Below are 125,867 nucleotides of genomic sequence, written 5' to 3'. Positions count from 1 at the left end.
ACAAAAATTCCTACAGGGGTACAAAAAATATACCAGGTAGCAATCCAGACCGAGGGAATAAAGGAGTTTTGGCTGTCCTCTTGAAATGCTGGCAGATGAGCTGCATATGCCTGTTGGCTGCAATTCATGCCACCACGTTAATTAGCGTCTGTTTAGGTACTACAGTTACTTCATAGTATACTGTCCATGTATCCACTAAGGACCCACATTACAGAAGTGCACTCACTGTTTAATTCCAGTTGTCCTAATCACTGCCTTCATTAAGTCTGGCAGTTCTTCCTGACTGAACTCTAATGCATTCAAATTCACTACTCAACGAGACAGTAATACACACTCTCAGAGGCACATGTACAACTCAGCCTCAGCTAGTCTGCCTCTACATATGTCCTTTTTATTCCTTGCTCTGTCAATATTAAATACTGAGTACCTACTTCTGCCTCTGCTTTATTTAGCAGGCAGAAGAAAGATCTGTCTGGCTACCAGTGCTGTAGATTTAACCCATCATCTGAGAATTAGGCTTGTCTTTTTATTTCATACATCATTTTCAATAAGAATAATCATGCAATCACAGTGGAGATGTTATTTCTGAGATGATGCCTTCTCCTGGAGCTGTGAAAATTCTGTATCGGGAGTAGCTAATATCTGTATTAATTGCCTGGCTCTCCCTACTTGTATCTGTTGCTTTCTGGTAATATCCTCACCTTCGAGAGCTGACATTACACATATCTGTAAATTCTGGAACACCCACATAAGGCTGCAGAAGCAACACATAACTAAAAATGCTGCACAACCAAACTCTTTTCCCTATTTCAGCATTCTTTTCACTGTTGCCCTATCTGTTTATTGCAGAAATGACACAAATACTATGTAGTGCCTGGCGGTCTTCCCTCTTGAAAGTCAATATTCTTGGGGTAAATATTACAGGAGAGAAAGGGCAGTTGGGAGAAGATTCAGTGATACAAGAATGCCGTTAACAATTTAAGAAGCCAAGTGTAAGAAGGCTTTCTAAGGATGTTCTGAAAGGTATCCTCAGGGAGTTATCTAATATCATAATACGCTTTTCCTTGTCGGTTGTCAAGTGAATGGGTATGTCTGGGATGTATGGTCTGGTCCTAAGCAGCCACCGTCATACAAAGATTAATATTCAGCTTCTAAAGTGGCTGAAGCTTCATCCATTTGAAAACTAGATCAGGGCCTTAAATTGGTATTGAAACTAACCAGGAAGTAGCACAGGGCATACTTTAGATGCCCACTGTGGTCTGAAGCATGGAACAGACATTACCTAATCACACGCTGTCCACACTGAAATCTGTGCATCATCTTCGAACTCAGCTTTACCTACACCAACTCATAGTAATGCAGACTGGAGGCAGTGTGGCATAATGTGGTCAGATGCTGTGTAAGGGAGGAAAGGCCAAACTTTCTTAGAAAGCTGGAAGTGAAAGATTACATTTTTAGAAGCTAATGTAAACCAGAGCTTCCTCAAGTAAAGTGTGCTGATGTGTCTCAAAGCTTCAGCAGGCCTAAAGACCATAAATAAACACTGCAAGATTTTTTTTAACATCCTCAACCTTTATGACCAGACCTAACCTTTAAAGAATTCTGAATTCATGCCTGCTTATTTATTTTATATTTTTATACACACATTTACACATATGTTAATGATGCTTACAACTTTACCAGGAAAACTGTTTCCTACTGGAAACTATTCACTTCATTTCTTTGTACAAGAAAGGATAACTGTAAATTCCAGGGTTAGGGAGGTTTTGTTCAAAACCTAAATCAAAAAATGGCTCCTGTGTTTAAGTACAGAGGTGAGTAAGAAAACCGCTGATCTCTAAGAACAAGAGTAGATCCTGTATTTCCTGGCTTCTATATTTACATATGGAAAGACCGTGGACTGGAAATCTAGTGTTTTGGTTTACAAAAAGCATGCAACTTCTTCACTAACATGCATATTGCATACAAAGAAGTATTACCAGGTGTCCTGGGTGAGTGCTGTCTGCTGTCATAGATGAAAACACACACTTTTTTTGGTTAAAATCTACACAAACAAATGGGAACAATACATTAGTCAACTGAACTAAGCTTTCCTAAGCCAGCGCACAGTTGATGGCTGACTGTTAGGAAGAAGATGAACTGGATTTAAAGCATCAGAACAGGGAAGATGAGAGACAAGAGATGGGCACAGAGCACTGGGCCCAGGGGCTACCCTGACCACTGATTCTAGCCTAACATGAAATAGGTAATCAGTGACCCAGAAAAGGAGGTGCTCTGTCCTTAAAAGGTGACTACTAAAGATTATTGTATGGGATGACTTTCAACAGAAGTCAGCATTGACTTAGGGCTTACTTTGCTATTGTTGACCACAGAGATACATGTGGTAGCTTGAGTACTGAAGGCAGGACAAATACACCAGGCCAGAGCTTGTATTGTTCCAGTTTGATTCCTTTGGCACCCAAGGGGCACAGGGCAAGTATCTCAGGCAAGGCTTTTCTTTGTGTGGTCAAATAAAAAGATGCATGGAAACGAAGCAGACCCTTTACCAAGCTTGCTACCTCAAAGACAAAAGCAATATTTCACCTGTTCCTGTGCTTGTCCAACTTTCCCATATTATTCCAGTTTAAGGTTTCAATCTGTTTGTATGTTAGTTAACAGGAAAGAAATAGACAATACTGCAATGTTAGCCAAAAAGACATTGCAACCTCTGGAAAACTTCAGAGGATGATGTTCCAGGTCTTGTACAACTCACTGCTCCTAAATTGGGATTCCAGACTATCTGGATAGTCACTGGGAAGAGACATAGGTGCTTCCAGAAGGTTGCACTTAGATTTGATGTCTGAAGAAGACAGTAGGAGTACATCTCATTGCTATCACGCAGTCAAGAACTTCCTGTCTCACATTTAATTTGGAGTTTTTCTGCAGTGAGAAAAGAGGGATTTCAGTCAGGACACCACAGCTCAGGATGCACATGCTTTTTCTTAGTGACAGTAGCCAGCTCTAACTGCTTATTTTCTGCTGCATCCATACACAGACAGGCTGGAGCTCTCAGATCTCACTTTATTGAACTAATTCAGTATATGACAAAACTTGGTAGCTGGGAGCCACATTCTCAGTCTAGATAGGCCACTGTCCTATAGAGAAGGGATGGAAGAGGTTGAGAATTAGTCTTTTGTCAAGGATCCAATTTGTCTTTCACACTTCTCTTCTTGCAGAAGAGATTGCAAACAAGAGTTGCGCTTAGTTGGATACATGGAGATACTACTTCAGGTCCTCTGAAGTAGAAACAAACCAGTCTGAGAGCTGTGATAGCTTTGAGGAAATCTACATTCCATCAGGCACACCTAAATGTGAAAACATGAGGAGGCTGTGGCTTCCTCACTGTCTGGATTTCCTAAGGAAGGGTGGACCCATTTCCAGATAGCATGGGCTTGGGTGGAGGGAAAGGGGAAGGCACTAGAAGCAACAACACCCAAGATGAATCTTTGCTCTCCTAACCTTAAAATACAACAATATGAAACCAGAGCAAATGTGAAAGCCAAAGACTCCAGCAGGTTTTCACATCAATCAGGCTTTTCAGGGTAAAGTGTATCAAAATCCAGGAGTGGGACAGCAAATTTTAGATGTCAGGATGATTTCTGAGAAGACAAAACAGGTTTAAATCCACAGCCCTTAGATTTACATCCACCTCAGAAGCTTACAGTGCCCCTGCCCGCTTCCCAGTCCCCAGGCGGCAGAGGAGGTTACAATACAAACAATAGTTATCTTTGCGGCATGGCCACTTAAATAAACGAATCCCACTAGCTCTCCTCCACTGACGAGGGGCTCCAACAAGGCTGTCCCCAAGCAGCAGGGGCTCCTTCCTCAGCAGGACCTCTTTGCATGCAGCAGTGACTGCAAGGATTTGAGTAACACAGGCACCAGGAGGGAGCCGCTCTTGGTTGCCCAAAGGAGGGGGAATAACTTGCAGAGCAGCACGATGACAATGGACAAAGGCAAATTTAGACCTAATATCAGAAAGATAAATTGCTGAGAGTTCTTATGAGTGGAGACTAATCCTTGGAGATTGCACGGCCCAGCACCTCCCTGCTGCCTAGGCCATCACACCTGCTCTGCTGCTTGAGATCAATCACTCCCTTGTGTTCAGGAAACTAGGCGAGATCTAATAGTGGGTCTTATTCAGGCTCTGTGTCTGGGAACATACACTTAAAAAGCAGGCACACAATGGCATAATTGCAGCCCCTCTGAGCTGTTTGGCCCCTTGCATGGGACAACCAGCTCTTGTCCTTTAGGATGCACATTCAGGCACTGCAAGGGAACCAGAGCTGAGCTGGGAAGGCAAACTTGAAGACAGAACAAAGGTGGAGGTAATCTTGAAAGTGAGGTTGTGAAAAAGGCAAGCTAGAACTGAGGCATATGTATACAGACTCGATAGCAATTAACTATCTAAGTATATTGTTTTACTTATACAGGTCAAGTGTCTCGCCTTTACCCCCTGACGATTGTTTCAAGCAGTTTTAAAGCTGGCTGTAGGTACTTTGGATCATCTATGCATCCAGGCCAGCATTTCAAATTTATTATTTTAAAGGCATCATGAAATACAATCATGAAATACTAAAAATGGTAAATGAAAACAGAGTTTATATGTCCCTACAGTGCTGGACCCGCTATAAAAATACTGAAGTAACAATAACATTAAGTATAAATTTATAATACCAGGATTTTAAGACTGAGGCCTATTACTCTATATTTTATATATTTAAAATAAATATGAATTTAAACCTAAGACCATAATATTTCTTTAAGAACCAAACCAGAAACAGATCAGGCCACTTTTTTCACTTAATCATGCAGAATTGAAAAATGGAGCAATCTGTTTAAATGTCAGTAACTTCCTAGCTACAAAAAAACAATTATGTATTTGGAACACCAAAGAATCCAAGCACTACCCACATTTTTCAGCTACATGTACACAGCATCACAAGGACTTTGTTCACCTTTTGAATTTTGAAACATCTAAGCTGGTCAAAGTTAGCAGCTTCTGTATTCAGGGGACAAACAGAACGACGGATCTCAACCTTCCTCTTCCATTGCCCATAACAAAGCAGTATATGGCAAAACCCAAACAGGTATACTCACATTCTGCTTTTACAGAAGGTCTCAGGTTTTGAGCCGCTCATTCAGGAGGCAGCTCAGTCTCCATACAAAGTCCTGACTGGCAACAGCCAAATTCACTGCACCTCTGAACCTGTATAATGCAAGCCAAGAAGAGTATATCAAAGTTACAGCACTGAAAACTATTTGGAAGTACCAAGTTACTGGTCATCTAGAACAAGTGCCAAAATTATGGCAGGTTCATGGAACACATCCACAGATTTTAAATGCTTAGACGTTTACAACTCCCTAATTAAACATCTATCGTATTTTACATGCTATTGTTTGCAACTCTTGTTTAATGCTTACTACTACGAGATCATAAAGGTTACTTCAGTCTCAAATATCATGGTTTACACACACTTTGAAGACATTTATTCTCTCTCTATCATATACAAGAGCATTTAATTGCAAATAAGGGTTTGGGGTACATCTCTCTCCCCCTGTCTATCTTAACCACACTAATTGAAGGTTAGACATCTAAGTTATCCAGTGCACATCCTGAGCTGTCTCTAATTCTTGTGTATGGGCCTGAATATCTTGCAGTTAAAGTATATTAGCTCAAGTCCCATATTGCTTCTTAGCTGTGAATGATGAAAATGCCAGATTGAGTAAGACTTGAATAAGATTTCTCAATACAACACCTTATTTTGGTAAGGTATCTTTCCCCAGTGCTGTTGATTCACATATTCAGACTTCTCTGGAAAGTGGTACTGTCTAGAGATATCAGAGGACAGTTTTTTGAATTCACGTTTGACAACAGCATGTTGCTCACTTGCGACATATTAAGCCAGTTGGTTTAAAAAGTCCTTATGGAATTAAGAATGTAGCTTTGCAACCATAATAGTTTTCAATTTTATGTTGTTTTGCTTAGTATTTCCTGAATTACTTCTTTTAAGTTTCTTTGTCTGAAGATGATCCTAACACAAAAGAGTAAGTCATTGTCTGTCATTTACATTAAAAAATTCATAATGCCTGTCTTGTGAAGATTATATTCTTTCAGTGCTACGCCAAATAAACACTTCCAAACCATGTAACTACCCACTTCTAGAAGTATTCCAACCTGTCAGTGTAACACAGTATATTCTATTTCTGCATCATTTTAATGGCGTTATGTTTCTGTGAACCATTAAAAAGCTGACATATTATACTCCCCAAAGGTAAACAAAGTTTCTCTAATAAGAAAGGATCAAAGATATTATGCTATGCAGCTACACGAGCTGTATTTTGAAAACTCAAGAAAAATAGGAATCAACAAAATGAGAGGAAGGTCTGCTATATGTAGTTCTATGAATACATGAAATACAGGGAAAACTGGTTACCTTTAGTGTATATTCATGTCAAAATGAGCTACAATTGGCTCTTCACAGATTTAGTATTATGTCAGGAAAGAAATCAAGCTATTAGAGCATGTAAGAAAAGCCCAGAAGTTTAGAGTCAGATGAGAAAGAACCGTAACTAAGAACACAGACTAGAAGAAAGGGTGAATAAAGGTTTTGGACAGCTTTGCTGCTATGACAGCCATAAATTCAAGCTTTGTCAGATTGAAAAGAATGTACATTTGGAAAAAGGTTTCATGTTCAGACATGCCACATCAGATCACTTGGGAATTATTTTAGACAATACTATTACATATCATATAAATAGTTATTGAAAACATAATTTTTAAAAACACAGATTAAAAATATATATCTAATCAGACTATTTTTATAATATAAAGTAAAAGAGTGTATCTACCCTTGCACTGCAAGATGGCACTGACAGTACTCTCCACTCAAAGCCCTGCTAAACCCATCTTCCTGTGTTGTCTTTTCAGTACCGAGTTCATTTGCCTTCCGTTGCCTGTTTCTGTTCATTTTTACCTAAACTGTAAGGACATCCATGGGTTCCGGTTTTGCACATGAACATCTCTCTCAGAGAATGGATTTAGGGCCAAACGCTAAAGCACACTAGGAATTCTTATGAGAGTCAAGAACTCAGTGGTTGTGATACCTCTTTCTTACATCAACACAGCTCCAGTAACTCAAATTAACTTATTTTTGATTCATACCATTAAAGCAAGGGTTGAATCCCAGCTTGCAACACTCAGGTGCTCTTATTACAAAATGAAGAACTTCATGCATGAAAGAATGGGAGAAGGGGTGGCTGATGCAGCCTGTGCCCCAAACACTGCCATCGTAGCAAGGTGATTTCAGGCTACCTGCTGCTAGGGTTGGGTGAGGGCAGACAACCAGAGGTGTCGCCTTATTAGATATCCCAAGGCAAGCTGTCCTCACTTCTCATTCATTTGTCCTGAAAATGACTTAAAATATACATAAACTCTGTAATAAACTTAGTATATCACCCATCTTAAGACTTAAACTATGACATTTCCTGTTATTGAATATGCAGAAGACATGGCTTAGGTCAAATTTTTAAGGATCTGCCATTACTCAGTTTATATTCTAGTCATACTGTTTTCAAGCATCAGGGCACTGCAATATAGTCAGCATTACCTAAAACTTAGTTATGAATAAATTGCTCCTTTCCTAAGCCATGGAAAAATGTGCTAGAATTGCTATTAAGATAAATCTATGGACAACTTTGGTTAAGGCTTTACAAGGGCTTAAGAAAGTTTGTTTAGGCCTCAAAGCAAATCCATCCATCTGCTGTACAGACTCATTGCTGGAAGGGTTCAACTGCTAATGCTACCAACATTGTGGCCAGCCTGCAGTGTTAGGCAGACAAATCAGCACGAGTTTTAATTAACAGTTTGGGAACTAGACTCAACATGCATTTTTGACTAAGAGAATTTAAATAAGAGCAACAACCACCTGCTCCTGGTGATGGACATATTCCATCTACAGGTGAAGTGACATTTATCAAAACCTAAAAAATGGAATCCAAACGCAAGTTGGACATGTTACCTTTACTACATTTCAAGAATCTGTGGAAAATTACTTGTCTTCAGGAAGCACCTGAGTCTATGCGACTTTCTAAAGTGGAGACCTTAGGAAAAACACTTGGAATACAAGCTGCCAAGTAAAGGGAACAGTAAAGTCAAGATTCCACATTGTGTTAAGACCACTTAGTAATCAGAAGTTATAGCATCGTAGTACCTAAAACCTGCAGCCTCTCTAAGCTGTGCACTATGTATTTTACAGGCTATCCAGGCTCCTGAGACCCTATTGTGATAAAGTGAGTAAACTGCTGAGATATAAAGAGGCGGGATGACCGATGCCAGTCTGAATAAACAGTCAAAGGATAACAAGTGAGAGTAGTTCTACAACAGAGACATTGGATCCAAATTCAGGAGTCTGCAGAGATCTGCTACCAACTCAGACAAGCTACTGCCTTTCCTCCAGCCTCTCTTACTTATATAGACTGAGCTTTTTTTTTTGCAAAGGCGAGTGTTCTTTCACACTGTGGGAATGTACAATGCTTAGTAGGACGGTGTCCCAATTCATCATCGTAAATCAAAAGCTACATGTATAGGCATTTCAGATATTATTGGCAGATGTAACATTCAATGTAGCTTGCCAGCATACGGAAAAAATTTAAGGTCGGTTCAATGAAGTCAGTGTGATTTTGGCCCAAATCACCCATCTGCTACCTATATTAAGTAGTATAACATATGCTATATGAGTAACATATATTCCATTTTGATCACGTTTGACATTTCTTACAATGCTAAAATTTTTGTCATTTGCCAACCTGTATTTTTAGAGCTTTCTTGACTAACTGCCAGGGCTCCATCTGGCAAAATTAGAGGTGTTCCTAACTTGAAGCATTTCAAAGCAATTCTCCCACATTAGTTAAAAAAGAGCAAACCTAAGTGATAGGAGGTGACTGTAAAAAGACTGGGTTTAACTTTCTTAAAAAACAAATACAATGAAATAACAACTTTAGAAAAACCTTAAGTTACTATACCAGCTACCTACCCATCTACCAATATTTTGATGGACTGATTATATGTTGAGCATGGTTTAATATTTTGAAGGCTCAATTGTAAACGATCATATCATTTTTTGTTCAACTGATCATTGTATTACCTGCATGATGAATCTAATTGTAAACTGAAAAATACAGTCCCTATGGACAACACAGACCACTAAGTTATCTCATATGTTAAATGTAAGTTTTGAATTTGTCCAGGTGAATTTGAAAGTTGGTCTCAAGTCCTATTCACAGGAAGATGATTTACTCCTGAAGAAAGTGTACTAGCAATTTCAGAGCCACAACGAGACCACTGTTTTCATAGAATCATAGAATCACAGAATCACCAGGTTGGGAAAGACCCATCGGATCATTGAGTCCAACCATACCTATCAAATACTAAACCATGCCCCTCAGTGCCTTGTCCAGCCGTCCCTTAAACACCTCCAGGGAAGGTCACTCAACCACCTCCCTGGGCAGCCTGTTACAGTGCCCAATGACCCTTTCCGTGAAGAATTTTTTCCTAATGTCCAGACTAAACCTCCCCTGGCAGAGCTTGAGGCCATTCCCTCTCATCCTGTCCCCTGTCACTTGGGAGAAGAGGCCATCACCCTCCTCTCCACAACTTCCTTTCAGATAGTTGTAGAGAGCAATGAGGTCTCCCCTCAGCCTCCTCTTCTCCAGGCTAAACAACCCCAGCTCTCTCAGCCGTTCCTCATAAGGCCTGTTCTCCAGCCCCCTCACCAGCTTCATTGTTCTTCTCTGGACTCGCTCCAGAGCCTCAACATCCTTCTTGTGGTGAGGGGCCCAGAAATGAACACAGTATTCGAGGAGCAGTCTCACCAGTGCCGAGTACAGAGGGAGAATAACCTCCCTGGACCTGCTGGTCATGCTATTTTTGATACAAGCCAAGATGCCATTGGCCTTCTTGGCCACCTGCGCACACTGCTGGCTCATGTTCAGTCGGCTGTCCCCAGGTCCTTCTCCTCTGGGCAGCTTTCTAGACAGACTTCTCCTAGTCTGTAGCACTGCACAGGGTTGTTGTGCCCCAAGTGCAGGACCCGGCACTCAGCCTTGTTAAACCTCATGCCACTAGACTCTGCCCAGCGGTCCAGCCTGTTCAGATTCCTTTGCAGAGCCTCCCGACCCTCCAGCAGATCGACACTTCCACCCAGCTTAGTGTCATCCACAAACTTGCTAAGGGTGCACTCGATGCCTTCATCCAGATCATTGATGAAGACATTGAACAGGGCTGGACCCAGCACTGAGCCCTGGGGAACCCCACTTGTCACTGGCCTCCAGCTGGATTTCACACCATTTCCCACCACTCTCTGGGCCCGGCCATCCAACCAGTTTTCCACCCAGGAGAGTGTGCGCCTGTCCAGGCCAGAGGCTGACAGTTTCTCAAGCAGAATGCTCTAAGAAACTGTCAAAGGCTTTACTGAAGTTCAGGAAGACCACATCCACAGCCTTTCCCTCATCCATCAGCCAAATCACATTATCATAGAAGGCGATCAGGTTAGTTTGGCAAGACCTGCCTTTTGTGAACCCGTGTTGACTGGGCCTGATCACCTGGTTCTCCTGCATGTGCTTCATGATAGCACTCAAGATCACCTGCTCCATGACTTTCCCTGGCACTGAGGTCAGCCTGACAGGCCTGTAGTTCCCTGGATCCTCCCTGCAACCCTTCTTGTAGATGGGCACAACATCAGCCAGCCTTCAGTCCAGTGGGACTTCCCCAGTCTTCCAGAACTGTTGGAAGATGGTGGAAAGGGGTTTGGCCAGCACATCCGCCAGCTCCTTTAATACACTTAGGTGGATCCCATCTGGCCCCATAGACTTGTGGGTGTCTAGTCGGCCAAGCAAGGCTCTGACCACGTCCTCTTGGATCATGGGAGCCTTATTCTGCTCCTCTAGCTCCCGGGTTTGTACACAGACGGAACAACTTTCTTTACTCTTAAAGACTGAGGCAAAGAAGGCATTAAGTACCTCAGCCTTTTCCTCATCCCTTGTCACTGTTGTTCCTTCTACGTCCAATAGGGACTGTATGGTCTCCCTAGTCCTCCTTTTATTATTTATATATTTATAGAAAGATTTTTTTTGTTATCTTTCACAGACTTGGCCAATCTGATTTCTAGCTGAGCCTTAGCCCTTCTGATTTTTTCTCTACACAATCTCACTTCCCTCCTGTAGTCCACCCAAGAGGCCTGTCCCTTCTTCCAGAGCTCATAGACATTTCTCTTCTTGATATCACTCAAGATCTCTCTGTTCAACCAAGCTGTTTTTTTCCCCTGCCGGCTTTTTTTCTGGAACATGGGGATGGCTTTCTCCTGAGCTGCTAGGATTTCCTCTTTGAAGAGCTCCCAGCCCTCATGGGCTTACTTGCCCTTAAGGACTGTCTCCCATGGGACTTTGCCAACCATTTTTCTCACATCAAGTCTCTTTCCTCTATTGGATAATCAAAGAGATGTCACTTTAAAGACTCGCTGCATGTACGAGTTACAGTGAAGTATTTCTAGACTTCGAAAAGACAGAAAGCTCATCTGTCAAGTCCGAAGCTACACTTGTCATCGCTGCCAGAACAATTACCAAATCTTTGCCTAATCTGGTAATTACCCCAGCATGATTCTCCATAGAAATAAAGGTCACATCTTCTAAAGGCAGGACCCTGTCACTTCATAAAGGACATGCTAGCCAGTGCCAGTGCCCTCATCCCAAGCAGGCAGCCTACAAGAGAAGCACTACATGTAGCCAGTGTGGCATGCACATCTCCACATTCGCTATGTGATCCCAGTGCAAGGGAGGACCTCAGTGAGAGCAATCAATTAAAAGAAATGAAAGTATTGTGGGCTCATCAGCTTTCCTTGGGACTTGGCAATCATTGATAACTCTTAGATGTCTCAGTAGGATACAACAGTCCTTGTTTAAATTTCCTGGAGTCGAACAGAATCCTACCTCTCCTCACCTGCTTCTAGTAGCCTATAAAAACTTAATTAATATTTATTTTTTTCCCTGAGTTTTCTGGGGATCATGTAATGTATAGCCTCACTAACCTGCAGCTATCTCTGGAACCAACTCCTACTCTCTTCCATGCTCCAGCAATCACACCGGCTTGGATTTTAGAGTCCCTGCATGGACTGACATAGATGCTGCACACACATATCAATGGTGCTACACGTATAAGTATTAAACTTTCAGTGATTGCTCCTTGTCCAGCTAAATAGTTTGGGAAAAAGAAGGAAGCTAGCGGGCAGGCAATGGCAAAGTCACAAAAGGCAAATACAACAAGGATACTGTTTGCTAGCCAAGTACATCAGCTCATATTAATCTTTTATAAAGTATATTACATTGTGACTCCTTATCACAGAATCACAGAATCACAGAATAACCAGGTTGGAAGAGACCCACCGGATCATCGAGTCCAACCGTTCCCATCAAACACTAAACCATATCCCTCAGCACCTCATCCACCCGTGCCTTAAACACCTCCAGGGAAGGTCACTCAACCACCTCCCTGGGCAGCCTGTTCCAGTGCCCAATGACCCTTTCTGTAAAGTATTTTTTCCTAACGTCTAGCCTAAACCTCCCCTGGCGGAGCTTGAGGCCATTCCCTCTTGTCCTGTCCCCTGACACTAGGAAGAAGAGGCCAGCACCCTCCTCTCTACAACGTCCTTTCAGGTAGTTGTAGAGAGCAATGAGGTCTCCCCTCAGCCTCCTCTTCTCCAGGCTAAACAACCCCAGCTCTCTCAGCTGCTCCTCATAAGGCCTGTTCTCCAGCCCCTTCACCAGCTTTGTTGCTCTTCTCTGGACTCGTTCCAGAGCCTCAACATCCTTCTTGTGGTGAGGGGCCCAGAAATGAACACAGTATTTGAGGAGCGGTCTCACCAGTGCCGAGTACAGAGGGAGGATAACCTCCCTGGACCTGCTGGTCACGCCGTTTCTGATACAAGCCAAGATGCCATTGGCCTTCTTGGCCACCTGGGCACACTGCTGGCTCATATTCAGTCGGTTGTCAACCAACACACCCAGGTCTCTCTCCTCCAGGCAGCTTTCTAGACAGACTTCTCCTAGTCTGTAGCACTGCATAGGGTTGTTGTGCCCCAAGTGCAGGACCCGGCATTTGGCCTTGTTAAACCTCATGCCATTGGACTCTGCCCAGCGGTCCAGCCTGTCCAGATCCCTTTGCAGAGCCTCCCGACCCTCCAGCAGATCGACACTTCCACCCAGCTTAGTGTCGTCCACAAACTTGCTAACGGTGCACTCGATGCCTTCATCCAGATCATTGATGAAGACATTGAACAGGGCTGGACCCAGCACTGAGCCCTGGGGGACCCCACTTGTCACTGGCCTCCAGCTGGATTTCACACCATTTCCCACCACTCTCTGGGCCCGGCCATCCAACCAGTTTTCCACCCAGGAGAGTGTGCGCCTGTCCAGGCCAGAGGCTGACAGTTTCTGAAGCAGAACGCTGTGAGAAACTGTGTCAAAGGCTTATCTGCCCCCACCCTTTCTTTTTTACAATATCAGCCTTAAAGAACATACAATTCTTAATGAAAATACCATATTTAATCTTTATCACTTACCTCACCATTATAAAAGTAGTTATTTACATAAGCAGTCGGAAGGGGTTCCTTATGCAGAATGCACTTGTGGAATGCTGGCTTAGAAAAAACTTCAATTTTGAGTTCACCAGCTCAAAATGTCCTATGTTGTACTGTATGCGTTAGCTGGGGACCTCCCATAAGGTCCAGGTCTCAAAGGCACAGCTGTGAATGACAGCAGATGTAATAGGCACTACATAAGCATTACACACAGCTTTGGCAAGGTCTGACAGCAGGCCCATTAAACTATCATAACTTTGTTTTTATTTCAGGAACGATTTACTGCTTAGTGAGTTACACATGCACCTCACAGAAACTGTACTCAGGCAGGTGCAGTGGTCAGGAAGAAAGCTGGACAATAGTAACTGCAACAGCCCTGTTTAGTTCTTATCCCTTTTAATTTCTTTGGACTGCTAGCACTTCAAGTCTTAGCTCTTTATAATTAACAGCCTCTATGGAGCACAGAAAATCCTTGAATTGCTCTCATTACAAACATTTAGAATGAAGCTGCCTCTGAACTGAGTTATGAGTTTTAAAAGAACTAAAAGTGAGTTTTATTTTATAGTTAAGAAAGAACGCTTCTCTTCTGAAACCTTGTAAAACCATTTTAGCTTTTTCTGTAGAATTCAACCTATTATTCTGTTCCAGACACTGGGTAATAAAAGCACTAACATCACTACTCCCAGACAAATCAAAGCGCATACGATATTAATCTTCTACGCCCCTTCAACATGAGCATTAGAACAGAAAAAAACAGGCTTTTCCTCCAGTGATTCACAGCACACCAAGTACATGATATCGCCTAAGTCCATGAAATCTATCTTCTGTCATTTGTGATTATCAAATCAACATAATTAGCATAACCAAACCATTATATGAAGAGAGATTTGTCATTTAGGTGCATAACAGTTACGGCATACCACACAGTTCCAGCTCTCAGATCTACTCTCCCTGCACGATGAGACTGGCAGATTTTCCCATGACAAAACCACGACAGTCATTTGTCTAAACCCTGTAGTCACACAAACGCAATGTCTGAAATCCAGTGTCTTGGTTACATGGTTTAGTTCAGTGTTTGTAACTACATCTTGGAAATCTTCTGGGAAAGGAAACTCAAAGCCTAATATTTTGATTTTTGTCTTTCAGTCTTTTGAATTGACTTAATCTGATACTACTGACAGTAAGTCTAGAACACCCATTAACTATGCTTTTCTCCACAGTAGATTTACTTCTAATTTCCATACTTTGTGGGAAGAAGTTCAGTGTTTGCAAGGCACTTCATGCCCAATTTTATAACTCCTGATTTTATACACATACATATGCTGTACAGACGAATTATACTTTTCTTGTGATTATACTTTTCTAGCAACTGCCAGAAAGGGCAGTTTAAATTATGTACTTTACTATATACTCAGATGCACAACGGTGGTGCAAGTGCTGTTGATGTCCAAGAGCATTTCTTTAGATTTTGTTAGGATAAACAGTTAAAAATATTCCCAAAACAGGCTATGCTGCAGAGCTGGTCTTTCAAAAATTACATTTCGTAATTAACTTTTCATAAATTAAGCATAATCCAGCTTATGAGTTACAGAAAAAAACATTCTTGACAACATCAGGTTTTGCGACGTGTAACGGCTTTATGAAATGTGTAACTCTTTCTGTTCTATAAAAGATATTTTTCACTCCAAAATGCAAATTGTAATTCATATTTATTCAGGACTTTCTAGCATTTTAAACTTACTTTTAAAAGAGAGACACAGTATTGCCAAATTAAAGGTTTATTATAGTGTTTTTATTAACAAACTTTCATTGGAAAGTTCTGGGCGCATTAACATAGGAGGCACATTGGCTTCAATGTTTGGCATTTGACAGTCAACAGAATTGCATTTCATTGTGATAGCCTTGCTACAACAGTGTGAATTTTCACTGCAACCCTCATAGCGAGCCTCTCGCACTGATCTGTTGAGCAGATGTTTTTTATTATTTTGGTCAGCCTTCAAAACCTGGTCATTCTGCAAAGAGTGCTGATCTACCTTGCTCTCAGCTTTCTTCTTCTGCTTTGACGGAGAGGCTTTCTTGCTTTCAACCCCATTCGCCTCTGTACTACTCTTTTCATCACACTTGTCTGTCTGTTGGTAGAATCCCTTTTGGCTATTTGATGCACTGTTCTCACATTCAGAGCAACACACTATTAGAGGTCCTGCGTTTCGGCAGAGGAACTGTGAGGAGCTCATCACCTTTGGAACAGTTCTTACGTTTTCCTCTGGGTTTTGATGAGCACGTAAACCTGTCCTATTTATTCTTTGATGTGCCTGAAACTGTTGCACAGACTGGAGGAAAAAATTTTTAGGCAGAGAGTTCTGCGTCATTGTTCTTTTGAGTCTTCCTTGAAGGCAACTGCAGTGGAGGACATGCTGGACTGGATGCACATAACTTTCAGCAGCTTGCTGTAAAGCATTTATAGGAGCAACAGAGCTTTGGATCTGTACAGTTCCTGGTGAAGAACACTGGTAACAGAAGGTATCGCTCAACTGTTGACACGAGTGGGGGCTCCATTTCACTGCCAGTTGCTTATATGCATTAGGACAGCTACACTGCCGGTTTTGAGAGAAAACTGGACATAAGGTATGTTGGTCAATAGATGTCTGCAGCATAGCTGAACTAGCAACATTTTTTATGCTTTTGCTTACTTCACTATTACAGGCTGAATGTTTAGGCATACAAGTATTTTGGGGCCTGCTGCTGAAGAGCTCTGAGCAGATATGAGTTTCTTCATAAGTCACTTTCTCTGCAGGGTTACAGATACTGGTTTGTGATGCTAGAGGCTCAAGCTCATAGTGCTCATGCTCCATTTCTGGCTTTTGACTTCCGGAGTCCAGCTGATATTTGCTAATAGGATGTGATTTATTTTGACCTCTGCCTCCTTGGGCTCCTGAAAAGGTCTGAGAGAAGGCATTACACCGCAGTTTTTTCGGTAGTGGAATCTGGCCACAAGTGCCCTGTGGTCCAAGGCATCGGCACATGCACTGGAAGAAGAATGTTGCAAAAGCCCAACTAATGCACATTATGAGCATCATAAAAGTGCCAAGCTGTGTGTATGCCAGCACTGTAGAGGGCATCATCATTGCTCCAGCTACAAATGTAGTCAATGCAGCCATTGCAATAGCAGAACCCATACGGCTTAGAGAAAAAATTACCTTTCCCTCTCGGTCAGGGTCAGGAGCTAAGCGATAAGCCACTCCATAATGAACAGCAAAGTCTACAGATAAGCCCACAGCCACTGAAATAGTGACAGATTCCAACACATTCAGTTCCCATCCAAGAAGAACCAGAGAACCTACAGTGACAAAAATAGTTCCAGCTATCGAAACTATTGCATAAAGGCTTATAATTATGTTCCAAGTTGTAAGAAGCATTACGCTAAATGCAACAGCAACTGAAAGACCCATGGCAATTAGAGTACCATCAGAAAGACTGTCCTGAAGATCATAAAATTCAAGGTTACTCACAAACCAACCATTGCTAAGCCCTTCAGGAGCAGAACTAAGCTCACTTGAAATCCATGAGTCCACCTCTTTGTAGAACTGATGCATTTTTTCATAAGCGAGTGTGAAGAGGTAGGTGCTTTGGAACTCCAACACCACTGCCCTGATAGTGTCATTTAGGTCAAAGCGAGGACCTGGGGTTTTGCTATCTAAATGATACCCCGTGCTTCTTTCTAGCTCCATTATAGCTCTCTTGATACATAATTCAAAAACTTCTTGTTTGTATGGAAAGCTCCAGTGGCTGCAGCAGGGGTAAAGGGATGGCTCATCGCAGTCTTGATTTTCCATCCACTGCTTAAATGTTTCAATAAAGCAGCTTGTGAAGTCTTGTTCTTCAGTCTGATAATAAAATGTTTGATTTCTTAACTTCTGACAGAAATGCAAAATCCAAACCTGTGAAGCTGGGCTAGCGATATTAAAACTGCTGTCTAACTGGAGCTTTCCTTTACTTTTAGGGTTTAAAGGGTCACCATTATCCTCAGGTGTGACACCCCAGATTACTGTAATTGGCATATGGAGCTCTTCTCCATGGTGGACACGTTCAAACATAAAAAGCTTTTTGTATTCTGCATCGTATCGTTCAAATGGGTGAGAAGACCTAAATACCTGAAACTCGGAAAGCTCCAATGACGGCAATTTCATCTTTGGATTTACACACACAATATATGCTCCACCAATTGTTAAGGCAAGGAACCAGAAAAGCCAAATATATCGAAATTTGATAACAATGCATGGCAAAACTTTTTCAAAAAATATCCTAGATGCTTCAGAGATTGCAAAAATAACCTTGTGGAACATTTGGCTCAACACTGTCCAGCAGGTTTTGTGGTTGTATACCCTCTGCTGAGGTTTCTTAAAGCAACTGAAAATATTGAGAAGGTATCGTTCGTGTAACACAACTACAGCAGGTAACCATGTAACCATTAAAACATAATTCACCAAAATGGCAGTGCCAGCATAAACACCGAAACACCTGATTGCTGTGATATTGCTGACATAATTAGCATAGAAGGCAGCAGCGGTAGTAAAACTTGTGACAAACATAGAAAGAGCAGCATGCTGCAACGTGATGCTCACTGTCTCAGAGGTGCCAGCATGAGGTTTATCAAATTTTGTGTAGTTCCAAACGTCACATAAGACAAAAGCATCATCTGCCCCAATCCCAACAAGAATAATCAATGCAGTGAGATTCATGAATGGAAAGAACTCAAAATTAAATACTACCCGATAGAGAAAGTAAGAAATAATCAAGGAACTAATTATTGCAAACATAGTCATCAGCGTAATAAACATGGACTTTGTGTATACACACATAACTAATAAAACAATTACAATGGCTATGGCAGGATACACAGTATCCATCAACAGGTAATCTTGAAACAATCTATGTTTTATTCCAAACTCAATCCCTGTAACGGTTGTTACACCATCAGAAGCGTTCCAGTTCTCAAAGTTATCTAAGTAAATACTCATCATGCTTTCTCCCTTCTCAGTAGGGGAGAAGAGCATGCTGTATTTTAAAGCTGGTAAAACATAGTCAGCTGTCTTTGGGCTTAGAAAATCCTTGTCCACTAGGTAGTGAAGGATCTGGTAAACAGCATTGTACTTGGTACATTTGCGAGGCACGTTTGTACACTTGAGTTGGTCCTTCCTTTTGGCATTCATATCCCAGCAGTCTGGCCCCAGGGTTCCATTGTAGTAGTATTTGGCACATGTGCGAAGCAGCTTTAGGGTGTGAGAGACATCCCGTTCTACAATTTTCTGACACGATGACCTGTTGTTTAGAATAGCAATATAGTTGCCCAGTGTCCAGCTGGGACAGCATGAAGCAGCAGTGGCTCTCTGGCAGAGATCACCAAACTGGGAATGGGATCTGATCTGTGTAAAGACAGGCAGGGCAGAAGATACAGTTTAAAGTACCAGTCTGAATGATTAGAAACATTCACCCACAACAAAAAAAATCCTGAAGTGATGAAATTCCACCTAGTGGTCCTTTTTGTCTTAACATTTTAAATTCTAAATTTAAATTTTAAATTTAAATTTCCACACACATTGCTTTTTATCAGCATCCTCTTACATGAAGCAGACTAAACCAGTATACTGACTTGTCACAGTGGCATAAAATTGGCAAAAGCAATAAGAATATTGTAATTCTATTGCTTGAAGACACCCTGAAGTTTTTTTATGAGACTGAGGACTGTTAACTCTCTTCTATTACCTCACACCTAGTCCTGAAAATAAACGATCAGCCATACATCAATAAAGTTTCATTCAGCTTGGAATTACATACTGGAGTTCCTAGGAGAGGAAGGGACTTACCATACAGAAAGAAAGTGACAGCTTTATGACATCTTCCATTATCTGATCTCTCTTCTACAACCCTCACTTTATGAGACTTCATCAGCTCTTGTACAGCTGACAGACATTTCCTCCAACCAGGTCAGCCTGTCACCCAGGCACTGTGTGTCCCTAAGTCATACAGAATTTCCAAGGCACAAGCACAAGATAATTCCGCCGTGGCATGAAGCACCCCAAAATAAGCCCTGCTGCACAGAGACGGCAGTTGTGCCTCTGAGTGCTGCACCCACTGAGGAACAAAGTCTCAAAAGTTGACTCAGGAGTGGAGGAAGATGCACTAGCAGCGAAGCCAGAAAAGTCATGGGGACAAACAGGCACCCTTGGCATGTGCATAAGAGTTTACAGGATTGGGCTCCAAAACCATTATTTGTGTATGTTTTAAATGCAGGTGATCCAAAATACAGCACTTTCATCTTTTTTTTGTTTAGCAAAACTGCACCAGTTTATTATTAGCAATTCTTTATAATGCAGACAAAACTCCTGCACTTTAGGATTCTCACAGTAGTTATAAAAGCTTTAACATGGACTTAGTTTTGTCAGCTTGTTTCTGAACAGTAAGAAACTGGCACTCCAAAAAAACAGGATAATTCATGTTTGATTGTTTCCAGAAAAAAACACTCATACATGCAAACTCAGGAAAAACTGAACAACCCACTAAATAAAAGGAAGCACTAAAATAGCATATCTGTATTTTTCATGGCACATCTCCAGGTTAATCCTATGAGGTTATAATAGGCAAACTGAGAGGAAAGGACTGTATTGTCTTCTCTATGCAATTAAGTTCAAGATGGGACAACAAGGTTTATATGCTGTTCTTCAGCACTTGCTGGAGGCCAGAATCACTCACTGATAAACTAACTGTTGCCAAATATAAAGTAACATGAGCTGGCCACTGGAAATTAGGAATTAAAATGCAAAATCTAGTGCTATGTAATATGTTAATATATTGTGGCACTGGGCTTCGTTGGTGACCCAAAGGAATCGAAAAGGCCATTTTGCTGCTGGACTTGATGTGCCAATGACAACACTTCCATTTATTTTAGAGCAAGTAAGGAAACTAAGCTGTGCCACCTGCACAAATGCTGTATCTATCCTCGTCTGTGGGCACATCTGCCCAAACGGATCTACACAGTGACAAAGAATCACAAATACAGTTTTAGGAAAGCTCTCTGAGGACATAATTTACTGTCTTCAATGTTTATAAAATGACGGTTTATGGTTTACAAGGAAAACATTCTCCAATTAAAAGTCAAAAGGAAGGCCTATTCCTATCCAAGCAGAAAAAATTTGAACGTATAGAATGGTTTGGGTTCAAAGGGACCATGAAGGTCACCTAGTCCAACACCTCCTATAACTATTTTGTATATAATGTTTCCATGAAGATTATAGGACTACCATATGCTGAGCAGCTGCAGGATGGAGCCCCTAAGTGTCAGTAAAACATATAGTTAAAGTAGTTACAAGCAGATGGGAATGCAATTAACACAGAGGACTCATAATAAAGCAAACACTAGTTGGTGCTCATCACCAGAAAAATACATTAATTCTAAGGTTTGCACTTCTAGAAAACAGCATCTGATTTTCCTGTCTTTGAATACACAAAGCTTTGCCACTTATTTCAACAGAATTGTGGCCCTAAACAAGCATGAATTCAACAACAAAATTAACATCAGCCAGAGGAGAGTCTTTAAGACCAGAAGGTCACTGAAGTCATCAATTTCCTCCGATAGCTGCCCTACAAGTCAGCATCCTCTCTAGACACTGGCTGCTAGCCAAATACAGCATTCAGAAAAGGGGCATATCACAGCACTCCACGAGCTATAAGAAGCATTAGAAATGCTTATAAATTGTTAGAAAGGTTTAAAATCGTTCAGACATGTTATTTGTAAGTAACAAGCATTCTACAAAAATAAAATACTGAAAAAAGCTTCAGCCCTTTCTGAGCCCTGAGTATCTGTTTTTTATTATAAATTTACATATATAGACCACCAATTACCTATCAATTGGTTTGCCTCCTACCTAGCTAAAAATCCATGCTGCTATCATGCTGTACTGTTTTTCTGCTCAGCTGAGATATTCGATTACTACATCCTTAAGTAAATACCTAAATTACAAGAAAGATCCATTGAAACATTATCTGAAACAATATTCTTTACAAAATATCTATACAACTGTGGGTGTAGCTGAATTAGCCAACATATAACTTTCTGAAGTGTTCTCATTTCAAAGGAAGAGCTAATTTGATGGTGCTAGTTTTTTGAAGGAAATTGTTTTATCCTTCCCTAGGAAGGTAAAATAGTATTTGAAATAATACACTATTATCAAAATGTGCATACAGGAAGGAAAACAAAATTCCTCAGGACTAATGCAACTATTACAAAGATTATTCTTCAAAGGTATTCTTCAAACTGTCTTTATTCTACTATACAGAAAGATTTTTCCTTTTTTATTCATTGCTTTGGGGAGGGACTTTTTACAAAGGCATGTAGTGATAGGACTAGGTAGGGGCAATGGATATAAACTGGAGAGGGGCAGATTTAGACTAGACATAAGGAGGAATTTCTTCACCATGAGGGTGGTGAGGCACTGACACAGGTTGCCCAGGGAAGCTGTGGTGCCCCATCCCTGGAAGTGTTCAAGGCCAGGCTGGGTGGGGCCTTGGGCAGACTGATCTAGTGGGAGGCATCCCTGCCCATGGCAGGGGGGTTGGAACTGGATGATCTTTAAGGTCCCTTCCAACCCAAACCCAAAGTGATCTATACTGCCTGGGATTTACCTAAATCAGCTGTCTGTGTGACTAAACCTGTACAGTTAAATGCACAGATTAGCATCTCTTCCCTAACTTTTCATTTTTACCCTTGTAAAAGGTTATTCTCCACTGTATTTCCTGATTAAATGGGCGATATCATTACTCCCTAGCTCAGTTCATACAAAACTAAGCCAGGTTAGTTTAAATACTGAACTTTGCTCACCTGGCTCATTCTGACTGAAAGACATAAATAGTAATCACATGAGCCATCCTGTCAGTGCAATAATCTCTGACAGGGCAATAAGGAACATTTCATGAGCACGTAAGGACAAAAAACACTTACACCAACAGAGGCTGACCTGAACAAAATACATGTCAGCAGACTGTCAAGGGAGATTCATTATACAATGTTTCACCAGACTTCTAACGTTTTAAGCAAGCAAATGCCAGCTGTTAGGGAAAATAGTTTGGGAATTTGCTAAATTAATGCAGTTATCTAAAAGGCAATGATAAATATATCTGATATTACTCTGAAAGTATCAATACCCATATCTATTTAATTGGGTTATATTTCTAGCTACTGTAACTGTCCATTTGCCAACCTTTTCTCTTCTGACTTAAATATTCTGAGTGACCCACTGGATGTCAAAGAAAATGACATATGCTATGAGGATGAAGGTAGTTCATCTGAAGGTGAAAAAGCAAGAAAAATGGAATTATTTTCTGGGAAACAAGAACAAAATCTATGGAATAATACTTCTAAGAGGAACCACACAGTAAAAGTTAAGATAGTCCTTTCTGCAAAGAACCTTCTAAAGCAACCTTTTTCCACCCCAGTCTGGATGATATTAGTAGCAAAACCAAACAAATTCCCCAACAGAATCTGACTGAACAAACTGAACATTGTTTTTTAACTTCATATGCAGGCTGACTGACCCCAAAAAGGGCATTTACAATGTGAAGTCCTCTCATACTGGATGGCAATGGGCAGCAAACTAAAGTTTCAAATATATGGAAGTTAAACAAATTAAATGCCATCTTTACTTACCCTGAAGTTATCTACATTGCACATTGACTTAATTGCATTCAAATTCCATAAATTCTCTCCTTCTGTTGATGTAAACACCACTCGTGAATAGCGATCACCTGAAATTACAGAAGGGGTTTTATAGCTTATTTGGGTGTGTCTGCTATCAAAGACTAAGGCAAAATCCCACCATTCAAATGACACAGGTAAAATCTTTGTCAGTTTGTGGGAATTCCACCTCCATTTCAAGGTGAAGTATATATCTGTAAGACCCAGTCCACATGAAAGTTCCAGTTTCCTTAAAGTATTTACAGTAAATACGGCATCTTCAATATTATACACCACTTACAAGCTCTACAGACTTCTATTCAAGCAAACTTCTGAAACATGACAAACAAAAATCAAAAGATCTAATCAGCAAACTATGAAATTCTTGGCACAGCCTAACGGTAGTACGCAGTCAGCAATCAAAGGCTGATTTAGTAAGTCATTTGAGAATATAAATAATAATTATAAAGCTGTTTCTACAAGAATGTTTTTGCTTTAAAAGCAAATGACTGCAGTGGAAATTGTTGTGATACCCTTGAGGCCATTTTTAAGAATCCTACACACGTGTAGTTTAGACACATACAGCTTAAATTGCAAATTAAATCATATTTATTAGAAGACAGCTTTTAGGAAAGGAAATAATTGCCTAGTGGCAGTGAGATCTTTACGCATAGCTAACAGGAGAAATGGATATACAAACACAAATATACAGTAGAGTGTAACACAATATGGCACTTTGGGTTAAGAAACATTATCATGCTAATTATAATATTCCAAAATGCAAAAAGCTTATTCTTTCCCAGTGCTGTAAATGTACAGAATTTTTGCCTTTCACAAGACTTTAGTGGAAAGACTCAGGGGTAGGGCTTTATGATCTCTGACCATGCTTTAGGATCAATGAAACTGAAATCAGTGCATCTGGGAGCAGACAAAGATACCAGGAATTACGAAAATGGGTCAAGAGGAAACCAAATGTTTTCTTTACATAACGGACTGGCAAACGTTTCCATAGACACAATTCCTTCATGACCACCACAACTGAGACTACGCAGAAACAGTAGTGGAAAGAATGAGAGTAAGACTATGCAGAAAGAGCAGGCAGGACATGACGAGTTAATTCTGCTTCAATATGCAGTTAATGCTCAGTAGAGTTTGGAGTGCATTTCTTCTCTATGTAAGATCTGCTCAGCCTAATTTGGTTCTGCTCACAGGAGCAGAAATGATGACCAACCTTGCTCACACCTTCTCACTGAGATTAAGACTATACCATAATTTAAAAAAATAAATAATCATAAATCTGTTTTTCACTCCATTTTTCACTGGTCATTGTGTTCTCAGTCCAAATGATTTCACAACTATGTTTTTGTGCTGTTATCAGTCCTCACATATTGAAGCAGCTGCAAAAGAGCCCAGGTCATTATATGAATAAAGGCAAGATCTGCATTTGCTAACGTGCGCTCTGTGCCAGAACAGAACTTATCCAAGTTCTGCAGTATGCCTCATAAAAAGTCAATAAAGACTTCTTTGTCTTTTTGTTCTCTAGTTTAACTTAGACAGCTTCAGTACCTCATGGTATGGGGGCAGGTGGTTTTTATTTCTTTGAGATTGATGTTTTGTCGGGGTTTGTGAATGTGTGCAATTTTTTCTGGTGCTTTTATTTTCCCTAAACCCCTAAATTCTGTACAAAATATGACCTGTGGATGTCTTTTAGGACATACATCAGAAAAGAATTTTGATTTAGGTTTTTTAGAGTTACTGGCACAGATAAAACACAATTCCCTCCCTAGTGTGGATTAAGCACTATATCTGTAGTCATACACAAAATGCTGCTCTTAAAATGATCAGCATTACCAATAAATAATAAAAAAATTCACAGGAAGCAGAACCACTTAAACAAAGCAATTTTCAGTAAATACAGTTACTTCCTAGGAAGAACCAATAGAACATAACTTTTTAGTCCAATTTCTTCAAAAGCTTCTGCATACAGAAAGAAGGTGCTTACCATGAATATACTAAGCAAAAAAATATTTTCCTAGTAAGGCACACAGAAGAAATCACTCAACTGGCGGAATTTTTTAACCTTCCTTACATCATTTCTCCACTTACTTGGAATATCACAGAAAAAGGTATCCTTGTGGAAGTTCCAGTCTGCTTGCCTCTTCTCTCTTTCATAGTGATCATCTGACCATCTGTCATCTCGATGACTAAAACAGAATAAACAGTTATATCTCACCTTAGCAAAGAGAGTCTTAAGAGTAGCATCCAAACAAGTCACACATCTTACATATGAAAAAGATCCACTTCTACTTATATGACTTTGGTATTCAAAAACTGAAATATTCGTTAAATTTTTTGGTTTTACGGACTTCAAAGGAAACTACATTGAAACCAGTACTGAAAATATCTACCGTCTTAAGAGATAACTAATGTGATATATCGTTTCCAGAAGCTTCTGATGGAAAATACCTACTTCTGTAAGACAGGCCTTAAGAATTGTAGACTAGATTCAATATTTATATGAAATCAGTGGCAGGATACATTAAGTCCAGAGAGTTTTGGAGCAAATGCCACGTACGCACAAAACCCCCCAAATAAAATAAAATGCAGTTTTAATACATACCTTTTAGCTTGCTCATCTGCATATTTAAAAGGATAGTTTGCAAGCATGGCTTTGTAGCCTGTATTTTTCACCATATTGTTCCAAGTGACCAATCTCTGTCCTATGGCCGTCCCTCTTGGTTCAAAACCCTAAGACAGAGCATTACAGAATTCCAATAATACTTTTCATTCTTCAGCTCAAACAGGAAAGTGGAAACATGATCAAAGTGATGGATAGTTTTAATTATGAAGCATAGTTTCTCCAGGCATCTACTTCTAATGGTAAAATGCTTTATGACAGGTCAGACAAAATAATGACCAACTGTAGAGAGTGACAAGGGATTAAGCATTCTTGCACGTACTGCTTCTCTCCCCAAGAAATGATGATTTAGTCTATCAAACATTCAACACTTAGTTTTCAGAGCAAAGGTGTTCTACAAAGTCCTTTTCTGTATCTCAATTATCACTCTTTACTGATTAAATATGATTTAAAACTCTCAAGTATATCAAGAATAAGGCGAATCTTTAAAGAATTTTTAAAGTGACTTTGAAACATTTTTAATAACCTGTTTGTTTTCAGGAAACAGCGATTACAGATGGATATGTAGAGATATACGCTACTATAATATAAATAACAACAACCTATAGGAACAGTATCTTTTTATTGGAGGATAATAAATAAATATAATATTTTCAATAAAAGTTCTGAAAGCTACTCATTGGTAAGATAGCTCATAAGAAGTAAGAAATGAGTGCAGTATCTAATAGAAGCCAAATAAAAGTTACTTTCAGTCCTTCAATATGGATATCATTTCATTCCCAAAAGGCACTTAGAATCCGCTCTCCTTTAACAGGTTCTTGCCCTCACTCCTTAAAACATGAATTAGAATATACGGTCTGTGTTGTACTGTGCTCTACATCTAAAACTGGGATGAATTTACATTACTCAATGTACAACAGTTCTGTTGAAGCACATAAGAGCCTTCAATAGCAAAATGTAAAAGGAATTTAAATCAGTGGATATCACTCTGATGGCAACTGCATCTTTGTATCACCAGTAGCTGCTCCAATGTCAAGATGTAATTATTTATTTTTCATTAGAGGAATTGCAAGGCTCATTACCATCTCATTTATTTCATGGATTCATTAGATAGAACTTGCTTCTGCAAGCTTACTACCTACAGAATCTCTCTGGAAATTCATTCCAAAAAGATTCATAATACAGGGAACCTTTTTAGGCACATTATGAGTCAGTTTTTTCCTCTGGGCTAACCTCAGTTTAAAAGGAACATATCAATCGCTGTACTTGTATCTACTGTTTACTGGTATCACTGAAAAAATACCAAATCAAATTACTCATTTGATAGTACAATTGATTAATGTTTACCTACCAGCAATGGATCGGAGAAATCTGGAAGATCTGGAACTAATATTCCAACCAGTGCACACACCACTATTAATACAGTACACATGCCCAGGACCACCACAGGCCAGTCGGCTATCAGCGCAGCATAGCTACATGAAGAGAGGCAGGGAAAAAGATGGTCCAGAAATAAAAGTTATACACAAAATTAATCTATACTTCTTTGAAGAACCATGTTGAAATACTTTTAAATTTGTTTTGTTTCAGGAAATTAAGCTAGCTACTACACTGGATGGAAATAATTTGGAAACAGTTTATTTGTATACTTTTTTTTTCAAAGTAAGAAAACAAAAAATCCCCAAACCACTTTCTATCAAATCTACCTACTGAAACTTCCTATTCTTATACAGAAAGGTTTTCAGATCAGAGTATTATTGTTTCCCCCCAGGATTCTGACAAAAACTGCAGGCTATACCTCAGAATTTGTGATGCCACAGAGGTGATTAACTATGGGCTACTGAAATAGATATTTCTCTTGTTTGGTACATGTTCAGGATTTTAAAATGCCATAGCAATAACTTACATTATAAGCTTTTAGATAAAACCTGAAAAAAACCCATATGTGACATGAAAACCATTGCTTAAGATTAAACACACTTTTTAAAATATAAATATTTTTTCCTTAACTTTATACTAGACTTTTGGCATGGATTTTATCTATGGTAGAGGACCACTACAGAATAGACACTTTGTTTAAAAAATTAATGATAGAAAACATCACAGTTTCTTCTTTGAAAGTTTAAGATTTTAAGGAAAATACCAAAGAAAGGAAAAAGTCAATTTTAAAGTACAGTCCAAATCAACACATCTCCACCCTATTTAAAACAGTCACTAAAAAAATACTAAAACCCTAGATACTAATGATCCATAACATGTCTAGTAAATTCAAAGGTGCAATGGAGCTGTGGCATGATACAAAAAGTACTCAGCATCAAGTGCTTTGTCCTCTAGTCCACTTATCCTTGGATTTAAACCTCTAGTTCAGTGTAAATTTTTAGAGTACAAGAATTCTTATATGCAAATCTACTTTCCATGATTTTATAAAGTATTTTTATTTTTGTTAAATTGTCAGAACAGTATCAGAAAATTAAATGCAATCCAGAAACATTAATTTCTTAATTTTTCTTACAGTAAAGACCTGAATTTGTATAGTTTATGTTTCAGGGGTAACGCTGTCTAATCTTGCAAGCAAAGAGAGTACAGAAAGTCCAACAAAGTTTAAAATGCATTAGAAAAATAATTATAGGCTATGAATCACTCTATACTGATAATTTCTGTATACACTAAGTATTGATTGAGAAGACCTATACTCTTATTTCCTCCACAAATTCCATGCAATGTAACATGGAAGTTTAAAGCAGGGTGCTCTTCTTACTTATTTCTACTGTCTTAAAAAATTACGGTTCTTTTCCAGTTTCAGAGCAACTCATCACCCAATCTCAATTCAGTTATCAGCTCTACAGAAATTTTCTGTCCCATTGCTCAGAAGGGAGGTAACACCCAGCTCCTCACTCCAGAAACAGCTTCACAGTTTTCTAACTGTACAATCAATGGCAGTGAGTAAGCTTATTGCTGACTTTCCATACCATGTGGAAATAGGTATAGACTAGGGATGCAAGTACAGCTTTATGGAGCATGAAGTCCAAAGCACTGGGTGTATCTCAATTTCCCATTACTTAACTGTGGAATAATTCTTACATTCTACACAAAAGGTTAATTGGCAAAAGCTTGAAAAGCAATTTAAAGTGTAAGCTTTTATTAAAGTGAATCACAAAGGGGCAGCTTGCCAAATGAGCAATTGTATAGAGTAGAAGTGAAGTAAATGACCTAATAGAACTTCCCTAGTTATAGGACTAAATGCTTTCATAAACACCAAGCGCTAGGCTGACCAGCTACTACAGACACTTGCTCAGAAGTCATAAAAACTATAACAAATTTTCCTGTTCATCACTAGTGCCAGATTTACCACTTTAACATGTTGCCTCTACACTTCCATTTGCAGCTGTGTAACTCTTAATTTGGTTAAATTCTTCAGTCACTAGTTGTAAAAGAAACTATGTCCTTGGTGAACTGTTTAACATGTTAATAAGGCACACACAGAAGACAGTGTTTGTCTACACCTGCAAATTCGTCCTGTTTCTTGTATCACATACTGAAATTCAGACAAATAAAGCAGACCTGGGCTAGAACATCCAAAAGTTTGTCTGAGTATCATTTGGTGCTCCTGAGTGCTCTGGCTTCAACCGAGTTGCCTACAGCCAACCTCAATCCCCACACACCATAAATGGCTCAACAGATGGCAGTAATTTCATTTTTTTCACCCATTAAAAAGCCATAAAATTAGTTCAGTTACTAGTTCTTTTCTCTGTGAAACGTCATGGCCCTGACTTATATTCTGCATAAATGACCCCTTGCTTGATGAAGTCCAAGTCCAAGAGGAAAGCATTTAAACCAATTCCTCAGTCATGGTATCCCCCACATTCAGAAAGCACACCTTGGTGCCAAGCACACACTTTAGTACTTTTTAAAATCCTGCTTTTTGATACCTAACTAGAACTACAGTTACTCAATAAGCCCGGTGCATGGCTACACTGACACATTATTGTTTCTATTTTCCCTCCAAACTACTCAAGCATTAAATGATGAATTCTCAATAACTATGACACTGACTGAAATACCATTTTTTATGCCATTTCACCCCCTACTTTCAATCTAGTTGTTTGAATGGTGACACTGCTGTGAGCTGCCTTGCACCATGATGATGCACATACTTTTCATTAACTTCTATCCTTCTGCTGATTTTCACACACCTGAATGTGTTTTTTTGATGAGTTTTTTGATGGGTTTTTCTGCTTCATGTTTTAAGCAATTAAAGATGCTTAGGAGATACAGTAATAAATGAAATATATAGATATCTCACACTAATAATAACTGGTTTCAAGCAATTTGCCCTAACCTGATCTAAGAACTCAGATGCTTTCTTAAAAAGGAGAAAGCAAAACAAAAGCCCCAAAAGATAGTACATCACATTTCCTTCTTATTTTAAGCTATAGCGTAACACAGGGATAGTTTTACAACTCTTAGTTCAGCACCTATATGCAGACATATTCAGGTTAAATGACTTCCCAGTCTCATATAAAGAGAAAGAAACATCCCATACATAGTTTTCATACAGAAAAGGTCGCTATGAGCAAGAGATATTTGTGTGGCCGAATTAATATTAACAACAGGTTTACATAAGAGACATTTAGCAAACAGGTTTATTCTTTACTCAAGGGAACCTAGCTGCTTCTCAGAATATAACCCTTAATCAAAAAGTTAACGGGTCACAGGCTTTTTATGCTTGTGCAGAAAGTGTATATACACACAAAGATAACTGCATGGACTGTAGAAAAAATACCATAAAATATTTGCAAAAAGGGAACACTGAAAACTGCAGAGATTCTAAAATTCTGGCTCAGTATAGTGTCACCAAAAACCTCTCCAAAAGAAGCCATTTATGGGAAGACTACCTAGGGGGAGCAAAAGAATTTGGCCATCATCTGTGGTCTATCCTCTTCCAGCTGCCTCAGGATTCACAGATACGTGATTAGGGATGTTAAAGAGCTTGTCCCTGACCCTTCGTTTCATTGTTTGCTTAGGGATCCATTGTAGATCTGTTCTTCTAAATGTTGTTTGAACTTGCTGATGCTATCTGCTTCCACAAGCTCCTCTGGCAGTTTTAGAAATTCACTACCCAATGTGGATAAAGAAATACTTTCTTTTGATTTTTTACTATTTTCCTTGAACATTCCTTATTCTTGCATTGTGTGGGGAATAACAGTTTCATCATCACCTTGTCTACTGCCTTTATGATTGTAAACTGTAAAACTCACATGTGACAGTATTATTACCTTTTTGGTAACTTGAATGGTCTGGCTGGTCTGCAAAGAGGAAAAAAAAAATAGTAATTAAAAAGATATGAAAAACATATGCATGTGCCAATTTGCTTAATTTTTCCCATACATGGATAAACAGCTAAGTTATAAACATCATATATTTTAGAATATGGATTATTTTAAATGTCATATAATCATATTCAATTTAGTCTTTGCAAACAAGTAATTCAAAGAATAATTACAGCTACAGGCAGCTGGGTTTTCAAAAGTGGAATTTCATGCAGCTGATTTTTGGGATAACTATTTAAGGGTCTTACAGATTTCAACAAGAGACCAAATATACTAACACGATAACAACTCAGTACCATTGCAAACCATAACAAAGTTTGCATATGATGGGAATAGACAACCAAAACACCACATTCTGACATTGCAATTCACGAACTTTCTTTATGCTTTGACACCACTAGATACACAGCTCAAACTTTGGACTCCCAGGAGATTTTCACTAAAATTTAAATCTTAATTCAGTGCTTAGGAATGATATTTGCTGTCCTCCAAAGGATAAGGTTCAACACACTGGGCTGAAATTCTAGTCCAGGGGAAGAAAAACATTCTAGCATCATTGCCTCAAGAGAGCTGCAACCTTGCCCACAGTAGGTTAGAGTACTGCTTAGACTGCATCTATTTCTAACTGGGCAACTGTAAAGGTAAAGGGGAAATAATTCATATAAAACTGAGTCTCAGAAACAACACGTTCTGTTGCACCAAACAAAAAGTATAATCAAGTGCAAACAAGCTGCTCTTGCATTAACAGGCCACTTCAGACACAGTCAAAGCATTACTGACTAATATGATAGCATGTGACCATCCCTATTATCCCCTTCCATGGTAGGGAGTACGGAAGAACTAATTAAACTGGCAAAGTTAAAAACTGATGCTAAGCCCTCTTTTACTTTTCATCTTCGCCCATGATGTCCCTCTTAAGCAATATAGCACATAAATATAACCATGAGGGAACATTCCATCAAGAAATATAAAGCTAAAATATTTGTTTCTTCAAGAAATATAAATCCATTTTGACTTAACTATTAAAAGTAATAAGAACTGTATAAAAGCAAATTTCTATCAGCTGTAATTCACTGCTATCTGAAAATCCTCCAACCCAACAAAGCAGTAGAGCTGCTAACTTGGACATGCCTGTATGTTGTACATAATAGTAAAAATTGCTCTTTGCATTCATAAGGAATCAGAGGAAAAGGAGAGAAGCAGAATAACCAGTCTGCATTTGCAGTAACTCAAGCATTAAGGAAATGTACAGACAAGAATTTTCTGTTAAATCCAGCCACAAAAATTAACATTAAAGTTATGAAATGTGGCCAACCTTCCATTTGTATCCAAGATGCACAAAGCTGACATTCAGAGGTACTGAACATACCCAATTTCATAACTAGTGCCAAAAACTTCTGGTAACACCACAAAAACAACAGGGTCATCAGCCATAATATACATAAACCCAAATAAACACAGTTCTGAAATGATATGGTTGGACTCAATGATCCGGTGGGTCTCTTCCAACCTGGTTATTCTGTGATTCTGTGATTTTGCAACAGTAGGTTGCCGGAGGCTGGAGAGAAGTTGTGGCAGGCTCAGGGGACTTCTCACTGTCTTATCTACAGCCCCAACCACAAACCCAACTTTTCTCAACCAAGGCTAGGCTGGACAAGAAGAACGTAGGTATGAAGACAGAACTCACTAAAGCTGAATCAGAAGTTAGCAGTAACAGGACTCTGTGTGAAGAGAAATCATTAAAAAGCAAGCCCTTTCATGGACTAATTCAGCACCAACACAGAGCACAAAGTGAACACAGGCTTCCGTGCCTGTATAAAAAAGGGGACAGAGCCACAGAGTCAGGTAAAAGATAATTATGCTTGTAATTTCAGCACTCACTCTTGGGTTTACTGGTTAGAAAGAAACAGATCCACACATATTGAGTGTTAATATGGTGATTCAAATAGTTATTCATGGCTTTTATTTGTAAAGATTTGCATTTTCGCATACATTCAGTAACTTGTAAAAGCAAATTCCGTTTTCGTCTGTGCCATAATGGACCTCACCATGAGCAACAGTATCATACAACTACTTGGCACAACCAATAGCCATCCAAAGACAACAACTAATACAAGCTGCTGTAGTTGAGGTTTATACTAATTATATGAAAATTATATGACAATTCAGGTTTACACTGGCAGATAAAATTGCCTTCCATATCCTCAGATGATCATTACTATAATCTCCATCACTCTATGAAGGGTTAGCTGGTTCATCCATAGAGGCATCTCCACATCATTAGGCAATCCCCCAAATACAATTATTTGCTTGGACAATGAGGTACTGTACCACCACAGAATCACTTGAGGTCCTCAAAAAGCTGGTGAGACAAACATTTGTTGGGAAGGACCACCGTGTAATCGATATTGTTCTGCGGATGGTGCAAGCCCCTTCTCAATGTACTGTGTTGTATATTCGCTCTTTTCACAGCTCTCCCTGACCCATCTGCACACAAAACCTGAGCAGAAGGGCATGTTTTAAATCTCTCTTCCCATCTTTCATTTATGTCTCTGTAACCACATGTCAAGATAGATTTTCTTAATAGACTGTAAAATTTGTTTAGATAGAACGTACAAAAATTAACTGAGGCTAATTTGGTTTGCACAAAAGAGGTAAAAATACCACCACAACCCCCTCTCATCCTCCCCCTTTCCCATCAAAACCAAACTACATTTCCCTCTGTTTCCTCCACCTGCAAAATATATCCAGTGCTGAACAAATGATGATGATTAAGTTCTTCAAAGTTAGGGAGGGTTAAAGGTCACACCTGCTATCAAACTGTTTTGTTTCAAAAAGCATGCATTAAAGAAACCTGTGTACACTTGGGTGAATACCAGCAGTGTAACCAATCCCTTGCAGCTGTTGTGATGACTCTATTATATTATTATCCCTGAAAGCTATGTCCAGAAAATTCTTTAGTTATGCTCTAAAATGCAGAAATGCATGGCAAAATCAGATCTTTCCCACTTAATTAACACTGCTGTGTCTAATTTTTGAAGTATTATACTTTCACTTAGCCAGTTTAAATAATGCCACTAATCTCCAAAAAAAAAAAAAGTCTAGACTAAAAAAAAAATCCTCATCAGTTTTCATGAGAAAGAAATGGTAAATTCCATAATTGCGCTTAGGTTAAAACCTAAACAAAACGGCCACCATTTACTGTGAGTCTCAGCCTCTACTCAATAGATGCTTTGCTTCAATCTGTCCTTTCCTAATGGTGAGTTTAGACGGAGTATCACCAAATTAGGAACTAGTTAAAGAAAGGAAAACTAGATTGTTTAAAACTCCAGGCATTTCTCAACATGAAATCATAGAATAACAGAATCATAGAATCTCCAGGTTGGAAAAGACCCACCGGATCATTGAGTCCAACCATTTGGTTGACCAACATCCTTCTGTGCAACATGATGAAAAGGAGGAATGGTGGGTTTTTAATACTATTTTAATACTATTGCTATAATATCCAAAACATTACTGCAGGAAATAACAACAGTATCAGGCGATCAGCGCTTCATTTTGTTCTGTGCTACTACAGCTCTAGCATGCAACTCTCCAGCCTAAATGTCACAGCATTTCTAATATTTTCAATATTTTTAGCAGAAAAACATCCGGGCCTCTGTGCACTTACCAACTTGAATAGGGGCAGTTCACTTGTATAAAAATATACTCTTATTTTACACATTTTTCAGTCTTAGAAAGACAATGACTAGTGCCCTTGCTTCCTGCAGAGGAACAAACCATGCCACTTGGCCACATCATGCCTTCAGGTTCTCACTGAACACAAAGCTTCCTTTCAGTTACAACATTGAATGGGTTTTCTCACAATAGTTAACAGATGGGCGTGGGCATAACAGACAGGGAAGGTTGGTCTTAATGTCAAGAAACACAATGGAAAGCAAGCATTTGGAAATCATAAGTACTACTAAATCTCATCCTATAACCTTTAATTCACCTGGACGCTATGAACACAAGGCAATGTTACATGAGTATGTTCCTCAGCATGGGACCATTCCAAATGAATTTAACTTAAAAATAAAACGATGTATGGTTTACTGCTCTTGCAGTGTATTTGTTTCATTAATCTAATTCATGTTTGCATTCCCCTGAAATGCAAGTGTGAGAGTTAAATAAAAGTATCTAGATAGTCCAAGACGTTCTTTTACAGACATCGTTCACAAATCTTAGTTGTGAGAAAGGTATACATTTAAGTAACCCCCTTTGCCTCGCACCACAAGGAACTGATGCTGGCTGCTTCCTGAGTGGGTACAAGAAACCCTGCAGAAGGTAGCTGTTAAATAGAAAATTAGGAAGACAGGCTGTGTTGAAGCCTATGTTGAAGAGAACTTTCTACCTGTTGTGGAGCAACCAGCGTTTTTTAAAAAAAAGTGTAAGCGGCCATCAATAACCTAAGGTTGAAAGATGATAACATGATTTTGAACACTAACATTCCTGCCTACACTGTTAGTAACTTTATTTTGTTTTAACTCAGTTAAAAAGCATTAATATATTCCAAAGCATACATTTGTGCTAACTTATCCAAACAAAACCTTCTTAAATCATTTTAAACAACTAATATAATTCCAGATATTGCCTTGGCTAAATATTTGGTTTCTGATTTATTTCATGCCATTTAGATGCAATTACTTTCTATTTCACAGCGTGCAGATGTAGAGACTGGAGCTCTGATGTAGAAGGGCTTTTCCTCTTTTTTTCCTTGAAGGAATAACAAACCAGTTAGACTTCAATTAATGCCTGTGGGACTACTGACATGGGGCAGCACTGAGCTACTGCCTGGGACTGTTGTACCCTAAGGTGCAGGGAAACAACTAACAGCATCACAGATAAATTTGAAATTGTCAGTATAGGTGCTTTTCCTCCGTTTTGCTCCTGGGAGACAGCAGCTAAGGGAAGCAGAAAGCCATAATCCCAGCAGCAATATCTAGCAGATTCAAGCGCTTTGCTGCAGCTGAGCCAGATTTCAGCACTGGCTGAAAGTTACCATCTCCTAGCTGCAACCAGCACTAATTGAGGACGCAGTGCTCTTCTTCACACTGCTGCCTGCCATGAAGCAGTTTATTCTGAACTCCCAGCTCAACGGACTAGAAGCATCGCAAGAAGATCCAGAGTCTTTGCAACCATTTTTCCTACTTTATTGCAGGAACTGGCCTCAGATGAAAAAGCAGTGACTGCTAACAAATGCCATCCTTTAGCAAATCCAGCTGAGATCCATGCTCAGCAATGTCTGAATATGAAGAGTAATAGTCAACCATAAAATTTCAGGGCTCAAACCCAGATGCAATTGTAGCACACAAATGGTCACTGTCAGAAACCTGACAGACTAGGAAAAGCCCTATTTTCCAAGCAGTAACTTAGAGAAAACTAACTGGGTAGGTGGCTGGTTCTCCTTCATTTTGGGGCTGAGCTGCACAAAATCTTGAAAATAAATGTATAATTTAGTTATTTATCTAAAGTAATTGTTATAGGGATTTAAAGTGATCACTAACTACTGCAGAGAACACAGCAGCAGAAGCAATCATAACAACTACTCTAGCAAAAGAGCATCCAGAGAAAATGAAAACTGCAGACACTGCAGTAGATCTGCAAGACCTTCAGTTTCTGGCAGCATGATCAAACACTGACAGTCCTGCACATTCTTAATTCTACTTTCCTCGTGCAGGTATTCATAAAAGGGATGTACTATTTCCCTTGATACAAATAATACCATGTCCATAAAAACAAATAGCATATTCGTGAAGTAGTGTACTCTTAGGACACAAACCCTATCTTCTTTTTGGAGCACCTTGTATACCATAGGTGTCTGATAAAACAAAAGAAATATTAGAAACCCAACAGCAGAAAAACTAATTTTGCACTCTTGCTTTTTACTTAAAGATTCACTTGAGCCAAAATGTTAAGTTACAATAAACGATTGTACTTACTGGAAAAAAACTACCAAAAAACAATGTAAAGACTCCTCTGTCCAAGGATTATGATGTGTTTAACCTCAATGCTTTACTTTGTCAGAGGGAAACTATTCCCTTTGTTGGTAGATTGGTCACAAGAAATGATAAAACATAGCTTTTTGTCATTATTACACTCAAGGATAAGTTAAATCCTGCAGGATAGGATGAGATATGCATCATATTGTACATCATTGATTAGAACATACAATACAAACCAAATCCCTGCAGATATCCCTGTGATATCTAACACCTATGTCCTTTATCATCTTAAGAACCACTAAATTCAATCTATCCAACAGATTAAGTTACCAAAAAGCCTTTTACAAGCCTCTAAATTTAATTTTTTGCTATAATGTGTGGAGTTTTCCTTGATTCTCATCACAAATTCTCTCTAAATGTCTTTTAAACATGTAGTATTTATTGTATTTGCCTGCACTTAGCTTTACTTATCTACATCTAGAGAGGAAGAGCAGGACAACCCACAGCAGAAAGATGTTGTCAAGATGACTGAAAATTCAGTTTTCTGAAAAGTTACTTTTTTAAAGTTTCTATTAAAAGCAAAAAAAATGTGAAGAATTTTCTTGTTCACTCCCACAAAAAACATCTAGGAACAATCCAAAAGAATTTTATATTTTTATCTCCAGATTATCAGGGTGAGATGATCTGAAATTAACTGCTATTTCATCCCATTAAAAAGCATGAAAACTCAATGTTGCAGCTTTCCTTAGCCTTATACTAATAAATTCGTTCTGATAAGACTGTTCTTTTGGATAAAATTAAGCAAAATGAAAGTCTTTGTATCAGACAGATCAAAAACCAATATGCTGTTTCCCAACTGTGTTATAGACGTCAATTCAACATTTTTATAGTTGAGATATCAAGCTTTATAAAGGTTCCTGTCTGCTCTTCTTGTGTTCTTACCTACCTCTTCAGTTCCAACTGAGGATCTGCTCTATGTTCAAAGCAAGTATGAGTAAATAACATTGCCTTTCTGCAAGGAAAGCAATTGTAAGGAAGGTGTTAACAATAATAAAATAATAAAATAAAACTGCCAAACTAACCAGACTGCCTTCTATGACAAGGTGACCCGCTTACTGGATGAGGGAAAGGCTATGGATGTGGTCTTCCTGGACTTCAGTAAAGCCTTTGACACAGTTTCTCACAACATTCTCCTCAGGAAACTGTCAGCCTCTGGCCTGGACAGGCGCACACTCTCCTGGGTGGGAAACTGGTTGGATGGCCGGGCCCGGAGAGTGGTGGGAAACGGAGTTAACTCCAGCTGGAGGCCAGTTACAAGTGGTGTCCCCAGGGCTCAGTGCTGGGTCCAGCCCTGTTCAATGTCTTTATCAATGACCTGGATGAAGGCATTGAGTGCAAGTTTGTGGATGACATTAAGCTGGGTGGAAGTGTCGATCTGCTGGAGGGTCGGGAGGCTCTGCAAAGGGATCTGAACAGGCTGGACCGCTGGGCTGAGACCAATGGCGTGAGGTTTAACAAGGCCAAATGCCGGGTCCTGCATTTGGGGCACAACAACCCCATGCACAGCTACAGACTAGGAGAAGAGTGGCTAGAAAGCTGCCCAGAGGAGAAGGACCTGGGGTTTTGGTTGGCAGCCAACTGAACATGAGCCAGCAGTGTGCCCAGGTGGCCAAGAAGGCCAATGGCATCTTGGCTTGTATCACAAATAGCATGACCAGCTGGTCCAGGGAGGTTATTCTCCCTCTGTACTCAGCACTGGTGAGACCGCTCCTCGAGTACTGTGTTCAGTTTTGAGCCTCTCTCTACAAGAAGGATGTTGAGGCTCTGGAGCGAGTCCAGAGAAGAGCAACGAAGCTGGTGGAGGGGCTGGAGAACAAGTCTTACGAGGAGTGGCTGAGGGATCTGGGCTTGTTTAGCCTGGAGAAGAGGAGGCTGAGGGGAGACCTCATTGCTCTCCACAACTACCTGAAATGAGGTTGTGGAGAGCAGGGAGCTGGCTTCTTCTCTCAAGTGACAGGTGATAGGACAAGAGAGAATGGCCTCAAGCTGCACCAGGGGAGGTTCAGACTGGATGTCAGTAAAAAGTTTTTCACAGAAAGGGTAATAGGGCACTGGCAGAGGCTGCCCAGGGAGGTGGTTGAGTCACCATCCCTGGAGGTATTTAAAAGATCGGTAGAGGAGGTGCTCAGGGACACAGTTCAGTGGCAGATAGGAATGGCTGGACTCCATGATCCAAGAGATCTTTTCCAACCCTGTGATTCTATGAAAATCACTGTCCTGAGTGGTTTTTACTCTATCTGATTTAGATTTAGCATAAATATGTATGTTTTACTGACCTACAGCATACAAACTGGGAAAAAACAGACTCCTTGAACATTGGTGGCAAACCCTATACACTGAAATAAGTCAAGGTTTTGTCCACTTTCTTTCTGCTAAGAAATCAATACAAAATTTTATTTAACTACTTTGAAAAAGAAACAGGTAGTTTTGACATCACCCAATAATTAATTTCTGGCTCATGCCAGCATAAAATGGGAAAATATGTTTCCATCGAGACAACAGAGGTCGGAAAAGGTCAATGCAATCAAACTGATATCTTACATATATGTATTTTTGTCTGGAAGTTATTTTGCTAAGTTTAGTATCAGGGCTGGAGGGTATGTCCTATGAAGACTGGCTGAGGACTTTGCGCTTGTCTGGTCTGGAGAAAAGGAGGCTGAGGGGTAGCCTCATTGCTGCATACAGCTTCCTAAGGAGAGGAAGTGGATGATTTCTTCTCCCTCGTATCCAGTGATCGGACATGTGGGAACAGTTCAAAGCTGTAGCAGGGGAGGTTTAGACTCGACATTTGGAAGCATTTCTTTACTGAGAGAGTCATCAAACACTGAAACAGGCTTCCTACCTAGAGAAGCGATCAGTGCCCAGAACCTGTCAGTGTTTAAGAGGCATTTGGACAATGCCCTTAATAACATGCTTTAATTTATTGAGCCCTGAATAGGTCAGGCAGTTGGACTAAATGATCATTTCATGTCCCTTCCAGCTGTAACAGTCTATTCCATTCTATCCCAGTATGATTCATTATATGCTAAGATTAAAATTTCTATAAACTTATACAGGTGACTTGAAATTGAAATGCTCCTATAAACATCTCCATAGTTTGGGGTTTGTCACTTCTTTCCTCCTTTCCTTTACCTCACTGCTCCATATGGATGGTATACACATAAGCGCCCAGGATTTACTTACAAAGTTTTCAGTTTAAGGTTCCTTAGAAACTCTTTTTCGCAATACTGACTTCTAATACCTTCCCTCTATCATCTTCAACAAATGACTTAATATTACCAACAACTAGGAAAGCTGGTTCTTTTACTTAATAGTGACTACTTGGTTCACATGTCTTGCACAGGAGGTAAATCATCTTCTCTGCAGGAAAATCTGACAGTGTATGCAGGAGCCGAGTAATAATACACCCCACAAATACTCTTCTTGCATTCTTTTCCTAAACTTTTTTCCAATGAGCATAGCCACTTCTAAACACAGTTTTCAAATTGTCAGTAAGAAAACTGCCACCAAACATAGATAAACTGGATTGTCCCAGCTTTAAATAATAAAGTTTATACATAATTTAAAATACATTCTTCAAAAGGTTTAACTGAAGCTATATATATACACATATGTATATATTCCTTTAACTTCTGAAGCACTAAGGGCAGAACCACATATAGCACTGCTTGGCAAGTTAAACAAAAGTTCTGAACTATTCAAGACAATAAAAAAGCTTAGTAAAATACCACTATGAATCATTACTTGAAAGAAAGCCAACAGCTAATTTGGAGCAGACTAATATTATCTCAAAATCCTTCACAAGTCTAAAACCATTAGGATTTTTTCCTTTTCTTGGTAATTACAGTGAAATTAATAGATATGTTCTGGGATTTAAATGAAGACTAGAGTAGTTTTCAGTATTTTTACAAGCAGAAAGTTCCTTCCTTAGAAATATTTTATTTCAAAGGTGGTTTTATTACACTTCCCAGTTGAATAGAGCAACACAAGGTCATGGCCATATCTTGTACTTCTCTGACAGAGAGGATATTAATATGACCCAAGAAATCATATCATACACACAAGAAAAGCTCGATCCCATGACACCAAAGTGAATGAAAGAGATGTAAGGATCTTTTCCCTATTCTGACACAGATGAAAAACTGCTCATAGATAATGTGACATCACTTTCTGTACCTCCTGATATTAAATTTGGTTTGTTCAATCAGTAAGAAGCAAGCAAAAAAGGGAATGTGTACTGAACATTTAAAGATTTTCAGTATTGTAGCTAAGAACCCCCAAAAGCACTACAAGAGATTAAACAGAGTATAAAACAGATTTAATAGAATCAAAAGTGTTCAGAAAAAGTTAGCAAAAGTTTATGTACTTGACTGAATGAACTAAACATCCTACAAACTGGAAATGTAACACAATTTTGCAGAAAGGTATCCCATAAACATGACAGAAAATACCGGAGAAGTGGGAGAAGAGATACATGTATGCTTTTCTAGTCTAGTACGTTAACCTACTTCTGATTTTACATTAAAAAAAAAAAAAAAGAAAACTGAACTTATTCCCAAATAGAGGGACCAAGCTTTCTGAAAGATGATCAGGATTTCTACCTGTATACCTTTTATCTGTACTGATCCATCTCATGGAGTACCATCTCATTCCTATTTTGCATTGATAGTTAAGGATTTAAGAGATGTCTTTACTCATCAGATACCCTGTGCAGAAATCTCATAGCAATCTCAGTGTAGCAAAATTAATGCTAATTTTCTCAGGTGTACTCTCCTGCATTGTGTCAGGGGTTTTGTTCTGTTTTACTGTTCAAGCACCATCGACTACTTAAAAGCATGCACATCAATTATTACTTACAAGGAGATGAAAACAACATTGAAACATGAAGAACAGAGAGGAAGGACAAGTGATTTTGAAAGGAGCTAGACACAGAAACAATTATGGCAACTTACAAAGACAGTATTCATCATTCTGCATTTTCTCCCCATCATAAGGAAAATTGAAAACTTGTAAGAAGTAGCAATACCCAAATCTTTCTAATCCCACCTCTTTAAGAGGGCTGAAAATCATCAGGTCACTGGCTATGTTTACTTTAGACTCTCACTCTATTGTTTTCTTGTTTCACATTTGAATCTTATCACAATCTACTTTTAATTTAAAGTGCATGACAACAACTACATACGGTCTGAACATTCCAACAAACTTCTGGTGCCTTGGCTGTTCTGCCAAGTGTTTTTTTCTAAATATATGTACATAAATGCTTAGTTTTAAAAGTCATCTCAAAACCACACCAATTAGTCCTTGTCAAGAATGAATACAGCTGATTCTGGTTTTCCAGTCAATTCAGTAGAAAAGAAAGACCCATGTTTTCTACCACTTCCTTCACATTATTGGCTTCTGAAGATTGAAATTCAAAGGCCCAGCAGATTGCCAGTTAAATGCTAGTTCTTCTGTTGTTCAAGGAAAGGCAAGGGATACAGGGCACACTTTCAAGCACACAGAGAACCTGGAAGCTGTAAGTGCTAGAGACTAAAGGTCAAAATACAGCCAGGCTGATACTAAGCTGCACTCAGACCAGATCAGGAATTTTCCAAGTGCCTTTTTCCTGTTACAAAACTGCTTGCTTCAAAGCAACCTGAAGTTTAGACAAATATTAATGCTTAATTAGTACAATTAAAAGCCTGCGAAAATTCCCTGGACTGCCTAATAAATGAGGGGTTTTTTAAATGCACTTAGTATTTTTCTAGGCATGTTACTTTTAATTTAGTCAGCCACTCAATTATAGGCAGTATTTTTTATTTGCATTCTTGTCTCTGCATGACAGTTCTTTGCTTACAGCTTGATGCAAGACTAATGGAAAGTGCAGTATGTTTTTTGCGTTGCTGACAATGCACAATAATGAAGCTCTTAAGGTATCACACTCAGGGATGATGTAAGGCTAAAAGCAAAAATGCGTAAAACAAGCAAAAATGAGAGCACACAGTTCAAATTATTGAATGCTATGAAAATTTGTTTCCAAGAATGAAAAAGAACCAGTTTGTCTGTTTGGGCACAGGGAGAGCTCTTCCTCCACATGTGCACAACAGAGAATCCCACATTTCAGTTCAGATTGAGAAAGATGCATGAAACTGCTACACATTCCCTTTCCTTTCCTCAACTACATTAAAATCCCCAAGTATGCCACTGCAACATGAAAGGGAGCATCTAGCTTCTGATTCCCATGTGCCTCCAGCCTTTGCATTTAGGGAAACTGTTGGATAAAGAGTTCTTATTTTAGCATGGAAAAAATGGCTTAAATGAGGATAGTGCCAGAATACACACTGTCTCCATACAAATTATCAAAATGCAGCAACTCCTGATCTACAGCAGAAGTCAAGGTATTTGCAACATCTTGAACACTGAATGAAATGATGGCAACAGCTTCTGCCTTTTAGTGGCTGAAGGCTAATAAAAAGGTTCAGAAACAACCTTAAAAAATGTGACTCCAAGGGCTTTTTTTAAAGATACCTATTTTTAATCTTCCTAGGGGAAAAGAATAAGTACCTTTTATTAATCTATAATGCAGCATAATCATAGTTACTGTACAAAAGATATTAGTGCATATTTCACATAAAAAGTAGAAACAAAAGGATCCTTTAACGCACTAAATACAGCAGAGGCTAACAATTTTCAAACAGGAAAATATTTATATAGGTGGAAAATACTTTGTTTAAAAAATATATATAGGAGTTGTTATGAACAGTTAACATTGTTGAGAGGAGAATATTTGAAAATATTCTATACACATGTATACATATAATCAGCTCTACAAGCCATGCAGAATGTACTAGATAGCAATTTTCCTCCTCCTGGAACCATGCAGGGATCTGTTTCATAACAAAGTCTTGTTATTAAGATTGGTATTTGGCAAACATTCCCTTGCTTTTTCTAAAAAACAAGAGCTTTTTATTTCTTTCTGGATCTGATTTTTATGCCAAGCAACTAGACGGAAAATAAAAAATGGGTAAGAGGCAGCTATAACGTTCTATCCTCACTTCACAGCTTTTTCATTTTCATAGATCTCCTTTTTAAAGTATTAATAAAGTGTAAGTACTGAAGTAGATCTACAATACTGTTTAAACAGTGTGTGGCACAGAAAACTCTTGAGATACAGCAGATCTCAGAATTGTGGAACCATCACATAAAAAAGAGCCAAAGCCAAAAGAGTTCAAAAGCAACCTTAAAACTAACTGAAGATATACAGTAAATCTGAAGATACTAATACTTTATCAGTTTCCTGACTGAAGTAATACGTTTTTTGCCTCACTTAGAATATGAATCGGTCTCGCAAGTGAAAAATTCAAATCCAGCAATTCAAACTAACTAAGCTTTGAGAGCTAAGATCTCCAGACTAAGCTGGTGGGAGCAAGGAACCATTTACATGTATCCCAAAATCTTTACTTTTAGCGAGACTTACAATTCTGTGAAGCTTTAAACTGGTTTTATTTTCATGTTCTAGCTTGAGATGACTGCAGGATCATGGAGAGATCATCCCACATGTCCTCTTATTGTCTTTTTACCAGACATAACTTAGATGTTTTTCAGAGAAGTTCTCTTTCCTTATCTGCTTCAGCTAAAAGTGTTAGCAGCATAGTCTTGAAATGTAAATAATGGGAGGTGATATAGAGCAGGTCTATTCCAAGAAAAGAGTACTTGTATGAATTTAATGGTTCAGTAATGCAGAACTGCAAGCACTACATGCACCAGCAGTTTGCAGCAATTTCCTTATCAGCAGTACTATCTCAGTTCTTTTTGCAGCTCCCTGGCCTCTTCTCCCCTACCTTTTGTCCCGAAGTCCATACATCTATGTTTTCTAAATTCTATCACCAAAAGGGCTGGCATGAAGGTGAACAAGGATATAGGTAGTTTTTAACTGGTGTTTTCCCATTAAAAACTTCACATATAAGTCTGAGAGAAGCAACCCAATTCCATAGCACAGACAACAGCCATGCACAGCATTGTTACCCCCATGCTTTTGACAACCCAGAGACAACTTACAGAATGATCTCTGCATATTCTTTCTCCTTTTCTCCTACTGACATGCATATCTTACTATATAAATAACAGATTTTGAAAAATACCAGGAATCATTTTAGAAGTTTTCCAGTTTTACATTTCTTTAATGTGGTGTTTAGTTCTGCTAAAATATGCAACTCTTCATTTATTTATTTTATCCTCTTTTCCTCCCACTAAACATGCTGCTGGGCAGCATAGTCCTACTCTTTCCTAGTGACTCCTAACTCAGCGCTTCCAGTTGTCAAGCATCAGCCTTCATGTTTTCACTTCTTCAGATCAACAGGCTTAGTCAGTGGTTGTTCCTCATTTCTACTGTCTACATGGTGGAGGTTACTGAAGCAGATAGCAGCAAAGGAGGGGCTGCCTTCTGGCAGCACTAAGCCCCACAGATTTCTTGAGATATGTAAGTGTATTCAGACAAAACTGGTTACTTCAACATGAACACTCCAAAGGAGCGGAGTGGAAAAAAAATCCCTTTCAATAGTACCTGAAAAGAAAACCTAATCATACCACGCTCCAAAGAAGTAAGTTTAGAAACAGTTTGTAAGAAAGCAAATTAAGTCCCTGGACAATTGCATTCTGATAGAGACAACAGCTGAAATTCCCCAGAGAGTGTTTGTATGGTCAAGATATTATGTCCACTCAAAAAAGAGGTATGAACACGTTTGAATTAATTACATCTTACTATGTACACAAAATAAGACAAAAAGCTTTCCTCAAGATGGTCCAACCTCAGAAAAATATCTACAAATCATCAGAATCATTATGACCGACATATGACCTATCTTACCTACTTTTACAATAGAATTTTTTGCCACACCATCACATTGTAAACCACTAACTCCTAAACATATTTTCTTTTATGCTACAAGCCTTTTCACCAATCTAAAAGAAATTTACCAGCTCCCTAGACATTCAAGTTATGGTGTATAGAAGACATTTCCATTTAACTTAGTTTAAGCTTCAATGTTGAACACACAACAAAATTCCAGATCCAGCCAACTTCAAGAGGATAGGACAAATGTGGCATTATTTCAAGTTGTATTCTTTATGCACTCTAATCTGCAATGATATACCAGAGCCACATTCCTTTAATATTAGGTCACTGACAAATGTTAAGCCTTGGGCTTCAAAACCTGACAAAACCTGTCATGCTGAAACAATTGGTTACCTGCCCAGAGCTGTAAGCATTAGTGATACAGCTTTCAGAGTGTTCACCCCCCTCTATCTCATCACGTTTCTCCCCTCTTTAAACTTAAAACTGTAACAACAGTTGAATGCAATTTTTAAAAACAGAAAGAAACAAAATGAAAGTTAGTTTGACTACACACTGAATTTGATTAATGTATCATATGAGATCTTGCATTTTAAACAACCCTGTTAAAACATGCACATCTTACAAAGCTGGATGATTTCCAATTAGTGTTGTTGGAAAAATATCTGGAGAAGAAGTTGTTGTGCGTATTATAGGCTCAAAATATAATAAAATTACGAGCGTGGAACAGAGCTCATATAAAAATATCACACAGTTACATGTTACTTTTTCTGTGCACAGAAAGTTAGCTGAGCATGTAGAAAATAAATATACGTTTACCACCCATTCTCTTCAGGACTGCAAAAGTAACTACCAACGAGATCATTTGCTTTTTCCTGAGTGTGTATCCATCCAGTTGCAAGGCTGCATTCAGTTGCTCCCTGTTTTTACTATCTATAATGTTTAAACACGCAGAACATTCAGAGAAAAAAGTTGTCTTTGGTTCCATGCTAATAACACAAGCAATAGTCAGATGTACGTGTTGTCCTTTAGTGCAGCCACAGCCGGTTTAAGGAGCTAAAATGCATACAAGAAGTCCAGCTTCCTCAACATGGCATGGGACCCAAGTCCTATTTACCGCAGGTTTAAGAGCTAAAAGAACATGTAACAGCAACCAGAAGCTAGGTGGCTTTCAGAAGATGGACTCTCTTGACTTGCACACTTGCACACCGCACATAGCTTCCTGCTGAGAAAATTCAGTTGCAGTAGCTACAAAGAAGTCCAGAAGCAAAACAGTAACCGCTTACAGGAGTATGTAGGGTATGCTAATGCACACAGGTGAGTTGGTAAGTACAGGTGCTTTAAAGGTCAGATTCTATCCTTTTTTAACTGATAACAATAAGACAAATGTTTATCATATGCAATTATTTATAATTTATGTAAAAATGTACACCATGGTGAGGAAGTGCAAGATGAAAAAAAGCATCTCAGCTTGAGATCCCAATCAAAGCAGTTCAAACAAAGCTCTCAGATTTGTTAAGTGCTACGGAAAACATTATTTTACCCTATCTGAAGAACTTTCCAGTGTTCTTTTTTTCTAGACTAAGAACAGAAGCACAGATTATGGATCACATTTGTTCTCTTCCTCAGGACTAGAGAATACAGGTGAAGTTTAACAGTCCTGCTGCACAAGGAGAAAAAGAGTGAAATTAGTGCACTTATATTGACAGCTTAACAACTATGACTGACTAATGCTGTTATGGCTCAACCTCCTGCATACCTTTGCATATAAAATTAAATAAAAGTTTTCATCATTACTTAACATTTAAAGAAGTATGGGGTGGTAAAACCATGTTTGACTGCAAGCAGTTCTAACAACTAAGATTTTTTTTTTCCATTTGTAAAAGGAAAAATTGGCAGCAGAAAGCTGATTTGTACTTTATTATTGCCTCTTGGACTCACTGATGTTGCCCAGGACCAGCAGGCTGTAGAAGATTTTCCTTGTGATTGTTGCTCCTTATAGCTGGGACTATCATCACTGTAACTCAAAAGCTAATGGATATAAAGAGGCAAATTTGTATGAAGTGGAGGACATAAAGCATTAAAACCTGGAACAACACAAAATTTCTCAGTCCGAGAAGTTTAGCAGATATATGTGCAGAAAAGGCATGGGGGCAACTCACTAAACCAGCTAACCTAACAAAGAAAAGCCACCCCATACACTTACAAACAGAATTGTTCAAAGTATTTTTCAGTGCATCTTTTGGAAGAAAGGTTGATTAGGCCATGCAGACGTATCAGTTTTTTCAGTGTTTTCTTAGCTATCTCTGTGTTGGTTTGTTTCACACAGTATAGGAGTACACTGTGTCTTGTAGAAGAGTTATTAAGCTTCCAAAACAAGCCTCAAGAAGAAGAAAAACCAGCCCTTTTGCCCCCAGAAAGAACTCACTAACTTCAGGAATACTCGTGCAGTCCAGCAAAACCAGTTACCTGACTTGGGTTCTTCTGGGGAAAAAAAAAATTTGGTAATTTAGTTCATATTCCATTCAGATCTTCTGCTTTTATAAGAAAATGAAAGTTACAGAAAATGTTACCCATACTGAGAACTAACAAATAATGCAATCTGCTTACCTTATCCTGGCTATATGTTGCTGCACAGGCTGATGCTGAAAATGGTCAGGCCACTGATGGTGAAGGCAAAAGGACGGGGAGGGCTGAAGACAGTGGGCAGGCTGGTATATGGGGGTGTGTTTTTGGCAAAGAGAAGGTGAATACTCAGTATGTGGCTGCATGCAGCATGAAGTCACAGGAGATGGTGCTGAGCTGCCCACCACTGAATGACATTCTTGCTTGCTATTATGGCTACTTAAAGAATGATGGTATGGACAAGGGTGGCAGCATTGCGTCAACATCTGCTGAGTTCTTTGGTTGTCTAAAGGCAGAAAGGATGGTTTGATTGTACCATTAAGTTGCAGGCAGCTATTTGGACTTGTTTTTGTTCTTGGTGTTTCCTTGGATGTGAGTTGTTGGACCGCTATGTCTCCATCATTAGCTGTAACAATACCTGGACCAGCATTTGACAAGATGCTGCCATTACCCAGAACCACAGAGTCGCTAACGTTGCTCACAGCCATGCTCCAAGTTCTCAATGGATATACAATGTTCCTGCAGAAACAAATAAAGCAAAGTTTACAGAGCTGTGGTGTTTTCAAATGCTCAGAAATAATTTTAGATTAAAATGGGTAAAAAGTTTCTCTCTAATCTTCATCTTCCACAATGTTTTGAAGGACTTCCATTTGTTCAAACAAAAGTTAAGAATGAAGTTACGTAAATGTCATGGAATTAAACCAAAACTTCAGTCAAATGAATAGACATTTGACAGTCTCTGTGTCACAGCTAACAAGAAATGGTTAAGATGCACGGGAACAAGACTGTTTTGCAAAAGACTAAGTAATAGGCACTATTTATGAAAATAGATTTTAGTATAAACTGTGTCACCATCTACACACCTTGCACTGCAATATGCCTGTTTGCTTTGAAAGCCAGCAGAAGACAGGACCACACAGTAGAGATAGTTAAATAATCATTAATGTGCTGGTTTCAGTAACCTCCTTTCCTACCTCCAACTGCCATTGAAAAAGAGGCACCTTTGGGTTTTGCTTTTTTGTTTCTTTTTTTTTTTTAAGAAATCCTGCTTAAATGCCTTATTTAAATAAATCAAGCCATTTCAGCAGACAACTGTCAAAATTGCTGAATGGTACCCTATGTCTTTAGCAAAAGCTCAAAACGAACTGTTCCGAGTACTAAAAAGGTAGAATACAACCACACATTTTCCTAAGTTTTTAAAAAAAATAATTCCAAGATTCAATTACTGCTGATCAAGCGGTTTATGCTTCTGAGTGGCACATATTCCAAAGGCAGTTAAGAAAGGTATTACGCTGTAAATAAAGAGTATTAAAGATTTTCTTTTAAAGCCTTGTCTTTTCCAAGCAAAAGGTAAATAAGTGAAAACTGTTAATACTGGAAAGATGACTGAGAAGCTTGGCTCAAAATAAAAATTTGTTTGAGTAATTCGCCACAGCCAGTTTCCCCTCATGTTAACAATAATTGTGTTTTAATAAGATATAAAAAAAAGTTGGAGATGATTATTTTGATAAATAATATGAAAGAACAAACATCACAGTCAGACAAGAATTTGTTCTCCAAGTTACATGAGTGGGGGGAGGAAGGTGGAGAAAGAAGAAAGAGAAAGAAAGAACACTAAACATGTACTATTCAGAAGAATAAATGAACACTTGCTTAAAAAACAGAATCAGTTAATTACAACTGCTTTGGCTAACTTAATATTACCTTTTTAATACTGAATTTAGTCGACAACATTAGAAGTCCAAATTGCAAGGCAATCTTGACAGACACTGAACTTTGCAGAAAGACACAACAAACAGATTAAGACAGATAAGCGAGGAAGTTTCTAACTCATTTTCTTCCCCAATACCTTTGCTAAGTTGTCAGAGAGCTAAGCCTGCCCAGCCAGCTGAGCTATTTAATTACTTGAATGCTAATTCTGAGCAGAAAGTGCTTTGCTGAGTGGAATGCTACTCCTGACAGCCCCCCCATGCAGCATCTCCCCGAGACATAGCTAAATCCTTCACTTCTGAAACAAAAATTAATCCTCTGCTATTTGTTCTAGATCATGTGCAGAGCCATATGCCCTGGGAAGTCACTTTCATTTAGATAACCACTCAGAACAGGAGAATACGCTGCTTGACAAGCATATTTTTTCCAGCCTCCAATTCCACACATTCCTGCCGGGTACCCCCTCCCCTGACCCAGTCAAGTCAGGCCCATTGAGCACAGAGTGTAAATTCAAGTGCCTGACTAAACTTCATTTCAGCCTGAAAAATACATTAGTTATGTGAAATACCACTGTCCACACTGTGAACACTCGGTTTTTCTCTTGCAGGGTAAGCACCTTCAAAGTCTGCTGAAGTGGACAGAGCAAGAGCTGAACGCTAAGGCAGAGGCAACTCCTCTGCAGTCATCTGGAAGCATTTTAGGTATTTCTGGTTGCTTATTTTCACATTCACTCACATAAGAGAGAGATGTTACATTGCATTATGATGTTACATTTCTGTTCCTAAGTTAGTTTGACACATTCATATCATCGCTTGAGACCGCTGTACACTGATCAAAGTTACAGTTCCACAGACTGCCATTATAATTGAAACGAGAGATACTGCAAATATTAGCCCTTCAAGAAGACAGACACGCCAACCTTTTGCTTTAAACTCAGGACATCTGCAGCGTGCAGCAACTGAGATAACACAACATAGTCTTTAGTTGCTGTTTCAAATCACTTTATAAAAGAAACCATGCATTTATGTGCGAGGCACACATGTGCCAGACAGAGATGCAAGCTAGCTCGCACGCATGGAATATGGCAGTCCCAGCTCAGACACACATGCCTGAGACCTTCTGTGGAAGACCAACACAGGAATTCACTTTTGTTCCAGACAGCTCAGCAGCCTCCATTTAATATGATGAAAGATAAAATGCTTTACTTTCCACAGATGTAAAATCTACCCGCATGTCTTTCAGATTAAACACAATCTTCAGAAGGACTCTTGAGAAACTAGTGAATTCAAATAGAAGCCAAAGATCATCATCATCATCAATTACACAACATTTAATTCTGCCTTTCTCCTCCTTTTGAACAGGCTGTTTATGAACTATTTCAAGCTATATAAGTTTTAACAGGTCAAGCTGATCCTTCTTTCTTCCTAAACCTTGAGAAATTATTAAGTTCTGCAGTTTTCATGGAGTCTTTTAGCAATGCAATGGAGGCATATGCTTACCTTGAAGCCCTTTAGATGTCATATTAAAGAAAGCAAGGCTATTCTGCATGCTTAAATTAGCCATCTGATTACGCATTCTATTCAACCACAACTAAGAAGGACTGAGAGTCAAACCACTTGTCTAGAATACAAGTTGGGCTGTATATTTTCTTTTGGTTTGGGAGCTTTTCTTGTTTTTAAACAAATGTACATTAGTTGATGCTACTTGGCAAGTCTAATGTTGAGTTTAGTTTCACTCATGTTTCAGGGTATTAAAAATTATGTACTATGGTACTTCATGCATGTCACACTCTGTACAAGTGACTGCAATTCCACAGACAGTAAAGCTTCATGTGCAGCTATCGCACCAAGATATGTTCTTAGATTACATTCTTATCTCTCCATTGTGTTTTGTTTCCTCTGTCACAACTGCAGTGATTGGGAACTTACTGAGGGAAGGAGTACTGGTCCTAGGAAAACAGTTAACTGAGAATCTCTCCTTTAAAGGATGCATAAATAAGCCAGTTAAAATGCAAGCAGTGTAACCACAGTGAGATTACAATAACACACGGACGTGAGGAATCAAAGAATCTGTTCATCATGAAAAAAAAATCTAAAAATAAAAATTACTGAAAATGCAGTCTGAAAATGCTGAATTCCTTCATTGCTGGAAGTTTATTTTTGCTATATTCATCAGAATACTTTAGGATTTGCTATTCTCCAACAGGGCAGGGTTTTCTGGCTGATTCCAATTTAAATCTGCAGGCTTTGAAGCGGTGGACAGGTAATCTGAATAATGAGGTTGCAGATAATACAAGTTTTAATACGGACAGCCCCTAATTAACAGAAAATTAATACAATTAGAAAAAACTTGACCTCTATAGCTGGACATATGGTATTTGAAACGTTAAGATCTATCTATTGAGAAATTGTGTCAGCCGTACTGCTAAGGAAAGAAAACTAGAACTATCTCTAACTCCTGCACATTTGATAACACTAAGTGCTAGGACAGCACTTTAGCCAAGCGGTTCAAAACAACAGCTCGGAAAAGTTCTATATCTGGAAAGTACCATGGTCTGTAGAGGCAATGTTACTTAGTGATAGTTTTATGAAGTAATCCTATTATTTGTGGAGCTAACAACGAACAACTTACCCAGCAGACATCTGCCTTGCAAGCCCTTCAGGAAATAAAGTAATGCAGTACCATAGTCAAACTATGTCAGATTTGGTGTTCCCTAACTAGCATGTTCTTTTCAGACATGGATTAAGTTCACCTGTTCCTTTGGGTGCAACTGTAAGAAATTTATCTTTTAATTTTTTTTTTTTTAAAAAGCAACCAACACACACACCCCCCACCTCAAACTTAAAGAAACACTCATTCAACAAATCCCACCTGGACTCATAAAGCCTGCAACTGAGAATGATAAAAGTGCAAATTAAAGAAGGAATGATGTAGTGGAAATTTAGTGTAACCTAGTATATTAGTATAGATAATTTATAGATCTCTAGAACACAACAGAAAACACCCAAGTGTTGAGGGTTGTTTTAATCATCTAAGAAAGGAAAAATCTCCAGACCCTGTACCTTGCACTAAGATAGAACTAAGCTGGTTACAAGACTTAACATTTTTCATTCAACATAGAGAAAACCTCATATTTCATTTAAAAGTTACCTAAAACCTTTCACCTGTAGTCTGCACTATGCCACTCAGTCAGCTGAACCAGTACAGGTTCTCTGGACCTTGCAGGCCTGTCAGCTACAAAGCATTGAGGTTCTGAGATGAACATGATATCTGAAGTAACAAAAATTTAGTGTCAAAAGTTCATCTAAACCAGTTGGAGTCTAAAAGTAGTGCATTCTTGAAATACGCAACATTTAACAATCCCAGTGCTACCTATTAATTCGCCTTCCAAATGAAATATTATAATGGACTTATAGTCCCTTAATATGCTAAAGTTTTTAATGTGGGAAATGGGTTACATGGTCTCAATCTGTAAACTCGGTTAAATCCTTTCCAGATTTCATTTGCTGTGCCAGCCAGTGCACAGCCGCTCTTAAGGAGGACTTTCTCCTCCCTCACATCACCAAAATCCTTTGCATCTTTGCTTTTTCTCAGTGCTCGCAGGAGTAACAGGTGGTGCCTGGTGTTTGATACTGCTTTTTATGGGAGATGCCTAGTTATCTATCATTGCAATGGTCTTTGGCAAGTCAAACAGCTTTTTAATGTTTTATGGTTGTTCTCCATTTTGGCTCTGCTAGACATTTTTCAAATTCTCTAGCTCTTACTCCTGTGCATTCATAGGTGGTGTTTGGTTTTCTCTCACTACCCTGATTCTTGCTTTTCCATTTCAGCTGTTAATCACTAGGCTGTCCCTGAAAAGCTTTCACTATACAAAATATAGACACTTAGTAGCCTCTCTCTCCCCTTTCCACTTCTTTTTTAGGTATTTCAGTATATTTGAAATATATATAAGTATTTTTTATTTTCAAGAAGATTCTTTAATTCTTATGAGCACATGGGTTTACCCGATATAAATGCAACTGCTTCACTTCAAGGATTTATACATTTGATTGATACATCTCCTATTTTTGAGAAGTGCCATTACAGTCAGTTCATCTTCTGCATAGTCTATGAATACCCATTTTCTCAATTAGTGTCTCCATGTTAACAAGCAGAATTTCAGCAATCTAAGTACTTTTACTACGCAGTCTTAGTTAGAAGACAACTATGAGGCACAAGAGGTTCTCAGAAGGGAAATTCCTCCTCCTCCATTTTGTAGCAAGTGTTTCAAAAGCCTGCTAGCCCTTCCATCCCTCTCCGCAGTCTGAGAGCTTGCAAAGCTTTCCTGTCCTGAACCTGAGACATCGTGAGTTCATTTCCTGTGTCACACGCTGGCTCGGGAATTGCAATTCCTGTGACAGGGAGTTTCCAGATGTCACCGAGCCAGGATCACAGCTCATGCTGCAGATGGGCACTAGTGAACCAGCACTGCCAAGCTGGCAAACGCACTGACCCACCAGCGACAGCCACGGGGGGAGTGAGCTGAGAAAGACTGCAAAGAGTAGGAAAAGAGTATTCTCCAGAACTTCAGAAATAGATTTTTCTTTGCTTTTAAGCTAAAATTACTTCTCCTGGCACAGAGAGAAAAACAACAGCAGCCCATTTACAGAAATCGTTTGCAGGGCTTCAACTAAATAAATCAATTGTAGGGCTTTAACTACAAAGTCTTTTTAAAGTCAGAATTCCTAGTGGCTATAATTAAACTATAGGCAGAAACAACAACAAGGAGCCCTGAAAATTCTCTTCCAGAAGTTTTGTACAATCCTAAGATTTTATTTTAAAAAATATAATTAAGTATATATATATATGGGAAATGGAAAAAAACTGTATTAAGAAAAGCCAAAAAAGTTTCAAATACTCAGTGTTCTGGGAAATGATACAGCTACAAACAGAAACAATTAGAACAGAACATACTACTTTAAGGAGAGAAAAAAAAAAAAAAGGCATATCATTCTGGAATGCAGGTATACCTCAGCGAAGTGTAAGAGCAAGAAAAGCCATTAAAACCCCCCAAACATGGCTTACAACGGGGACACTGTCATCTCACTAAATCTTATTTACACAACTTACTGACTTTCCATTAAGATCTGAAAGACATTTAAGGTTTTGTAACAGTAAATATTCTGATCCAAAATAACTCTAAGCCTGCTTCCACTCAGTGGGCGGGGGGAAACATATCTGTCTCTGCATGTAAAAGGAGTTACCGACATTGGAAGTTCCACAGGATTTTATTTAATCTTGCTGTGGGATTAACGCTTAACAGTATTACAGCTGTAAAGGGACACAAAAGCAATACTCTTTAGGATACGGCTATACCTACCATCATCCTGACTATATCAGTGTTACATAAGAGGTTAAACCTCTTGGCCGTCCGTTCAGAGGCAGATTTTTTGGGTTTTTTTTCCAAACCGAAAAGCTACATTTGAACATCTTTAAAGAATCCACTGCTAATAATAGCATTCCTTCTTCATATTTTAATAGAAGCACTAACAGACTCTTACAACTACTCTATATTAAATTTGTAAAACACTCCAGGAGAAAGAACTCCAGGGCACACCGAGCAGGTATGCACCAGCAGACACACCTATTTGATAAACACCGAGCACTCTTTGCATTTAGCTACAGAAAACACAGCAAAGAGGATTTACACTAGCAACCCGACGATCATTTTCTCTGAAAGCTAAACGCGCGACAACTGATTTTTCTCCCTCTTCATGTCCACATTGGTTTTCAGTCCGTCTGCCGAGCCGCGCTCTGCAGCCCGAACGCCGAACCCCACCGAGCACTTAGAGGGGAGCGTCTGTGCAAGAGATGGGGCTGGGGGGATGGCTTTCCTTTCTCAGCAGCTCTCCAGTCCAGCAGCGTCCCGTTCCAAGCTCCTCCGCGAAAAGGGAGCCTCGCTGCATTACGAAGCAGCGTTCCAGTGTAAATAAACTAAACGTACACAAGAGACTTCGTTAAACTCGCATCTCAAACGCCTCCTGGAAGCCCGAGCTGTTCCAGCTGTAACTTAAGACACACCACGGGAACGCGCGGCCGGGTTTGGAGAAATCCAACCTAAACACGCTTCTTAACACTTACCAGCCCCACGCCGGAGAAAGCACCCCCCTTCGGAGCCAAGTGTCCCCCGTTTGTGCGCCCGCTCCTCCCGCTGGCACCCGGGGCGCTTCGCCGCTGTTCCCACGGCGGCGACGAGCCGGGAGGCGCCGAGCCGGGCAAAGCAGGGCTGAGCCGAGCCGAGCCGAGCAGAGCTGAGCCGAGACGGGCCGGGCAAAGAAGGGCCGAACCGAGCCGAGCCAAGCAGGGCTGAGCCGAGCCGAGCCGAGCCAAGCCAAGCAGGGCTGAGCCTCGCCTCGGCTGCGCTGCCCGCTGCGCTCGGCGGCGAGGAGCCGCGTCGGAGGCGGTGCCGCCCCTCCCGCTGCAGGTCAGGAGCTGGCAGCGCCCCACCGGCTCCTCCCTGCAGCCGCAGGAGCCCCAGGTCCCAGCCCCCTTCGATCCGGTTTGGAGGAGGCCGATCCGGAGGCGAAAGCTATGCCGTGCGGCTGCCCCCGCGGGCGCCCTGCTCCGGCTCACGGGGAGAGAGCCGGGGGCATCGCCACCTTCCCTTCACTGTAATGGCACTTCCCTTTCGCACTAAGGAAATGGAAAGAGACGAGGAATGTGGGACGCCGAAAACGGCACCCAGGGTCGTTTGGAGTGGTATTCAAACTCACTTCAGCCCTCATTAGTTTCTGGAAGTAGGTCTGGTCCCTCACCTCAAGCGTTTACTTCATCCCTTGGTTGTCAGGCATTTCTTAAACGTTGTCTCTGCGTGGCTGCAAACCTCTGACACCTCTCCAAGGACGAAGAATTATTCAGAAAAACAGTGCTTTCCCGTCCACTGATTTTAACATCTTTGTACCTAAAATGTCTTTTCTTGAGCCTTCCTTCACACCTGAGCACTTCAGGATCCGCTAGTCCAAAATGAACACCTCCACATACTCCTGAGGTACATTTTTAAAAAAGGCTTCATAAATACAAACTGAATCATTACAGACAATTAATGCAAAAAGCTGAAAGCTGCGTGAGCAGAGAAGATAGCCTGGGTCACTTACAAGCAAATATGAAAACCTGGAGATTGCCAAAACTGGGGCTATTTAAACACACAGGTCTAGGACCTCAAGAATAAAGCAGCAGGTCATGTTTAGCAAGAGCTCAGTACAGAATCATAGAATTGCCAGGTTGGAAAAGACCCACTGGATCGAGTCCAGCCATTCCTATCCGTCACTGAGCTGTGTCCCTGAGCACCTCGTCTACCAATCTTTTAAATACCTCCAGGGAAGGTGACTCAACCACCTCCCTGGGCAGCCTCTGCCAGTGCCTAATGACCCTTTCTGTGAAAAATTTCTTTCTGATACCTAGTCTGAACCTCCCCTGGTGCAGCTTGAAGCCATTGCCCCTTGTCCTGTGCCCTGTCACTTGGGAGAAGAAGACAGTTCCTTCCTCTCTACAACCTCCTTTCAGGCAGTTGTAGAGAGCAATGAGGTCTCCCCTCAGCCTCCTCTTCTCCAGGCTAAACAACCCCAGCTCTCTCAGCCATTCCTCGTAAGGCCTCATAAGGCCTGTTCTCCAGCCCCCTCACCAGCTTCATTGCTCTTCTCTGGACTCGCTCCAGAGCCTCAACATAACACAGTATTCGAGGTGCGGTCTCACCAGTGCCGAGTACATAGAATCATAGAATCACTAGGTTGGAAGGTGGGAAACATTGTACTGACTTGATTTGCAGGGCTGTACTAAGAGGAACTTTAAGAAGTACTACTATGGGCAATGCCACAAGCTGGTCTCAACCTGCTCGGCCAGGGTATGCTCTAACTAGCTACAGCACCTCGCATGCTCATGAGCCGTGTGTTTTGGGAGGCGACTCCTGAATTTTCCTCAGCTCAGATACACAACTCAGAATTGGCATCTTCCTTGGGCAGTTCTTAAAACTGCCACTCCAAAGCAGGTCTCATTCTACCTGGGACTGGCTTTTCAGAAGAGCTTATCAAAGGAAACACTGGGACTCAGTTTCCCTCATTATGACCTTAGAATTACGCATCCTAAATCTAGTCCAAGCTTTTGTGAACTAGCAGTTCTTCCTGGTAGTTGGATCTGGTCTTTAACAGGTGGAGAGAGACTGTTGCTTTCCCACTTCTAAGGGGAAACTTTTTTTAAAAAATAAACCAGTGTTCCTTGCCTTCCTCACTTAGCTTCAACAGGAAAATCTCACTGGCATCAGCTGCAATCTCAACCTCCCACACACCATCATCCTATCTATCATCATTTTTCTAATCTCAATGGATTCTCTAACAAAAAGCTATCTATCCAATGTGGAGACATTCAGTGCTGAAGATCCAGCTCAGTTCTTCTATAAGAAACACAGATACATCTATTCAACAAAGTAGGAATATAACAAACCAGATAACTTAAAACCATAATCCAAAATGCAAGTAGGACTACAACGTGGTATTCACTTTATGAATATGAGACACATAAAATATGCCCAGAAGTATCACAAAGAATAATCTCAAAGCTACTTTTCCATATTCACAAAACCCTATGTATTTTTTAAAAACCTATCTACTAATAGAAGTATTTCTTAAATATGTAAATATTACCATATACAGTTCACTGCAAATATATATAATTTGCATTTGCTAACCACCTCAAAGAGTGCCAAACGACACATTATTTTTGCTCCTTGCTTTGATACCTAGGAGGAAAAGTACTATAAAAATCTAAAGGATGGCAATTTATTAAAGCTCTTAGAGAATATATACTGCACAAAATAGTGTTACTAAATCTTAGCACATCAGGTCACTGCAAATACTTTGTTCCTAAGGACAATAGTAAAATGAAGGTATAATGTGTGTTCAAAGGTTATGCCTAATAAAATTATTCTGGTGCAAACTGGATTTAAATACTGTATCATATCCTTGAATTACAGACTTGTAAATTATTGCCTTTGTAGTATCTGAAAAGTGAACTCAACACTTCCCCCCATGCTACGCCCTACAGTCTTTATTGTCCAGTGCCCCCCTGGCACACCCCTGGTTTTGACATCTCCATCATATGCCCTTCGGCATCCTGTTCTGCAGTATATTCAACTCTTAATGTTTCTGCTTGCGCCACTGTTCACCTCCAGTGGCATCAGACAAATACTGACTTCTTCATCTAAAAGTGATCAGGAAATACAGCTAAGCTGTGCAGCCTGTGGAGTGCAGGTACAGGAAAACTGGGGGAGAGTGGAAAAGGATGGACGAATTTAGACTGATTCAAGGCAGATCAGGGATGTCAAATGTGATCTCTTAAAGCCTTGAGAAGATGAGTAACATTGCTCTATCCACCACCTGGAAATATATGCAGAGAATCTGCAGGACATCTGCACTTAATTTAGCCTTGGTACTAAGTCAATGTGATCTTCCATCCACCAGTTCCACCTACCTATAGACCTATCAATATGCTTTACAAGCAACAGAATTTCTATTGTAAATAAAATGAACTCTCAAAGCTTCATAAGGCATTAAAGAGAAAATGAACAGAATAAAATGTAACTACTATGCTATCTTAAAAATTAATTATTATTTTAAGATTTCACAGGTTACTTCAAAATTTATGATTTGAACACCACATCCTTGAAGGCAGACATGATGTTGTGGGCAAACAAAAATACCTGCATGTCCTGATCACAGAAAAATCCTTTAAACTTAGAAAAATGGGCAAACTGTCTCTTATTTTAACTTTTTAAACTAAAATTTTAAAACATCATTTTTCATAGAATGCTTAACTAATAAAATCAAGTAGTAGTAGCAAAAATACTAATGCAGTTCTCAATTCTATATACAACACTTAAGAAAAAAAAATACTGTCATGCTGCTAACCGTATTAGAGATTAAAATAAATTATATTTAGTATAACATGCAAGACAAGCATAAAAAATTGAAGATTGCATTTGTATTTATAGAGTACAGCTGACATACAACATGAATTCCGTACACAGCAAATGTACTCTGGAAGTACTTTATTATAGCTACATTGAATTTTTATTACAATTCCTATCCACCTACAGAATTTCCTGACTGGTGGTGTTTTTTTGGCCACAATATTCTCTATTGTGTCTTAGATGCTATAGCACAGTACTTCCACAGTACTGGCATTAATAAATGCCACTTAAAACAAACAATGCAGTGGGGGAAATATGGTAGGGAGCCAATCATTTATTTATTAAGTTTCATACTAAAGGATATTTTCATGCAACATTTGAGGTAACAATGAGATAGCGGCAGCTTCTTTAATTATTCAGAGGCACACAGGGCACATACTGGGTTCTTCCAGATTGTAGCAATACAAGAAACATGCCAGGAGCACAGTATTGAGAACATTAATTGGATTGAGTCAGCTTGATCTATTGGGGATTACTAGGACTGGACTGCCACTGACTTTGTTGCACCTGACAATTTTGCAGAGATACCTGGGTGCCGACATGGTGCTTCCAAGTGCTCTTAGATCCAGAAATAGGAGGCAAAGACACAAACTAACATATCAGAGACTGTAGCCACATAGATGTGAGTCATCTGCTCCTAGATCTAAACTAAGTCTGAAAACAGAATGGCTGTGTTCACTAGGCATCATCCCCGAGATGGAAACTTCCAAAACTGGAATTTGGGAACCTCTGAACAGACAGTAGAGTTAATTTACACCCTGCGTTACCCACCCACAGGTGAAAGAGAATATTGTATAAGATTAAAACAAAAGCCCTCAGCAACAAAAAGCTACTTAGATCTGTGGGTTTACTTGTGATGCAGCATCAAAATAAGTAACTGAATGAAATACAAGGTATTAAACATAAGAACTCATATCCTCTTACACCAGCACTGTTCTATGCACCCTTCCGATGGAGGAAGAGGTGAAGGAGACAATTCTTCATAAAAATACAGGTGGTAACATACGCAAAACTGATTCAGTATCATGTATCTATGGATGAAGCCTTAAGTATTGAGCCTTCCATTTTCAGACTGCTAGCTCCAAGAGGATAAAACATTGTCTGATCAATAGATGACGTGAAGTAAATTGGCTGTCCCTCTCCAGTTTCCACTCATCCAGACTTCATCACAAAATCTTCCATAATTTACATCCTCAAAAAAGATTGAAGATGAAGTGAGTGTAGAGACAGAAAAAAAAAAACTTTAAGCCTTACAAAGCAATCTTCTCCAGCACTAGTGAGAGGGGAAACATTAGCTGTTGTTGCTGATCATGCTCTAATTGTTTTATTAGACAAACAAAGAACTTGTTGAGTTATAACTGGGAAATTTAAACCCTACATGCTACATTTAATAAAATAGATACCAACACATTTTTTTAATATTCTGGAAACTGGATATTTAAGATCACAGCATCTTCAATAACACAGAAAGTCAAAGCACAGAAATGTATTTGTGGAAGCAAAGAGGGTCCTTCATTGGCCATGAAGTGCTAGAACAATGTGCTCTCAGTCCTTACTATAAAAGTCGGTTCAGTATGATACTGCAAACAAAGCAAGATTCTAAACTATCTCCTTTATTGATTTTTTTTAAGAAGCTCTCAAAATATGACAGTGCCACTTTCCAGTCTTCCCCCCCTCAACTGAAACAAGACGCTCTAGCAGTATTTCTCTGACATTTTCTATTGAGATCCTGAGGTTTTAAACCAGATCATGTAAAGGTTGAGTATTGTGAAATGTAACTGTCTTGTTTTATCTGCTTTCAGAACGGAAATACTAACATCACTTTAATGAATTTTCAGTGAAGATCTGATAGAAAGAATTAATTTATTTTGCAGGTTTCCAAATCACATGAACTCTGGACTGAACGGCATATCTGAGGCTCCAAAGTAACTCAAGTCCCACGCAACACAAAACACCTGAAAAGGCAGTCAGTTTCAAAAATTCTTCCCACTGAAAGCAATTATGTATATTACTAAAATAATTGAAAAGTTGTTTATTCATCATGAAACAACAAAAAAAATCAGATTTAATATTCTGCAAAAATGCTTTAACATTGAAAGTTTGTAAGACAGTTTTATTAGCATCTCAAATAGTTTTCAGATACTAATATGAAGGAATTTGTTAAAAGTACAAATAAATCTGGAAGCAAAACTGAAGATCTATACTTTTGATTTATCTTCACGTCACAATATATTGAAGGAATTTTTAATAGCTTGTCTTCAGTTGTAACAGTTCTGTTCTCTTTAGAGAGTGCTCCAATAATGCATTACATTAAAATGCAGCTACATTAACATGCTTACACTCAGTTACATTTTCTTATACACATTCCTTTCTCACAGGTCTACCTTTTGCACTATGAACTAACTACACTTAAAGTGTACTTTATGTAAGTGCACATATGTATAATGTCACTTCTAAAAGAAGTTCAGCCGGACCATAGGGAAAAACTAGCAGATGTCTTGCTTAAAATCTTTATCAATGATCTGGATGAGGGCATCAAGTGCTTCCTCTGTAAGATCACAGATGACACCCAGCTGCGGGGCAGTGTCGATCTGCTTGAGGGCAGGAAGGCTCTACAGAGGGACCTGCACAGGCTCCATTGATGGGCTGAGGTGAATTCATTAGGTTTAACAAGGCCAAGTGCTGGGTCCTGCACTTCAGTCACAACCACCCCGTGCAACGCTACAGCCTTGGGGAAGAGTGGCTGGAAAGCTGCCTGGCAGAAAAGGACCTGGAGGTGTTGGTTGACAGCCAGCTGAACATGAGCCAGCAGTGTGCCCAGGTGGCCAAGAAGGCCAACAGCTTCCTGGCTTGTAACAGAACTGTTGCGGCCAGCAGGAGTAGGGCAGTGATTGTGCCCCTGTACTCAACCCCGGTGAGGCTGCACCTCAAATACTGTGTTCAGTTTTGGGTCCTTCACTATAAGAAAGATAGTGGGGTGCTGGAGTGTGTCCAGATAAGGGCAATGAAGCTGGTGAAGGGTCTGGAGCACAAGTCTTATAAGGAACAGTTGAGGGAACTGGGGCTGTTTAGTCTGGAGAAAAGGAGACTGAGGGGAGACCTTATCACTCTCTACTACCACCATCCAAAAGGAAGCTGTAGTGAGGCAGATGTTCCAAGTAACAAATGATAAAATGAGAGGAAATGTCCTCAAGTTGCATCAGCATAGGTTTAGGTTGGATAATAAAAATTTCGTTATTGAAAGAGTTGTGAAGCGTTGGCACAGGCTGTCTAGGGAAGTGGTCAATTCACCATTCCTGGAGATGTTCACAAAACACAGATGTGGCAGTTAGGAACACTGTTCAGTAAGTACAGCCGTGCTGGGCTGACAGTGGGATCTGATGATCTTAGAGGTCTTATCCAACCTCAATTATTCTATAATCCAGGTGTAAGCTAAACAAGTGACATAAAAAGCAGTAATTTCATCACTTGTATGATAGCAGTCTTTAAATTACAACCACTATCCTGATGTTACAGTGAAAGAGAATATTTCAGTATAATTTTTTTTCAAATGATGGTAGAAATGCACTTTACCAGTACTATTACAGTAATTGCCATATTAAGACTAATTTGTCCATAATCGAAAATATAACAAAGAACTGCATTTCTCCCACCCTTTTGAAGAATTCATACAGCAACTGTCCAGGAAACACAACTACCACTATTTCTATTTCCACTAGAGAATCAAAGGAAAAGTCCCGTTTTCAAGATCAATACAGCAAAATCTTGAAATTTAAGGGATTTTTTAAAAACACTGACATCTAAATTGCTTTTAAGCTAGTGCCATTGTTTTGCATTTCCCTTCAGGGAAGCTGAAAATTTAACATCAATATTTATTGCAGAAGAGAAAACCCCTATCAGCTTTTTAACTATTCATTTTTTTAAAGGATTTTCAAAATTAACTGCCCAAACCTTTGAAGAATGCATGAAAGTGCTCCCCCCACCCAGCCTTTGTGCACAAACCACATCACATCTCCACCTTTCCTCATTAGGAATATGAGAAAAAAAAAAAACCACCAAAGTTGATAATTTTTAATTCGGGGGCGGGGGGGAAGTGTTTGGAGTAAACCGCCATGGGTAGAGCCCACAGAGCAGCTTTTATTTGATGTGAGCTTTACTGACACACTAACGAAGGCCTAAGAGACAAAGCAAGAGAAAATGCTATTTGAGCACAAACTCAATGTTTGCTCACCAGGCTGCTTGCCTGCCAGAGGGTTACCCAAACACAGCTCTGGCAATGGGAAGTCGATTTTTTCTAGCTGTTTCTTAGCAAACAGATGTGAGCTTGGGAATTTCTCATACACTGAGATAAATCAAGAACCAGACCTTTCAGAGCACCGACCTCCACAGCTTTAGAAGGTTGATGTCAGATTTCTCTGGGACTCTCTGAGTTCAAACTGTTTAGACTAAATTATAGCCACTGCCTATTATACGCAAGTCACACCAGTGCCAAAGCTGTTTGCTAAGATAAGTTTGAGATGTGACTTTCACCTAGCATTCTTAAGTAAAAACACTTTAGACAAGTCTACAGTATGAAACACTCCTCTACATGTTCTACATGCTTGGGTTTTTCTGTTTAGTTGTGTGGGTCTTGTTTGTTTGGGTTTGGGGTTTTTTTTTGGTTTTATTTTGGGTTTTTTTGTTTGTTTATTTTTAAATGCTATCTCTATTCCTTGTATATTATGCTTAGGGATACTGAGGTTATCTTCTAAAAATCTTGATTTGGCATTTTCCGAGGTGCACACAGGTTCCCTGGAGCCCACAGCTCTGAGCTATACTTTTGGCTGTACCAAACCACACCTGTATACCTTCCTGATCAATTCACAATCAAAAAACCCTTTGTAAAAGCACAGGGTACAAAGAAATTGCATTACAGTTGTATTACAAACCCAGACTTATTATTTCTCTGAATGAGGTCCATTTAACAAACCACATTTTCATACTGAAGACGTCTGGTATTGACCACATGTCTGAGGTGATGTACTTGAAGGTTTTTCAAACCTGATGGCACCACTTGAAATACCCATTTGATAAGTACAGTTGGATAGCTATTCAAAGAGAGAATTCAAGATCACACTTCAATTAGATTACTTGTAGTACAGTCTGTGATATATACATCCAATTCGGTTAGATAATATTGCTTTTTCCAATTACTCACTGTATATGTACTATATGTGTTTTGTTTCTAGGAAGTTCTCTGGAATAGGACTTGGTTCTATACTGGTTAAACCAATCGTAATACCAGGTTAACTATCTTCACATAAGAATTAAGGAATCTGAAGAGGATCAGGTGCTGAAATTTATTTAGGAGTACAATTTCTTTCCGGACCAGGATCTGAAGATCATGAAGCACTCCAGGGCTCTGAAACAGCAGGACTGATACCCGTCTTCCACACAGGATATCAAGGTATGGGAATTGAGAGAACGCTGGTAAGTTTTGGTCATTAAAGTAAAACCATGGAGATTTTTTTTTATATCCTGGCAAAAAAAGGAGTGACTGGGAGTATGGCAGCAGTATCACAGCTGTACAAAGTCAGCACCTCCATATCAGCCATGGAGACAGGCACACAGCAGCTGCCAAAGACTTCTGGCAGCCCTGCGGCAGCCACGGCAGCTGCACAGTCGTTCCATGGCTAGGAGGAAAGTTTGGTCCCTTTGCAACTCCCTCCCTTTCAGCTCATTTAATTGGGCTGTGTACATGTTCCAGGGCACAGGCACTGCTAATTTTAATAAAGCTAAGAAATCCATTTACTACCAAGTCACTGAACATTTACAGCAGTATTCAGATATTAAAAACTGAATATTCTTTTTACAATTTGGAATCTTACTTAACAGAACAGCCTTGTTTAGTCTACAGCATTTAACAGTCATCAGCCAGACAGTACTTTCGTATAAGCAATACATGCAAAAGATATCAACCTTTCCAGCAAGAACTCACGGCTGAATCAGCTACTGGCAGCAAGAGGGCAGCCACGGAAAGATTGTTCCATTTGTTAGAAGTTACTCATCTTTGCACATGCCCCTTCTGAATCAACTTACGTATAAATCTACCAAAAACCACTCTTCCTAAATCACAGAATCACCAAATCCTATTTGCTTTGGACACAAAGTAATCTAACCTCAAGGAAAGCATCCCAATCAATTTTGGATGACTTGTTCTTCATGCTTGTAAGACAGATCCACTACATTTGTTTCCTCAGTGAACAGAAAGGTTTTACATGGATCTGCATAGTACTCAAAACCAAATGCATACAGCATTATTACTAGGTGTTAGAAAAGATTACTATCCACCAGCATTTCTTCCGGCCTCTCCACTACAAGCAAGTGCAAGATGTCAGGCAGGACCAGCAGTATTTGTGCATGGTGAGTGGAAACAGGTGACCCCGAGCTCCTTCCGTATTATAAGCTCAGGAGTGAGAGAAAGCCTCATCTTTCAAGGGGGAGGGGGCAGGGAACAAGGGAGAAAAAGGAATCTGGAATGCTTGGCCCAAGGTCAGAGGACAAGGAATTTCAAAGCTAGGTGATAATTTTAAGAGCGAAGTGCCTATCACACAAACATGTGCTAAGATGCTCATCTACACACTTCCTTCTCATACATTAGTTTTAACCCCAGTAAATTTTCTAAATTCAACTTAGCAGAAATGTGCATAGCCTTGTTTCTGCCATAAGGATGGTGACTGTAGCAAGCAAGGATAACCACCAGGAGTGGGGAGATGCGCTTCCGTAAGTGGCACTGATGATATAAGGCTACTTAGGAGAATATATGCATATAATGTGTCTACTATAGAACATACTGCAAAAGCAGTAAGATTTAGAATTGATGCTTAGCACTAAATAGAAATTTAAAAAAAAATTTGCTTAGGAAAAAGCACGTGGTACACAGAATATAACTAAAAAGTAGAACTGCAAATGAAGGGATAAGCATGATGCATAATTTCTAGTTCTAAATCTTCTATAAAACACGTTATTGCTGAACTAGTTTCCACTTCTCACAAAATAACGAAGCAGAAACAAAGGGCTGCATTTGAAAAGCTTACAAACTCAAATTCCAGTCGCCTACATAGAGGAATTTCTTTCATTAGGACGAGATGAAGAACTCAGTGTTTAGCACTCTAATTCATTACTAAAGCATAGACAGGCACAATTGGTAAAGCCACTAAAGGCATTTTCCCAGGTTTCTTACTTTCTTGTTTAATGACCACTTTTTCTTTCAGAGCTAAACAAGCCAACACCTCAACAACATCATTATCTTCTGTGACTTTCTATGCAAGAGCTGCGTTATCTTCCTGCTTGCGTGCCTACTGTACACACTGACCAGAAGCATGGATACTCTTCAGATTATCTATCAGAGCACGACTGAAGTGATGAAGCTTCTTGTGCACAGAACACATCTAAAAGATACCAGTCATCATAAGCTACTTTGCAAAGTCGCAGATAAACACAAGTGACAGCCAACAAAGCTATATTCCATTAAAATGGCATGGGTGAAACGTGTGCACCTTCAGATGGGAGTCCATTCAAGAAAAAATGTGCTGTATATCCTAGATTCTGTATAGTACTTAGCAAAAGCCTCATGCACTTCAAAAATAAAAGAACAGACAAGTCCTGTTAAATTTACTGTGCTCACCCCCTTACACTTAAAGGCAGAAAGCAATACACCCCTCAGGGAAGAGGGGCCCAGCTCATAATTTTTGGATTAAACTCACAACTATTAGCTGCAGAATGAAATTATTAGTGACAGGTTCACTGAATTACCTCTTTACAGAGGTCACTACAGCTTCCTAGAAACCTAAAACTGCCATTCTAAATTTAGCTGATAACAAGTGAGTTTTTTCAACTATCAAAATTTAGAGCTGAACAGAATAAAGAACCTGTTTTAATATCCTCATTTGGTCATGCACTTAAGTACAATACATTGGCATTTTCTTCACTTTGAAGTTATAAACTGAGAAACACAGGAGCATGCACCATTATTACATTAACATTTTACACCCACAGATGTGGATGTAGAATTTTATAGATTTTCAATATGCTCATTTATCTCTAAAACTATAACACAACTCAAGAATAATTTCCCTGGCAAGTACAAAAAACTGTAGTTTGATTACCACACTTAAAATAAGATTAAACAGAGACTTAGAACAGGATTAAACAGAAGCTTTCACCATGCAAAAATCTGTTATGAAATTAATCAATTTCGCAAGTATTAAGAACCTGGGAAAAACTGAATAAACTACATGAACAAAAATCTTACTGTCATTCCGCATTTATTACTGCCATTTTAAAGCTTCACTCAATTATTTACAAAGGACCTTAGACAGAAAGTGTTCAATCCACCACTTCAATACTTCAAGACTGCTAATAAACTCTGCGTTCTGTTTCATGTAAAATACATACATAGCACTGGAAGTATAGTCTGTTTCCCCCCCTCCCAGTTAAGTGACCTCAACAGTAGGTTAAAGCCCCATTTCTCTTGCCTGTGGTCTCTCTCACTCTGGTACTGTAAATTTTGCATTCCCAGTTGTACAAAGGATGCCCTTGTAAACCTAGTAAACAGCTGAGTAGTTCGGTAGTTCACTCTCCACTACTTCATGAGAAGCCCGAGCTTGAAATCCTTCACATAGAGCTCTGCACAAAAGCCGTATCTTTTCCTTGGAGTTGTCATAGAGTTTCCCAGCAATCATATCAAAGTAATGCAAGGCATTGAGATGTCTCTTTATTCCTGTTGCAGCAGAACGCAGACACTTGAAGCATCACTAGAAAGAGTACTGGGCATAACTTCTGCTCTACAACACATCAGTATACCTCAATGCTTGCCTGCAAGAGGTCTGGTCTTGACCTTGCTAATATCAAGCTCTCCACACCTCTCCCATGCAATGAGGACCTCATCCCTGCTGCCCCTCTTGAATTCTGATCTACTTAGTCAGATGAACTTCTAGAAGTAAACAACCCTAGCCTAGGTAAAAGCATTTTGGAACCCTTTTTTTAAGCAGGGTAAACCAAACATCTTTAATTCTGCTGGTTCATAAGGAAGTAATGGGTACAGTGGTGTTATTGTTGGATTAGTGTGAAAAACCACAATAACCCACAAAATGGTCATGGTAAATCTACATTAAAACAAGGGTCACCTCACTGTCACAACTAAGCTACACATTATTGCTGTATTGAACAGCAACTTACTGAAGTTCTCATAGTTTCACAAGCCCTAAAATAGATTAAAATCATAACTCTGTTATGATTTATTTTACCAGTAGAAGCTATTACGCAAAGATACTTGAATCCCCCAACCCTCATCACAAGTTCTGTGGAAGTACGACCAAAATTGAAAAGTTGTTACATAGCCTCTTAATCTGAAGTAGATTCATAGTAACTTGCCATTAAAAGACTAAATTACCATAAACCACAGATTTCATGGTCTAAATTGAGTTTACTATAAATACAGCTCCTTTTGTAATAAAGAAATTACAAAAGAATTTCTGCTTAAAATTTTAATACGTTTTGTTTTAACAATTAAGACAACTCGCACAATTTCTAGAGGTGCCCACTAACAGACAATGACACAAAAGACTGGAAAAGTAACTGGATTAAGCAACTGAGAAATTCAGTACTACCTTTTGTGCAGGGTCCATCTGCTTCTGAACAGTCTCTTTTCACTGCTGTGGCAGTTTCTCTACCATTGTGGTACAGAGGAAGAGCACATCCTTCAATTACATCCTGGGCTTAGCTCTTCAGATATCTAGGTTGAACAAATGACCTTACTGAAATAAGGATTTATTTGAATTGCTCTGCTCTGCAGAACTTGCAGAGCACTCTCAGTTTCAGCCAAGAGGGGATGGGTACTTAAATACTGAGGTACTTTGTCATCCTGCAAATGACACTTCAAGATAATAAACATCTGTATAAGTACATAACCAAAATACTGAGAAATCTGGAAGAAAACTCAGAAATTGAAGTTCTGGAATGGTCTAAAGTACTCTATCTCAAAATGCTATTACACTATATTTCACTAATACTAATATATTTCAATAGTTCACTGTAGTTTCAAAGTTCTGTGTGTCTGGCCCCCCTTGCAGCAAGTGGCACCTTAATCTGAAAAGCAACTTTTGCTGGCCTTCAAAATACTAGGTGATCTGGAATTCAACAAACTCTGTCAGGGATGGCACCGAATTATCTACCATCTGGAAACTGTAAAAATCAAAATAATATGAAGGTCAATGAAAAAAACACTATTAAAACATGATGGTGATGGTAAAGTACGACAAGCTTCCAACAGAACTAACTGGAAACTTGCCTTTTTTGATAAGCCATAGAACTTGGAGCAGGCTGAATAAGAGCTAAGAGCTCTGAGGCATCAGAGGCAGAAACCAAGCAAGGTTTCCTACCTGTGGAGATAAATACCATGGAGATAAACTTTATTTCCTTCTACAAAGAAACACAGAATTTTTTGGTTTAGCTTTTATATTGGATCAAAAAAAAATAATTTTGAAATACTGAAATTCTTTGCAGAAGAACAGTTCCCTTTCTCCAGCCAACACTATACAGTTACTTTCTAAGAAACGTAGCATTGTTCAAAATTAAATTAAAGGATTATTTGTAGTTGTCTTGCATAAACACAAGCCAAGTATCAGCTTAAGTTACTATAATGATCTTCATATAGGCTTATAAGTCCCGTGGCAAACTTTGGCAGAAACAGACTTTAGTCTTTCGAACGTACATGTTTAGGTATTTGAACACAATGCCAAAAATCTCCCAAAGATACGTCAAATACACCAGGAAAAGTGGTTTTAATATCCAAAGAGTTACTCAACCTGAACTGAATTTATCAAGATAAAGAATACATTTTTCTTGCTATTCTGAAGACAGACAAATCTTTCTGCTCAATATCTTACAGCTGTCACAAACAATAGATGCTGGAAATTCTTTAGGAGATTCTACAAGAAGTATTTTACTCAGCAAAATACTTCGCAACCAAAACACCAGGGTTTCTATAATGAAATCAATTCCTATGCCATGGTCTGAACATGAGTATACTTCATATAGTCGCTCAATATACAGCCTGTAACCTTTACATTCAGTAAGTTCTCATACTAGCAGTAGTCTTCCATAAAGACTTGTTCACTTAACAGTACTAATATTCGCTCAGTGAAATATTAGCTCCTGTGACCTGTCAGAAAGTACCAAGCAACATACTCCAGTCTGACAGAAAAAGCAAAAAGCCTAAACAAGAACTAAAAAGGCTACCTTTTCAAAACAGAGACGTATTGGCTGTGAAACTGGGTAGTTTCTTCTACACCGAAGCATATCGCTTACACCCTTTTCCAAAAATGAAAATCATAATCTTTTGCCAACTTACTAAAAAACTTCTCTTTTTTCTACCCACAGTTTAAGCCAAATGTGTCTCAGCACTAGATCCCAAACTTTAATTTCCTTCTACTTCTGCTATTGTTATGTCAGCACTTCTAAATATTTACCCTTCCCAGATTCCTAAAATGGAAGGCGCCAGCGTTCTTTTGTAGTGCAGATGATTTGCACAGACCCCAAGTAGTGGGGAAATTCTCACGCTTTGATGGGAGGGAACAGGATTTAGAGGACACTTTGTTCATGACAGGGTAAAGTAATCTTTAATAAATTTAAACTGAAGGCTCTTTCTAACACAGAGGGATTATGTACACTTTCCTTGTGTACAATGATAAACATTCCTTAGAGAACTGCAGATTTACATTTTTCATAAAGTGTAGACGTGATTAAATTGCATCTGTATATGGATGCATTTAGCACTAAGCTGTTGAAAAATTATTTTACAGTATATTCCACTTTTGTCTATCTTCAAAAAATTAAGTTGTCATAGATAATGATTCAGTAAAAGCTTAAACAAAAAAGAACTTAGGAAAGACAAGCAAAATACAAGCATTAAACAACATGAAAAAGGAAAACAAGTGCCCATTTTATGGCTAGTGAATGTTTTGGAGTCACCACAGGGACAGCTTATCAATTGCTACCCAAAGGGGAAAGTCAGCCCAGTCTTTGCTGGCATGACACACATTCAACAAAATGATCTACACAAGAAATGCTCCATAACCTATATATTTATTAAATCAAACCCACAGCCTAACAGGTTAAGATACAGTAAATCTAAAGGAGATGTAAACATAGAAGACACTGTGGAGTAATCTGAGACAAAAGCAGTTTTCCCTTTCTTCTTTTTGTAAGCACACACTGAGTTAAATTTTGCTACTTAACAGAAATCTGTTGCTAAGGCATTTATCCCTCCTGTTGCAACAGGAAAGACAAAAGGCTCATTAAAACCTGCCAAAGCCATTGATCATGCCATCTTAGCTGAAGCTGTGAATAGAAGTATTAACCTATTACAGTATTCTTTATTTTAAATGTGTCAAATTATGCACTCTAACTAGAAAGAAATCTGTCCAGAAAATCTTTTTGAGCACTGAGCCTCTTTTGTTATCAAAGTAAACATTTCTTTTCTTTGTGTGTGTATTCCACCTGACAAAGTTGGATTTTCCCCTCTTATGGCTGATGAAAACTTGGGGGATAGGAATCTAAATGAGATCACTGTCCCCATAATATTCCAGAATTCCTGAAGAATCTGTACAAGTGTTTGTAGTAATTGACAGACGAATATAATGAAACTTAAAACAAAAAGTTTTCTGCACAGTGGGGATCTGCAGTTCCTCAATATCCAACTCTGAATACCACACAGGCAAATCAGGAAAGGGGAAAGAAAGCAGAGGCTGCCAAAAATCTACTAAAATGTACTTCAGCAGCAAAATAACTATGAAGAGGTTATAATTTCTATTAAATCAGTAAAAAAAACCCAAACAATAAAACACTTCAAAGGTGTGTTTGTTACTACTGAATCCATTTTGCACAGCTCTGCCACTCTACCAATAACCATCTATCCTTATGCACAACACCTTTGCTTCTTTCTTATCTCCTGCTTTTATTTTTTATATTTATCTCTCCTATTTCTGATTTTTCCTAACTACAAAATGTTCTGAATCAGCAGAATCAAACTTGGGAGATGTGTTTCTAGAAGCAACAGCCTAGATAAGAAAGGAGAAATCTCGATCTCCCCTGTACACAGTCTTAATGTGCAGAATACCTATAAACACTATTTCTCACTGCAAGAAGTTTAGATACACAGGACAGTTTTAACATGTAACCCAAGAAGTTTCTGGGGGCACACAGGTCCTACAGACTCCATTAAATAGCTTCAGCTTTTAATCACTGCAGTGACCTGCATTGCATTTGCACATTCCACAACACTGAAGTGTCAGGCACTGTAACGCTCATTGATGAGGCATGTCTTGAGTTTTCCAGTTTAGGCTAGGATTATTTCAGAGCTGTTTATCCTCCTAAGGGAAACAGCTGGAAGACAAATGAGAAATTCTGTTCATGGTATTAGTAAGAAATTGTAATATTCAAAGTCAACATTAAAATAATTTTGGTTTTACAGACCGACTTCAAGAAAACATTTCAGAAAACCCTTTCTAAATGGTTCTTACTCAATTTGTAAGTTACAATACAGTTACATTTCATCGATTTCATAACAGGCCAATCAACTACCTTAAAATCACAGAATCACAGAATCACCAGGTTGGAAAAGACCTCTTGGATTACTGAGTCCAACCATTCCTGTCTGCCCCTGCCACTGACCACTACTGTCAAAACTGACCACTACTGTTTAAACTGTCAAAAAGGTCACTAAACAAAAGACCCTATCGCTCTAAAAGAAAAAAAAAAACTGAAAACCAGTGCTAGAACTTTAAACCCTTGAAAACGGAACTTTAAAAAATTCAGTGGATACTGGCAAATTGCAGGTACTTTTCTTAAACTTTTTTTATACTTATAAAAGCTGCTTTAGAAGTTAAAGGAGGAAAAAGAACAATTCTTTACCCCTCCATTTAAAACTTACAGTTGAACAGTTTGAAGCCTGCTCTGTACACCTATTAAATGGATAAAGGCACATTACTCAACTCCATCTGCAACGTATCTGTGATCAGTCACGAGTACCAGGATTCAAAACGACTGATAATCAATCATGAGACATTTTAAATGATGCATCTCCTCTGATTCTCTAAACCCTGCAACTATTGCAAATCTGACTTGCAAAGCAGGCAAGCCAGGGTGTGTCCAATGCCACCAAGCATCATTTGGAAATATTTCTCACATATTTTAAAAAGTTTCTAACAGTATTTTAAAAAACTATCTTGTAAGGTTGACCTCATAGCTTTTAACTAGAAAAAGTAGAAGCTGAAAAGAGAACAAACTTAAATGCCATCAGCAGCCATACTATATACAATAGAGTGATATTTTTCCTATGGCTTTGTCCTGGGATGTAAACACAATGTACTGGTTAACTTGTATTTGCCTTTACCTGAAATCAGAAATTAGACATTGTTATCTTTTAGTCCCTGAAGAGCAGGTAACTGGAAGAAAACTAGTAGGAAAAAACACAAATAAGAACTCTCAATTTATCGAGTTCATGAGCAAGCTATACAAAGTAGCTTTTCTTATGAAAACTGTCTGAAATTTAAAAAAAAGCTTCCTAACAGAAATAATGGGTTTTGTGATTTTTTCTAAACTGGTAATGAAAATAATACCACCCAGATTATATTACCCATAATAAGAAGTATTATGACTTTTCAGGTTTTTTTAATACTTTGGTATTAAGCTGAACAGATATCGAACAACAGAATATATTTCCAAAGATAAGTTTCATCCCATTAATATCATCCACTTGACTGATGCATTGAGTAACAGCTGCTGGCTCCAAAACTAGTGATTATCAGAAAATTTTAAAACACTGAAAAATCAGCACCTTTCATAACCTCCTAACTGCAGAAACCAAAGGTTAAACACTACTGAAGACTGGATCAAAGTTCTTAAAACTCTTTTTTGCATCAAATTATGTGCTTTCCTATTTATCTAGTGTAAAAAGCTAAACTTTAATGAAATCTGACTTAAAAGCAGAGAGATAAAGCAGCTAGCTAAACTGGAAAACTGTAATAGTGTCAAAGTTATCTGACTACACGTCAAAGAAACATTAACACTGAATAGCAAGGTAAATATGCCTACCTTAAACTGAAAAGTAGTTTTGTTTTAAAGAGCAGCCAAGATTAATTTGCATAGTAAGGAACAGTCTTAAATATGTATTTATATAAATATTTCCCATTTTAACAGTTTTGTATCTATTATAAGTAACATGCAGGCCACAGATAGAAGCCTTTCAAAACAGTTAATGTCTGACACTCTCAGGAATCATAGAATAGTTTAGGTTGGAAGGGACCTTAAAAATCATTCAGTTCTACCTCCCCTGCCATGGGCAGGGACACCTCCCACTAGACCAGGCTGCTCAAACACCCATCCAACACGGCCTTGAACACCTCCAGGGATGGGGCATCCACAGCTTCCCTTGGCAACCTGTGCCAGTGCCTCACCACTCTCATAGTGAAGAAATTTTTCCTTATGTCTCGTCTAAATATGCCCCTCTCCAGTCTATACACATTGACCCCAGTCCTATCACTACAAGCCTTTGTAAAAAGTCCCTCCCAGCTTTCTTATAGCCAGGTACCGGAAGGTCGCTATAAGATCTCCTAGGAGCCTTCTCTTCTCCAGGCTGAACAAGACCAACTTTCTCAGCCTGTCCTCATCTGGGTGGTGCTCCAGCCCTCTGATCATCCCTGTAGCCCTCCTCTGCGCCTGTTCCAGCAGCTCCATATCCTTCTTACACTAAGCATTCCAGAACTGATCATATTACTTCAGATGAGGTCTCACAAAAGAGGAATAGAAGGGCAGAATCACCTCCCTCAACCTGCTGGCCACGTTTCTTTTGATGCAGCCCAGGATATGTTTGGCCTTCTGGGCTGCGAGCACACACTGCTGGCTCACGTCGAGCTTCTCACCAACCAGCACCCCCAGGTCCTTCTCTGCAGAGCTGCTCTCAATCACAACATCCCCCATCTTGTACTGAAATTGGAGATTGCCCCGACCCAGGTGTAGGACCTTGCACTTGGCCTTGTTGAACCTCATGAGGTTCTCATAGGCCTCTTCTTCAGCTTGTCCAGGTTCCTCTGGATGACATCCTGCCCTTCCGGTGTGGCAACTGCACCACTCAGCTTGGTGTCATCTGCAAACTTGCTGAAAGTGCACTCAATCTCACTGTCAATATAATTGATGAAGATATTAAACAGCACTGGTCCTAGCATGGACATCTGAGGGACACCACTTGTCATGGATCTCCACCTGGACTTTGAGCCTTTCCAACACTGACTGTATGATGTCAACCTTGGAGAGCAGAGGCAAAATGAACAGGGGGAGAAAAGGCACCTGGAAAGAGGTAGCCCAGTTCTATGCAGTTCTATACTACTCTGGAAGATGCTGTGTAAGGAAGAAAGCCATTTGAAATACCTCTTTGCTATCTCTTCAAGATAAGGTTTTAATGGCATTGAAAATAATTCTCAAATGGAAACTTCAGGAAAAAATACCTTCAAGATAGATGAAAAAGAGAACATGTTCACAGGAAGAGGCAAATACTTTCGGCATTTTTCTTACATCCATCACCACAAAACATGACATGTCCAGATTTCCTACCACCTAAATTTTAATTGATGCTTTGATTCTCATTAACAGCTAAAAATATGTCACTTTGGTCCTTGAACACAAATGAGGTGGCAACTGTAACAGAAGCCTTTCCAATACAGAAAAATCAATATAATGAACTTCCCAGATTCCGCACAAGGCAACCTTTTCCTTCCTTAGCCAGCCAATGATGTGACTCATGAGAAACAGCTGACTGCACACAGAACAAAGTCACCACTGGAAACCAGGCTCACGCATTCCGTTTGATGTACTTCAGGCAAGTGAAAAACTTCATTATAACATTCCAAACCAGTTTCCAGGAACAGCGGCACACTGAATAAGGGGCTAAAGGAAGAGGAGAAGAGTCAGTTCTAACTGCATCAGAAAGAAAAACATGAACACATTTCCTGGGGTTTTTAAATTACACTTCAAGAGCTATTGTTACTAATCACTGCTCCAAGCTGTAAAACTCACAACCTTGGAGGGCAAAAGTCAAAGAAAGCCTACTGATTTTCCCCAGATTACTCACAGAATTAGTAAGATCACTTGGGAGCCAGCCTTGAGGTTATCAAAAATCTCTCATCACATGCCCACAGTACACTTTTGCAGCATTTCTGTTTACAACTTTTTAATTAACTACAGCACCGAAGCGGAAATCCTTTTGCCTGCTAGTAGGTCACCCTGGGATGCAATTTGGGTATCTATGTATTTTATGTTTCCAATAGCAAAGTTAGGAAAAATGAAGCAGTTTTCCAGCTCTAAAATATCTTTATATAAGTGTGTTCACCACAGAAGAAATAAACGTCAAAACTTGTATACTAATATTATTATCGATATTATAAGCAAACTATCTTAATTATTCATGACAATCAAAAAGAACATTGGCTTAAACTGCTGTAGAAAGTGTTGTTTTAAAAAATAATTTAAAATACGAAGTCTCAGGCAGATAGAAAAACCCAAACAATGACAGTTACATAGCCAAATAGCGCACTGCTGTTTTAACTCACGAAAAATCCTAAATATCAGGCAAACTGAATGGAGGCTTTGCCACCAACAGACTTGTCAGGGAAGGAATCACAGTTTTAACTGCAGGCATGTTTTCAGTACACTATGCTTAAGGACTTAGAGGTTTTTTTAACCCAACCACTGTGACTACTTGGTGCACAAGCATCTCATTCTGAGCGCCTGGTTCTATGAGGTTTCCCTCATTACTACCTATGCAGAATGAAGCATACAACAAGTTGGAGATCAACTTTCAGCATCCAAAACGTGGTTTATCAGCCTGAAGCTCAGACATCCGCTGTGAATTTGAGATGGGAGGTCAGCAGGGAACAAACCACACCTGGTATGCCAAAACTCCCCAACTGCAGGATAGCCTCTCAATAAGCCCACAAGAATAGGTCGGAATTGGGTAGAAATTCAGCTCAGACAAAAACTACAAAACACATGACAGTGCAGGACCTTAACCTGCTCTTAATGTCTAGAGCCAGTCAAACACTCAGCACTGCTGGGAATGCTGTGTGTTTCAAAGTAAATCCTTTCTTTCAGCCTTTTGGATTAAAGGACTTGAAGAGGGTGAACCAGCCTAGGAACCAGAGCAACATTACAGAAGAGCAGTGAGACTGAATCTCATAATCAGCTTGGAACCCAAGGATCTGTCTGGGAATAATAACACTAAAAGTCCTCCTTCCCTCATTTAAGGGAAAAACAAAGAAAGACAAAAATCCCTCAAAACAGCCTGTCACAAGTAAGAAGTTGACTTAACTTACTTATCAGTTAGAGAGAAATCATAATATTTGTGGGAGGGTTTTGCTGGTTCGATCAGTACAATCAGAGACTACCAAGATTATCAGGCATCCACTGTTGCAGCTTATGGTGCAATACTTCCCTCCCCTTCCATCCTACATTCTAGGCAATCAAAAAAGATTCCAGGCAAGCAGAAAAATTAAGAGCTTTTAAGCCGTTTACAACTGTTTTACTTGAAAAGTTCTAACCAGAAAAAAATCCAGCACATCAAGAGACAGAGGTCGCAGAGATACATACAAACTCACACACATTTAGTTTCCAAATGGAAAGTTAAGTTTGAATACAGAGTGAGGTTTGTCTTGACTGCTGCACATGGCAGTCCACTGTCCTGAGAAGAATTAGCACGGTAAACACATAGAGCACTTCACCCTGCAAACCTTTGCATGTTTTCTGTACAATTGAAATAGCCTTAAAACACAGACATCCCAGGCCATAAATCTTGCTGTTTGACATGCAGTTTTAAGAAATCCCATGACACTGCTCTTGCCTGCTCTCTAGGCACGGCTGATTCACTGTTTGCATGCATGTTTTGAAAAGAATGCGGTCACATGCAACATTCTGCATCCCACTTCAGCATCTTGTTTGTGGTAGCATGAACTTTTGCCCGCTCCTGACCAATCATGCTTTCTGCACAGGAAAAGCTTAAGGTGAGTCTTAGAATACTTTTGTTAAGGCAGATTCTCCTTCTCCCTCCCCTCATAGAACCCACTGCATTTGAAGGGTGGAAGAGAGAGGAGAAACCAAGCTTTTCATGAACTTGCAGTACAACACAGAAGCATAGGTGCATGTAATTTTGGTGAGTTAAATTACCAGTTATCTACACATTTAGTCCCCAGTGATGTAAAAACAAAGGGTACCTGTTGCTCCCTTTGTACTGCTACACCACTCAGCTAGGACAGTTGCATGTCTTGACTCAGACGACTTCAGTCCACTCCTAACAGCAGCTCTTGGTCTCATTCTCCTATCTGTAACACATTCTCTGTTATTGGTGACATAAACTGAACTTGCCAGCTGAACAGGCTGGCAGCAGCACTTCGCCTGCCTGCTGAACGTTGCTGCCTTTGACTACTTCCAATCTTTTACAACTGTTCAATTCAGATGTTTTGACATCTAGGTATTACTTCATGAATTAAAGCAGCAAAGTGTTGGCTGGATCCCGTAACTACTGGGACAAATGTACACTGGGTGGTGACGCTGATGGCAGTAGGGTTGCAGTACTTGGTTCTAAGTCATGTAGGCTATGAAAGAAAATCACTGTCTTTGAAAAGTCACCTAAAGCAATCAGATGCAAGGATAATTTCCATTACCTGGAAATGGCAGTTATATCAATTTTCTTATCTATCAATCTTGAAAAACAGACAAAGGGTTCTTAGAGTAAAAAGGCAGAAATGGGCATTTTTCCCCTTCTAAAAACCTTACAGCTGGTAGCATCTGGAGGCATTTATTAGCCGTCTTGCAGAGGTTTTTTTTTTTAGACTTGGATTGTTTTTAGAGTAGTCACTACCTGGGTACTTAGAAATAGCACAGCTGTTCCCTGAACAGGGAAGAGCTTAAAGTTGTAGCCATTCTCTTCACATACTCTGTTGATTATTCACCCAAACCAGCCATATTACTGAAGTTTCAATTAAAAAAGTCCCATATTCTTTTGCCATTTTTAAGATAACAATACAGTGACAAGTAACCCCACCCTACTGTTATCCATGGAGTCCGACGTCTTCATAAGTCCCTAAAATTTTCCTGCAAATCCTTCTATCAAAACATATTGACAATGATTTTTCCCTTTTATGCTGCTCCCTCTTTTAGTTCACCTAACACAATTCTCTTTTCCTGGATGACTTCCTATCAGAACTAGGTTCAACTTGGGACTTTCAGACCAAGATGCTGTTTTTACATAGCAAGATTAGTAGGCATAACATCACAACCCCCTTCTCTCAAAAAGGCAACTGGTGTAGATTTACTATGTCACTTACAGTATCTTCAAGCAAAAATTTTCAAGTCTCAAAAAAAAGTGAGAGGACAGCATCTACTCCTGCACTTAAGTTTAGATATTACCAACAAAACACAGCAATTAACAGCAAGTACCTATTTAAATATTAAGTAGCTATTTAAGTATTTATCATCATAATTCTGAGTATTAAAAATAAGTAATAATAAAAATAATTCACATAAATTGAATGGATGGCTTAATTTCAGAACTGAGGGTCTCCAAGTCAAGAATTTCTAGGCACAAAGGAGTTTGTTTGCATTGTAGTAAATCATCAACATGTTCTGGGTTTTCTTTGGTTTAACTAGAAATTTCATTTCCCCACAGTAAAAAGCTATTATTCAGTAGATGCCTCAGGAGTGATGGGAAGGGAGCAGACTTGCTTTCAAGAACAACCTGGAGTTATTTCAGCACACCCTGAAGATTACCACCATTCCAGAGAAAGACTCCCAAGCATATTCCAACCAAAGTCTCTGCTATGCATTTTGTGCTGGGTTTCAGAAAGCCACATGAGTTAGTCCAAGAACTGTAAGCACCATGGTGATCTTGCCAACTATGTGAATATAAAGTACCTTACTCAGTACCCAAAATTAAATCAAATCTATATAATTTAAATAATCAGAAGGTAGATATTTGTGTGCAAGCTGATGTCGGATTTCCAATACTCTTAAAACCTGAGGAATACAATTTCACGTTTCTAAGTTCTTTGCTTGAGGTGGAAAATAAGCTAGTACAAACTATTTGTGCTCATTTTCCACGGTGACATCTCTGCAAATGATACTTGAGAGAGAGCAAGAAGAACAAATTTTCTCATTGTCAGCACCAGAGTATCACACCAATTAATACTTTCTGTATATTTTTTCTATGAAATCCATTTTTTCTTAAAGTTTGGAAGAGAGTTAAAAAGTTCTAGTTGTACCTGGAGTGAAAATAAACATAGTCTGAACCAATTAGCCTCAGGAGGGCAAGTAGGAATCTCAGTGTAAATTTAAGTAGAGCTTTGCTTGGAATTTTAGCAGGTAATTAAGTATAGACCACTTCAAAGCAGGACATGTCTATACTGATTGCTAGAACACACAGTATTGCAGAAGGGGAAAGTCAGCACTTCAAACAGGATTTGAATAAAATACGGATTTTTTAAAAAATCTGTACTCTACCGGAAATGTAACAGACCAATAGAAGATTTAAGCAGGCCTGATGTTCATTTTTTCAGTTTATGCCCATATCAAAGTATTTATTTCTAAGCAGCAGAACTTAGCTGTTGGCTCTGAGTATCTTAACATAATTAGAATGGTTTTAAACATTACTTATGCCCCGGTTCCTGATCCTTCTGTGCAGACAGCGGGGTATTGTAAATCCAGTTTGTCTTCTCTTAAGCTTACCGTAAGTAGTCCCGCACCTGAACTCATCCTGTTTGAATTCAGAAGCATGTGCTTAATATGTCTCCCCCAGCTTGCATCACACACGACACTATTTTTGTTGATGCATCTTGTGTGTCAACATCTCAGCTTCTTTATTCTGACTGCTAATTTTCTCCTTTTGAACTCTAAGCTTTTGCAGACAATACAGAGAAAACATTGCTCTGTGCCAAACAAATACCATTGCCTGGACTGCCCTGAACTTTGATTATCCCTAATTAACTCTTCCTTCATGCTCATCAACTCCCTCAAAAGACTTCCAAGTCACAGCTCCTCTCCAGAAAACCTACGCTGTCAGTATACTAATTTTATCCAGTTTGTCTGATGCAGAAACTGTACTTACTCTGTTCCTTCCCTTCAGCCTGCAAGCACAAGTGAAACAAGTTTTGAAATCAAGAGTACAAGAGAAAAGAACTGGATGCTGGACTTCAAGTTAGTTGATGTCGGAAAACAGTAGCTAACATGAACAGCAGGGCAACTGACCACTATTTTGGCAAAAAACACTTACAGCTATTACACAAGATCCAGATATTTTAGAAGAGAAAAATTCACTTGGGTCTATCTTAAAATAGAACGCTTACTCTTCAGTTTGGGGTTTTTTTTCGGGGTATTTAATAAACAAGTCTGCAATTCTGAATTTATTGCAACTATATCTCAAATGCCCAAACAGATAGATTTGCACTGCAAATACGTTTTGTGGACTGAGGTGCATGGGCTCAGTGAACTGAAACTTTGCCTGAGATTATGTCAGCCAATTGCAAATACATTCTAGGTGTGCTGTCAGAACTGAGAGTATAAGCCAAAAGCCCTGGCTCCTTCTCTGGAAACCCAGACAGAAGGTGATATGTCACTTGTAGGATGCAATACACAGAAAGGAAGATATATCCAACTTTTACAAGAGAAAGTAATTTTAATATATGGCCAAATAGGTCATGTCTTCAAATTAACACAACAAGATTATGGGTGTTTTTTGTTTCTTTTTAAAACGCAAATATATACACTGTTTTCCAGTCATTGTGTTCAATGGGCCTCAGAAAAAATATGCTGTATTCCACAGATTTACAAACTCAGAACATATGCTAGCATTATGCATACAACACTAAAAAGAGAATGCCGCCTGTTCAGCTGAACATCTCTTCCTGCACGTGTACACAGATGGAAGCAGCTGTTGCCACTACATATCTCACAGAGCTGACATGCATTCGAGAAACTCTTCTCCGTGGCCGAGGCAGGACAAGCTCTGATGGATTGCAGCAAATCTGGATGAGATTGAAAGCAAAGGCAAAGCAGTGAAGTGGTTTGTCATTCCACCACACTCTATAGCAAACTATGTAGACACTCTCACAGCTGTGAGAAATTAAGACTGATACAAATACCACTTTCTCCTGTAATTGTTAAGCAGCAACATTGTAAGTGCACACTTTCATTTTACAGCAAAACCAGAAACTAAGCTTCTTGCACTAAACCATTAAAACATGCAACTTTCCCATCAAGTCACTAAAAGAGTAAGCAAAAAAAGCAGTATCTGCAACAGTGATTTACTCATATACTGAAAAAAATTAGAAGGTGGAAGGATGAGGTAATGGAAAGAGGGAAAGCAGTTTATCACACCACTCACTCTCCCCTCATAGAGGACTTTGAGCACTCAGGAACAGCAGCGGACTATGTTCCTACTCATGATCTTTCTCTGAAAAAGTGCAGTGCAAAGTCTCAAAAAATAACAGAAAAGTCAGGGTGGAGGCAGGAATCTGGCATACCAGCACTCCCACTCCCAGGTCAAAACTTCGAGGCAGACTGATTGCTATTTCACAGTCTGCTTTACTGTCCATGAACCAAGAATTCTTAAGAAATCTTAACCTAATGTCTGCTTAGTGTCTTAGGTTAACGATATTAAAATTCTGGTTTTGGAATCTTCAATGTCAACAGTGGTAGCAGCAGACCACCGAAAGTGAATGTGCAATAAGAAAAAGAAAACTAAAGAATCTCACTGCTCCACAAGAGGTCAGAACTCTTTTTTTCCTTGATGATGTCAGAAACAGGTTAGTATGGTTTGGATGCTTTTAGAGATATGTACACCAATAGTAAGAGTAATTACACGCATACCGATAGAGAAATTACACACTTCAACATTCATCAAGTTATGAAAATTAGCAATGATGGTAAAGCATAGTTATTTAAGGCACTACTGCTCATGAAGCCTTTTCTCTGGTAGAAGCTAGCTACAATACTATACACTGCTGTACATACAATTGTAGGTGTTTACATTTCTGTGACTGACACATAGGAATGATTGTGCTGAATCAATTCACACGACACTGGATTTCTCAATCTTCAGAAATAATAATGTATCCAATTCTTCAGAGGAAAGTATGACTGTTACAAAGTGGAATATTCTGTTGGGAACGTTTTCCTTAGAAGTTATTTGAGCCACAAGCTATGCCAAAACCATCAAGAATGACTTCAGGGCCATTGGGAAAATGATGGAGGGCTCTGGGGCACAAGTAGTATTCTGCTCCATCCCATGGCTAAATAGAGAGGAGCAGGAAGCCAGGAAGAAGAATTCGATTAATGCCTGGCTCCGAGCCTGGTGCGAGGAGAGGGGCTTTGGCTTCTTTGATCATGAGGTGGCTCACGCACCCGCAGGCTTTCTCGCTAAGGACGGGTCACGTGGGTCTCCTAGGGTAACTAAAGCCCTCACTAGAAACCTAGCTAAGCTCATAAATCGCGCTTTAAACTAGATGTGAAGGGGGAGGGGGTTGAGCCCAGGCTAGACAGGAGTGAGCCTGGACGTGGGGCAGTGGTGACTGGGAGAGGGTGTGCTGGTGAGGACCACCAGTACCTCACCACACAAAAAGTGGGGGAGAACACACCTCGGGGTGCTAAGGGAGACACGGGCACTCTGGAGCTAGCTACTCCAGTTACCAGGCAATTAGGAACGAACTCTGTTCCCTCTAAGAGGGCTGAAGGCTTGGCAGCTCAGCTGAAGAGCATTTACACCAATGCACGCAGCATGGGGAATAAGAAGGAAGAGCTGGAAGCTGTCATAGGGCAAGGAGCCTATGATGTCGTTGCCATCACGGAAGCGTGGTGGGACGACTCATATAACTGCAGTACAGCTATGGTGGGGTACAAGCTCTTCAGGCGGGACAGGAAGGGTAGGAGAGGAGGTGGGGTAGCCCTCTTTGTAAGGGAGGACTTGGACACCGTTGAGATGGATTGTGGCGATGAGGAGATTGAGTGCCTGTGGGTTAAAATCAGAGGAGCCCACCAGAAGGTAGATTTTGTGATGGGAGTCTGTTACAGACCACCCAGCCAAGGAGAAGCAGCTGATGAGCTCTTCTATAAACAGCTGGGGTTAATCTCTAGATCAATGCCTCTCATTCTTGTGGGAGACTTCAATCTTCCTGATATCTGCTGGGAGTACAACAGAGCAGAAAGGAAGCAGTCTAGGAGGTTCCTGGAGTGCGTGGGAGACAACTTCCTTGCACAGCTGGTGAATGAACCAGCAAGGGAGGGTGCCCTCCTGGACCTGCTGTTTGTGAACAGAGAAGGCCTTGTGGGGGATGTGGCAGTAGGTGGACGCCTAGGACTAAGTGACCATGAGATGACAGGGTTTTCTGTTCTAGGTGAAGTGAAGAGGGTTGTTAGTAGGATGGTAGCATTAAATTTCCAGAGGGCAGACTTTGATCTCTTCAGAAGGCTGGTTGGCAAAGTCTCATGGGAGACAGTACTCAAGGGCAAGGGAGCCCATGAGGGCTGGGAGCTCTTCAAAAAGGAAGTCCTAGCAGCTCAGGAGAAAGCCATTCCCGTGTTCCGGAAAAAAAGCCGGCAGGGGAGAAAGCCAGCTTGGTTGAACAGAGAGATCTTGAGTGATATCAAGAAGAAGAGAAATGTTTATGGGCTCTGGAAGAGGGTACAGGCCTCCTGGGTGGACTACAGGAGGGAAGTGAGATTGTGTAGGGAAAAAATCAGAAGGGCTAAGGCTCAGCTAGAAATCAGATTGGCAAAGTCTGTGAAAGATAACAAAAAATCTTTCTACAAATATATAAATAATAAAAGGAGGACTAGGGAGACCATACAGTCCCTAGTCCCTATTGGACGCAGAAGGAACAACAGTGACAGGGGATGAGGAAAAGGCTGAGGTACTTAATGCCTTCTTTGCCTCAGTCTTTAGTTGTAAGGAGGGTCGTTCCGTCTGTGTTCCAACCTAGGAGCTAGAGGAGCAGAATGAGGCTCCCGTGATCCAAGAGGAGGTGGTCAGAGCCTTGCTAGCCCGACTAGACAGCCACAAGTCTGATTGGGATTCACCCAAGGGTATTGAAGGAGCTGGCGGATGTGCTGGCCAAACCCCTTTCCATCATCTTCCAACAGTCCTGGAAGACTGGGGAAGTTCCACTGCACTGGAGGCTGGCTGATGTTGTGCCCATCTACAAGAAGGGTTGCAGGGAGGATCCAGGGAACTACAGGCCTGTCAGTCTGACCTCAGTGCCAGGGAAAGTCATGGAGCAGGTGATCTTGAGTGCTATCATGAAGCACATGCAAGAGAAACAGATGATCAGGCCCAGTCAACGTGGGTTCACAAAAGACAGGTCTTGCCAAACTAACCTGATCGCCTTATATGACAAAGTGACTCGGCTGCTGGACGTGGGAAAGGCTGTGGATGTGGTCTTCCTCGACTTCAGTAAAGCCTTTGACACAGTTTCTCACAACATTCTCCTCAGGAAACTGTCAGCCTCTGGCCTGGACAGGCGCACACTCTCCTGGGTGGGAAACTGGTTGGATGGCCGGGCCCAGAGAGTGGTGGGAAATGGTGTGAAATCCAGCTGGAGGCCAGTGACAAGTGGGGTCCCCCAGGGCTCAGTGCTGGGTCCAGCCCTGTTCAATGTCTTTATCAATGATCTGGATGAAGGCATTGAGTGCACCCTTAGCAAGTTTGTGGATGACACTAAGCTGGGTGGAAGTGTCGATCTGCTGGAGGGTCGGGAGGCTCTGCAAAGGCATCTGAACAGGCTCGATCGATGGGCTGAGACCAATGAGGTTTAACAAGACCAAATGCCGGGTCCTGCATTTGGGGCACAACAACCCCATGCAGAGCTACAGACTAGGAGAAGAGTGGCTAGAAAGCTTCCTGGAGGAGAGGGACCTGGGGCTGTTGGTTGACAGCTGACTGAACATGAGCCAGCAGTGTGCCCAGGTGGCCAAGAAGGCCAACGGCATCTTGGCTTGTATCAGAAACGGCGTGACCAGCAGGTCCAGGGAGGTTATCCTCCCTCTGTACTCGGCACTGGTGAGACTGCTCCTCAAATACTGTGTTCATTTCTGGGCCCCTCACCACAAGAAGGATGTTGAGGCTCTGGAACGAGTCCAGAGAAGAGCAACAAAGCTGGTGAGGGGGCTGGAGAACAGGCCTTATGAGGAATGGCTGAGAGAGCTGGGGTTGTTTAGCCTTGAGAAGAGGAGGCTGAGGGGAGACCTCGTTGTTCTCTACAACTACCTGAAAGGAGGTTGTGGAGAGGAGGGTGCTGGCCTCTTCTCCCAAGTGACAGGGGACAGGACAAGAGGAAACGGCCTCAAGCTCCACCAGGGGAGGTTTAGGCTGGACATTAGGAAAAAATTCTTCACAGAAAGGGTCATTGGGCACTGGAACAGGCTGCCCAGGGAGGTTGTTGAGTCACCTTCCCTGGAGGTGTTTAAGGCACGGGTGGACGAGGTGCTAAGGGGCATGGTTTAGTGTTTGATAGGAATGGTTGGACTCGATGATCCGGTGGGTCTCTTCCAACCTGGTTATTCTATGATTCTATGATTCTATGATTCTATGATTCTAAGTTCATAACTACAAAAGATTGTTTTGTAGTATTTGAGTGAAAGTTTCAGATTTCCAGGCCATGATATATTTTTAAGACAAGTTTCAGATACAGCAGAGGCCCTATCTCTACAACATCAATTCTGCAACCATACAGCCAAATTTTTAGACCTCAAAAAAAACTATGCCTCTTATAATCCATTTCATACTCAGAAGAACTGCACCTGTTTGCATTAATACATAAAGCGAGTAAATTTGCAGTAGTTGTTAGTGTCTTAACACTGTTAATACTGCTTTGCAGGCAATTAATCAATTAAAACTGTGTAATATACTCAAAGAATACAGTGTATCAACACAAGTGGGTACAGACAGTCAGGTTCTTTGGGCAACCTGTTCCACTGTTCAATTAACCTCACAGTAAAAGAACTTATTATGTTTAAATAGAATTTCTTTTATTTTAATTCATGCCCATTGCCTCTCGTCTTTTCACTGGACTGGGAAGCAAACAGCAAGAGAGCCACAAATGAGAACAGCTACTCACAAAGAGCTGTCAAGCACAAAAAAGATGTCGGACTAGCAAGAGAAAAGACTTCATAACTGTAGCTACTATTGTATTGTTTTGCTTGGAAATGTAGAAGGTAAATATTCCTAACCCGCTATTCAGTCTCTGTTCCTTTAAGGAAGTTAAACAGGTAATGTGAACATGGGAAGCAGGAAAGCACATACATGCAAGTTTTACTCCATGTTTTGTCATCTAAGAATCTCCATGTTCTCTATTCCTACAGAGAAACCGTGACAGTATCTTCACCCAGACAGATTTGTTTATCCTTTCATCACACTATAAAAGGTTTCATACTAACATTCAAGTAAATGTTCCTATATTTATCTCAAGACTTCACTCCAAGCAACGAAGCAAGCAGGAGGAAAAAACCCAACTCAACAAATCCACTAGTCACATGGAAGTGATGTTGCTTTCAAGGACATGATCAACATTTAATATTTACTTAAGGCATTGATACCATCTTAAAGGCACATATGTTATGTGGATGTTATGCTCCACAGCTCCTACCCAACCTCCATCCCACCCAACCAGGTACAAACACTTAAGCTTCCATCTCTGCAGTAGGATACACTTACGCTTGCATGATATTTTAACTCATTTAATTGTTCTATCTGCTTTGTAACAAAGTCATTACCTGATCAATTAAGATAATAATTCAAAGAAAAATAATGAAAATAATGGAAATAATCAGTAAAAAGAATCCTCATTTACTGAGCTGCCTTTTAAATCTAATTAATTCAACTTCTCTCCTTCTGGTTCTTCAGAGACACTAATGGCTCATTTGATCAGCTCTTATTTAGAGTCGATTACTGTACCAGAAAAATACATCCTTAATGCAACTGCCACATGAGACCTCTTCATTGTTGTCCTTGATTGATTCCTCAGGTCCTTCTCTCAAATGAAAATTCAAAGTCTTTGTCAGTGTTGCAACATCTGTCTCTAAGTCCCTGCTTTTATTCTTCTCTGCCAGCATCAAACCAATTCCCAATCACAGGATTTCCATCTAACCTCCATCCTACTTCTCCCAAGTAATATAGTCAGAATGGCAAGAGTCTTGTTTTACTTTCCCAGAAGGTGAAAGGAAAAACCCTATCTGTATCAAAAGACAGGGAATTATAGAAATTATTTTTGCAAAGAAAAGGAATGCACCATAATAAAAACTATATAGAGAATAACTGTTCAGAGAAGTTAGCCAGAACTGAGAATTTCTGTCCTCAATGTCTTAAGTGTTGTGTAGTATTGCACGCTGACGAGACTTGCATGTTACACTCCCACCTTATATAGTTTCCCCCTCAGCTGCTTGCATCTCATGTGTCTAAATACAGCACCTTCATTTTCTTCCCCACACCTCAAGTCCTATGAGCGATATGCATCTGGGTGAAGGTATCAAGCATTTGGCATGCAGAAATCACAAAGCAGGATAAAGACAGCAAAGCCTTATTAGAGCCGGTTGCTGTGGCTCTCTCTGGAGCTCCATGCTCAGGAGTCTCATTAGAGAGAATATTGTTCCCAGTTACAGCCTAACAGGAGAAAAATACAACAGAAGGAAAGCAAGTTGTCTGGTCAAGACAAGGCAGTAGCCTGCTGCTACTGCCAAAAATCAGAGAAAACTGTTTTCCCCAGGACCTCTTCAAATTAAGTTATTATTTCTCCCTGGCTGGCAAGCTGAGTTGATGCAAAGGTGGACATTACACACGCTAGAGCCAGTGCAGAGATAAAGCTATTACACTGGTTTATTAGCTGCAGGGTGCAACTCCACCCCCAGAACAGGAAGAGTTTAATTGCTTGCTGAAGCATTTGTCTTAATGCCATCTCTGAAAATGAGACTTTAAACATGCAAGTCTCTCCATTTATTTTAAAGAGAGCCTGAAAGACTAGCACTGAGTAGGTCCTTAACTGTTTAAACAGCTAAACTACTCCATGCTGAGCTCTCTCCTAAACTACTAAGTCTAGGCTGCCCCAGCAGACAGATTCTCCCAACTACCTACCACATCACCTACCGCAGCCCCTGAAGCTTCTGGCAGTAGATGATAGAGATGACTTAGTATGCAGGCAGATTACCAATCAAGTTCAACACAGTCATTTCTATATTCTTTAAATTCCATCTCTCTATTGAGGATGGATCTTATTTCCTGTTGCTACTTCTCACCAGACATCCCATATACTTTCTTCACGCTTCCTAAACTTGCTTTTTGTCCAGCTTTTTAATGTTGTCTTCTCTTTCTTCCTGCTTATTCTCTTCCTTTGTGCTTTCAAGAGCATTGTTCCTCCTATACACATAAAGCATTCTAACATGCCTTGTTCAAATAAGGACTTCAGCTCTTCCAGCCTGCTCACTACTATTAATGCTCATTCCTCTGCCACCTCTATCTCATCTCTGCTCAAAATACCAGAATATAAAAACAAAGCAGTGAATAAACTGGTGAGGCCAAGGGGTACTGGACAGTTCTCCCATTACTTATAAGACTTTTCATTCCCTAGGGTAGATCTGATGTTCCTTTCCATATTAGTACCAGCACCAAGTTAAAATTTACCTTCAGTAACGAGTAAGTTGCTACCAGACAGTAGTAAGTCTCAACTAAATATTCTCAAGAAATTAAGTTCTAGAATAAAAAAAAAAACAAACCACTAACAACTATTAAAATGGGGAGATTAAGAAAAAAAGTCTGGCTGAAGCAGTTTCAAAGCACAGTATCAATTATATATGACGTCATTTTGTGACCATGAATGCTAGAAAGTTACTTTTTTTCTTTCACTGAAATAGGACAAACTACGCAGTCCTTTGGTATTCAAATTCTTCTCCTGTTGAAGACCACACAACTGGTACAACCAAAAATCTTCAGCTCAGACAAGGTACCTTCACTTTAATCACGGGAGATAGTAAAAATCTTGATCTCTATTATGATCTTGTGGTTAGATAACTATTAAACAACCTAGCAAAAACAACTTAAATAAAGGCAAGTATAGTTTTGGATTTCTTACATGTAGCTAGAGGTACCAAAGTAAACATACATTTTCATATGTTTCATTATTTCCATTCACAAAACCTGAAGTGAGTCATTCCTTTAATTCAGTTTCAGAATTACAACTATTCCCTGTAAGCCTTGGTAGACGGGACAATTCAGCTAGAACATACCAACAGGGAAACTACAAAAGAAATATCCCAGAGGGAATATGGGAGAAAAGCAAAGGCTTACTGCCTTTCAGACTTTTCACAGAAGAGCAGCAACTTTGCATTATTTGACATTCTATATTAGAACATTATTACCAAAAGGTTAATAAATAAACACACCAATCACAAAACCAGGGTGAAACACCTAGAAGCCACCCAGCCTTTCAGCCACTCGCAGATGACTGCTTCTTGCTTATGACAGGTGTATTTCTGTAGGAACATGTTTTCATCAATTATAGCTAAATCCCTATATAAAATTATACTGTGCAGATGAACCCACCAAAATCTGCATCCGGTTCAGACAGACGATACAGAAATTCCATCTAAGCAGAATTTTTTTTGCTAGAAATTCTAGTTTCTTCTAGCACAAATCACTATCAGTTTCTCATAGCCTAAATCAAGTCATCTGGTCTTTTTCTAATTGTCACAACCCCAAGGAAAAAAAAAAATTACAAACACCCAAACCTTGGATTACTCTGGTGAACACCACTATTGGCACGCTGCATACCTAGGCCAAGCAGCAAGCAAATGAATCCAGTTCGGACATCATGAAGCTGTGGATATCCAGTCCCTGGGCCCCCCAGCCAGATCCCTGATCAACCTGAAAATTTCAACAACTTCAGAAGGCTCTCCATGAGACATTACATCGACTGCAGCATGACACAGAATAAGCAATCCTCATCTTACAGCACTTCTAACAGTCTCCAGCTTCTCTCATGAACGTAAAGCTACAGATTAATACTTTGTCAAAGCCCACACACTAATTTTTATTGGATTATATTGCCATCCTCTCACAAGACCAACTCAAGTATTTCTCCCAAAAAATATTTTTCAAATTAGACCTCGTAAGCAACACAAGTTCTTTTCCTTTTAAGCAGGATCCCATTTAGTGCAAGTTCAAGATACTAAAAACCCATCTAAAAAGCACATTGATTCCTTGGGTAGTTGATTCTTTATTAATAAAAGTATTAAAGCTCAGAGTTGTATCTCTTCTCAAATAACTGAAAGAGCTCTGTAACAAAGCAGCAAACTGCAGTACAGCAGGAATACATCACTGTCACCTTTTAGCAGATATTTGCACTGGCGACATGAAATTTTTACCTCAGCTACCATCCACTGCTTTTCCCCTCTCAACATTTTTCTGTCCCGTAACACTCCGGAAACCCAACATCTTGCTCTGAAACAGCTTTGAAAAACTGGCCTATGGCCAACTTGCAACTGATACTTCAGTTTAAATACCTTCCCAGCAAAGTTGCACAAACTTCAAAATACTCTGGGATCAGTCATTAAAATGTTTTTGTTTCAGTTACAACACTAATGAACACCAAATGCTGAAATTTATTTTAGCTAGTTTAATGGTCTAGGGACTTTGCTCAGATAAAAGTCTGAACTAACCTCTATTTACCAAGCTGAACAGATTAGTCAGTACAATGCTGTAAAGAAATACGAATAATACTTGAGAAAGATTTAATTATAAGAGTGTCTCAGCCACAGATTTAATTAAGGAGGCCAAATTAATTGCCTCAATTTGATTTTTCTGTAAAGTCTTCAACTACAGTGCACCCACAACTATCAACTTTTAGCTGCAAGTTTACTAGGTTCAATTTGCAAACAGATTTAACACCCAAAACTAATGCTACACTACAAGATAAGATATTGCAAACTGGAGATTTTTGCTATCCAAATAAGGTACACAGTAACATATCCTGCCTGAAGTTCAAGCCTTCCTGAAGTGTCTGCTTGTAAAAGATCTCACTGTGTTATGCAAGTGTATCTCTACGTTTACCACATCCAGTGAACACAGGGATATTCTGGGTGGGAATCACAGAATCCTAAATTAAAAGCTTCATACAAAGCTGTCTTTCAGCTAAGAGTCATGACATTCTGCTGCTGGTTTAAACTATACCCTCTACAATTAAGCCAGCAGCTTCTATGCTGGTTTTGTCCAGGCCAAGCAATCTATAATGAATTGATGTTTCAGCAACACTTTACCCCCAAATTCATTTTAGAACACCTCGTACATGCTTCTCCACAGCAAAGAATATCAAAGTTCAGCTAAAACAATATTAACACAGGCTGACACAAATATCCATGTTTACAATGACAACATTACTGACTATGGCCTGTATCTCAAGCTATTTAGAGCATGCACCACCTGTTTCCAACTAGAATTCAAACTGTTCAACCACACCATTAATGACAGCTGCTAAAAAGTCTAAAATACCAGGGAAAAGAAATAAAAGTTTAACAACATCTATGTAGGACTGAGGCAAACCAGAGTCATTTGCTAAATATGAGTCATAATACATACAATACTCTAATGTATATTTGCACTTCTCAGCATTCTCAAGACCATTATAACTCAAAAGTTCACATTTTCTGTCCACAAGAATGCAGCCATCTGTGTGTAACAACTGTTCTTAGGACAGGAGAGTAAGCAAGCTGCCGGCGCACTTCCAGAGTTGCACATACTTAAATCCCTAGCAGTGACTTTCCAGTACTCACCCCTAACATGCACATCCATGCCATTTATCCAGGAACCTATAAAACTGAGCAAATAAGCTGCTCAAGAGGCAATACCAAGCACAAATTCCAACCTAAAAGGAAAAAATCAGATCCAGCCATTTAAAAGTCAATTGTTGATTCCTTAAATTACATGAAAATCGATTTACAGCAAGAAATTAAAAGTTATAGATCATTGATCACCCAACATCAATTCTAAACACACTGCACTTTATTAGAAGTGCAAAGTTGACTTATAAACACCAACATTCTTGCCACGCTTTCAAAAGCATGTAGAACTCTCCCTGTTCAGACCTCCTTCTTACTCTTTTCAATGTCTTGACATGCTAGAAACTTTTTATAAACTTATTACAGAGTTTCATAGAAATACTACAAGCTTGCAGTAATTCAGTTAATTTCACGTATTTAGAGGTGGCTTTTACAGAAATTAGGAGATAGATTTCCAGTACTAAATAGCTGATGTTTTTCTGTTAATCTCAACAGGAGGAGAAATGAAGAACACGGGAAGAAGGGTTACTTCAGACTACTACACTTACATTTCACAAAAAACCGAAAACCAAACAACATAAAAGACATCCAAAGGCCTTAACTCTCTGTCTTGGTCATGACTTTGTGGTTTACAGATGACGGACATCACATCAAGAGCACCAGAAACAAAGAATTCCTTCTCCAAATTTGCGCTATGCTACCTTTAAAAGCAATAACAACATGACTGAATAGTTCAGCCATTGAAATGTGAATCAAAAAGTATGTTAAGAATAATTTTCTTCTTTTTTCTAATTACACACACCTGCTTTTCACAACTTTAAGATAAAATCAAGATGTCGCATTTATTCATGTAAAAGAAATAGCTATATAGGAGAAAACACTGCACAGTATGAATTCAACCACACCCACCAAGAAAATAACTATAAAAATACCATTTCTCAGTACGAATTTTCTCAAAACCTGGCAGACTTACAGAACAATCACATATATAGCTCTAGCCAGTAAAGAGGTTCTCTTTTGATATTTCAAGTAGATACAAGAATGCCTTCATTTATTAAACTAAGCATACATACCTATCTTAAGTTACCTCAGGCATTCAGTACAGAAGATTAATAAAGAGCATATGCATGAAGCAAGCAATACCCCCAGAAAGCAAGAATAGCAAATCTCTGCAACAACATGGATGAAGAAGAAGTTCCCACTACCAAGCACTGCTTGCACAAAGCAGCACAGAAAAGCAAATCATAAGTTCTCAGGAGACTTGCACATCCCATTGGCATGCAAGGACAACTTAAGAGTTTTAAACCTAACCTATCATCTGGGACAAACTTCTCAAAAGTGAAGCTACTAAACAGTAATGCACATTCATTCCTCTCCTGCTGGAAAATAATCACATCAAAAGCAGATTACAGAGAAACAATAATATTGAAGAATTAAATCTCTAAATCAGAGTATTAAGAATTATTTTTATGGCTCATGGAACAAGCTTCAAATTCTCACAGGAGACAGGGAATCTTATGTGAACATACTGCGAGGAAAAAAAAGATAAATATTAAGTCTTCCCTAGTGAAGCAGAACTTAACACATCCTATAGATTGAGCATTCTCAGTTCAATGCCTCAGGTACTCGGTTGTTTAGTTCAAAATACACCTTATATCACGAGAGCTATTCCAGAAGATTAATATGGAGGCAAGGAAAGCTTAAGAACAAGGTGGCTGCTTGGCTTCCTTCACATAGATACACTCAGAGGAGCAGTCACTCCTTTTGGAGTAAGGGAACAACATTCTGAGCTTTTTCTTCCTTGACGCTTTGCATCCGAAGTGCTTTCTCACTGTGTATTAAGGGTCAATCTGAAAACATTTAATAGAGATTGCTCTGTAAATATACAGGATCTTGATGGTTGGAAGCTAGCTCTTGGGTCAAGCCAAGAGGATTGATGGAAAATAAGGTAAACCAGCAGATGTATATAGCACTTAGGGTTTTCTTCCCCTCTCACTAGCCCTATCGGCTTTTCTGCCTCTATTACAGTCTCCAAGTTTAGAAAATAGACATATGAGATGACTAGAAAAATAATACAAGGTGACTTTGATCTAGAAATCTACTTGGAAAGCAGGCTTGAACTGCCATAAAAGTAGACTGATCCAAGAGCATTTGGTCACTGGTAATTATCAGCGAATAGATAGTTTGGTATTGTTACAACACCATCTAAACAATGAAATAAGCATAGATTGCAAAAGGCATTCATCCCCAAATGCCATAATTTTATAACATCCTGCTGAATCTACATTTTTGTGGTATATGGCTATATTAAAGCCAGCAACAGGAGCCATATCTTATCAGGCCTCAGAAACCACAGGTAGAAATCTGTTTTTCTCAGCAAATCCAGTGACGATTCTGGCAACTTTGTTCAATTCTAGACATGCGATATTAGCCTCTTCAAATCCATGCCCACTATCTTCCCAAAGAAGTTGAACTTGCATCAAAGAAAACTAGGCTACAGCTTTTACCTCGCTGTTCTGCAAGATAAAGGTTCCCTCCCTAACACATACTTGTGATGGGATGTTTGACTACAAGGAAGGATGAAACTGTTATCTCCAAGCAGGCACAGAAAGCACAAAATGTACATTTCAGATTCTGAATGGAAAATGAAGATATTTAATGGTGGTGGCTGCTAAATGGTATTTATATTGTGTGAATAACTAATGATATTCTGCACTAACATCTATAAAAGCAATGAAAGAGCTCTTCTATTAAACAGGCACAGTTTATAACACAACCTTCTCTGCACTTACCACTTCACAAAGGCACCTCTCAGGCTACTGCTATGGATAACAAAGCCACAGAATATCTTGCTTCCTTCATTTGGAAACCTAGCTCAGATGCACTGCACTGAAATCAGCAGGGTGAACATTTCCTTCACACATTTTAAAATATACATAATATGTCTCCTTTGCAGAGACATTTCAGGTTTGTGGCACACACAAAGCATAAGACTACCACCCTTGTTAAAGGTATCTTGACACAAGCTTTACATGCAGAACATTAAAACATGGTTGACAGTAGAGCTGCTAAGGCAAATGACTGGTACACAGTCCTGTGCTACACAGATAGATCTCCAGATAAAACATCACGACCAGGCTTCCTCCCCTCCAGCTGAAGAAACTTGCCTTTGATTATGGAACAGAAAGGGACAAAGCCATCATGGCTATGCAGTTCCAGAACTAAGTTTATCTCAGCATGTGCACAAGGCTCAATTTTACCAAGAAAACTGCTAACTGGTTTTTTTTGTCCCATTGAAAGTGATCATCTCTCTTTTACAGAGCTGCTTCTTTAATAGGTGTTTCTTCCCTGCTCATCTTTCCATTTCCACACGAGGACGTTTACCTTTTCACTATTTTCCACTATGTTGCCTCTTGACTTTTGGCTTATTTGACAGAAAAACCTAACCACGTGTCCTGCAGCAGTTGTTCACCCTGTCCTTAAGGACTGCACAGCTTAGAATGGACACAAGCAGTATTTAGCCTACTTGTATCTTCCCTAAAATAAAGATAGGGTTCACTTTCCTCTGCTTTCAGATATGACTGCCTGTGCCTCTTCCAGTCTGACCTGGGAAAGGAGCAAGTTAATGCTTGACTTCTGTTCTAATTGTACACTTTTTCTAGCGGTTACTTAACAGCAGAGTCTGCTGTGCTGTGCAGGTAATTTGCACGGGCTTCAAAGCCAGCAGTTGTATTTCTGAAGTCAAGATTTGAGAGGTTCCATAAACACATTTATCTATGATTCTTACTTTGGAAGAGGAGAAAAGTAAATGAGCAGTTAAGAAGGAGCAAAGCAGATGATTTAGAAGGCAGAGAACTGACCAGAAACATACTTCCAGTGTTGTGTTATGCAAGTAGTTTCTCCTGGGCATTTGATCAATGCATGCAGGAGTTTTATGGTTTAATTTCCTTATTATGCCAGCTATTAGCTCAACAAAGTTGATCATTCCCTTTTTCCCAGAGCACAGGAAGTCTAGGACACTTCCTTGCTCCATGAAGATGCCCAAAACACAGCAGCTTTACAGTGGCAATGCTGCATTCATTAGTTCCTGGGCACTGCAATAACCCATGAACGCTGTTTACCTATTTAAGTACTGATTGACAGGACTCCAAAATACTGCACGGCACACAAAATGAGCAAGCTCATTTTACTGCAGAAGGGAAAAAGGGAACCTGAACAACCGGCAAGCTAGTCCAAAGTAAACATATACACATGAACATTTCTGCATTAACTCATTCCAAAATGAACTTAATCTATTTTCAAAGCAGACAGTAGAATTTATGTTCGCTGGCTAGTTAACTCCCAATGAGAACAGCATCATTTGGATGCAGAACATTCATTTTAAAATAGCTAGCATGAACCTTCTCTACCTCAGTCTTCTGTAAACAAACATTAAGTACCTGACATATCCATGGCAACTTGTGTTGTGGAAACCAGAATTCAACATAACCTTTCAAAAAATGATGCCAGTTCTTTCACAAAGAATTCACTCAAGGAACTATAAACCCTGTAGGGTGACACTGTAATAATAAATTTAAATGTAAATGTCAGTGGAGGCCTAGCTTAAAACCCACACCTGCACAAAGAAGCCTGCAGGGATTTCAGTCTGATGCTACCTACCGGTTTTAAAAAAGGTATTTCATTGCCCTAAAGACCCCACACGCCCTCTCACTCTTCAACACTGCTCGTTTGTAGAACAAGAATGACATCATACTAGCATGGCCCCCAGCCTCTTAAGGAACTCCAATTAAAAAACAAATCAATAGGACAGTTGTAGTGCTGCAAAAAGGCTAAAAGTCAAATCAGTTTGTACTGATGGAAGCCTCCTCACTTCAAAAAGCTAGGTAATAAACAGAACTGGGATTCCAATAACATTTAAATTCTGTAAGCTTTCTGTACCCTTATAAATGAGGAACAGAGCCAAACAACTATACCATGCGCCTGAAGTCTCTGACAAAGGAACATTCTTTAACAGTAGTGGGGAAGGAAAAAAACAGAGGAAGAAAACAAGAGTCTGCATTTTCCATATACAAAGACTAGGGAAAATACCAGGGAAAATTCTACTGTGGTATGTATTTTTAAACTACCAAAATTTGGAAAGGTTGTCCTTTAACATGAAGACACTGTAGCAGAAGTGAAACCATGACATCCTGATGACACCAAGCTGTGTGGCACAGCTGACACACTTCAGGGAAGGGATGCCATCTAGGGGGACCTTGACAGGCTTGAGAGGTGGGCCTGTGCAAACCTCTGAGGTTCATAAAGGCCAAGTGCAAGGTCCTGCACCTGCGTTGGGTCAATCCCAAGCACAATTACAGGCTGGGCAGAGAATGGATGGGGAGCAGCCCTGAAGAGAAGGACTTGGGGTGCTGGCAGATGAGAAGCTCAACGTGAGCCAGCAACGTGTGCTCACAGACCAAATGCCAACCCTATCCTAGGCTGCATCAAAAGAAGTGTGACGAGGGAGGTGATTCTGCCTCTCTACTCCACTCTTGTGAGACCTCACCTGGAGTCCTCAGCACAGGAATGACATGGATCTGTTGGAGCAAGCCCAAAGGAGGGCCACAAAGATTATCAGTGAGCTGAAGCACCTCCCATACAAGGACAGGCTGAGAGTTGGAATTGTTCAGCCTGCAGAAAAGAAGGCTCTGGGGAATCCTTACAGCAGCCTTCCAGTACTTGAAGGGGACCTATACGAAAGACAAGGAGGGGCTCTTTATCAGAGACTGCAGCAATAGGATGAGGGGTAATAGCTTTAAGCTGAAAGAGGGAAGATTTAGATTAGATATTAGGAAGAAATTTTTTACTGTGAGGGTGGGTGGTGAGGCACTGGAACAAGTTGCCCACAGAAGTCATGGATGCCCCATCCCTGGAGGTGTCCAAGACCAGGCTGGATGAGGCTTTGAGCAACCTGTTCTACTAGAAGGTGTCCCTGCCCGTGCCCATGGAACAGGACTTTAAGGTCCTTTCCAAGCCAAAACATTGTATGATTCTATGAAACACATCCTAAGAATCATGAATGAAAACCTTGGGCTTACATACCAATTTTTAATGCAGAAAGAGATACATATCTGAGATTTTTCATTTCTAGCTACAGGCAAAAATTAATCCTTACAGTATTACATTCCATGTGTGAAAAATGGGGCCAGGAATTAAACATGCCCTTCAGCAATTCATAATTCAACACCCTATCTGAGATTAAGATCCTGACAGTTCTGTCTCCCAGGCCCAAGTTCCTGCTATCAGACTACGTTGCCTCTTATTCATGCATCTTAATTGCTAGTTTTAGGAGAAGGCATGCAAGATAAAGGCTGGTATCTGCTAATGAGGGAACATTTTATTTTATATCTTAATTCTAACTTTGAGTAATGAGCGATGCAGTCTAAAATGTCAGAATCTGATATCAAACTTACTATGGGGTTTTGAGAATCTAATTTCTCCCTTGTCCCCAAAGCAATTTTATGTGAAGCTGGGGAAGAAAGATGATTCTGGAAATTTACAGCCACCAGTACACACTTAGTATATCAACTGGAAAATATTAGCAGTCATGAAATGAAAGTGAGCCAGAAGATTAGTAGAAGTATTTCTCCCCCTCTCCCCCAGTTCAATGTTAGTTTTCTTTGAAGAGAAGGGAGTGGAAATGAAGGAGGACAGATGGGCAGTTTTGATAGCAAGACCCATTAATGCAAAATGGAAAAAGAAATTAACATGGGCCTAATGCTGTTAACCACTTTGATACCTTTTTATGATAATTTGTATGCCCCTGTAGAAACCTTCTAGGGTTTTCTAATACTACACAATAATGGTTGGAAAAGAGATCAATAAATCAGCTAACACAACCTCTCAGGACTGAAGGAGAAAAATATGGTTAATAGTTAATCTGTGTCTTACAAAGCTCTCTGAAAATGGAAATACCACAGTCCTCCCAAGAAATTTGTCCCCGTGGTTCACAATTTTTTCTAGCATCCATTTACACCGACGTTGTTGCAGTTTAAGCACATTACCAGTGTTCCATCTTTGGAGTGGCTAGAACGAAAAATGTTCTCTGCTCTTCTTGTTCATATCTCACCTGAAGACAACTCTCCCTTCTCCCTGCAGTCTTTTGTTCTTTAAGGGAAACAGTTCTAAATCTTTCTGTGAATAAAATAATTACATTTTCACAACTTTGCTTTCCTTACTTTCCTCAGTACTCTAAGTACTGAGGTGAAATACCTAAGCCTAGAATGAAGGACTGTCACATGAATTACAGAAATTCACCATGTTCATGTGTCACAGAAGATCTGACTTGTTTGCAACATCTGTATTAACAGAAGCACATCCACTTTGTTAACTGCAACATCCCCAGGTCTTCTGCATAAAATTCGTTCTAATCCCTCGTTGTCTGCTTGTACAGAGATGATCAATAAATGGAGGATCTTGAGCGTTGTCCTCATCCAAAAGGCATGTTCTTGCCCAGACTGCTTCTCCCCATTCTCAAGTAATTCTGAACCCTAACCACGTTCTCCAACACTTGCAGCAATTCCTAGCTTGGAACCATCTGCTGCTAACATTGCTTAGCTTTAATGTTTCACTTAAGTCAAAATTAGTGACAGAACCCTGCAGAGACCATTCAATCTAGACATCCTCTAGTCTGACACTGATCCATTGAACTATTTAAGGTTTTTCACAAACTTTACAGTACACAGAGAAACATTTCCTTACTTTTCATATGGACAAAATCATTTGACTGTTAGCTCATTAAACTAAGAACATATTTGTTCCTCCCAAACAAGACCAGGTATCACGTCCCAAAATGAGATTTGACTGCTTGCGAATTTTGAGAAAATACATTTAGGTTTAACGCCTTTCTACTTTTTCCTTGAAGAGCTTACCAAATAGTTCATGTGTTGCAATATTTTTGCAAGTGGTCTTCTGTTCCTTAGTGGTTATTTTCCACCTGCCTCTCTACAGGCACTGGGTCTGCTTCTCCCTCTCTTCAAAGAGCTTTATCTGTCTACATGACAACTGATAATGGTTCTGACACCAGGAACCAAGTGAAGCAAATGTTTGAATTTCAACTGCTTGTTTGAATTTCAACTGCTTTTCAAATTAGCACCTTTATAAGTGTTCTTCATTATTTTCCTTACCTATGGAAGTCCTAGACTTCTGTTTCTGGGGTAAGGTATAATCTCACTTTATCCTGCAATAAAGATAAATTTGACGCAACAAGTGCACTAAACACACAGGTTTCGCAGTATCACGTTACATTTCTTTACTTTGTAGCAAGCTTACTCCTTATTCCTCTTATCATGCAAGCTATTCTAGAAGCACACTATCTTAAGGTGTAGTAAGTGTATGAGGATGTTCTTGGTATCAAACATGCCCGAACAGGTAGAGAGGAAGAACTAGCCCTGCAGAAAAACCTCTCTAGAGACAGGAACACACTAACGTGAATGGCTTGTCGTAGGTCGTAACACCTTCATATCATGCATTTCTATTATTTAACCACATTTAGCTTTTATCCTTTATTCCAAGATTGTTTAACGTACCTTTATCTCAGTGTAAGAACTTCCAGCCAATATGCACTCTTAATCAAATTGACAGGAAGAAATACATACTTTAATGAAAGCATGAATCCAGAAATTGCTTGCATGCTGTAGTAAGAAGTTCTGATTTTTATTTCCCAAGAAGTACTGTCAGCCCAGCCCACAGTAAGAGCACAGCTGCTGTACATGGCAGCCACATCTATAACTAAAACTACTTTATACTGTTAATTATAGGTAAGACTCTCAAGAAGCTAGTCTGTACAAGTCTAAATTCACTGAAAGAAGGTAACTGTGAAAAAGAAAAATTTAAACAGTGGAACAAAATTGCTGCATCAATTCCCAACAGCCCCACCTGCCCTTCTTCATTCAACAACCACAAGCGCTTATTTTTGCCGATGTTTTATTACACTAAATAAAAACCCATGAATGGCTACCCAGAAGCAGCTCCCATATAAGAGATCTTTTTAAGATACATCTTTTTAAGAACTATCAAAATATTTACTTTGTTCAATCTTTTTGCTTACTCTGTTTTCTACCTTGCCTCAGTAATTTTGCTTAGAGATGCAATAAAACAGAGAAAATCTGTAACAATAATATGAATACAAGTTTCCAGTAAAGGCAAACAAGATACCACGCAGCGTCCACTCAAAAGGGCTGACAAAAGAGCTGGCATTAAGCCTTGAAGAGCAAAGCAGAATAATTATTTTGGGATATAATGCAGATCCACTACTGGAACCGTGAACACTAAGTCAGTGACCACCAGGCCCTTCCCTGAAACAGAGAGGGCAATATTGAAAGGTAGGGTAGGCAAGAGGGAACTCTGTTAATCACTGCTCTCTAAAGTAGGAAGAAACTTCAGTGTCTCATGATCACATTATTACAGCTTTACTTTGTGGGTTTTACAGATTTAGCAGCCTAAGTTCTAAATGCAGCAAGGAACTCCAAACAGTCTACTCAAATTGCCTTTGGTGGTTAGAGAAAAAGATGTCAATTTAAGAAAAAACAAAACCACGTTTGGCACAAGCTTATGGATGCTACTTTCTCCTGCCTAGATAGTAAAAAAAGATTTAAAAAACCATATTTCTGAAAGTCAATAATGTCTTTCTTGTACATGGTATTGGTAAAGTTGTGACAAAGTTAGAGCTTTGCAAAGGAACAGATTTTGAGGAGTAAAGAAGAGGGATGCCCACCCACCTCAAATCCATCCATCAAACAATCACTGATCAAAATGTACTTGCAAAAAAATAATTTAAAAACCTCTCAATTTCCTCACAAAGCAGTTTGGTTTGTAAAACTCACCCATATCCAAGGCAATAACAAACAGCCATGTGACCCTCCCGCAGAAAGGCCACAGAAAAAAAAAGTCCATCTGGAGTTTGTGTTGGCCAGGCAAATCAATATACGTAGTCATAACTCAGCAGCACTGCTTACAAAGCAAGTAATTGTTTTCCCCACTAATACCATCTCTACTATTTTTTAGAAGAGAACAAGTTGCCAAAGTACTGAGTTTGGAGCGGGTCTTAAACTGGCTTTGCCTGACAGCAGATTAGGCAAACAGTTTACGCATACAACAGTTAAGCAGTTACACATAAAAGGAGACAGTTACAGTTCACAGTCAACCATAACACCACTTTCTTCAGCTGACTTAATGTATAAACACTATTACACAATGATACATTTACCAATACTGTACTCTAAAAATCCTGATCCCAATCTTGCTTTTTCATTTCATAAATTTCACTGGCAAAGAAAATACACTCTGACTAATTCAGGCCCGTAAAATTTCTAGGACTACTCAGGATCTTTAATTTTACCAAAGGGAGTTCTAAACTAGTTTTAATCATGATTTTAGTTTCAATTCTATTATGCCTTTATAAAGGTATCAGCATGACATACATTTCACATGATTCAACTTCAAAGGATTAAGATTAAGTTACTGAATTCTTGCAATACCTGCGGTAGTTTTTTATGGTATTAAAGAAGCCATCAACAATAAGTAAGAACATATGTTTAAGACTAGGGCAAAGTTTATTCCAAGAGGCAAAAAAATCCCTTCAGCTTTATATAATTATTTTGGATAGCATGCATATTAGAGAAAATATTTTAACTTACTTACATATTCAAACTGTGGCATAGTACTCTCTAATTTTCGATGGCCAAAAGATCATAACTGCAGCAATGTTTAATTAATTACTTAGTTCTCAAAACCCTCCTCTCCCTTTTGCTCTCCCAAATCTATCTCCACATGATCCAGTTCTTATACAACTGAGCTGCTGCCCAGCAAGGGTGTTTCAATATTAAATATTTTTACCTTTAGAAGTGGATCCTGTCAGCTGCATTGCTGAGCAACAACATTCAGCAAACAGAAAGGGGAGAATACTCCCAAGAAAGTTCACACCAAGCCTAGAAGCATCTTCAGTCCAAGAATATAGGTATCAAGCACTCATGGTATGTTATAATTAATAGGACAGTGTAAAACTCAGAAGACCACAGATGAGTGTATTTTTATACACTCCAACTCCAAAAATCCCAGCTTTAATTCCAGCACTACACCAATGCACAAGTGTAACCTGAGCTGAATCATTTCACTCACATTCCAGACAGAATGGATTTTGTGCTTACAAAATGTGTCTTCTCGAGCCTCACTACTGATGGCCCACCCTGAGTATAAACATTTAATCACAGACAAGCACTTCACAAAAGGCAGCTTGAACACACAACAGTAACAAATATATCCCCCACAAGCTAAAAACCAAAAAAAATTCTTATGTTACACATACAATTAAATAATACATTGGTAAAGAAGTCTTTAAGAGATGCACATGGAAAGAACCAATTTCTTAAGTTAGTAATTTTTTCGTCTAAAATATTCATAGAATCATAGAATAACTAGGTTGGAAGAGACCACCAGATCACTGAGTGCAACCATTCCTATCAAACACTAAACCATGCCCCTTAGCACCTCGTCCACCCGTGCCTTAAACACCTCCAGGGAAGGTGACTCAACAACCTCCCTGGGCAGCCTGTTCCAGTGCCCAATGACCCTTTCTGTGAAGAATTTTTTCCTCATGTCCAGCATAAACCTCCCCTGGCGGAGCTTGAGGCCATTTCCTCTTGTCCTGTCCCCTGTCACTTGGGAGAAGAGGACAGCACCCTCCTCTCTACAACCTCCTTTCAGGTAGTTATAGAGAGCAACGAGGTCTCCCCTCAGCCTCCTCTTCTCCAGGCTAAACAACCCCAGCTCTCTCAGCCGTTCCTCATAAGGCCTGTTCTCCAGCCCCCTCACCAGCTTTGTTGCTCTTCTCTGGACTCGTTCCAGAGCCTCAACATCCTTCTTGTGGTGAGGGGCCCAGAACTGAACACAGTATTCGAGGAGCAGTCTCACCAGTGCCGAGTACAGAGGGAAGATAACCTCCCTGGACCTGCTGGTCATGCTGTTTCTGATACAAGCCAAGATGCCATTGGCTTTCTTGGCCACCTGGGCACACTGCTGGCTCATATTCAGTTGGTTGTCAACCAACAGCCCCAGGTCCCTCTCCTCCAGGCAGCTTTCTAGACAGAGTTCTCCTAGTCTGTAGCACTGCATAGGGTTGTTGTGCCCCAAGTGCAGGACCCGGCACTTGGTCTCCTTAAACCTCATGCCATTGGTCTCAGCCCATCGATCGAGCCTGTTCAGATGCCTTTGCAGAGCCTCCCGACCCTCCAGCAGATCGACACTTCCACCCAGCTTAGTGTCATCCGCAAACTTGCTAAGGGTGCACTCAATGCCTTCATCCAGGTCACTGATAAAGACATTGAACAGGGCTGGACCCAGCACTGAGCCCTGGAGGACACCACTTGTCACTGGCCTCCAGCTGGATTTGATGCCATCTACCACCACTCTCTGGGCCCAGCCATCCAACCAGTTTCCCACCCAGGAGAGTGTGTGCCTGTCCAGGCCAGAGGCTGACAGTTTCTCAAGTATACTAATTGATCAGACAGGTACAATTCACAGGAACATTATGATGCTGTACTTAGACACTCAAACCTGAAAGAGCGCTCCTAGATAACCTCTTCAAACACTTGAGAAAACAGCAAATGCAATATTTTTCAAAAGCAAGTCATAAGCATAGTATTTGCTGTGGCAATAAGACTTACTGCCTTTGAGACTTACTCCTTGGTACAGCTCCAACAGGCACATCTTATCACATGCAAGGATAGCCATGGCATAGAGAAATACCAGGAAGACTAAACCAAGGCTGTTTACAGCCCTTGACCAACCTTGGTTACATAAAGGCAGAAGATAAAGAATTAGAGCTCTAGGAGGGGAAGAGATTCTTGACAATCCAGGAACAATAACAGTTTAATTTCTAAACGCTATGGCTTGCACAAGCAAGCACTACTGCTGAGCATGCACACATCACCCAAGAACATGTGTTCTCAGATGACAAGGGAAACATTTACTCCTATTAAAGCCAGAGAAACACTCATTCACTGGTAAAATATTAAAAAGGACAGAGTCTTCAAAGCAAAGATAATAATATTTTTATTTTACAATTCAGTCTGAATTGGACGCCCTTCTAAAAAAAGCATACAATCCCACAAAAGCAGCGGGTATTTATACTAGTTTTAGACAAGGCTGCTTATTATATTTTTGGAGTATTCTACCATGTCCGGAGACTTCCTTCAGGTTACCTCTTGACCTAAAACAACTATATCTTGATAGACAACTAAACACCTCAGCTGGAGATTGTCTGCATGTTATCTCTGGATACAAGACAGATTTATATGACAAGATAATTAAACATACAAACCAGCTGCAGCAAAACTTATCAACTACTTCGCACAATTCACCCCCTTTTACTTATTACATTTTCTGCTGAAGCCCATAACTTTATTCTAATTTACACAACATTAATTGTAATTTCTCATCTTATTGTTCTTTCTTCCGATCTCTTTTATTCAACACCATAACTTTCTGGGCCATCTCACTCTGGCCTGAGGATGCCATCCGTGGATTTGTCGGTGTGATGGTTAGCTGCATTCCTTCAACTACACTGGAAATCAGTCTTATAAAACATGGTATAAGGCATGGTAAAAAGAGTAACCCTGTGAATGAACAAAATAAAAACAAAACTACTTTTTTCCACCAAGCTACCCCTAAGAGATTATCCCACGATCCAGAATCTGACATAGACTTCCATTTCTGCACTCGGACATGTGCAACTTTTCGAATTTCAGTTGCAAGGTTCATTACCGCTTGGCCATTATTATCTACTTTAAGGCAACAATCAGAAGTGTTCCACTTTCCACACAAGCCTCCTTCTTCTGCCAATAAATAGTCTAAAGCTAGTCTGTTCTGATATATTACCCCCCTCAACACATCCCTCGGCCCAGCCTGGGACACATCTTGTTTATGTATGTTTGGTTAAAAAAAACCTGTTGGTTGGTAGTATTACTGTTACCTTTTTATATGTTTATTTAGAATATTGTTGACATTAATAAGAATAGTGTCGTTGTTTATTTACCTTAGTTTAAATCTTGGATAGAAGTTTCTAGGCCCAAATGACACATGTGCTTTAGGATAAGGGGGCATTGGAAAGGGTTTTTCCCCGCTGCACATGCTAAACTCAACTCCGGCAGACCAGAGCAGCATACTGCGTGGACTGCCAGGGCCTCAGACACTTTACGGTATTTTGCTAAAAAAACCCAGCAGGAATATGTTGGTAATAGTCCCAATTTTCTTTACAGCCTTAGCCTTGATAATCATTCTTTTATTTTATATCGTTCTTGTCCATGTGAATGTGAATGGCAACAATGTAAACTGCCATTGTGTTCTTCTGCCAATTCGTCGGAGCCTTAAAATCGTTTTATAGGATGTTGTGGTTTTATAACAGTTAGTTTTAAGATATTTGTTAAGGATATTGTTAAGGATATGTTTGTTAGATAAAGATGCTTATATTTGTTAAGGATATTGTTAAGATCATGTTTGTTATTGGAAAATTTGCTGGAAATTTTGTTATTGTATTGCACGCTATTTCTGGCCTTTCCCTCTCTCTCTCTCTTTGTACCTTTCACGCCACCACGAAGACAGCACTGTTGAGTCACAGGGACGGTGTTTGTCTCAATGCTGCTGCCAACCACAGGATCCTGTCCCTGCTCTGAAGGAGACGAACTGCCCCCAACGAAAACCATGATATCCGCCCGAAGCCGTAACAACAACACCCTTGGCAGTGCCTACCAAGCTGCACCTGCACTGGAGACGGGTGGAGAAGACCACCACGGGGGTATGCACGCATGGAGGACAATGAGTTCTGTGGAAATGGATGGACTTTTTCAGAGAAATCGTGGGGACCGAGGCGATAAATCCCACGCCTCCTCCTCCTCCCTTGTTTCCCCCTCCTTGTTTTCTTGGAATTTGGAGCACCATCACCTGCACCGACACTGAGCCAACAGTACATCACTAGATTCGTGATGGTGGTAATTAGCTGCATCTCTACCACTTTCTTGCTTAGGGATTCTGACTTTTCATTTCTTTTCCTTTCTGTCCTATCGTTGTTATCAGTTGTTATAGAAAATAAAATTCACAAGGTTGTATGGCATCTGACCTCGTTTGTGTCTTAATCTCACTCTTGGGATCATTTAAGAACCCTCCCCAATATTGGACTGGGACAACGTACGACCCACCCCAGTGGTCTCGTCTTTTCTTCTGAACTGAGTGAATAATTCCATTTTAATATTTGGAGAGGATTCAGACTGGTTCCTTTCCAGGGTCATTCTTCACTCATTGAAGGACCTCCACATACCCAACAACCAGACACATTTAGTACCTTGGCTATTCTTTCAGCCAGATCTACAAATAATGTTTTTTTCCCAAAGTGGGGAATCCTAGTTGCTTTTACAATTCCTCTCTGATTTGGTTACATAATTGCTTATTGTCTTTTGACTTCCCTGACTGGACAAAGTTTGCTAATTGCTGTGTAACATTCTTTACTAGCTGTTCTTCATATTTGCTCTTGGACTCCCCCACCGTCTAATATGTCCCAATGTCCTCCCTTGGTGAAACACACTCATTCTTCTCCCTTAGGACACCCTATTCCAAGCCTTGTTTCTCCTTCTCCCAAGTTTCTTCCTACCCACAATTGTATTTTCCCCAAGTTATAAGTGGTTAAGCTTCGTGAGTCATAACAATACCTACTTATGTGAGTGTGGTAAGTAGGACTGGAAGCCCCTCTAATATGTAGACGTTGGTAACATTTAGAACACTCATTTGGAGATCCTGGGGTACAACTGGAGGTGAGCACAACCCAAAGTAGGAGAGTCCAGGCAGCCATCGCAGGCTAAGGTCTGGTATAGTATATATCTTCATCACTCAATGCCTATTGGATTGCAGCCAACAGCAGAGTTTTAGATTCTTCTTGGCGGCAAATATAGAGGCTAACCCAGTCTTGCCCTTGGCTTACTGCTTGTCATATACCTGAAATCACCTTTTAGATTTTCACAGGGCTGCCACTTCCAACACACTCCACAGTACCACCAGACTCCCTTGTGGTTATTCAGTTTATCTAGTCCCTTATTATATACCTTACAAAAAAGGAAACAACAACATAGGTAAGCATCCTTACAGATTTCGCAAAGCAATTTTGCTCGCCCTTGACTTATTCTGACTTATCACGTAAATGTTAGTTTCAAAGGATCACCTCCTGGTTTCACAGTCCACTCTCTGGAAGGCAGGGCTACTGGTCCCTTCACTCTAGTGACATGAGTCCACCCCTTCTCTTGAGTCCTTATGGCTGCTTCCATTGTCAGAAGTACCAGGAAAGGTCCTTCCCACGTTGGGGCTAGAGTAGTCTCCTTCCAGGATTTCATTAGGACTCAGTTCCCAGGTTGTATCTGATGTAGGCTAAAATCCAGGGATGCTGTTTGGGGCAGCAATCCACTATTTCTTAAATCTGCAAGAGATTGAGTTATTCCACACAAATAACCTTTAAGGTGTATATTGACTTCAGGGATTAGCACACTCTCTTCCCTCCCTAAATATGGGAGGTTGGACAACATTTTGTATGGAAACACCACGAAGTCTTTCCTCGGGACAGTTCAAATTCGTAATAAAGCTAACAACAGACAGTTGGCCCATGGTAGTTTGGTATCTATCATTAGCTTGGTAATGTATGCTTGTTCCCTCTTGACAAGTTTCCAGACCAAGCTAGCAGGTACAACAGTTCTGCTGTCCAATCTATTACCTGTTTCCTGGTCGGTGTTACCTCTCAGGTGCCCTTGACCGTGCATGATGGCTACTTTATTTGGTAGTTGTACTGCCTCCAATAGGTGAAGTATTTCTTCAGCACGTTTAACCGCTTTGCCATCACTCCGTAATTGTAGATTCATAAACAGCACCAACTTGTCATTCTTGAAAAGGTCCTGATCTCTTTTACCATTTGTGGGAGTGTAGTCTGACAGATGGCTTCCTTTCATTCAATTCCCAGTTCTCGTTGTTCCCTGGACAGTCCATATCCTAAGTTTGTCACTCTTTCTTGCACCATTTGGGCTTTCTGTTGAGAGACTCTATATCCATTTAATCTGAGAAAATTAAACAAACTCACAGTCCACTGAATACACTCAGGTCTTGTTTCAGTTGCTATTAACAAATCATCCATATACTGTAGAAGGAATTTATCTCTAGAGGGAGAATCCCATGCGTCAAGTTCTTGTTCTAATTCCTTTCCAAAAATTGTTGGGCTATTTTTAAAACCTTGGGATAAAACTGTCCAAGTAAGCTAGGCTTTTCTACCATAGGTAGGACTCTCTTCTTCAAATGCTTTTGACTTTCTTTGTCTAGTGGCAGACAGAAAAATGCATCTTTTAAATCTAACACTGTAAACTGTATCCGGTTATTCTTAATTTTGTCCACTACAAGATGCACATATTTGACAATTTTTTTTTATTTTTCTCAAGTCCTGTACTACTTGGTAAATTCCATCCAGCTTTTTCATTAGTCAGATTCACACACTAATAGTTCCATACCATAAAAAGTTATTAATTCTGCTTTCTGTTCCTTTGCAGTCTTTTAATCTCAAAGGATATTGTCTCTGGCACACTCCTTTTGTTAGTATCTGTTAAAATCCCATTCGCTATTATCTGTGCCACAGCCCCCAGCAGTTGCTGATCCGATAAGGAACACTGGAGTGCAGAGTGTTACTAAATCACTTTGCTGTAAAAGGATTTAAAAAAAAAGAACCCAAACCCTTTTCTTCTAAGATCACACATATGGTTTAAAACAACTTTCTCAAAAACATTCAAATATTTTCTCCAGCTTAGGGTCGACCAAAAAGTCACTCCCTCAAACACACGTAAACTGTTGAACAACGAACAATCTTCCTTAAATCTCTTGAAAAATAAACCAGGTCTTAATCTTATAGTTCTCATATCAGTGCTGAGATGGTTTAGGCTAGAAAATAAACAATTAAAGCAATTAAATTGCCAGAGGAATTGCTACCAAATTTATAGCAGCTGGAGACTATTCTGTTGCATTTCAGCAAAGTTCTAAGAAGGTGATCAGAGTTTTAAAAGTTTAACAATCAGAGGCACATGCCTTTGTTGCTTAAACCTTTTACAAACAACCAGTGACCACTGCTACTTAAACCTTTTCTCTCTCCTTCTCTTCACATACCTTTTCCACCACTGATCACACTTTCTATTAAATGACATTAAGTTTTGTCTCTGCCAATCAAGCAGGTGTTCAACGTTTCTTACATTATTGATACACATAATACACACACACATACTAAACCTGCGCATATTGTTCCTCAGTTATACACACAACAATAAAACTGCCTGCAGAAATAATCACACAACAAATTTTGGATAAATCAATAGCTGGCACTTTATTAAAAATTTTTAAGGATCATTTCCCTCAAATTTTACTTAAACCTGTTAAAGAATCTCTAGTAATCACTGGGGTGCTCATTATTTTTATCCAAATAAAATTGTTCATAACTTAGTATCCCCCTACAGAGGTGACATGATTAACTTCTGTGGACTCAGAGAAGTTGTTAAAAAGAAAAAAAAAAAAACAAAAAAACCTCACATTCAGGGAAGAGAAAGAGGTGGGGCACTCACACACATAGCCGCAGTTTTTCTTTTTTTTTTTTTTTTATGTTGCTCAAGATTAAAATTATTTGTGGCCACAGTCTTTAGCCAAACTTCTTGACATAATTTACCAGCTTCTGTTCTTCACACACTGTCTGTGCAACAGCTATTGGGTTAACAACAAAGTCATAAAAATTCTAAGACAAAACCTACACTCACTTTATCTCCTCCCATCAACAATCGCTTCATAGCAGTGCTATGTCTCAGGCACACGCATGCAGAGTTATGAAGTATACCAAAGTTAAAATCAGTTATTAATATTCGATTTCTTATTACACTTTCCAAGTTCAAAACCAGAATGGCACACAATTCTTATAACAATTATTAGTGGGGACTCAGAACCCCCCTAACAAAACCAAGACAGTGGGAACTTTAACCCCTGCCACCAAAACCCAAGAAATTGTATATTTTCGATCAGTAAGGCTCTTTGAATTATTCTCAAAGAGTCCCTACGGCACTGCAAATTCCAAGTTTCCAAAGGCATACTCTGGGTTCCAGTACCCAGTATACCAGCACTGCACAGGACGTCTCCTGACTAGCTCCAAACTTAATTCAGTTAAAGAATACCTTTATAATCTGCCATGGCCCTTGTATTCTCCCTGGGTGCTACCTTGCCCCCATTCCCTGAGCATCACCCCTAAAGGACTGTCAGGTGGAATGGTCAAAGAGGGATCCTCAGATTCCTCTCTCCTTTTTGACTGTCTCTTAATGAGCTTGTTACCCATTATACTTTTCTTCCCACAGGTCACCATTCACCTGGAACCCTTTCATTTTCACCCCTTCACTGGCCAGTCTCCTCACAGAGATATGGAACCGTGGTTAGAAGGACTCCACAATCGCTTTGCAGGGAACTCTGCATCTCACTCACACACAACTTCAGTCCTGCTCTCCCAGCCGCCCATATAATACTTACCACTCACTTTTCTTACCTGGGTCCTGTGCACAGGATTACTCGGCTGCCGCGCACAATTCAGATCCATTAATTCATTAAATTACCTTCTCACCTTCTTTGCTTCGAGAGTCCTCCGCCCAGACAAGGTTCACTGCTCCTCTCGGGGCAGGACAGTAGACTGGAGACTGCTAAAAGCAGCAGGGCGCGTCTCTCCACTCCCACTGTCCTATCCTACAGAGACAGGATCACTTATCCCAGACAAGCCCCCAGATTGTGAGAAGCACTCATTCACTGGTAAAATATTAAAAAGGACAAAGTCTTCGAAGCAAAGATAATAATATTTTTATTTTACAATTCAGTGCTGAATTGGAGGCCCTTCTAAAAAAGGCATACAATCCCACAAAAGCAGCAGGTATATATACTAGTTTTAGACAAAGAAGCATATAAATCTCTTCAAGGTTGCTCATTATATTTTTGGAGTATTCTACCATGTCCGGAGACTTCCTTCAGGTTACCTCTTGACCTAAAACAACTACATCTCGCTAGACAACTAAACATCTCAGCTGGAGATTGTCTGCATGTTATCTCTGGATACAAGACAGATTTATATGACAAAATAATTAAACATACAAACCAGCTGCAGCAAAACTTACCAACTAATTCTCACACATTTTATCTGCACGTCAAGTTCATTAACAAGGAGAGACTATGCAAGACTGAAGCACAGTATCAATTTGCTAATAGTTTTGGCTTAACTTAGTCATTTTTATTAATTTGTGCCACATAGCACAAGATTTATGTAATACTATAGGCAGCACAAGAATGGTTTTATTATAGCGTGTTTGGCTGTTTCTACAAAGACAATGCTATAGATTAAGACACACTGCAAGACTTTTCTTCAGAGACTTGAACACAGAAAGCTCATGTTATTTCCAGTCACAAGCTAACTACACCAACCCACCAGAAGGCAAGTTTTTCACCTTTACTATAGAGGATAAAGATGGGGGGAGGAGTAAGAAGAGGGAAGGCAGAGTCTCTCGTTCACTGTAGCCTGAGCACACTATGACCATCACTCTGGGCTCCACACCACTCAGGACTCCCAGCATGGTACCCCTCTTGAGGGTACCCATACAGTGACTCTCATTTTAGGCCACATACCTTAGCCTGTCTCCATACCACAAGTCCCTCAGTTCCCCACCTCAGCACTTAGGTTTCCCCTTGCAGGGATGGGCTCAGCATCCCCCTACTCTCACCTCCATCTACACACTCCGAGACCACGCACCTTGCAGTCTCTAGTTCCTCTTGTGCTTCTCACTTCTTTTGGATGCATTTCTACTTTATTTCAAATGGCCCTTTCCTGTCTGTATACCAATCAGTTCCCTTCTCTCTGCCTTTCCTCAATGCCACTTGTCCCCAGAAAACTTTATTCTTGCAAGGTCTACTCTACCCTCCATCACCTCTAGCAACTTCCTGCCTCCTACGATCCCAGTCTTCACCCCACTCCTCTTCCCAACACCTCCTTCCTTCTTTCCTTGCTTTCCTTTGCCCCAGTCACTTGATTCGCTTGCTTCGACTTTTAGAACTTTTCCTTCCCGGTTCACCATCTGACACTGATTGTCCTTCCTCACAACTCTCGCAGCCAGATTTATTTCTGTTAATATTGCACGCTGGAACATCTCCCGCAGAGCAACTTAAACTCCTCTTAATAAGCAGGGAGTCAGGGTCAGCTTAAAAAAAACCACCTTTCACCTCTATAAAATTGCTTCACACACAGCTAAGGGATTCCCAGACAAGGAATCCTCTCTGTTATTCTAGCTTTCAACACTCGGCTGCACTGTGCTCCTCGATGTCCAGAGCATTTTTCAAAAGCTCTTGACTTTAAAAACTTTGTATTCCAAATATTATGCAACAGATAAAATCTGCACTTTAACTACTGGAAGCCTCAAAAATCAGAATTCAGAGGGAAATTTTATGTGGCTGTTCTAATAATGTCAAGACACATTAACGTCAATAACAGGTGTATCACACCTCAAGAACTGATCTTCTTGAAGGGGTAAGTTACTGTAAGAGAGGTCTCATTTTTAAAAAAGCTAAATAGTATTTTGTTGACAACTAAACATTGATCTGTTAATACTGCAGTTATTTGTATTAAAAGCTTCAGTGTCAAACAAGCATGTGCTACAAGTTTTGTCTATTTTAGCATTACAGTCTCACTAAATATATGATTTAAAGCCTACAGTCCACTGTTACACCAAAGTGAAAGCAGCCTGCTTTCTTAGGGCAGAAAAGCAACCTGCCTTTATTTTTTTTAATATAAGAACATTTTTCACACCTTCCCATAGTGTTTAATTTTTGCTGCACTTCACACCAAAGCTCAGCTGACTTTGTAAAAGCTACTCACAGGAAGTGACACTAAACTCAGAAATACCATATGGCTGCTGAAGAAGAAAATAGCTGCAATTTCCAAGCCAAATTAATGCCATTAATTACTTTAAAGAGAGATAGTTGTGACCGTCTTCATTATCTGAGGTGCTTATTATGTATTTCAAAGTTTGAAAGTAATTCTATACTTCTATCAAACCTAATAAATCAATCACCTGTTAAAGGCTTAAAGGTAAAGTAAAGCTTATTACTCAAACCTATGGTCAACATATGAGAAACATTACTATGAAAGCCTTTCAAAAAGTCTCCTCATGGGAAAGGGTAACATTATGAGAACTAAGTGTTTTCACATGTTCTTTTTACCTTTGTTCTTTTATAGTCTTATTTTTCACCTCTTCTACAGCATGATTTTTTTGGAGCCTACTAATCTGAATTCCATCTCTTTCTTCTCTAGGCCCCTTGGGACTACTACCCCCCATCAATGTCTTTTGTTCCTGCTACAGTAATTCTCTGATCAGTCAAAAATAGATTCATGTGGCATTCTTCAACAGAGCTGGGAATCTGCAATGGTAGCAGATTTGGAAAGGAGCAAGGAAAAAAAATATCATTTGAAGGGAAAACCCTACTTTCTCAGCAATGCTGCAAGACTGTCTGCTAGAAAATAGAGAACAAGCTTCATCCTGAAGTCATGCCTCTCACGCATTACTGAGTAAGAGAAGGCAAAGTGAAGAAATGGTACTGCTCTATACACAGGATAGCCCAATCGTGGGCTGTGCTTTCTCCCAGGTCCCACAAAGGCAAATAGTCACCACTGCGGCCTTATTTATTGCATTCTACAACATGTTTTAATGCTGCTACATTGAGTTCAAAAGCAGGTTACCAAAAAATGGAAAACCCAATCCTTGCAGTTTATTCCCTGCAACCCGAAAGGGTGGGGGGACACCATACCCTGCTGAGTTATGCTACAGAGTCTCAAATCCTAATGCAATCGTCTACATTTTGCACCACTGCAGTATCAGGTCCCAATTTCAGCACCCAGCTGCTCTTACCAGATGTACACCTTTAAACTTCTAATCTCAAAATAACTGTGTCCTCAAACTAGGCTATTATATTACTACAGGATATTACTCACTTCGCTGTACAGAAGGAAATAAATCTTTCTGTAGAATTTGATTTTCCTTTCTATTTAATTACTTACAAAATACTTTATACTACCTAGTGGAGTTCCACCATTCTATGCCTAAACAGAATAGTAGTGTCAAAGATCATTGTGTTTTGTTACTTGAAGCTTAACATTTAAAGACATTTAAGACATTTACTTATGGGGAGGGAAAAAAAAAAAAAAAGCCCCGGCATGCTTATTCGACTCCAATTTCCATCCCAGTTCACCTGTACATTCAGCAATCAGCACAACAGCATCCCAACATAAGCTGAAGCTTCTGGATGCTACTGAAAAACTGAAGTAGTACAAGGCACATCCATGTTACATTCAGAGTCAAGTGTAAATGTATCTAAATACAACCTGTGAATGTTATAAACATCATAACATACAGTGAAGCTCTATAAGCATTATTATTTGTTAAGAGTCAACAACTTAGCAATTACAAACTTATGTATTTCCCACAAGACTCCATAAATGCTGATGACTTAAGTATTTATATTTTTCTTAACACAGATTTCCCCACTCCAAAGACTGGTACTCCCCTCTTTGACTTTTTCACACTAGATATCTCCCACCTCCATCGCTGCAGGCTGTTTGTTTCAGGCTCTTACCCCTTCTTCCAGCTAAAAGATTCCATCTTCCTCAGTCCTTAACTCTCCCAACTGTATTCTCGCACCCTTACGCCCCTACAGTCCCACCAGTCAACACTCTTGAAGATAAGCATATTTATAAGCCCATTAACAATTTGGATGTTTTATCCTAAGTGTTTGTTAGCATTTCACAGGCTTGGCTAAGCCAGTTATTTCAAGCAAGCTCCTTGGAGTTCTGATCAGATAGTTTTCATTCATCTAAAATGCACAATCTGCTACAGGCACACTTTGAGTAACCACAGCTCTTCATCCCTCTCCTGAAAAGAGCTGGCTTTCATTTGCTGACATACAATGTGACCCATCAATTACTCTGCAAAATCACATTTTTCAATCTTATCCAGATGCCGAGAAAACTGATAGACTGCCCTGTTGCCTTTCTTGCAGAAATGTTTTCAATTAAACTTCTAATATCCTCTCCTAGGAGGAAGATTGGGGGAAACCAGCAGGTTACCCATCCGTTCATGTTGGAGCAGAAGCCACCCCATTCCACGAGCAGGGTGCAGTGACAGCTGCGTCAACTCAGATGCAACTGCTGACAACACAGTAACTGGCCATTTACACTGGATCCAGAGACTGAAGAGCCTTGGGAACTACTCACAAGGTGCACATCTCTGTACAGACCTCTGCTTTAGCAGCCTCTCCAGCACACGTCCAGCCTTTGCCACCACTACTGGATGAAAGGCTTAAGGGGCTTAACTGCATCCCGGCTGCACAGACACCAGCCAGGAGTCGCCGTGTCCCCATCTCCCAAGACAAAGGGGTGCCACAGGGGCTCCCTTTAGGAACCGCCACCCGAGTTCCCTGTGTTCCTAGCAAACGAACCGAGCAGCTTCCGCGCAGCCTGTGGCTGAACAAAGGGCAAAGGCACACGGAAAAGCTGATCAGGTTTCAGTCCATAATGAATCAAAAAAAAAAAAGTTAAGCTCCTGGAAAATGGATCAATAAATAAGTGGATCAATAAATAAGTGGATCAATAAATAAGTGGATCAATAAGCCCCAGCGCCCACCAAAGCACATAAAAAACGTGGAAAAAAAAATCAATAAATCCCAATTCATTTTTACTCAGAACAGGACCCGGGAGGCATAAGGGACCCGCGGGTCCCGGCAGCAGCGAGGAGAAGCTGCCGCGGCCGGTGCCGCCGTCCCGCCCCACACCTCGGCGGCACGGAGCGGCGCTGCCCCGCCCAGCGGCGCCTACCTGGCGGCTGGCGGCCCGGCTGCCCGCTGTGTTGGCGGCAGGAGGCGAGCAGGCCCCGCGGCGGCGGCGTCGGTCGCCCCGTATCGCAGTTACCATGGGACAGACGCGCACTCCCCCTCCGGAAGTCGCCGCCGCGAGGGCAGGGAAGGAGGGCGTGGTGGAAGCGCCATCTTGGGCGCGGCGAGCAGGGGGGAGAAGGGGGCGCGCCGTCCGCCATCTTGAGCGTGGCGCGAGCGCGGGGCTGGGTCCGGCGCGTGCCTGGAGCGCCCGGGGATGAAGCCTCTGAGGCGCGTTTGGAAGCTTGAGAGAGACAGAGCCCTTTGTCAGGGCTGGGGCAGCGATCCCCATCCACCGTGTGCAGCCAGACAAGCTGGGACAGGATGCGTTTCCCACTCACATGCACATGGATAAACTTTCCCAGAAATATTATGCATATTCTGTTCCTTTCCAAAGACTCATTTTAATACTATTATGAACTCCGCAACAGTCAAAGCTCTTGCTCATTTGGAGCTTTGGCTCCAGCTCTCCTGACCTTGCCTTTGAGATGGGGAAGGGCTGCAAACAGAGGTGATCGCAGAAGCAGAGACAGATCACACTGCACAAGAGGCGTTACCATCTCCAAAGACCGAACAGAATCTGGAAAAACACTGTTAGAAAACATGCTCTCAGGGGGACATCCTGCCTGACTTTAAAAGAACACAATGACTTAGGTGTAACTTAACTTCACTTTAGCTTAAATCAAAAATATCCTACTTTTTGTAATAGTAGCTACTTATGTATCACTTTTACCCATCCTGCACTGGGTCCAAGACCCCCCAAGCTGTCAGGAGTCGTGTTGGGGAGGTGCTAAGAACAGACCTTTTCCAAAACTCTCCAAGGAACAACACCCTAGCACACACCATTTTTAAAAGAGGTCTAAGCAGAGGGAAGGTCATATGTGGGGTTGAAACAGTTTTCTTCAGTGTAAGAAGAGTACAAGAAGGAAAAGAAAACAAGCATAATGCTACCAGTGGAAAACCTGTTATGCTTTTTTTATTTTTTTTTCTGGAGGAATTAAGTGAAAAAAACCAAGTATGGGTCTCTCAGCAGCCTCCATGTAACCTGGCCACAGCCAGACCTTCCCGGGTTACAGCACAGGCCACAGTGGCCCCTGGAGAGGTTCCTCCCAGGCAGTAACACAGAGCCTTTCTCTGACTCCCACAGCGTCCCCATGCACACAATGGACCACCCTTCAGTTTTTTAAAAATGTAAATTTTGAATATATATGTTAATATTTAAGAAATTTTGACTGTGAGGGTGGTGAGGCACTGGAACAGGTTATCCAGAGAAGTTACGGACATCCCATCCCTGAGGGTGCTCAAGACCAGGTAGAACGTGGCCATGAGCAACTTGATCCAGTGGAAAGTGTTCCTGTCCGTGGCAGGAGGATCAGAATCTTTGAGGTTCCTTCCAACTGAAGCCATTCTATGACTCTATTCTATGATTCTATAAAATTACATATAGAAAAGAATTTTACCTGGGTGTGTAAATCCAGTGCTGAAACGTTAGGAAAATTTTGCTACAACTGTAATTGTGTAATCTTGTGCAGATACTTCAGCTTTTAATTACGTGATTGCATACCATCTTGTCCCAAAGGACCTCTTCCTCATTTAGTGGACAGGCTGAAATACAATTGTGTTGTCACTCAGAGGTGCAGAGTTTGCTAACCTTCGTGCACTTGCTTTTGCAGTTGGAGTAAAAGTATGTCTCTGTAATTTCTGGAACCAGAATAATACATTAGATAATCTGTAGTGATCCCTTGGACATTACAAGCTGTTACACTTTCATCCCATGGTGAGGGTAATTGGCTCTCTGAAAGTCACTCTGAAGCATGTGAAATACTCCAGGTCAGGCAGTCAATGGTTTGAGAGTCAGAGTTTGCAGCCTGAGTCAGAGACCCCCTCCCTTCCTCCTTGTTCTTCCTCCAGGGTCCACTTAACATGGTTTTTATTAAAGGCTCATTAAGATCTTGAATTCTGACTCAGACCTCATCCTAAATGCCAGCAGTGTGTCTCTTGTATCAGCTTTGTGTTTGGTCAGACAGGCCTAGGATCAGAGCATGAAATGCTGTGGAAGTTGATGTTTTTAACTCTTGTCAGGGCTGGCACCCGAGCTGAACTCAAGGAGCACTATGATAAATACAAGGCACTCTATGGATTTTAGAGGGGATTTATTTTGGCAGAGCAGCATGAGCAAGTGTAAGAGGAAAAGCTCCAGCCTCCCCGGCTGCAGAGGGACTTTGCTGCCAGGCCTGGTCTCTTAATACCATGCTCTGCCACTTCATCTCCAGTTGTGCCAATGTCTTCTATAGGCTCAAACAACTACGGAGTCATGCAGTAAAGCTTCTGTAATTCCTGTGAAGCCTTCTCTTTGTTCACAAAATACACCTACAGGAGATCATTTCTGCTTCAGTGATCCTCCACTGAAATACACTAACCTCAAGAAATTTAAATAGCTGTGTTTCCACCCCACGGTTCCTGTCTTTCAGTGCCATCTAGTGTTCACACATGGGAGAGAGGCTGTAAATGGAATTTCTCATCAGATTGATTTGACATAACTAACACCTTTTGGAAATTGGTAGATGGTACAGACAAAATAGGTATATTTGTAAATTAATAAAATGTTTCTATTTTAAAAATCTAGAGGTATATAAATTAATATTTTTATTTCATGGCATTAAATTCTGACACAGATCTCTTACATAAATTAATCCAACACTCACAAAGCAAACATATATAGATGTTATTTACTTCTGGCTGTGCTGATCTCTGTGATGTATTAGATTGATTCTGAAAATAGTGGTCACAAAAATAATATTTTATTTCAAAGCAGTGAAATCTATCACTCTACTTCACTTTCAGCTCTCCTGAAAAGGAGCAGCCATCAAAAGGATCAGAGCCCAATCAAAATTTCATGTGCAAATTATAAGTGCAAGGCTTGGAGTGACAGATCTTTCAATTCATCTACAAAAAGAAGCGAGGCTGTTTTTTAAAGCAGAGATAAAAAATGAAGGATTATCCAGAGATCGCCTGTCTTCAGTTTCTTATCTTTTATCTCTGGATATCTTTCTTTACAGTGACTTCTACTTATTCTCATCCATGGTCCATGGTCAGCAGTTAAATAGTTAATAAACAAGGAAAGACCCTTGTCTGTCTTTTACTACTAACACATAACCGTAAGAGACAAATATGAACGATCTATAAAATCTCCCCTTATTACTATGGAGAAAGGGTTTAGTGGCCAGTATAGATGATTCCCCTTGAAGACCTCAGATCCTAAATTAGGATACAAATCCTGAGCAGCAAATACAATAAAAGGAATATGAATACAGAATTTTACACAGTAGTTTTGTGTGTACTCAGATCTTTATATACATCTAACAAACCTTACCCTCCCTACCTGGTCATGAAAGAATTGGAAAGTCATTATTCTGTGAATTAGTCCAGCTACAAAGGAGGGAAGGCAAGGTGCTAGGCTGCTTTCATTCCAATGAAAACTTAATTTAATTAGAGCAATTTCAGATCACATTTCTGGCAGCTGTGTTTATCATGCTTTCTTCAAAGGATAGGAATTAGCATTGACTGACATTAGCATCAAAGCTCATTTATTCATCCGCCCACATTCTACCAGCCCTTCTGAGTTTGTCTGTTTATTTAGCAATTTAATAACATCACAGTAAATAAGATTTCATTTCAGAGCATGCATGTTTTTTGTCAAGCATTTAGTGCAGACTTCTTATACTGTCACCTCTTTGCAGGTTTAATAGAAGAGCAGCCAGCTGTTCTCCAGAACTAGCATTTGAAATGATTAATGAGGACATAGAATGGGATCCAGAATATCTTTTTCCTTCCTTTTTTATCAACAACTAGAAAATATCTGCCTTTCACTGGCGGGGGGGGTGGTGTGACTGTCATCCCTCAAGCTGAAGAAAGCCTCCCCAGTGCAAAACCAGACAGGTCATGGGTTTTGAACTCTAGATCTCGAGGAAACCATGTAGTACTGAAGACTCAGCTTTCTTTCACAGCTGCTTTGTCTTTGCCAGCTCATATGGAGGTGTGAGCACTGCCCATTCACTCACAGTGCACAACCTGTTCTCTAGTGAGCTAAAACATAGGCTCTTGATGGTAAGGAACATCTTTTATTTCATATTTGTGCAACACCTGCTAAGACAGGACTTGATCCCCCACCGTTGCTGCTGGAGCTCAGGAATGAGGTAGATGTATCACAGCTCAGCTGCCTCTTTTGGAGGCACATATAGAGCTGCTGCTACATCAGACCAGACACCAGAGACATGGCCCACATGGATCTGCTGCCTACACTGCAACTTCAGGCCCTGGGATGACAGAAATAAGCAATTAGTCTGGGGCTTCATGGGCTTATTCTTCCATTATCAGTGGTAGTTTGAATGTAGTCATGATGGTTCATGAATGATGAAATATAAGGAAACAATGCCACAGAAACAGAAAAACATTTTTTTCAGTCTCTTTCCATAAAGAGGTAAAGCAAACAACTCAATTTGATTTTTCAACAAGTGGAACCCAACTGATGCAACAGGTTCACAGCTGGCAACCTTCACCAAAAGTTTCCCTCTAAATAGCACCTTTACCCCTGGCTTGCCAACACAGGCATCATCAGGTACAAAGTAAAAGCAGCAAAGAGACGCAGCCTGCCAAAAGCTGAATGGGGTGGGGTGGAAATGGAGCCTCTTGTGTATCTTAATCCAGGCAGAAATGGCTGATCACAAGTCTCCTCTGTTATGCTTTGCTTACTTATGAAATCAGGAGAAAGCCAGTAAGTGTAGCTCTGCAAGCAAAGGGTCAACACCGGCATTTTCTGCCTTGCAGTTGCAATGAAACATCAAAACTGATGATGGAAATGGTTGTTTCTTCCCAAAGGTTTTGTGTGCTACAAGCAGAACAGTAGTCTTTCCTAGACAGTGTTATCCATAGTGGCACTAGCTGAAAGAAAAGCAATAGAGCTCTTGCTTCAAGATGTAATTCAGAATGTGAACAAGGAACAACATAGCTATAAGTTGTCTCTTCAGTGGGCACACAATTCTGAAGAGGAAAAAAAACAAACCGCAAAGAAAACAGATGAGAGAATGACTAACGGTAATAAATTCCACTGCTTTGACCACAGCATTGCATTATCAAATCTTGGGACTTAATATGCAGCAGAATTAGCATAACACAATATAATTCTGTGTAATGGAAACAGTTTAAGTTTCAATATTTCATCCAGCAGCACAGTCAGGCCTGTGGAGTGTGCCATCTTAGCTGGAACATTTATTGATGCTGGCCACAGGCTTATACAGCAGGAGTTGAAAGGCAAACGATTCAACTCGCCAATTATGAAATTAAGAAGAAACAAATGCCAAGGAAACAAGACTCTCAGCAGCATGTGAGAAAGTTACGGAAAATTCACAGCTTTCAATCACTTGCAGCACTTGTAATGCAGAAATAGGCTGAGCTCCCAGTTTTGCTTAGAGGTTGTGTCACTTCCAATCTTCCCTGTGACACTCAAGCATGGATTATAGTGACAATTTGCATGTAGATGAATGAAACGTCTGCTTTCAGTGATTGTATTTCTGAAACTTGTTTTTCACTAGTTCAGAAAGAAAACAGCTTAGGGCAGGATACTACTCTTGTAAAAAATTCTCATGCTGTAAACCATTACAATCAGTCTAACCTATCTTTGTTTTTGTAAGGAAGAGAGGTTAGCACACGCAACAGAGCAGCACTGGTTTGCATTTTCAGCTGACAACCCAGCAACTGGGGAATTTTGTTTATTCCATTTAGCCAGCCAGAAACCACACAGGCCCATGCAAAACCAAATTTTAGACATGTTTTTTCTCTGCTACCATGAAACTGTCAGGGAAAAGCAGAACTTTGACATCTCTTCAAAAATATTGTCCAGAAAACTCATCTTGCATAGTACTTTCCATAATCCACTCTTCCAGATGTTCTCACTTTCTTCATGCACACAAGTAATCAAAAAAGTGCAACCAAGAGTAGCTTAGGACAATATTCAGTATCTCAGAAGGAGATTACTGAAGCAGAACATCACCTAGGATAAGTATATTATCCTTCTATCAGCTTGTTTAAACTATAAAGCCGATTTATCTTTTTATAAATGCTGACCGATATTTTAATTTGGAAAAAAACGCAGAATCTGGAAAGCAAGGATTAATAAAATCATGATTATTAGTGTGCAGCCACTTTCTTTGTTGAATATTTTAAAAAGTAAATTCTACATGTTTTCAGTCAGCAAAGTTGGGGTTTTTTCCATTGTGCTACTCTGATGAATGAGAAAAAAATCTGCAGCTGCCCAGAACAAAAGAGGACTTTGCAGGCCGATTTAGGTGTACCAGGATATTGAATTGCA

General features: G+C 39.9%; 1 protein-coding gene across 3 annotated transcripts; it reads right to left on the bottom strand.

Annotated features, from left to right (window-relative positions):
• Positions 1–15,411: 15,411 nt before the first annotated feature.
• On the bottom strand, positions 15,412–119,534 carry DISP1 (dispatched RND transporter family member 1). 3 transcript variants are annotated; one of them, XM_069852711.1, is made up of 8 exons: positions 119,445–119,534; positions 48,850–49,383; positions 31,312–31,341; positions 27,387–27,510; positions 26,018–26,145; positions 25,504–25,601; positions 23,371–23,468; positions 15,412–19,093 (listed from the first exon to the last, which is right to left on the bottom strand). In XM_069852711.1, the coding sequence occupies exons 2-8, from the start codon at positions 49,350–49,352 to the stop codon at positions 15,452–15,454; spliced, it is 4,623 nt and encodes a 1,540-aa protein (XP_069708812.1). In that variant the 5' UTR covers positions 49,353–49,383; positions 119,445–119,534; the 3' UTR covers positions 15,412–15,451. The 3 variants fall into 3 exon arrangements, with proteins under 3 accessions (XP_069708812.1, XP_069708813.1, XP_069708814.1); XM_069852712.1 differs by lacking the exon at positions 119,445–119,534 and adding an exon at positions 56,695–56,856; XM_069852713.1 differs by lacking the exons at positions 48,850–49,383; positions 119,445–119,534 and adding an exon at positions 47,783–47,928 and having other exon boundaries at positions 15,413–19,093.
• Between the last annotated feature and the right edge of the window lie 6,333 nt (positions 119,535–125,867).

Source organism: Phaenicophaeus curvirostris, chromosome 2 (genome assembly GCF_032191515.1).
Source record: "Phaenicophaeus curvirostris isolate KB17595 chromosome 2, BPBGC_Pcur_1.0, whole genome shotgun sequence".
Classification (NCBI taxonomy): domain Eukaryota; kingdom Metazoa; phylum Chordata; class Aves; order Cuculiformes; family Cuculidae; genus Phaenicophaeus; species Phaenicophaeus curvirostris.
The sequence above is the reverse complement of the archived record's forward strand: the minus strand, read 5'-3'. Positions and strand labels throughout refer to the sequence as shown.

Excerpts from the sequence above, each read along its gene's own strand:
- DISP1 (XM_069852711.1), bottom strand. The coding sequence starts at position 49,352 with ATGGCTGTGAGCAACGTTAGCGACTCTGTGGTTCTGGGTAATGGCAGC. Across the intron at positions 27,511-31,311 it reads CCATTCAAGTTACCAAAAAG|CTATGCTGCGCTGATAGCCG; the intron begins GTAATAATACTG and ends CTCTTCATGTAG. Across the intron at positions 23,469-25,503 it reads CTTTTTCTGTGATATTCCAA|GTGATCGCTATTCACGAGTG; the intron begins GTAAGTGGAGAA and ends CTGTAATTTCAG.